This window comes from Pelophylax lessonae (assembly GCF_965119305.1).
Source record: "Pelophylax lessonae genome assembly, chromosome: 7".
NCBI lineage: Eukaryota > Metazoa > Chordata > Amphibia > Anura > Ranidae > Pelophylax > Pelophylax lessonae.
In genome coordinates this window covers 229,708,651-229,852,829 of record NC_138774.1, presented here as the reverse complement: position 1 = coordinate 229,852,829, position 144,179 = coordinate 229,708,651, and the positions used below count along the sequence as shown (strand labels likewise).

General features: G+C 44.5%; 1 protein-coding gene across 1 annotated transcript; it reads right to left on the bottom strand.

The window, feature by feature from the left end:
- Nucleotides 1-40,030: 40,030 nt before the first annotated feature.
- Nucleotides 40,031-138,444, bottom strand: BGN (biglycan). Its single transcript, XM_082263027.1, has 7 exons — nucleotides 138,176-138,444; nucleotides 76,388-76,500; nucleotides 70,683-70,896; nucleotides 66,749-66,859; nucleotides 49,775-49,868; nucleotides 42,630-42,768; nucleotides 40,031-40,895 (listed from the first exon to the last, which is right to left on the bottom strand). Exons 1-7 carry the CDS (start codon nucleotides 138,432-138,434, stop codon nucleotides 40,698-40,700), a joined length of 1,128 nt encoding a protein of 375 aa, XP_082119153.1. The 5' UTR covers nucleotides 138,435-138,444; the 3' UTR covers nucleotides 40,031-40,697.
- Between the last annotated feature and the right edge of the window lie 5,735 nt (nucleotides 138,445-144,179).

The following is a 144,179-nucleotide window of genomic DNA, read 5'->3' as shown; positions in this document are numbered from 1 at the left end:
CTGTTTTGATGTCCTCTTATGGGACGCAAAGGAAACGCAAAACATCGCAGGTTTTTCCTTGCTCTGCGGAATTTCAGCGCGCGGTTGATGAGCAATGGCGCAATTTAAAGAAGCCTTTTGCTGTGCCGAGTAGGTTCAAGCTGCGTTATCCATTTACACCTGATGAGCGTTGGTGTGTGCCGCCTCAGGTGGATCATGCAGTGGCGATTTTAAATAAATCTACTGCGATTCCTGCTGAGGATACCCCGGTGTTCCGGGACCCTACGGACAGGAGATTGGAGTCTCTGGCCCGTCATGCTTATACGGTTGCTGGTTCAATGCTGAAGCCTATTTTTGCTTCCATTATGGCAGCCCAGGCTATTGCGGATTGGACGCAGGTGCTCAGGCGCACCCTGGTGGCTGACTCTGCCCCGCCGACTACCTTGGCTATGGTGGATCAAATTCATCAGGGTGTCATGTATCTATGTGATGCGGACTTAGATTTAGTCCCTTTGGCTGCGCGTCTTTCAAGTGTGGCGGTATTAAACCGTCGCCTGATATGGCTGAAATGTTGGTCTGTTGACCAATCCTCTCGCAAGACTTTGGCTAATTTGCCCTACGCGGGATCCCGCCTTTTTGGCGAATCTTTGGATACTCTGATAAAGGGAATTTCTGGGGGTAAGAGCACTCTCTTGCCCCAAACTCACAAGAATAAGTTTGTTCGTGATAAGAAGAATACCTCGTTTAGGCCCTCTCAGGGGTCCTTTCGTGCCTTTCAGTCGCACTACAAGGGCAAGCCCTTCAAGGGCCAAGGCTCCCAGAAGAAGCCGTGGACAGGTAAGCAGAAGTCCGGCCATTCCGGGTCCGTTGCCCATAACAATACGGCCTGAAGGGACGCCCTCACCCAGTTCTGGGGTGGGGGGACGTTTGCTCGGTTTTCTTCAACCCTGGCTGGACCGCATTCGGGACAGGTGGGTTCAGGAAATCATTCGATCTGGATACAAGATCAAGTTTCTCTCTCGGCCGGCGGGCTGGGGTGGTGTTCTGGGCGTTCTGTCGGCCCAGGGAACTTGGTCGGAGGAGGAATCCTCCCTTCCGATCAACATTCTGGAATTGCGAGCGATATCTCTCTGCCTTCTGCGGTGGACGGACAGGCTACAGGGCCGTTCGGTTCGGGTGCAGACGGACAATGCCACAGCGGTGGCCTACATCAACCACCAAGGGGGCACCAGGAGTGCCCGCGCGGCTCGGGAAGTGGCCAACATTCTGTCTTGGGCCGAGGCACACGTCCCGGCGATAACGGCAGTTCACATTCCGGGGGTGGAGAACTGGCAGGCGGACTATCTGAGTCGCCAGACCCTGGACCAGGGAGAATGGTCCCTTCCCCCGGATGTCTTTCAGATGCTGTGCGCGAAGTGGGGTTCCCCAGATGTGGACCTGTTCGCGTCTCGTCTAAACAACAAGGTGGAAAGGTTTGTGGCAAGGACGCGCGATCCTCGAGCAGACGCCTCAGACGCGTTAGTGGCGCCCTGGCATCAGTATCGTCTGATGTATGCCTTTCCACCGATTCAGCTGCTGTCCAGGCTCCTTCGCAGGTTGGCCTCGGAACCACACATGGCGATTCTGGTGGCACCGGACTGGCCTCGCCGGTCTTGGTACGCAGACCTCGTGAATCTGGCGGTCGACGCTCCGTGGCGTCTGCCTCTTCGAGAAGATCTCCTGTCTCAAGGACTGATATTCCATCCTGCTTTACAGTCGCTGGCTTTAACGGCCTGGCTGTTGAAAGCCAGGTCCTGAAGGATAAGGGTCTTTCCCCTGAGGTCATTCCCACTTTGATCAAGGCTAGGAAGGCCTCTTCGGGGAAGATTTACTACCGTACTTGGAAGGTGTATTTTGCCTGGTGTGAGTCCAGGGGGTACTCCCCTCGCTCGTACTCGGTTTCGAGAGTGTTGGCTTTCCTTCAAACGGGCGTGGACTAGCGTTTGGCGTTGGCCACGATTAAGGGTCAGATTTCTGCGCTGGCCGTTCTCTTTCAACGCCCTGTGGCGTCTAACTCTTTGGTTAGCACCTTTGTTCAAGGGGTGCGACACCTGGTCCCTCCTAGGAGGGAGACTTTGCCTCCATGGGACTTGAACCTTGTTCTGTCCGTGTTACAACATGCTCCTTTTGAAAAGATCAGGGAGATCTCGTTACCTCTGTTGTCCAAGAAGGTTGCTTTTTTGGTGGCGATCACTTCGGCTCGCAGAGTGTCGGAGCTGGCGGCCTTGTCCTGCAACTCTCCGTATTTGGTGATTCACTTGGATAAGGTGGTCTTGCGACCTAACCCGTCTTTTCTTCCGAAGAGGATTTCGGAATTTCACCTCAATGAGGACATTGTCTTGCCTTCGCTTTTCGGGAGATCAGGGTTTACCTGTCGTCGACTAAGTCTTTTCGCAAGTCGGATTCTCTATTTGTCCTTCCTGAGGGACCTCGGAAGGGCATGGCGGCGTCGGCTTCTACCATCGCCAAATGGATCAGGCAGACCATTGGGCAGGCCTATGCTTTGAGGGGGAAGGTTCCTCCCGTGCCTGTGAAGGCGCACTCTACCAGATCTCTGAGTACGTCTTGGGCCTGTCATCATCGGGCTTCTGTGGCCCAGGTGTGTAAGGCGGCGACTTGGTCGTCAGTTCACACCTTCTCCAAATTCTACAAGGTGGATGTTCAGGCATCGGCGGATGCTTCCTTTGGCCGCAAAGTTCTTAGTGCGGCAGTGCCTTAGGGTCCCTTGCTTTGGGTCCTTGGCTGTTGGGATGTCTTTATCCCTGGGTTACTTGTTTTCCTGGGTTGTTGCTCCTGCTGAGCATGTTTTCATGTTGCCCAGTTGGTTCTCTTACTTTGGTAAGGTTCCTTTTTCTCTGTTGTGGGTACTGCGTTGCTTTATGCGCGGCTGCGTTTTTTCCCACCCCTCATGTCTACACTGCTATGGGACGTCCCCATTAGTGATGAATATGAAGCGGCGGCAACTGTCGGAGGACGTAAGAGAAAGCTACTCCTGCGGAGCAAAGGTCAATAACCCCATTAGTGATGAATATGAAACGGCGGCAACTGTCGGAGGAGAAAGGAATTTTACAGGTAAGATTTTACAAAAATTCAGTTTTTGCGATTTTTTTTTTACCAAAAATGTGTAGCAGAAAACAAATTGGCCTAAAATGTTAAAACATTTTGATTTTTACATTTTTTGGGGGGGGGGAATTTCATATAAAAAAATGTGAAAAATATTGTTATTTTTGCAAAATTGTCGCTCTTTTTTTGTTTATAGCGCATGATCAAAAAATCGCACAGGTGATCAAATACCACCAAAAGAAAGCTCTGTTTGTGGGGAAATAAGGAAGTCAAATTCGTTTGGGTACAGCGTCTGTTAAAGTCACGCAGTGCCGAATCGCAAAATAGGCCCTGGTCAGGAAGGGGGTAACATCTTCCGGGGCTTAAGTGGTTAATCACTTTATAAAAAGTGGAAGATTCGGGGGGATCTCTTGATACCAAGCCAAGGTCAAGTAGACCAAGGAAGATTGCAACCACAACTGCCAGAGGGACTGTTTGGAGTACAAAGAAAAACCCACAGGTAACCTCAGGAGAAACACAGGCTTCTCTGGAAAAAGATGGCGTGGTTGTTTTTAAGGAGCACAATATGGCGATACTTGAACAAAAATGATCTGCATGGTCTAGTTGCCTGAAAGAAGCCTTAACTGAGCCAATGACACAAGAAAGCCCGGTTACAAAATGGCCGACAACACCATATCAGGCATGGGCAATTGCCGGGTGGTAATGCGGGAACCCAGTAATTTTAAAATGTGCCACATTCTAATTATGGAACAAAGTAGCATTAACAAACATCATGGGCACTGAAAGAAAAGTATAAATAAAGTTACAAACAAACTTTATGGATACATGATTAAAATCCTGAACTCAGTGACAAAAAAATGTCAAATAAAAAAATCACCCTTAGTAGGACATAGTATATACTAATTCAATTTATCAGGTACACCTTGGTAGTACCAGGTTGGACCCCCTTTTGCCTTCAGAACTGCCTTAATTCTTCATGGCATAGATTCAAGAAGGTGTTGGAAACATTCCTCAGAGATTTTGGTCCATAGTGACATGATAGCATCACGCTGTTGCTGCAGATTTGTCCGCTGCACGTCCATGATGGGAATCTTCCATTCCACCACATACCAAAGGTGCTCTATTGGACTGAGATCTGATTACTGTGGAGGCCCTTGGAGTAAAGTGTGAGCTTTGTGACAAGGAGCCATCAGAAGATGGGTATACTGTAGTCATAAAGGGATGGACATGGTCAGCAACAATACTTAGTTAAATCATCAGATGCATCTGTGGCTAGAAACGCACACTGACATGGCGAGAGAAGTAGGGGAGAAATTCTGAAACCCTAATACACTTCCTGACCTAGGGTGACAAAGCTTCTAGGTTGTCACTGGGGTTGTAGTGTTGCTGGGGGGATTGTTCCTGAGGGGGGCTTTTGTTCCTGGGGGGTTTATTGTTTGAGGAGAAAATATGGTTGCTGGGGGATCTATTGTAGAAGGGGGGTTATTGTTACACCTGCAGGTCCTCCATTTTACTGCCTTCATTGTTATCATCAAATAAAAACTATACAAGTTACTTAGCACCATAAAATGATTCTTGACTCTATATTCTCTAAAACGGGGGGTGGGGTTGCTAGACAATGGACAGTGCTCGGGGGTTGGTAGGGGGTGGAGACAAGATGTAAATCAAGGGAGGTGGGAGTACATGCAGTTATTCTCTAAGGAAAAAAAAAGAGCTGGTTAAAAACGACAAAAACAAATGCAGCCATCACATTTAAGGACCGATAAGCTGTAATATTTTACATTTTAGTTCTTTGGTTTAGATACTCTTTAGAACTGAGGAGGAAAGTTAGCTAGGAGCCAACAGCACAGTGTTAATCAAAGACTAAAGGAGGAGTTCACCAATGGCAAGATGAAAGCCAATTTCCGGAGATGTGGAGGATGATTTCGGGAGTTTCTGACTGAAGTACAGCAGCGTGGAAAGAATAAAAGAGTGAGCAGAGGAGACCGCTTAGATGTTAGAGGATCATATAAAGTCCTATAGAATTGTGGGCAGTAGCGGAAGGCAGCTGATGATTATAAAGGTAATGTGGAGCTGAAGAGTAAAATGAAGTGACAAGGTCACAGAATACTGAAGAGGAGTTGAGGACTTGTGTGTTCTAATATTTGCAGACAGAAGGCATGGATATGAGGTTTTGGGCTGATGGAGAAGAGAAGCAGTTGCTGCAGTAGAATTCACATTTATAGGACATGGAAAGGATAAAGGGTATGCAGAGGTGTGGAGGTGACATTGGTTAGTGCAGTGAAACTGGGAGGACAACATAGAGCCAAGTGTATGGTGGACACAAAAGAGCAACCATTCTCAACTAGAGTTCTTCTGGAGTTTGTTAGGGGTTCCATGAGCTGCATATGATTGACCTCCCATTTGATGGTGCCTACATAGTTGTGGCGCTAATACTACTTTAGGGACTCGTTAAGGACTGGAATAGTACGACTGGGTTGACATAGGGCCAATGTGGTGCCTATATTTAAAAAGAGATCAAAGTCTTTGCCAAGTAACTATAGACCTGTTAGTTTAACTTCAATAGTCAGGAAGATACTGGAGACGAGAGTTTAATAAAAGACCACATAGATGAGTTATTGCTGGAAAAAAATATTTTAAGCAACAGACAGCATGGATTCATGAAAGACAAGTTTTCAAACAAACCTGATTTCTTTTTATAGAGAGGTAAGTAAAACCTTGGACAGAGGGGTGGCTGTGAACGTAGTATACTTGGATTTTGCAAAAGCGTTTGACGCAGTTCCCCACACACAGCTAATGTGTAAGGTCAAGTCTACTGGCTTGGAAAGATCAGTTTGTAAATGGATAGAAAATTGGCTAAAAGATAGAATTCAGAGAGTAGTGGTTAATGATTCTTACTCTGAGTGGTCTAAAGTTATCAGTGATGTACCCCAAGGTTCAGTGTTGGGACCCTTACTTTTTAATATCTTTAAAAATGATATAGGGTCTGGGATTAAAAGTACCATTTCAGTCTTTGCAGATGACACCAAGCTTTGCAGTGGAATAACTTCCTTTCAGGATGTCTCCAACTTACAAGCTGACCACAGCGCACTGTTTCATTGGGCAACTATGTGGCAAATGAGGTTTAATGTTGATAAATGTAAAGTTATGCACTTGGGGGCTAAGAATTTGCATGCATCATACATACTAGGTGGAGTAGAACTGGGGGAATCCATAGCGGAGAAGGATCTGGGTGTTCTGGTAGATCATAAGCTTAATAATAGCATGCAATGCCAAGCTGCTGTTTCCAAAGCAAGCAAAGTCCTTTCTTGTATTAACAGAGGCATGGACTCCAGAGAGAGAGAGATATCATTTTGCCCCTGTACAAATCATTAGAAAGACCTCATCTGGAATATGCAGTTCAGTTTTGGGCACCAGTTCTTAAAAAGGATATCGGGGAACTGGAGAAAGTGCAGAGAAAGGCAACCAAACTGATAAGAGGCATGGAGGAGCTCAGCTATGAGAAAAGATAAGAGGAACTGAATTTATTCTCTCTTGAGAAAAGGAGATTAAGGGGGGATATGATCAACATGTATAAATACATAAGGGGTCCATTTAGTGAACTTGGTGTTGAGTTATTCACTTAAAGGTCAACACAGAGGACAAGGGGGCACTCTTTACGTCTAGAGGAAAACAGATTTTGTCTCTAAATACGGTTTCTTCACCGTAAGAGCTGTGAAAATGTGGAATAGACTCCCACCAAAAGTGGTTCTGGCTAGCTCACTAGATTGCTTTAAAGAGGGCCTGGATTTTTTTCCTGGGTGTACTTAATATAAGTGGGCAGTAATATTTATAGGTAAAGTTGATAGGTAAAGTTTTCCCCTGCTGTAGCAAATTGGATCATGCTTTGCTGGGGTTTTTTCACCTTCCTCTGGATCAACTGCGAGTATAGGATTGTGTATATGGGATTGTATGGTTGGGTTTTCATTACTGTGTTTTTTAAAAAAAAATTTATTGGTTTAGCCGGATGGACTTGTGTCTTTTTTCAACCTGACTAACTATGTAATTATACTTGGCAATACCACACCAATGATCCATTTAGCTGTCTGTAAAGAAGTATTCTTTTCACTGATCAGCAATGTAAGGAGTATTCTTCACACTGACGTCCAATGTAAGGAGCATTGTTCTCGCCGATCACCAATATAAGGGACATTCTTCCCACTGACCACCAATGTAAGGAGAATTCTTCCCACTGACAACCAGTGAAAAAAAGCATTCTTCCTAATGACCACCAGTGAAAGAACCATTCTTCCCACTGTCCACCAATGTAAGGAACATTATTCTCACTGATCACCAATGTAAGAAGCATTCTTCTCACTGATTACCAATGTAGGGAAATTCTTCCCACCAACCTCCAATGTAAGAAGCCTTCTTCTCAATGACCACCAATGTAAGGCACATTCTTCCTAATTTTTCTTTATTAAAAGTCTTGCAATCAATAAGCATAAAATCAATATACATAAATAAATAGATACATATTTACATGAAAAGAGAAAAAAATATATAGCAAATTCTGCTCTCAAACAAAGAATGGCTTTACAGCAAAAACAAAACTCACATCATGAACATGTCATACCGGGGAAAATAATCTTAGTAAGACTCACACCACTGCACCAGACATCAAAACCTGCGAGGTCAAGAAATAAACCACCCCAGTTAAGCATGCAGCCCTTCTTCAAAAAGAAGATATTAACCAACAAAAGCTAAGGGAGTAAAAGAAATAGCATAAGAAATAAACTCCTCACCCAGAGATGGACAGTTCACCAATTGCAGGTCTAATATTCCTCCATGCCCTTATTCAGACCACTCGAGGCTCCCTACCCTTCTCAAGATCCCAAATCTTCCCAACCTCACCCAGAATATCGTACACCACCACCTCGACATGGAGGACTTTTTTCCGCAGGGTAGTCTGGCACCGTGCATTCCACGTGAAGTAACGGACAACTATACTAACTAGAAAAAGTGTATCCAAATCAAAATCCCAGCGAGTCGGAAATGCACCGTACACCCACTCCGCATAACTTAGATAGAGAAAGGGGATGCCTAGAGCCCTCCCCACCCTTCTTTACACCTCTATGTGAAAGGGACACTGGAGCAAAAAGTGGTCCATATACTGCGCTTTACCAACACACTCTACTCAAGGACAATCCCGATCATCCACAGGGCGATGCTTCAGGTTCCCTCTCACATAGAGCCTTCCATGGAAAGCGAGCCAGGCTTGATCCCTAAACTTCAAAGGGATTCTTCCCAAATTGATTAAACACAACTGCTCCCTCATTACGGAACCTGGGCAATACCTTAAGGTCAGTGACACACTGAAAGCAGAACCCAAAATCCTCTTCTCCAGAAGCTTCCTGGGGAGGGACTTGATATCCTCCACTGTCACTTGCCACTGCCAAAGTATTTTCAGACACGGGGCAACCTAAGCCAGAAGATTGCCATGTCGGACTATGAGACTTTTCACAGGCCCGCTATCTTCTCAACATTGTAGAAAAGGCCTAAACCAAGATTGAAAAATATCCACCCATCCCGACATATTACCAAGATTGTACTTTAAAAAGAGCAGAGAAAAGAAAACTATAGGGTTGACCATTCCTAGACCACCCTCCCACCTGGACAGGTATGTTACATTGCGTTTGATCAGGTTCAGCCTATTTCCCCATAACAGTTGGAAAAAATAGCTGTACACCCTTGCATAGAGAGATTTCGGCAAGATACAGACAAAGCTGACACATAAAAAGATCGGGATCAGGTAAGTTTTGATCAAGTCAACCCTCTCCCTCAAGGAAAGTTTCCATTTCTTCCAGCTTGCTACTTTGGCATTGGCATCCACCAAACTGCTTTCCCAATTTTGATGATCATAGTCACCAGGACCAAATTTGATGCCCAACGCTTTAATTTCCTGCTGGGGCTCTGGGAAGGTATCCGGCAGTTCAAAGCTTTCATCGTCCTCGCCCATCTAGAAAACTTCACTCTTTTCATGGTTGACTTTAGAGCCAGAAGCCACCGTGTACTGCTCTATCACAGAGACCACCTCCTGCGCCTCCTCAGTTCCGGAGATAATAATAGACACATCATCGGCATAGGCCACGACCTTTAAAGGCGGCACACCAGCAATGCCCAAAGGCACCCCACACAATGATCCACCCTCTAACCTTCTTATGAAGGGGTCAATTGCGAGTGTATATAGCAGGAGGCTCAAAGGACACACCTGGCACACACCAGAGCCAACCTCAAAAGGCCATCCAAACCAACCATTAACAAGTGAGAAGCTCTCAACCCCTTTTATGTAATGTTTTCAGCCAATCTATAAACCTCCCCTGCAGGCAGTTTCTACCAAGTAGCAAATACAGGTACTCATGATTGACTCTATCAAGAGCCTTTGCCTGATCCAATGCCAGCAAGTGCTTTCTCCATCCCGCAGCCCTGCATCGTTCCAAAGCCTCCCGGACAGCTAAAACTGCTGAAAAGGTACTTCTACCTTGGACCGAGTAGTGCTTATGATTGGACATCAAATCGCCTGCTACTGACGACAAGCGCAAAAAAAGAATCTTCACCAAGATCTTTCTATCAGCATTGAGAAGACTGATGGGGTGCCAGTTCTCAATCATTGAGGGGTCTTTTCCTTTTGACAGAAGAATCACATTGGATTGCCTCATGGAGGGAGGGAGTAAATCCCCTTCTAGACAGCTGTTATAAACTTCCACTAAAAAGAGAGCCAGAATGGACTTAAAACACTTATAGAATTCAGCTGTCAACCCATCTGGCCCATGCAATTTTTTGGTAGCCAGCTTTCCTATAGCATGAACTAAACTAAACTAAACCGTAGCGTCAAAAAACTTATTAGGGGAAAAAAATAGGCCTTCAAGAAATATAAATCAGAGGGCACAGTATCGGCTTTCGAGCAATACAAGGAGGCAAATAAGAAAAGTAAACAAGAAATCAAGATGGATAAAATCAACTTTGAGAGACAAATAGCGGGGGATAGTAAAAAAAAACCCAAAGAAATTCTTTAAATATATCAACAGCAAAAAAACTAAGGCAGAGCATACTGCACACATAATTAACAATGATGGGAGGATGGTTACAGAGGACACTGAAAAAGCAACCGTGCTGAATGCTTTTTTCTCGTCAGTCTTTACACAGGAAACGGAGGGGTACACTGACCATGACTGTATGGTTAGTAGTAATACACAGGACTTGCCACTATGGCTAACAGAGGGTGATATCAGGGAAAGGCTGGATAAACTTAACACAAACAAATCACCAGGCCCGGATGGCGTACATCCGAGAGTACTCAAGGAACTCAATAAAGTTATATCGAGACCACTGTTCCTGATCTTTGCTGACAGTATTTGGACAGGAGATGTACCAGGGGATTGGAAGAAAGCTAACGTGATTCCGATATTCAAAAAGGGCCAGAGTCCTATCCCGGGAAATTATAGGCCTGTCAGTTTGACATCAATAGTATGTAAACTTCTGGAGGGGATGATAAGGGACTATATCGTAGAGTTTGCTAAAGACAACAACATCATCAGCAGTAATCAGCACGGGTTTACAAATGGGCGTTCTTGTCAAACCAATCTCTTAACATTCTACGAGGAGGTGAGCTGTGAGCTAGATAGGGGGAGACCAGTGGATGTGGTGTACTTGGATTTCGCTAAGGCGTTTGATACAGTTCCCCACAAGCGCTTAATTTATAAAATAAGGTCTGCAGGTATCGACAGCAGGGTTTGCTCTTGGATACGGAATTGGCTTAAAGGGCGTGTCCAAAGGGTGGTAATAAACAGCGCATACTCAGACTGGTCTGAGGTAGTAAGCGGGGTGCCCCAGGGCTCAGTCCTGGGACCAACCTTGTTCAATTTATTCATAAATAGCATTGAGGACGGGATCAGTAGTTCGTTATCAGTTTTTGCAGATGACACAAAATTGGTCAGGGCAATAACTGCACAGCATGAAGCAGATATCCTACAGAATGACCTGGACAAAATAACAGAGTGAGCAACGACATGGCAAATGAGGTTTAACGTGGAGAAGTGTAAGGTTTTGCACTTGGGGACTAAAAACATAAAAACACAATACACGTTAGGAGGGGAACCCTTGGGGAATCAAAAATGGAGAAGGATCTGGGAGTCTTGGTTGATGATAGATTAGGCAACAGCATGCGATGTCAAGCGGCAGCTGCCAAGGCCAGCAGAATATTAGCATGCATAAAGCAAGGGATGTATTCCAGAGATAAGACTATAATCCTTCCACTTTATAAAACTCTGGTCCGACCGCATCTGGAGTATTCTGTCCAGTTCTGGTCGCCAGTCCTCAGGAGGGATGTGTTGGAGCTGGAGAGAGTCCAGAGAAGGGCAACTAAACTAATTAGGGGATTGGAGGACCTTGACTATGAAGAGCGTCTGCAATCGCTCGAGTTATTCTCCCTGGAGAAGAGACGTCTGAGGGGGGACATGATAGCAATTTATAAATATATTAATGGGGATCCCAGCTTAGAAAAAAAGCTGTTCATTCGAAGGGATTGCATGAGGACTCGAGGGCATACAATGCGATTAGAGGAGAAGCGTTTTAACCTCAGGCAACGTGGGGGGTTCTTTACTGTTAGGGCTACAAGATTGTGGAATTCTCTACCACAAGAGGTGGTTTCTGCGGGTAGTATGGTGGCTTTCAAAAGACTCTTAGACTTACATCTCAAGGATCAGAACATTCAGGGGTATGTGAGATGATTACAGCCACACACACCTACACAGGTTGAACTGGATGGACTATTGTCTTTATTCAACCTCACCTACTATGTAACTATGTAACTACCCCATCCGCTGAAATTGGTTCTGTCAAATCCATTAAAGGCAATGTACCATTTCCCAATCCTGGAGTAGAATCCAGAAAGCTTTCCATCCTGTCCCGACTAAGGTCCTTTCTTCCCAGAAGGTCTGCGTAATATGACCTGAAGATCTCCAGGATCCCTGATCTGGACTTCACCAGGGAACCCGAACTATCCCTCAGGCTTATGGCCATCTTAACTGCTATGCTTTGCTTACAGTTCTGGAAAGGATCAGGCGAGTGATATTTCCCATAATCTCTCTCCAGAACAAAGGAGGAATGCCAGCCATACTGACACCTCCTAAGAAGAAGCTTCACCTCAGAAATCTCCCCTGAAACTCCTCCATACGAGACAAAATGATCAAGCTTCCTCCACAAATGCTGGTAGGCAAGGTACATACCAAGCTGCTTCTTCTTACTTACGCCCTTTGTTTCACCACTCTAACTTACTGCTGCAAAAGTCCAGAATAGAAACCTGTGCCTGAAGAAATCCTCACAGAATTGTCTTATCTTTACATCTTCCAGGAGAGCCAAATTCAGTTTCCAGGTACCCGTTCCCCTGGGTGGAGTGTCAGAGGCATTCAGAGTCAAAGACAGCATACAGTGGTCAGAAAACAAGGTTCTCCTTTTAAAAAAACCTATCTACCCTACTCTGACTATTCCCTCCCTGAAATGTGAATCCTGTGCTGCCAGGGCAGTGCTTAATGTGCACATCTACCAGGCCTGCTTGTCTAACCATATCTCTATTGTAACCCAACCTTTCTATGGAGCCTCTCCTCTCTTCAGGCCTAATTATGGCGTTAAAGTCACCTCCAAAGACAACCTGCTGGGATGTAAAAAGGAAGGGCTTGATCTTTGTGAGGAGGCATTTCCTGTCCCATTTTGACTGCGGTCCATAGATATTGATCAGGCGCAGGTCCTGCCCCCTAACAGAGACATCTAAGACCATGCATCTCCCCATTTCTACCTAAATTACCCGCCGGCACGTTACCATATCAATTTTAAAAAGCACTGCAACTCCGCTGCAAGGCTCAGCCACAAGAGACCAAAAGGAGGAACCACATCTCCACTCCCTTTTTGCTAGATGGACATCGGCCAAAGTATTGAGCCAGGTCTCTTGCAAAAATAAAGCAATATCATGAGCTTTTGTAGATTTAATGCTGGCAACATTAATAGTCGCCACCTTTATTGGAGCGACAACTGCCATCAGGATGATTGGGGTAGTCGTTTCTTAACCTCTACCACACTCTCATCACCCGAAACAGCTCTCTTCATACTATCTGAGTCCCCCTCATCCATAGATGATAAAGAAATAGACAAATCTTATACCAATGCATCCCCTGATAAAACAAAAAAATGTGTTGCCAAGAGGAACCCCTCCTGGATCTGACTGGAAGGAAAAAATGACTGCTTTCCTCTTCTTCCTTTTCTTCCTCCTAATCCTCACCCACCCCTCATCATCTGAATCCTCCACAACAGAGGGTGAGACATAGGATATGGAGTGTGGACACCCCTCCTTCAACCCCATCGACCCCACCACCATCCAGCATCCCTGCACGCTCTTGGCCACATTTGCAGTGTTGAGGGACAGGGACTAGAGGTTAAGTAGGCCGATAGGGAAGATCAGCTAAACCCGCCATCAAATTCATAACTTCCTCCCGGGCAAATTAAAGCAAAAGTATCACAGGCTTTAAACCCCATTTCCAAAACCAACTCACCCACTATCCCTTACTAGTGGGGTTCCCTCCCCCTCCAACCTCAACTAAACCACATTCCTCCTCCTGTAACCACTAACCAACCCCTCACCAAACCTCCCTGAAATGTGATTATTATAATTAACAAAATTCCCACCACCCACCATGGTGCTACTCCCCAAAACCGAAGCATAGCTCCCTACCAGCAGAAGATCCATCCGTTTGTTTTGAACCAGATAACGATTGTACAGATTCAGGACTGGTCTGTACAACCCTTCCTCTGCTAAGCAGGGGGAGAAATTAAATTTTTACCCATGCCAGCATCATTAACTCTTTCACCACCCACTAGCAACACATCCATTGTTTTATCAACACTATTACTGTCATTTTCTGGCATATTCATAGTTCCTGCTGTCTTCACGACAGTGTCCATACTCACTGCTGTACTCATAGTCGCTTCACCTTCAACAGGTATCTTCTCCTCCACCAGGACAGGGCTTTCAGCTGAAGATAGTGAAGGCTGCTCTAAAACAGAAAAAGGAGAAACATTACTGACAGAGGAGACTTCCATGGCTGCCTCCACTGCACATGGTGCACTGTGCTGAGCCCCCCCCCCCCCCCCCCGCCAGCCCTGGAAAACAGGGAGGCTCAGGTGAAAGTGATGCAGACTCTATGGAGCTGGCAGCTATCTTGCCACATGCAAGTGTAGAGGCACTACTGGTCTCAGCTGACACATAAGCAGATAAAACCTTGTCCGGGTTGCTTGCTGCAGTTCCATCCGCCTTCCCCTGGTGGTCCAAAGGCATCTCTGTCAGGGGTTTTCCTTCTGTAGCACTGCCCCCTTGAGGACTGCTGGATTGTTCACCTCGAGATCCCCTTGGGTTACTGATAGCAACTTCAGCATGCACAATTTAACTCTTTGCTCTCTGGCTCAGTTAATGGACAGTGTAGGGGATGTAGTTGTTTTTGTGGTTTTATTTAAATTAGGGATGGGAGAAGGGAAGAGTGGGATACTCCAACTTGAACTATTCACAGTAGATGAGGACTCCTGTCTGAGGATGCAACCAGGCTGCTGATTCACCTTGCCACTTAGATGAATTTAGGTTTAAGCCTCTATGTAGATGACTTGTTAGGAATTATCTGAGGGATACACACCCAGTACCCTCTTTCACTCGACCTGCTGACAGCCGTCTTCTGACTATCCTACACTGGGGTGGCCCTCAGGTCAGGCCCCTAGATGCGATCCCCTGTACTCACGATACTGTTTTTCGAGGGTCTTCAGTGTCTCTACCCCTTCAGTCAGCTCTCATGGACCTCTAGGCGCAGCTCCTTCCTTCTGGTCCCCAGGCCGACTGCCTGTGACCGCATGGCACTGCTACAGAGGAGGAGGCAGCCGCCCTCCGGGACTCTGCTCACCAGCCAAAGACCCCCCAGCACACATGCTCCTGGCTTTTTACCATACCTCACAATGCACTGAGACAATTAGTCTGTGCCAATCACTGGGGCTGTATCAAAGCCTGTGTACCCATTGGTCAGACTTCCTCCACTGTCCAATATGCCTCCCTATTGGACCAGTGTGAAACACTCCCTAGACCAGAGGAATCACACACTGAGCACTATGAGCAGACCTAACTCACAGATCCTGCTCTCTGGTATGCAGAAAGCAATATAGATTTGCCTGCTGCTCCTCTGATAGGCAGACAGAGCCAAAAACAATGCTCTCTCACTAGCACCTACCTAGGAGGGTGCTACACTTCCATGTCTGTAGAGGGATCTTTCACAGCAGAAATTTCAACAGGCAGCTGTTTGCAGAGCTTCTTCTCTTTCTGCTTCCCACCTGGGACACCATCCACCACAGCAGGTGGGGCAGACATGTTGGAAGGCAGCGGGGTGTACTGCGATCTTTTCCTCCACTACTTGCATAGCTGGTCTGTACCTCCTCTGCCCATCCTCAGGGACTTCTGAAGGGTCATCAGTAAAGGTAAACTTGTCTGCTCTAAGGGTTGACTCCATCTGCTGGATGAAAGTCAGGGTGCCATGTTCACTCTCAACCCCATGGCTGGTTGCCGCTGGCAATTCCTAGCCCTGACATGGGGGTAGAGATGCAGAGGCAGATAGAGCCGGGTCATCCATTACCTGAGGCTGCTGATCCATGGAACTTGCTGATGTTTGGCTGGCAAATCTCCTCTCATCAAACTTTTCTGCAAAAGCTCCACGTCTGTCTTTTAGCTTTTCCAATAATAAAGATTGTTTCTTTACTTTCTCCTCTATTTTCCTGTAACTCCGGCTTCTTGGCCAGACAATTCATACTCCAGGCCTGGCAGTACTCAGCTCTTCCAATCACCTGAAAACGACCAATGATCTTCTGTCTGTAGTCATCCACATCCTCACCAGGGCTTGGACCCACAGTCAGGTCCTCCACCTCCTCCTCCTCACTAGCCCTCTGTCATCAAGGGGATCCCTCCCAGGGCCTCCCCCAGGATCAGGCATTCAGTTGCTCTTCTCTGCACTTTCTCCAGTTCCCTGATATCCTTCTTGAGAACTGTTGCCCAAAACTGAACTGCAAATTCCAGATGAGGTCTAATGATTTGTACAGCTGCAAAATGATATTGTTCTCTGCAGTCTAAAGCTCTCTTAATATAAGAAAGGATTTTGCTCGCTTTGGAAACCGCAGCTTGGCATTGCATGCTATTAAGCTCTACCAAACCCCCCAGATCCTTCTCCTCTATGGCAGCGGTCCCCAACTTTTTAGGCACCGGGGACCGGCTGCCTGATAGAGAATTGTGCCAAGGCCCAAGGGGGGTGCGTTGTGGTTTGTCCCAAGCAATTTGTCAGGGTAATGGCTGGTTTTGGCGCTTCAGTCATCACGGCACCATGGTTGATATTGTTTCAGGATGATTGAAGTGCATTATTTATATTATTATATTGTAATATAAAATGAAAAAGCTCATCTCACCACGTCGCCTGCCACCAGATGCAGCTTGTCACTTGCCACGTCACCTGCCATCAGATGCAGCTTGTCACTTGCCACGTTGCCTGCCACCAGATGCAGCTTGTCACGTCACCTACCTTCAGATGCAGCTTGTCACTTATCATGTCACCTGCCTTCAAATGTAGCTTGTCACTTGCCACGTTCCCTGCCACCAGATGTAGCTTGTCACTTGCCACGTTGCCTGCCACCCGATGTAGCTTGTCACTTGCCACGTTGCCTGCCACCAGATGCAGGTTGTCACTTGTACATTGCCTGCCACCAGATGCAGCTTGTCACTTGCCACGTTGCCTGCCACCAGATGCAGCTTGCCACGTCACCTACCTTCAGATGCAGCTTGTCACTTGCAACGTCGCCTGCCACCAGATGTAGCTTGTCACTTGTCACATCACCTGCCACCAGATGCAGCTTGTCACTTGCCACATCGCCTGCCACCGGATGCCGATTGTCATTTGCTACGTCATTTGCCACTAATGGAGCTGGTCACTTGCCACGTCACCTGCCACCAGATGCGGATTGTCACTTGCCACATCACATGTGACCAATGCGGATTGTCACTTGCCACATCACCTGCCACCAGATGTGGATTGTCACTTTCCATGTCGCCTGCCATCAGATGCAGATTTTCACTTGCCACGTCACCTGCCACCAGATGTGGATTGTCAATATCCTGCAACAACAGTGACTGCAGAGAAAGAGGCTTCTCTCCCCAGCTTTTCAGCACATGTGAGGGCGGGCAGTGGGAGATGATGTAATCTCTCTGCTGCCCACTGCTGCACAGTGAGGGTGGAACTGCGGTGATTCAGGACGGGCCATGAGAGATGATGTCATCTCTCTGCTCTCTCGTCCACCCACCCGCTTACCGTTCCATTTGCATGCTCACTCACCAGCCGAACCTCTGTTCCATGGATTCCCCCAGTTGTACTCCCCCTAGTATACTATATATTCAAATATAAATGCATCAGTTTACATTTATCAACATCAACCACATTTTTCACATAGTCGCCCAATTCAACATTACATTGAGGTCGGCTTGTAAGTTGGAGACATCCTGTAAGGATGTTATTCCACTGCAAAGCTTTGTGACATCTGCAAAGACTGAAATGGTACTTTTAATCCCAGACGCTATATAATTTATAAAGATATTAATTAATTAAAAACTGCATACAAATTGTAAATCTAAAGGAAACAAACTAAAGATAATTGTATAGTGTGTATCCAGCTTTAGTCTTGGAAAGCAGCCCACATCCTTGTAAAATTTGCTCTCTTAAAGTTAAGTATTTTTATATATGTGTTTGTTGCTTACAGCTAACTTTAAGTTAAATCATGTTATGGTCACTGTTACCCAGATGTTCTTTTATATCAACAATAATAATAAGCTCTGTATGGTTTGAGTTTACCAGGTCCAACAGAGCATCATTCCTAGTCGAGGCCTTTATAAACTGGACAATAAAATTGTCTTGTAATAGGTTTATACATTTTCATCCTTTAACTGTTCCAGCAGTGCCATTACTCCAGTCAATTTCCCGGTAGTTAAAATCCCCCATTATTATCACTGTCCCAGCCCTTGCAGCGTTTTCTATCTGTGCGAGGAGTCTCCGCCTCCTCATTAACACTGGGAGGTCTATAACAAACTCTAATGATAACCTTTGTAGAACATACACCCATTTACAGTTCCCCCCCATAATGCTTCAGACTCATCACACTCTCCATCAACTAGGTCCTCTTTCACACTCGCTTTGAGGTCAGTTCTCACATAGACACCACCACCCCTCTGTTTTACCCTGTCTGTCCAAAAGAGAGCATAGCAAGGAATATTAATAGCCCAGTCATGTGAAGAATGAAGCCAAGATTCAGTAATACCAATTAAATCATTGTTCTCCTCATGCACCAGAGCTTCCCACTTACCAATTTTGCTTGCCAGATTTCTGGCATTGGTAAACAAACCTTTTTAGTACAAATAGTACCATTTCCAATAGTTGTTTGTAACATGGGAACCTTCCTATCACCTGCCATAGCCCTCCCCCAATCTTTCCCCATTCCACCCACCAATAGGGGCTGACCTGTCTGCCCCATTATAATCAAATTCACCCTCTCCTCTCAATCCTTGTTTAAATACTCCTCCAGCCTTCCTATAAACCTCTCTCCCAGCACTGCAGACCTCCTTTCATTTAGGGGCAAACCATCTTTAGCATATAGGTTGTACCCCATTGAAAAGTCAGCCCAGTGCTCTAAAAACCCAAATTCCTTCTTCTTACACCAGGTCTTTAGCCATACATTCAGTTCTCTAATCTCCCTGTCTTTCCTGTGATACGTGTGGTGCAGGCAATATTTCAGAGAATATTACCTTGGAGGTCCTTCTCTTCAACTAGCAGCCTAGTTCTTTAAATTGGTTCTTAAGGAGCCTCCACCTTCCATATATTCTGTCATTGGTTCCAATGTGGACTTTGTCATGCCCACCCCCTCCCAGTAATTTATCAACCCGGTCCACCACATTTTGAATAGGGATGATCGAACGGTTCGGGTCGACCATCGGTTCGACCTGAACATTGGGTGTTTGAAATTCGGCCGAATTCCGAACTTTTTGCTGAAAAAATTCGGAATTTTGGCAACCAGAAACGACCAAAATGCAATGGGACAGGAAATGGGCTTTAAAAGCCCGTGATTGGACCAGAACCATCAGTAAAAGCCAATTGAGGGGGCAGGAGAATGCTAGGAATGTGATTGGAGTTACTAGGGGGTCCAGAGGCCAATCATTAGTGAATATGCCCCCCAGTATATAAGATAGCCCCACCAAATTCCTAACATTGTAATACAGGGACGCGGAAGAGAGTGGAAGCAGTTCTGTTACTTCTGCTTCAAAGTGTCATTTAGCAATTATTAGTGTGAAGAAAGGGATATCTAGTGTAGTTAGGGTGCTATTTTCCACTTTAGTTAGATTCAAAAATCTAGTTCCTGTAGGGAAAGTGTTAAGTGCCAGGGTGACCGTAGTGTTGTGTAGGGTGAACTGATTCTGACTGCTATGGCAGGGTGACCAAACCCTTCCATTTCAGGGTGACCGCTATAGAGAAAAGATCGTTTCTCTTAGGTCACTTATAGAACAGCGATATGGCTTCTCGCCTGTCAGCCTTCTTTTTGCTGCAGGCGTTTATAGGGCTTTTTTGAGGACATGTTTGGAGTCAGGCATGACATCTGAACTTCTGTGTAGGGGTATATTCACACACACACATGTCTGTATATATACACATACACATATGTAGGTGTGAAAGTAGCAGAACACTATGCTTGCGCTAATGAAATAATTAACAGGCATATGGCTCCGCTCCTATCACACCTATATATGTGTATGTGTATAAATACATATAAGTGTGTGTGTATATATACCCCTATACAGAAGTTCAGATGTTTTGCCTGCCTCCAAAGACCCCAAAAAATGCCCAAAAAACGCCTGCGCCAAAAAAAAAAAACGCCCAGGTGTGTTATTGCAGGCGGTTTTTTTTTGGGCATTTTTTTGGGGTCTTTGGAGGCAGGCAAAACATCTGAACTTCTGTATAGGGGTATATATACACTCACACTTATATGTATTTATACACATACACATATATAGGTGTTATAGGAGCAGAGACATATGCCTGTTAATTATTTCATTAGCACAAGCATAGGGTTCTGCTATTTTCACACCTATATATGTGTATGTGTATAAATACATATAAGTGTGTGTGTATATATACCCCTATACAGAAGTTCAGATGTTTTGCCTGCCTCCAAAGACCCACAAAAAATGCCCAAAAAATTGCCTGCGCCAAAAAAAAAAAACGCCCAGATGTGTTATTGCAGGTGTTTTTTTGGGCTTTTTTGTGGGTCTTTGGAGGCAGGCAAAACATCTGAACTTCTGTATAGGGGTATATACACATACACACATATAGGTGTGAAAGGAGAGAAGCCATATGGGTGTTAATTATTTCATTAGCGCAAGTATAGTGTTCTGCTACTTTCACACCTATATATGTGTATGTGTATATATACATATAAGTGTGTGTGTGTATATATACCCCTACACAGAAGTTCTGATGTTATGCCTGCCTCCAATAACCCCCAAAAAATGCCCAAAAAAACGCTTGCTACAAAACGCCAAGGTGTGAAAATATCGGAGCTATATCCCTGTTCTATATTAATTCTAATACAAACAATCTTTCTTTTTTCTGGTTCTGGACATGCTACAGAGCCGAAACTTCACAGGTACACTTTTTAGACCCCCCAGACACTAAATCCAAAGAAATCTCTTTTTTTTTTTTTCAAGAAGTTTTTGAATAATTGGCTCTCTATCAAAAATGACAATTTTTAAGAACTTTTTTTTGTGTGATTAATAGTCTCTGGGGCATGACCCAGAACCCTAGGCACTTTTAGGGGCATTTATTGGGTTTTAGGGCTTCAAAATGGGGTTTTTTGATTACCGAAGTTCTGGTCCCATTGATTTCAATGGGGTTCTGAAATCCGGGCCGAACTTTCTGGAAGTTCTGGTGTTCTGGTCGAACCGAACTTTTGAAAAGTTCGATCATCCCTAATGTTGAACCCTGGAACCAGGAAGACAACAAACCAAGGCTACCAATGCTGCAAATTTAAACCTGTTCATCAGGAACAAGTTGAAATTTGCAGTGTGTGTATGGCCAGCTTAAGAGGTGCCCGAGGTTTCAGGTTTGGGGGGAGGGGTGAGTCATGCTTTGTTCTGAGTAGACCACTGGTTTTCTCATGACTATAATCCTAATGTAATCTTGTTATTACAAGCAATACAGACTAAAGCTGAAAACACAAGCAAAATACACTGCTATACAAATTTAATGAACACTTTTTAATCAGACTATAGCATCAAGTCAATTAAACTCCTGGGATATTAATATATAATATTAGCAGAGGGGGTTATTCATTTCAGCTGCTTTTGTGTTAATGAAATAACAACAGGTGCACTATATGGGCAACAATGAGATGACCTCCAAAACAGGAATGGTTTCACAGATGGAGGCCACTGACATTGTTTTTCCCTACTCATCTTTTCTGACTGTTTTTTACTAGTTTTGCATTTGGCTAGGGTCAGTGTCACTACTGGTAGCATTAGGCGATACCTGGACCCTATAGAGGTTGCCCAGGCGGTCCAACTCCTCATCAATATGTGCCATTGCCAGGTTTGCTGTGCCTCCCAGCACAGTCTCTAGAGCATTGAGGAGATTCCAGGAGACAGGCAGTTACACTAGGAGAGCTGGACAGGGCCTTAGAAGGTCCTTAACCCATCAGCACGACCGGTGTAACGTTAAAAAACCATACCCCGTGAAGAAACCATACCCCTCGTCACTTCCGGTCTGAAACAGCAGAACAGCGCAGCAGAGCGCATGCTCAGAGCCCCGGAGACGTAATTGAAGAAGAAAGAAGATCACAAGTGCGCATGCTCGGAGGGTATGATATGTTAACGGCACTAATACTTGCGGCGGTAAAATTAAAACAGTTCTGCTGCAACATCAATCATCTCCTCTCCTCTCCCTGTCACTTCCCTGATCTCCCCTAATAAATATAAAAGCGGCGGCGGGTGTATAAAATGTAAGTGACGGCGATCTGTGCTCCGTGATCCGCTTTTATATTTATTAACCGAGATCAGGGAAGTGACAGGGGAAGGAGCGGACATGAGGCATGATGCAGAGGAGCTGTTATAATGTAACCGCCGCAAGTTAAACTACCGTGAGAAATCCATACCCTCCGGAAGTGAAGAGGGTATGGTTTTCTCACGGGTATGGTTTTTTCACGGAACATCGGTATCTGCTTCTTTGTGCAAGGAGGAAGAGGATGAGCACTGCCAGAGCCCTACAAAATTACCTCCAGCAGGCCACTGGTGTGAATGTCTCTGACCAAACAATTAGACACAGACTTCATGAGGGTGGCCTGATGGCCCGACATTCACTAGTGGGCCCTGTGCTCACTGCTCAGAACTGTGGAGCTCAATTGGCATTTGCCATTGAACACCAGAATTGGCAGGTCAGCCACTGGCGCCCTGTGCTTTTCACATATGAGAGCAGGTTCACCCTGAGCATGTGACAGATGTGAAAGGGTCTGGAGAAGCTGTGGAGAATGTTATGCTGCCTGTAACATCTTTAAGCATGATTGGTTTGGTGGTGGGTCAGTGATGGTCTGGGTAGGCATATCCATGGAGGGGCGTACAGACCTCTGAAGGCTAGACAATTGCACCCTGACTGCCATTAGGTATCAGGATGGAATCCTTGGACCCACTGTCAGACCCTATGCTGGTGCAGTGGGTCCTGGGTTCCTACTGGTGCACGACAATGCCTGGCCTCGTGTGGCGAGAGTATGCAGCCAGTTCTTGGAGGATGAAGGATTTGATACCATTGAATAGGACCCACGCTCGTCTGACCAAAATCCAATGTACCACCTCTGGGACATTATATTTTTCGATCCATCCGACGCCACAAGGTTGCACCTCTTGCAGTCTGTTCAAGAGCTCAGTGATGTCCTGGTCCAGATCTGGGAGGAAATACCCCAGGAAACCATCCGTTGTCTCATTAGGAGCACACCAAAGTGTTTCTTAAATTTTAAGTGTATATTTTTGCTGAAAATGTTGAATAGCAAGATCATCTTTATACTGTATATCTACAGTGGGTACGGAAAGTATTCAGACCCCCTTAAATTTTTCACTCTTTGTTATATTGCAGCCATTTGCTAAAATAATTTAGGTTCATTCTTCTTCCTCATGAATGTACACATAGCACCCCATACTGACAGAAAAACAGAATTGTTGACATTGTTGCAGATTTATTAAAAAATAAAAACTGAAATATCACATGGTCCTAAGTATTCAGACCCTGTCCAGAGCACTCTGGAGAAAGTTTTTGTCCAGGATATCCCTGTACTTGGCCGCATTCATCTTTCCCTCGATTGCAACCAGTCGTCCTGTCCCTGCAGCTGAAAAACACCCCCACAGCATGATGCTGCCACCACCATGCTTCACTGTTGGGACTGTATTGGACAGGTGATGAGCAGTGCCTGTTTTTTTCCACACATACCGCTTAGAATTAAGGCCAAAAAGTTCTATTTTGGTCTCATCAGACCAGAGAATCTTATTTCTCACCATCTTGGAGTCCTTCAGGTGTTTTTAGCAAACTCCATGCGGGCTTTCATGTGTCTTACACTGAGGAGAGGCTTCCGTCGGGCCACTCTGCCATAAAGCCCCGACTGGTGGAGGACTGCAGTGATGGTTGACTTTCTACAACTTTCTCCCATCTCCTGACTGCATCTCTGGAGCTCAGCCACAGTGATCTTTGGGTTCTTCTTTACCTCTCTCACCAAGGCTCTTCTTCCCCGATAGCTCAGTTTGGCTGGACGGCCAGCTCTAGGAAGGGTTCTGGTCGTCCCAAACATTCTTCCATTTGAGGATTATGGAGGACACTGTGCTCTTAGGAACCTTAAGTGCAGCAGAAATCTTTTTGTAACCTTGGCCAGATCTGTGCCTTGCCACAATTCTGTCTCTGAGCTCTTCAGGCAGTTCCTTTTGGCCTCATGATTCTCATTTGCTCTGACATGCATCGTGATCTGGAAGGTCTTATATAGACAGGTGTGTGGCTTTCCTAATCAAGTCCAATCAGTATAATCAAACACAGCTGGACTCAAATGAAGGTGTAGAACCATCTCAAGGATGATCAGAAGAAATGGAAAGCACCTGAGTTAAATATATGAGTGTCACAGCAAAGGGTCTGAATACTTAGGACCATGTGATATTTCAGTTTTTCTTTTTTAATAAATCTGCAACAATGTCAACAATTCTGTGTTTTTCTGTCAGTATGGGGTGCTATGTGTACATTCATGAGGAAGAAGAATGAAGCTAAATGATTTTAGCAAATGGCTGCAATATAACAAAGAGTGAAAAATTTAAGGGGGTCTGAATACTTTCCGTACCCACTGTATATGATCATATAGTATATAAAGGATAGGGAGCATAGGTTTCACAAAGGTGTTCACACTAGGGAGCCACTGGATATATGGGGGTGCCTCTGCAGCTATCAGTGGTGACTCAACTTCACTTTACCTAGATCTATGAACACACCAGTGGTGGTTTTACATTAAAGCACAACAAAAAGCTCTGCAGAAGGGAAGGGTGGATTCGACAAAAAAAGCAACAATGGCACACTATCAACAGTAAATTAGGACCAAATACACTGGAAGTCCCTCAGCGGTCTGGCAGGATGTGCATCACACGTGGGCTCCCCTCTCAAGCCGGCATTAGTTATCAGTCTTGAGCTAGTCTTAGATGGTTTGTGTTTTTGTTTTTTTTTCCTTCAGCTAGTGGACAGACAGATTCCTCCATCCAGACAAACAAAGTGGATGGGGGAATGACTGTAACATATATATATATATATATATATATATATATATATATATGTTATATATATATATATATATAATGTAACAATAACTGTAAGTCCCCCTCACACTAGCGCGACTTGTCAGGCAAGTCGCGGTGGGTTGCCTGCCATTGATTAGCACAGGACCCGTTCTAATAGGAGCGACACAAGTCGCTCCGACTTAGAAAAAGGGTCCTGTACTACTTTGGGGCAACCTGGAGGCGACCTGCATTGACTTCAATGATATGAAGTCCATGCATGTCGCACCGAGGTCGCGGTGCACGCTGTGCACCGCAACTTCACAGGTTGCCCCAGCAAGTAGCGTCGCCCCTGTGTGAACGGGGTTTGACTACAGGGTAATTTAGTCTGCCAGTGGCTCCCAGTAGGCTGCAGCTGCTGGTCTAAAAAAGTTTTCCAACATTCTCCTTCAACAGAAGCCGATTGCCTTGTTTAGCATGGACAGTCACACACTGATCAAATTTTGGCAGACCTCTGCTAAATTGGTCAAATTTTATTCTGCCCATGGGCAACTGCACTCTTGAGAGCTCTGTTCACCACTCTTAGTGGTTCTGCTGTATATTGCTCTGCCACCATAGATCCTTGCAGAAAGTCTTCTATCATCTCTGGAGTCAGCTCTCTCACCCTCTGTAGTTCCTGGTACAGCTCCGCTCAGCCCATCCATCATATGTCTCCCTCTAGCCACAGAGTTCCCTTAAATATGAGCTCTCCACCTCTAGGAGGATTTAGCTTTAAAGCTGAAGTTTAGGTATGGCAATTTTGACATAGTCATATTGGTCCAACTGTGCAGAGTGGCTTTCCTACTGAAAAGTAACCACAGAAAGTTGCCCACTTGGCATAGGGCACCATTCACAGAACATTTTGCAGTTTCTCAATCAACGCAAAGTGTTCTCTGATTGGATGAGGTTGCAATTGTGACATCATCACATTTCTGCAGATGATAGTCTATCTCTTTTAATAGTTTTGTAATACGGGAAAAGACTTGGCATTGGGGACATGCTTGGCCTCAATAAAACATGCCTTTAATTTTTTAATGTATTTATTTTTACAAAATTAACATTGAAAGCAAACTTTGTGTTGCTTCAGAATATGGGATGCTACTGAGAAAAATAAGGCATGGACTGGAGTAGTGGTAGTTTAGCATGATTGGGAAAGGTCACCTTCCTAGTTTTCATTGATGGAAGGTATATTACAGCTTCTAGGATTGGAGAACGGGGGGCATAGTCGGCACTATTGAGGAGCCTGCCTAGCTTCTTCCATTCTATTCCCTCTCCTCCAGTCTTTCAACAAGGAAGCTCCTGGCCAGCATGTGATTTCTAAAATTATTTCCCCCACTGACCTGATATATTTTCCCAGCATCCAAAGTAGTTCAGCTTGCATGTTATGCATGATACTAATGTAACTGCTTTTTTGGAACCCTAGAAGAGCAGTTCAGTTTGGCAATATATTTTGCCTTGATGCTCTGATTTACAGTAAGGACTCGTTCACTTGGACTGCCAGGGACTTACTATGTTTGCACTTTGCTTTCTGTCTGCAGCCTTTCATTTGATTGCATTCTGCCATGGAGGTTTTTATCTTCTCCAGTACCCTCTTAAGGTGACTCCGATGCCTTGCAGGGTCCTGTGGTGCCTCCCTAGTTTTATACTGTGATGGGGTGCACAAGTGCCGTATTGTTATAGTGCTGTGGATGAGGAGGTCATGTGATTATTGTAAGAAGGGACTGGGGTACGTATGCCTCAATCTGGACCAGGGTGTGTATGCCCCATTTTTTTCAAAGGGTAGGAAGGATGCTATGTACAGACAAGGAAGCCCATGCATGATGTTGTCAGTAGGATGAGGAAGTAAGTACTGCTGATGTGAGTGGTCACATGACCCCTACAGTGCATGCTCCCCTACCAGAAATTCAGGCTAGCAGCACTGATGCATAAGGAGCCTGGACATGTGTTCTCAAAAACTAGCTGATGCTGTAGGTTGCCTAAATGAGAAGGGTGTAATGCTAATTTCTCTGTCGCTCATTGACAGACGTAGTCCTCCTTGATTAATATCAACTCGGGTTATACTGCCCTCTACAGGAGTAGGACTAGACAGGAAAGAAAACGTTCTGGCCACACCCTAGGGGCAGTCCCAGAGGGTATATCCTCTCACTTCCTGCTACAGCAAATCAGTTTTTTTCTGTCTAGTTAGGAGTAAGGACCTAGATTCCTTGCTAGGATCTTCGGTCCTGGCAAGATTTTTTTTTAGAAATACTTTTTTTAGGCAGCTTTTTTTCTCCAGTGTTCCTGTGAGATCTTCAAGCAAGTACGCTGAAACTGGGCAACGGGCTGGATGTTGAGATCCAGTGGTCACCCCAGTTCAGCCTACGAGCGCGTGCAGGCCATAGCTCCGCGCTGGGTCGGCCGCGACATAGTCCCACTGGACGGGGACTGACCCTGCGAGTTAAACGTCTCGCCTGGACGCCAATGACCAACAGAGTCACGGCGTCCGTATTGGTCGACAGCCCCCCCACCCCGGTGGAGAGGGGTTCTGTCAAGAGTTGGCGCCCGCCTGGTTCCGGTATGGTGAGTAGAATGTTCCCCCTCTCCCCCTGTCGGGTTTGTTGGGGACGCGGGCCCCTCTCTGGGATGGTCGGACACTCAGTTTCTGGGTCCCCCACTATCCTATAACAGGTCACAGATCCCCCAATTTGAGTGTGATTTTTGTGAATAGAAACCAGGAGGCTTGGTTTGGGAGCTGACTATCTAAAGTCACTATATGACTGTAAGGGTGACTGAAGTCAGTGGCAGACTACTAAAAGGCATTACTATTGAGGTATAGAGGTATCCTACCTGTCTAGTGTGTACACAGGCCGATGCCTATGCCTGAGTTACTGCAGCCACAGATCGCCATCCCTCCAGAAAGCCGGTCACTTCCACAGGCCACACAGCCTCCCGCAGGCCGAGGCACTTCCGCAGGCCGCACAGGCCGAATGCACACATCCCGCAGGCCGCTGCTAACTTGCAAGCCGCCGCTATCCTACACAGCCCGCCGCCATTTTCCTGCAGATCGCACGAGGCCGCCATATTGGCGTAGCCTCGTGTCTCCAGCATGGGGGCGGCCATGTTTGAGCTGACCAAACACCTCGTGGAGTAATTGGGAGGCGCCGGAAGGCGTGTAAAGGGGCGGGGCCACCTCCTTGGCCCAGGGAAAGCAAGCCAAAGACTTCCTGTCTGTAACAGACAGTGCTGGAAGCAGGTTGATAAGAAACTTCTGTGCATCAGGTGAGCCTTGGGGTCTCTCTCTCTCTCTCTTTCTGAGGGGTCCAAGCAGGTAGACTGAGGGGCGCTACTGCGCTGGGGGACTAAGTTAAAAAAAAAAAAAGATGTTTTTTTCTTGCAATTAATTTTTTTGTGTTTGCTGGCAAGTGTCTTGTTACATGAACCCTGCCACACATATATCCCCACCTGATCCCCTCAGGGTGGCCGCAGGACCCTCCAGTACCCCACTTGTGATGATGCATTATCAGCAGTTTTGGAGTCTTTGGTATCCCGGGTGGAGGTAGCCTGTCAGGGACGGGGGTCAAGAAGAGCGACCCCCGCCTACCCCTATGTCATCTGATACCTCAGATACGGATTCTGAGCTGGTCATTGCAGTCCCTTTTCTGGGGTTGTTGTCTCAGGTACGGTCTCCTAAGACAGTAAGGAGGACGCTTCTGCCTCCGCCATAGCACAAGAAGCGTTGGTGGAAGCACTAGTTGTGTCTGTCCGGGAAACCTTAAATCTTGAGGTTACACCGGCAGAGGTAGCTGAGACTCATATTCCTTTTTTGGTACTAGCAAGCCTACCAAAATGGTGAAGGGTTTCCCTTGCCCAAATGGGGTCGTCCGTAAACGAGCCCCTGCTATTTCCAAACGCATTGCTAGGCGCTATCATTTTGAGGAATCCCTCATTACAAAGATGGACGGTACCACCAATAGTGGACTCACCGATTTCCAGACTAAATAAAGCCACTGTTCTCCCGTTGGATTGACAGAATGGGCCCCACCCATCTCTAGGGTGGGGGGACGTCTTCACCGGTTTCCGGATCCAGGGCTTTCCAAAATCCCGGATAAAGGGGTTTGCAAGGTCATATGGTCGGGATACAAGATCGAGTTTCGATCACTTCCACCGGTGCGATTCTTCCCTTCCAATAGTCGACATCCCCGGGTCGCTTAAAAACTTTGCGGGGGACAGCTTGATACAACAAGCAGTGGTAGTTCCCATTCCTTGGAGGAGTTCTAGTCGAACTTGTTCACAATGCCCAGAAAAAGGGCTAGGTGCGTCCAATTCTGGTCTTGGAAGAGATGGAGTCCATCCATACAGTGGTGGCCTCCCTGCATCAGGGGGATTTCCTGGCGTCCATAGACATTTAGGATGCCTATCCATATATCCCCATCTTCGCAGGACATCAGCGTTTTCGTTGCTTTTCCTAAAGATCATCCCTGGTTCCCACCAGGAGACTGAACTATCTGGGCCTAATTTTGGATACATCCTTGGCAAGAGTGTTTCTCTATGCGGAGAAACTCCAGAAGATTCAGTCAATGATTCGGATGTTGCTGTCCGTCAACTGGCTGGGATTGATGGTCGCTTCCTTAGAGGCAGTACCGTTTGCCCAGTCTCATACGCGAATTCTCCAAAGAGGAGATTCTTCTCATATGGAATCGGAATCCCGATTCCCTGGACAATCGGACCAGGGAGGCTCTGGTCTGGTGGCTTCGGTCTCCGATGCTCAGCCAGGGGAAGTCATTTCTTCTGATAAATTCCAGGTTACCGATAAATGTGTTGGAACTGAGAGCGATCAGACTTTGTCTGATTTACTGGACCGAGCAGCTCCAGGGCAGCCCGGTTCGGATCCAATCGGACTATGCCACGGTCATGACTTAGGTCGATCACCAAGGGGCACCAAGAGTGCCCTGGCGGCCATAGAAGTGGCCAACATTCTTATTGGGGTAACAGTTGTTCCAGTTCTCTCCGCGATATTTATCACGGGGGTGGACAGGCAGATTATTTCAGCCGTCAGATTCTGGATCAAGAGGAATAGTCTCTTCATCCAGAGGTATTTCACCAGCTGTCCCTTCATTGGGGCACCCCGGATATGGATCTGTTGGTAGGTTGGCTCAACAGGGCTCGCACCCGCGATCCTCTAGCGAACGCAGCAGACGCGCTGAACGGCCTGTAAAGGCAGTATCAGCTACTATATGTCTTCCCCCCTCTCAAATTGCTGCTGAGATTTCTCCGCAGGATAGAGGTGGAGGGAACTCCAGTTATCCTGGAAATTCCGAGCTGGCCTCGTCAAGCCGGGTACGCCGACTTGGACAGGCTAGTCGCGGACGCTCCTTGGAGACTTCCTCTCAGGGAGGATCTGCGGTCTCAAGGACCGATCTTCCATCGTGCTTTACAGTCGCTGGTTTTAATGGCCTGGCTATTGAGACCCAGGTACTGAAGGACAGAGGGTTGTCAGCTTCAGTTATTCCTACTCTAATTAAAGCAAGGAAAGCGACTTCCAGCAAAGTCTATTATCGCACATGGAAGACTTATATCGCGTGGTGTGAATCTTTGGAATTTCCCCCACGTACCTATTCGGTGACCCGAATCTTGGCTTTTCTGCAAAAGTGGGTTGAGCAGAAACTATCCTTGAGCACTATCAAGGGTCAGGTTTCAGCATTAGCAATCTTCTTTCAGAAGCCTTGGGCTACTCATTCCTTGGTGTCCAGGGGGTGCGGCACTTGGCTCCGCCAGTGCGCGCGCCCTTACCGCCCTGGGATCTTAATTTGGTGTTTGTCGGTTCTTCAGAAACCTCCCTTTGAAAATATCAGGGAGATTCCCTTGCTTACATTATCCCAGAAGGTGGCCTTCTTGGTGGCTATCACTTCTGCACGCAGGGTGTCAGAACTGGCTGCATTATCATGCCATTCCCCATATCTAGTGGTTCATAGGGATAAGGTAGTTCTTCATCCGAAGCCATCCTTTCTTCCTAAGGTGGTTTCAGATTTTCATCTGAATGAAGATATTGTGCTACCTTCCTTGTGTCCGAAGCCCAATCATCCTCAGGAATATGCGTTGCATTCCTTGGATGTGGTTCGGGCAATCAGGGTATACCTGAAGACTACGGAATCGTTCCGTAAAACGGATTCACTTTTTGTGATCACGGATGGCCCCAGAAAGGGGTTGCCTGCATCTGCCGCGACTATCTCCAAATGGATTAGACAGACGGTGGTACAGGCTTATTCTATTAAGGGTCGGAATCCTCCGTTCCCTGTTAAGGCGCACTCCACTCGAGCGCTCAGTACTTCCTGGGCCTACCGCCATCAGGCGTCAGTGGTCCAGGTGTGCAAGGCGGCTACCTGGTCGTCGGTTCATACCTTTACAAAAGTTGATGTGATGGCATCGGCAGATGCCTCATTTGGCCGCAAGGTTTTGCAGGCCGCAATTTGAGGAGACCGGTGGTCTACCTCGAGGGTTTTTTTCCGTTGGATTTTCAGTTGAGTCTCATCGTGTGATTGATGAGCCTTTAAAACTTCTAGTTGGCACCGATTGGGCCTTCTAGATTGGATTTTGATTTCCATTTTCCCACCCCTCATTTGTGGCACTGCTTTGGGACGTCCCGAGTTGATATTAATCAAGGAGGACTACGTCTGTCAATGAGCGACAGAGAAAAATGGATTTTTGTAAAATCTTACCGTAAAATCCTTTTCTCTTAAGCTCATTGACAGACGTAGTACCCGCCCCTCTGTTTTTTAGTTGGGTTGGGTTAAATTCTCTAAACACTGCTTTGTGACATAACTGATTTGCTGTAGCAGGAAGTGAGAGGATATACCCTCTGGGACTGCCCCTAGGGTGTGGCCAGAACGTTTTCTTTCCTTTCTAGTCCTACTCCTGTAGAGGGCAGTATAACCCGAGTTGATATTAATCAAGGAGGACTACGTCTGTCAATGAGCTTAAGAGAAAAGGATTTTACGGCAAGATTTTACAAAAATCAATTTTTAATCTTTGAAAAGCCCAGTGATACCTGTCCTGCAGAAAATACTGCCCCAGCTTCCCATGTCAACCTAGGCATTGGTCACATGATCTTGGCTAAAGGGAAGCATCACAGTTCTGGCAGAGGCACTGAATGGCTGAGCATCTATTCCATCTGTTAACATCACCATGTATGAGAGCCCGCAGCAACATTTTGTCTGAGACAGTCTGGCTTTGTGTTCAGATCTTTATTTATTATGACAGCAGTAGTGAATTTCACTACAGCACTATTAAAGAAGAAATTCAGTCCTTACTCTTGGTCCCACCCCCCTCTACTGGTGCCACCCATGTGGAGAAGATGTGCCGAAGGGCTCTGCCCCTCCTTCAGGACCTTGTAGAACCCTGCAGCAGATCTGTGCAGGTGCACGAGCATGGAGCATTAGGACACAAAGTCCTGTACCTCCCTAACCACCTTGTGTTTGTGTTCAGGCGCACACACACACAGATGTGACAAAGGTTTCTTCCAGGAACTGTAGGCCGGACAGAGCCCTTTAATACATATGCACACTCTTGGATTAGGCGTAATGTAATTCTCACAAAGTAAAAAATAAGCAAAAACAAATCCAATTGCAGGAGAGGGAACAGACTGGAGCCATGATGATGGTCCATTTTTAGAGGCAGTCCTGCTGTATTCTATTTAAAGCTTTCAGGAGAATGACACATAGGGGCTGATTTACTGAAACTGGAGATAGTGTAAGTACCTGATTATGACCTGGTATAGGACTCTTGTAATTCCTGTATAGGAGGGCTGAGCGGAAGAAGCAGTGCAGGAAGCCAGTCAGCTGACAGAAATCTTGCTGTTTGAAGGAGGAAGTATAGTGACATAGCTGAGCTCATCGCTGTGCTGCTTCTCCTTTCACTGTCTAGTCGCAAGTGGGGGGCTGGTCTGGGATGACCTCAGTTTTTAGGAATTAGGTTCAATGATGCTGGCCATTAGACTAAGGGCTATTTCCTTTTTATCTTGTTTCTTTTGGCTGCAGTTTTGCTTTAAATTATATCCTTACTTATATTTTGACAATATGGAGTTGAATTACTAAAACTGCAAATCCTGGTGCAACTCTGCATAGAAACCAATCAGCTTCCAGTTTTTTTTGTCAAAGCTTCATTGAACAAGCTAAAGTTAGAAACTATTTGGCTACGATGCACAGATGCTCCAAATTTTACAGTTTTAGTAAATCAACCCCATATTGTCAAAATGTAAGTAAGGATATCATTTAAAGCATAGCTGCAGCCAAAATGAATAAGATAATGAGAAATAACCCTTAGTATAATGGCCAGCACCATTCAATCCAATTTTTCTAAGCTGAGGTATCCCGGACCAGCCCCCAACTTGTGACTGGACAGTGAAAGGAGAAGCTATACAGCGATGAGCTCAACTTTGTCACTATACTTTCTCCTCTTATGAGCAAGATTATTGTCAGCTCATGAACTGACTGGCTTCCTGCACTGTTTCTTCCTCTCCGCCCTCCTATACAGGAATTACAAGAGGCTTATACCAGGTCACATTCAGGTGCTTACACTACTTGCATTTAAAAAATAAATGTAATGATGTATTTCTGATTACAGAGCTGCATTAATTTGCATCTTATATCCACCTGGAGTTCTGCTTTAGGCTAGGTTAACACCTGACTGAGTTTTGCGTGCATGTTTGCATGGGCACATCGTTGTTGTACCTGCGAGAAACATAGGGAAAAAGTCCCTGACCCTTTTTTAAAAATGCAGCTGCGGTTTGCTAATGCATAGGGATGCCATTAGAAATTATTTGAACCCCGTGCATCTGCTAGAGCAGTGTTTTTCAACCACTGTGCTGCGGCACACTAGTGTTACGTGAGATATTGCCTGGTGTGCCGTGGGAAAAATTCCAATTTCATCCGAAGCGCATGTTTGTCACTATAAATAGCTTCGGTGTCACTGTTACACTGACAGGAGGAGGACAGAAGGAGACATCGCAGTAGATCGCCGATGAGCAGAAGAGCGCCGATGGATCTGGATCTGGAGGAGACATGAGCAGAAGAGCGCTGACTGATGGATCTGGATGGAGACATGCGCAGAAGAGTGCTGAGTGTGACGGACAGTGGCTATCTGGAGGAGACAAGTGCAGTAAGTACTGAGTGACAGTGAGATACTGCAGTGATGGACAAAATCGTGGTTTCAAGCTAAGATTCATAGGCGTGCGCTGCCTATTGCATTAGGGTGTGCACCCTAAAGCACAAACTCACGCCGCTCACGTGTATATATATATATATATATATATATATATATATTTAAAACAATAAATCAGAACAATCTGCATGTGATTCTAAACTATCAGTAGGTAGCCATTTGCCAGATGGGTCTGACTAGGGCCTCTTTCACACGGTCCGCATTCCGTTGCGGACCGTGCTCTGCTCAGCGGGGATCGATCCACCGATCCCCGCTGAGCCGGCGGATGACAGCTCTGTTTCCGCACACAGTGCAGAGAGGGAGGTGTCAGAGCCCCGCTGCTCTCTATGGGGAATCGGATGAGAGCGGACCGCTTGTCCGCTCTCATCCGATCCCAATCCGATCCGATCCCCTGGACGGATGGAAAATAGGGTTTCCATCCGTCTGAATTTCACAGACAGAATCGGATGCGGATAGCAGCGGGTGTCAGCGGACATGTCACCGCTGACATCTGCTGCTCCATAGAGCTGCATGGAGGATCCGATCAGATCTGCCTAAAAAACTGACAGGCGGATCTGATCGGACCGCCCGTGTGAAAGAGCCCTTAGGCTGAACAAATTAGTAAATTAAATAAAAATGCAGCAGCATGAAGGAGGAAGAAATAAACTTACTGTACATGGCTGAGAAAAAGATTAAAATCTGAAAAATATATATAACATAAATAAACAATAGCTATCATTAAGGCTCCGTTCACATCTAGGCGTTTTGGGGCGTTTTTGGGGCGTTTTTCTGCTCTAGGATCAGCTCTCAAAACGCCCAACAAGACAAATCCTATTCATTTCAATGGCCCCTGTTCACATCTGAGCGTTTTGACGCTGTATACAAAACGCCCAATGCTCAAAAAAGTACACGAGCTTCTTTTTGGGCAGATTACAGGCGTTTTCCATTGATCTCTATTCAATCTAAAAACGCCTGCACGAAAATCGCGGTAAAATCGCGGTAAAAAACGCCGCAAAAATCGCGGTAAAATCGCGGTAAAAAACGCGCGAAAAACGCTACGCTCAGGTGTGAATGTAGCCTAAAGCTGCTAAACTAAAAGATTAGGGTGACTAACTAACTAGAGAATTCATAGAAAGAAAGATGGTAGTGCTAGCATACACTATAATAATAATAATTATACTGTATAATCAGGGCCGTTTGAAGGAATTTGGGGGCCCCAAGCAAAATGGAGATGGAGGCCCCCCTGACCCTCCGCACACATGCAAAGCCTACAGGAACCACAGCATAGCCATACAGTTTAAGTATCTATCTATATATTTACATATATGAGATAGATAGATAGATAGATAGATAGATAGATAGATAGATAGATAGATAGATAGATAGATAGATAGATAGATAGATAGATAGATAGATAGATAGATAGATAGATAGATAGATAGATAGATAGATAGATAGATAGATAGATAGATAGATAGATAGATAGATAGATAGATAGATAGATAGATAGATAGATAGATAGATAGATAGATAGATAGATAGATAGATAGATAGATAGATAGATAGATAGATAGATAGATAGATAGATAGATAGATAGATAGATAGATAGATAGATAGATAGATAGATAGATAGATAGATAGATAGATAGATAGATAGATAGATAGATAGATAGATAGATAGATAGATAGATAGATAGATAGATAGATAGATAGATAGATAGATAGATAGATAGATAGATGAGAGAGAGAGAGGAGGGGGACAGATAAACAAAAAGAGACATAGGAAGACTAAGATTAGAAGGGAGATAGAAAAAAAAAGAAAGACATTTTCAGACCTGTCGGCACTCGGGCAGATGTAGAAGCAGAGGGTCCTAGCAGCTACTCACCCTGATGCTATCTGCTCCTCACTCATCCACACCGGCTGCAGGAATTTTAATTGCATTTAGAGCCCTGCTATCTGTATACAGTAGGAGCTGTCAGTCTGCACTGTCCATGGGCTGGATAAAGTCTACCTGGTAGGCGAGGGATCCCTCTTGTGTCTGCAGATCTTATCAGACTTTTTACGAACCTGTTGAGGCAGAGAGGGGCCCCCTTGAGGGAAATCCCGATAACAGGGTCATTGCACTTTACTGCATTGACAATCAAAGGGGCGCTCACAGCCTTACACAGTGTCGTTGCATTTATTCTTAACCAGTCGTTGTCTTGGGGCCCCAGGCCAGCTCGGGGCCCCAAGCAATTGCTTGGTTTGCCTGCCTTGTAGCAACGGGCCTGTGTATAATTATTATTATAGTGTATGCTAGCACTACCATCTTTCTTTCTATGGATTCTCTAGTTAGTTAGTCACCCTAATCTTTTAGTTTAGAAGCTTTAATGATAGCTATTGTTTATTTATGTTATATATATTTTTCAGATTTTAATCTTTTTCTCAGCCATGTACAGTAAGTTTATTTCTTCCTCCTTCATGCTGCCACCTGCTGCATTTTTATTTAATTTACTACAACCAAAGAACCAATAAATTACACAATTTATTAAAAATTGTATTAATCATGATTTCAAAAATAAAAAAATCACCTCTAGTAGATAGCTGAAGATATTGGCTGCCGTGCCGTAAGCCATTCCCGTTCAACTTCTGGGAGAGCGGGATACCGAGACGAGTAATGCGCCGCCAGCCCGCCACTGCCCGTCCTGATAACCCAAGTTACCCGGTCGGCGCCCTTGCGTTGCCGTGACTCCGCCTCCGCGTGACGTCACGGAACGCGCCATGCATGATACAGGGGACTGTATCTGGAGGAGGAGCATGTCCGACCGTCTTGAGTCCTCCTACACTGTGCGGCGATATCGCTCCGCTCGGCGCTCGCATAGTGTAACTGTCTGTGTAGGAGGATTGGAACGTTGGATCGGCACTCGGCAGGGAAACAAATGCACGGTCGGTAAGGCAGTGCAGCACGGAGGTGATAGAGCCTCAAGTTTGAGGCTTGATTAGGGTGTGCCCAGGCACACCCGGCACACCCCGTGCACACGCCTATGCTAAGATTTACTGATCTACCTTTGGACAGTTTTTGGTTGGATACTGCCAAGGAGTTCCCCCTTCTGGCAAACAAAGCTTTTTTGACATTGCTCCCATTTTCCACTACATATCTGTGTGAGATGAGCTTTTCAAGCCTGATTGCTATAAAAACTAAAGACAGAGAGAGACTGAGAGCTGTTGACGAAGAGCTACGTGTGTGTCTTTCTTCGATTCCAGCCAGAATATCAACTTTGTGTTCAGCCAAACAGGCCCAGGTTTCGCGTAAGTAAACAGAAATATGAAAAATTATAAAATACTTTATTATTTCATAATAAAGTAATTATAAAATAATTTATTTGTGTTTATTTGATTCCTATTCAAGAGAATTGCTTTATATATAGTCAATATAGGCACAGAGTTAATTTTTTTTTTAACATTTTCTAATGGTGGTGTGCCTCGTGATTTTTTTCATGAAAAAAGTGTGCCTTTGCACAAAAAAGGTTGAAAAACACTGTGCTAGAGAGTGGCGTGTTTTGCTTGCAAGTGTGAACCTAACCTTAGAGATTCCAATTCTGATAGAGAAACATATCTGTGCATTCTTTTAGATGATAAAACTCTAAAATAAAATGCAAACTTTGTACAAATATGTCCACCGCTGATTTATTGCTTTGGTATATCTACAAAAAACATTTATTTAATGCATCAACATTGTGTTATTTTATGCAAAAACAAACTTTGGAAAGCTGGTGGTTACAAAAACAGGTATATAATTTTTTTTTAAGCGGTTTACATTTATTCTCTTGATTCCTGATTTGCGAGCACCCTGCTTCGGAGCAATGCCATCATTTGTCCACTAGGTGGCAGTGTTAACCCAACGATTTACCATGGAAGCAATGTACATAGGCACACTAAAAAGATGCTCACTCACTTTTTTTTATTTTTTATTTTTTACAAGCTGGTGATAAAAACATATGCATGGTCCTGCATGATAGGTAAAGTGCTGTGCCTACTTTTGCAGCCCTCTTTATCCCTTTTTATGGTCCCAACTGAAAGACTGGCTATTCAGGGGTGAACTCATGAGCAAATATATAATGAAATGGGCTTTCTTTTTTTTTTTATATAACCCTTTCACAGGCAAGAGGGTCTGCAGCGCCTTGCACTGCAAAGCAATTTGGAGTGTTCTTGACATTGATGAAAAATAGAATGATTGTAAAAAAGGTGTCTTTAGGTTGCAAACTGTGTAAGTGCCGGTTCACACTGAAGCGGCACGACTTCGGGGGCGACCTGTGAAGTCGCGTGCAGCGCGACTTCGGCACGACTAGCACGGACTTCACAGAATGAATGTCTATGCAAGTCGCTCCAGGTCGCCCCGAAGTAGTACAGGAACCTTTTTCTAAGTCGGAGCGACTTTTGTCACTCCTATTACAACGGTTCCCGTACCACACAATGGACTGCCACGGACCGCGACTTGTCAGGCTGACAAGTCGCCTGACAAGTCGTATTAGTGTGAATGGACTATAAGGGGTTTATTTATAAAAAAAATAAAAATCATAGCCATTCACTCATTAAAACTGCATTTAAATTATTTTATGCAAAATGGGTGAAATCAAATGTGAAATCAAATGTTCTCAGGCTATATTCTCTGCAGATCGAATTTTATGTATTGAGAAAAACAATGTAAATGGGGAATGTACTGCATTATGGCCACTAGATGGCGCTGAGGAGTATACTTGGGTCTTACTCAGCACCATCTACTGGCCGTAATACAGTATTTTCCCTATTCACATTTTTTAACAATGAACACATTCAATCTACAGAGAATATTGCTTTAGAACATTCAATTGTGCCTCACTCGCACCGAACAAATTTGCATGCAGTTTTTCTGGATAGACAGCTATGCACATTTATTATAATTTTATGTAATAAAACCAGCACTTTTATTCCAAATCCATACAAGCCTTCCCCCTATTGTATTGTTTTATTTAACTTTTTTTTTTTTTTTTTCATTTTTTGCACTGCACAGCCACTGCCCCCCCCCCCCCAAACCCTGATTTCCATTCTTGCTTAAGTGGAAATTATATTTTCTCTCCTCCTAGGACATGCACATCACATTCCAAAGGGCATTAGCTTCAAACACAGTGGCCAGAGGAGGGCTGCATTGACGGACATCATCAGGGAGCCAGCTACCACTGAGACAGCTTTCCCCCAATGAGCACAGGTGAGAATGATATCTCCTGTACTCCTGATGCCTACTGGGATATGCACACCACATGTCCCGGGGCATCAGCTTCACTACAGCGGTATTAAGAGGATGGACCTTGTGGCATGTCATTAGGGTGATGGTTATCTGATTCAGGAAGAGACAACCAGCTCCTGATGAACATAGGTGAGAATTAAATCTGTACTCCTGAAGCCCCCTGGGATATGCACTCCACATACCTGAGGAGGCTTCAGCAAAGCAGTCGAAGGAAGGCATCATCAGGGGGGAGGCTGCCTGAACCAGGAGGAGACAGCTGGCTCCCTATAAACATAGGCGAGAGTGAAGTCTCCTCTGTACCTGAAGTCTCCTGACAAATGCACACCACACAGCCTAGGAAGCATCAGCTTCAACATAGCGGTTGGAGGAGGATGGGCCTGGTGGGCGTCATCAGGGAGCTGGATTTCTGATCCAGAAAGACACAGACAGTTCCCGATGAACAAAGGCAAGAATGGTGTCTCTTCTATGCTCCCCATGTCTCCTGGGATATGCATGCCACATATCCTAGGGGGCGTCCGCTTCAACACAGCGGCCAGAGGACGATCATCATCAGGAGGCGGTTACTTGAACCAAGAAAAGACAGTTGGTTTCTGATGATGTCATAAACGAAAATGGCATGCACAGGACCTGGCATGCAGCAGTGGTTTGGTGGATCAGAGCAGGGTGTGTGAATATTTTTATTTTTATTTTAAGGACAACCCAGTGGACAAGGTAAGAGAGGAAAGAAAAAAAATGTAAGAATGTCATAAAGCAACCAATACAGCTTCAGCTTTCATATTCCAACTTGTCTAAAAATGATAGCTGGAAGGTGACTGGTTACTAGAGGGTAACACCTCCTTCCAGCCCCACTCTGGCTCAGCCAGTCATCAAGCTTGCTGGGAGCTCTGCTTCAACAGCTGGAGACCTACTGTACATGTTGACTAATAAGCTTATCAATAACTGGGATATAGAACTGTGACTATAAAAGTTTAGTGCAGCTACTGGCTACCTTCCTGGCTCTTTAGACAGCTATGCCATAGGATAGGCAGAACAGGAAAAATACCTAAAGCATGGAGTTTAGTGACTGTTTTACACACCCTCTCATGGAGCATCATTGGACTAATTTAATCAATATAATTTTTTTTTAATGCTTTTTAGTCTGATTTGAACAGTTCTCTTCATTTCATTCTCTTTATCTTCTGTCTTTGGTTACATTTGTTGTCTTCGCACAGTTCTACTTTCTGTAATTGCCAAACTGGATGGCCAAGCGGTCGGTGACACAGCGAAAAGTGGCAGGTTGCACCTCCCAGTAGGGCACTGGGTTATTGAAGAGGCTGATTCCATTGTAGTAAGCGCGTTTCACCCCAAAACCTGTTGGACAAAAGTCATTGACGCCCACCTGGGTGATGTTGTTGGAGTGGAGGTATACAACCTAGCAAAGAGAAATGAAAAAAACATTTACTTGGAGGATTTGCAGAAAAATTAGCCAATTTCTTATTGGCTAAGTATGTAGAGCCATACAAGAAATTTGTCTTTGACTTAAAGTTTAACTGGACATTGGTCCAGCTTGGCACATTACTCATACCCATACCTGATGGACCACTGGGGAAGCTGGAAATCACTGTAGTAGTCGGCGCCACTGGAATAGCTATGATCTTCCAGGTCCTGTGCCAAATGGCTTACCCCCTGCACACTAACCACAGGGGGTTGACCGCTCCACAGTGCCATCATTCATAAATACTTTGTACTTTTTTCATAAAGGGGCAATTGCTGATTGGACAAGATGAAGATTGTGACACCACCACCTTCCTCTCCACATCATTTTAGAAAATATATATATATATATATATATATATATATATATATATATATATATATATATATATATATATATATATATATATAGATAGATATATAGATATATATCTATATATATATATCTATCTATATATATATAGATAGATATATATAAGGGATCCTTTGAATGGCAGTGGTAGTAACTTTTTTTAGTGAACAATGAATCACCCCAAATTCACAGTCCCATAGCCCAGGAGGAATAGTGGGTAACAAGTGACTATGGTTGGGTGCTCTTCTTTTGTGCTGCTCAATGCCTGTATGATTTAAAGTGTATGCAGGTAAGGGTCACCTGTAGATAGAAGCAAATAGTGCAGCTTTGAATAAAGTTGTATAATGCACTTTCTCTAGCTATAGGCAATCTACGTATTTCCTGAAGCCTGGCTGAAAACTCAAAGATGGCACCCCCTCCTTCTGCCTTGTTGCTAGGATGTTGCTAAGACACTCCCAGCTGTTACTGCTCACCCACACCATCACAGCAGCAAGCTCTCAAACTCCCACACATGCGCTATTCATTATGATGCACAGCATTCTTGGTTGCTAGGACTTTAGCAGGGAGCAAGCATCATTGGTTGCTGTGCAAGGGTCCTAGTAAAAAAAGAGGATTTGTGGGGGCAAAAATAGGGTGGTGTGGGGGGATGACATTGGGGATGAGGAGGGTGCTCACCTCCTTTGGTAGTTGACCTAGTCACTCTTGTGTCTGTAGACAATGTACTTGGATTTTTTTAAGGTCCATCTCTGGGCTTGGTGACACCTACACCACCCCCAACCCTGCCTGTCTTTAACAGAACATACATGACCTTTTTTTTTCTTTCTTTTTGTGTGTTCATACTTTATTTTAAAGGTTGCGGTTGGGTCCTCTATATTCTCTTCTATCTCTGGCAGTAGATGGTTCCTGAATGCTGCAGAGAGTGGAGCCATGTGACATGGTGATGCTCTCTACAGTCTGCTCCTGCTAGTCAAGGGCAACCTAATAGCATACCCTGATTGGATGGCTCCTTGATGCTCTGGGCTCACAGGAATTGGGCTAAATGATGTTGAGTGTCATTCAAGATAGAAAAGGACTGCTACTGAGTTGTGAGTCTGCAGGGGACACCACTGAAGTGGAGGTGAATGTTGGAAGCCAGAGCTCCTGTTTTTGGTAGCTGGGAGAATTATTTTTTTCCTAGGCCAGACTTGGATTTTCATTTAAAATAGATCTGTTAGTTTCAAAGGGATTTAATAGGGTTGCATAGTGTTTATAATACAGTATATTTGAATTTTCAATTACTGTAAGTAAAGTAGATATTTCATGTATTGGTACCATTCTCACCTGTAGAAACTTCAGGTCTGGCAGTCCTGGGGGCACTTTAGCGAGCTTGTTATTGTCGAGGTGAAGTTCCCTTAGAATGGGCAGAGAGGACAAACTTCCATTTTCCACCTGTCTGATGTTATTGTATCCCAGTCCTAACCTAGGAAAATTCAAAGAACAAGACTGTTACTTACATAGCCAACATCCTTTAAAATGCCTTAAAAGAACTTACATTTTAACTGTAAGGGAAGATGAATTCCAAGAAAATAAACAGAAAATTCATAATTATGTTCTAATATGTACCACATTATGACAGACTTACAGTACATGTACCTGTCAAACGGAGCCCTCCAGCACTGGGCTGTCATGGCTCCTGCTAATTCTGGGTGCTTCCATCTTCGCCTGGTCCTTCTTCCAAAATTCTTGAATGATCAGGTCGCATTGCTGCCACTCTGGCACATGCGCACAGGAGTTGCATCACCATGGCACACAGCAGGTGCCATAAATATAGTCTAAGCTACGCATGCAAACTAGTGTCTGCATTCAAGTGGCTAAAAAGACCCAGAAGGAAGACCGGGAGAAGATGGAAGCTCCGGTGACCAGTTGAATTGTCGACAGCATTGTTTGACAGCTAAGTCGGCCATAATGAGCTAATATGCGGTGCATACTAACACATTATGGCATAAGGTGCAAAAATGCCTCCAAAGCAAAAATCCTGAGAAAAATTCCAACCCCTCCCCACTCTATCCAGAGCAGGAGAATTTTTTTCCAGGAGAAATATCACAGACAATGCCTTGTTTTCCTCTTTACAGGGCACATGCTCAATGTTACGCCTATAGACAAGACCAGGGGTCTCCAAACTTTTTAAACAAAGTGACAGTTTACTGTTCTTCAGACTTTAGGGGGACTGGACTGTGGCTATTGGAGTACAAAATGTTCCAAAATCAGTGGGAGTATACAATCCCCCATCATTAGTGTCAGTGGGAGGACTTGTGGCCCATCATCGGTTTCTGTTTCATTGGGAGGAATTGTGCCCCTTTATTGATGTCATTGGTAGGAATTGTGCCCCATCATTGGTGTCATTGGAAAATAGTGCCCCAAGGGCCAGATAAAAGCAAGCAAAGGGCTGCATCTGGCCCCAGGCCACAGTTTGGAGACCACTGGACAAGACCAACAAGTATTTTCTGTACTTGATAAAATTGTTCTACACCAGAAAAAGAGAAAACGAATAAAGCCACCATATCTAGGGAATGCTTTAGCTACAGTATGTTTTTTTTCTTGGGTTTAATTATCATTTAACCACTTACCGCCCGCCCGCCGTCATATGACGGCGGGACGGTGCGGCTATTATCCTGGGCGGACGTCATATGACGTGACCCAGTAAATGCACGGCAGGCGCGCGATCGCGGGCGCGCCGCCGTGCACTGCCGGTGTCGGCGTGTCCCCGGGACACAGCCGGTCACCGGCAGGGGGGAAACAGCCAATAGGCATGGCTGTTTCCCACGTGATCGGCTGTGTTCCAATGACACAGCCGATCACAATGGAGGCGGCCGGGAGATGACCGCGCATGCGCGATCGGGAGCGCGCAGCGCGGTCATGTCGGTGGCACTGTGTTCCGTAGGAACACAGCTGTCACCGGCGGTAGTAAACAGTCACTGACAGTGACTGTTTACTAAGTGATCGGCTGTGAATCCATTCACAGCCGATCACAAAATGTAAACACAGAGCAGTAACTGACTGTTACTAGCTCTTCTCTCCTCATACAGTTTCCAGTGTGAGGGGAGCAGAGCTAGAAATAGTGAGTTACTGCTCTGTACACATGTAAAAAGTAAAATCACACTAAAATCACAGTAATAAAGGTCCCCACACAGTCCCCAGCCCCCCCCCAATGTCACCTGTCACCCAACAGTCACCTCATCAGTGCCCAGAAATTGACACCCATAACGTTCACATGTGAGCGCAGCGATCGCGGGCAAAATCACCGCGATTCCGCCCGCGATCCGGAAATCATTGAAAATTGCGGGACGCCTGTGCGTTGCCCGTGATTTGCAATAGCACCCCAAACGCTGTGCGATGTTGCCGCCATTTCCGCCTGCCAAATCGCAGTAACATCGCGCAAACATCGCATGACGCCCAAAAAAGTACAAGAGTTTCTTTGGGGCGTCATGCGTTGTTTGCGTGATGTTACCGCGATTCGGCAGGCGGAAATCGCAGCAACATCGCACAGCGGGCAACGCACAGGCGTCCCGCCATTTGCAATGATTTCTGGATCGCGGGCAGAATCGCAGTGATTCTGCCCGTGATCGCTACGCTCACATGTGAATGTAGCCTAAAGTTCACCGGTCACCAGAGACTGCCATCAGTACCGCCGTGCACCATCGCCCGTCACCTGTCACCCATCAGTGACCATCGCCCCGTCACCTGTCACCCCATCAATCACCGTCACCTGTCACCCCATCAGTCATCGTAACCTGTCACCCCATCAGTCACCGTCACCTGTCACCCCATCAGTCATCGTCACCTGTCACCCCATCAGTCACCGTCATCTGTCACCCTATCAATCATCGTCACTTGACACCCCATCAGTGATCGTCACTTGTCACCCCATCAATCATCGTCACATGTCACCCGGTCAGTGATTGTCATCTGTCACCTCATCAATCATCGTCACCTGTCACCTCATCAATCATCATCACCTGTCACCCCATCAGTCATCATCACCTGTCACCCCATCCGTCATCGTCACCTGTCACCCCATCAGTCATCGTCACCTGTCACCCCATCAGTCATCGTCACCTGTTTGCCATATACATGCAATCACTTACTGACCGCCTAACGACTATATGCGTCGGCCATTAAAAGCTAAATACTGGGGTTATGGCAGAAGATAGCCCCCATAACCCCGGTATTTTTTGAAACGGCGGGCGGTCGGCTTTCAGATAAGGGTGGTCCCAGTGGCGGATTCACCGCGGAATTACCCTTACGGTGCAGGGGAAGAGGTGCCCCCCCCCCTCCTGCCGCGTCCCAGACGTTTTCCCAGCTTACCGGACCCGCCGGCAGCGGGGAAAACTATCCGGTCCCGGATCCTCAGAGACAGGAAGTCGAGTGAGGGCAAGATGGCCCTCACTCAACTCTATGGTCTTGGAGGACCGGAGCTACGTCAAAAGATGTTGCCTAGCAACCGGTTTAAAGGGCCGCTTTTTTTTTTTGCTTTTTTTTTTTTCCTCTTTCAACAATTTTTTTTTTTTTTTTTCTTTTTTAGTGTAGTTGTGAGGTGTGAGGTCTTTTTGACCCCAGATCTCACAATAAAGAGGACCTGTCATGCCTATTTCTATTACAAGGGATGTTTACATTCCTTGTAATAGGAATAAAAATTATCAAAACATTTTTTTTTTTTAAACTGTGTAAAAATAAAAAAATAATAAATAAAATAAATAGGAAAAAAAAAAAAAAAAAAAAATTAAAGCGTCCTGTCCCCGTTAGCTCGCGCGCAGAAGCAAACGCATACGCAAGTCCCGCCCACATATGTAAACGGTGTTCAAACCATACATGTGAGGTATCGCCGCGATCGTTAGAGCGAGAGCAATAATTTAAGCCCTAGACCTCTTCTGTAACTCTAAGCTAGTAACCTGCAGAAATTTTTAAAATGTTGCCTATGGGGATTTTTAAGTACCAATGTTTGGCGCCATTCTGTGAGCATGCGCAATTTTGAAGCATGACATGTTGGGTATCTAATTACTCGGCGTAACATTATCGTTCACATTATGGAAAAAAAATTTGCTAAATTTACTGTTTTCTTATTTTTTAGATCAAAAAAGTGATTTTTTTTCAAAAAAAATCGCATTTGGAAGACTGCTGCGCAAATATGGTGTGATAAAAAATATTGCAACGATCTCCATTTTATTCTCTAGGGTCTCTGCTAAAAAAAAATATATAATGTTTGGGGGTTCCAAGTAGTTTTCTAGCAAAAAAATGATTTTAGCTTGTAAACACCAAGTGTCAAAAATAGGCCCAGTCTTAAAGTGGATAAATGGACAACTTTGTGTAAAGCGCTACTTGGATGTTAAGCCTATGTATGTGGCCAGGCTGTGAAAAAGTGTTACACATGTGGTATCGCCATACTCAGGAGGAATAGCAGAATGTATTTTGGGGTGCAATTTTTGCTATGTACATGCTATGTGTTAGAAATATTGCATAAATGGACAGCTTTGTGTAAAAAAAAATGTGTTTTCATTTTCTTTCCACATTTTCCAAAAACTTGTGGAAAAAAATGACATATTCAAAAGACTCATTATGCCTCAAAAATTATACGTTGGGGTGTTTGCTTTCCAAAATGGGGTCATTTTATAGGGGTTTCCATTGTCCTGGTGCTCCAGGGCCTTCAAAAGTACGATAGGTTGTCAGGAAATTATATGTGAAATTTGTGCTCCTAGAATGCCGGACGGTGCTGGTTGGATGTTAGGCCTCTGTATGTGGCCAGGCTGTGAAAAAGTCTCACACATGTGGTATCGCCATACTCAGAAGGAGTAGTAGAATGTGTTTTGGGGTGTAGTTGCAAGTATACATGTGCTGTGTGAGAGAAATAACCTGTTAATACGGCAATTTGTAAAAAAAAAATAAAATAAAAAAAAAAATCTTCATTTTGCAAAGCATTGTGGGAAAAAATTACAACTTCAAAAAACTCACCATGCCCCTTATTAAATACCTTGGAATGTCTACTTTCCAAAAAGGGGTCATTTGGGGGGTATTTGTACTTTCCTGACTTTTTAGTGTCTCAAGAAATGAGATAGGCCTTCAGTACATCAGGTGTGATCAAGTGTGATCAATTTTCAATGATTCACACCATAGCTTGTGGACTCTATAACTTTCACAAAGACCAAATAATATACACTTACTTGGGTTATTTTTACCAAAGATAAGTATCAGTATAAATTTTGGCCAAAATTTGTGAAGAAAAATTACTAATTTGCAAAATTTTATGACAGAAACAAAGAAAAATGCGTTTTTTCACAATATTTTCAGTCTTTTTTTATTTATAGCACAAAAAATAAAAAACCCAGTAGTGATTAAATACCATCAAAAGAAAGCTCTATTTGTGTGAAAAAAAGGACACAATTTTTGAATGGGTACAGTGTTGCATGACTGAGTAATTCTCAGTCAAAGTGTGAGAGCGCTGAAAGCTGAAAATCGGTCTGGGCAGGAAGGGGGTGAAAGTGCACTGTAGGTAAGTGGTTAAACAAAGGTCAGAGATGGAGAGTCATCTAGAGGGGGAGCTATGATATCTGGATTTGGAGATATCATAGGAGACTACACTGTGATCCAGAAATTGAATTCATACTTGTAGCACAGTCATTAATTGAGAACAGAGACTGTGGGAAGGAAACAAGGATGTGATTATTTAGTTATTGCTCATTTGTATATTGCTTTAGGAGTAGTTTATCTAAAACTCTGTACTTTAAGAGGCATTGTTTTCCTGATTAAGGCAATCTGGATTCGTTAATGTAAAAATGAGCATTTTTCTGCCAAAAGAAGTGGTAAAAATAATTTGTTCATGACCTTTGTTTGTTGATCTCTAGGTGGACATAGCCAATATGTCCCCAAGAGAAATTAATCAGAATTCTACTTGTATACTGCTTGTATGAGAGCAGAAAGTAAAAATCCTCTACAAAGAAGTTGTGTTGTGTTAAAGGGAAACTATAATAGGTTATATTTTATATATTTTTTAAACTGTTTTATGTATTTACTATTGGTTTTACCAAACAAGCACACAAATATACAGTATACAGTATACAGTCTTGGTCTAAGAATTAAACATTCAAGATAGGGTTCAGCCTTGACACAAGATTCCCAAAGCACTATGGGTTTTAAAAAAATCACAATACAAGTTGTTTCTTTTCAGGAACTTTTGTCTCTGATTAAAAATAGTAAGGGAGTAAGGGGGAGGAGACATGATGTGACTCTTTGTTTGTAACTGTAAATTGGAGCTTGAGCTAGTGAGCTCCGTAATATAGATTCACAGGTGAGGAAGCAACATCTAGAGATGGTAAAGTGTGCCTAAGCAGAACTTTCTTTGCCTGGGCACTAATGCGGCTACAATAGACTAGAGTACTTTCTGAAAAAACATCTGGTATTACAATCCTTATTTTTTTAATAATAAATGGGCAACAAGTCCCATTATTACCAGCCAGGTGGCAACCCTAGCCTGCAGCCCATAGGCGTGCGCACAGGGTGTGCCGGGTGTGCCTGGGCACACCCTAATCACCTAGGGCACATTAGCATTATCGCTCTGTTTGCCAGTGAGGAGATGGGAAAGATCTCCCTCGGACCTGCTCTGCCATAAGAGAAGTGCCACACACTTCTATTTCACTTTGCCAGCAGGGAGAGTAATGTACCGGGGCCATATACATGTAGGCAAACACATGCATGTGTATTTAAACTTTGGGGTGCACACCCTAATGCAATAGGCTGCGCACACCTATGCTGCAGCCTCACAGCTGTGTATTTGCATTATGAACACATGTAAGGCTGCAACTGATGACTGGTCTTTACCGATTTGTAGTGGAAATTGATGATGTCACTACTGTTCTCCTTGCTGGACAGGAATCTGCACCTGAGAACCTGCAGTACAAACAACTCCCTGCTTATGCTTTGTTAATTTTGTGGATATGTGCTATTTCCACATTTTCTACTCCTTTATTACTACCCCACCAGACATCAGAAGGGCAACTCAAAAACATTGAAACAAAGCCCTGCAATGACTATTGTTGGTGGGGGGACGACTATTGTTGCTGGGGGGAAATTATTACTGCTGGGGGGGGTTCTTGCAGAGGACCTATTTTACTGCCTGTCTTGTTATCATTAACAAATTCCATACAAATTACTTTGCACCACAAAATGAACTTGGTTTTCTAAAAGGGGTGGTACTGGGAGGTGGGTAGAGGGTGACACCAAGGGACAGTCCCGGGAGATAGATAGGGGGCAGAGACAAGGGGGGACTAGGAATGTGGGAGTACCTGCACTTATTCCCTGAGAAAAAAAAAAGACCTGCCTAGAACTAATTTTACCTTTTGGAGAAATAATAATGCATTATGAACACAGGTATGAGAAATAGTCAGCCTTCCATCCTTGCTTTTATTCTAAACTTGTCACCCTGTTTATTTTCTTACCTGTATAAATTAGGTAATGTACTAAGATCTCCCATTTCAACAGCTTGAATTTTGTTGTGGTCCAGGTGGAGCTCATTTAGAGAAGCTGGAAGACCTGTGAAGAGAACACAAAACATCGCTTTGGGTAATGAAATTGCTTTCATTCACAATATAGGTGAAAAAGAAGGTTCACTGTAAGACTATGTTCACACAAGTGCCGCTTGTCATTTGTGGCATTGTCACTTGTCTGGTCACTTGGACACAAAGTTGCAGCTCATTAGTTTCAACGGCACCTGTTCCAATGTATGTGACTTAAAGTCACAGTAACTTTGAAAAGGTTCCTGTACTACTTTGATGCAACTTTTTCTTGCGACTTGTGTGCCAGAGAGTGAAAAGTCGCATCAAAATCATGTAGTTTTGGAGTTGCACTAGTGTGAATCAAGCCTAAATGTTTTCAGCATTGAAGTGGTAGACAGGTGACTCCATTGATATGCTTTTCATTGCTCTCTCTTCTTAATGTGCTGAAAGTTCTGCATGTCGTAAGTTTGTATCCTGCATCTTATCACAGTGCTGAGGTGTGAATGATGCCACTAATCTGCGGCAGGAGGAGTTTATTGCAGCTGCACTGTAGTAATTTTATATATTGTGACAGGAAGTCAGGTAAATCTGTGGATGTAGTCACAGACAGGAGATACATTTCCACCTGGTTTAGAAAATTCACCAATTACTATAGGGTGTCGGCTGCAAAGGTAGCCAGAACTGTCTAAGGACGGTGAACAGACTTCAGCTGTTCGGAATGAGGAAGTTGGGGCCTCTGTGATTTGTCCAGAGGAAGTCTAGGGATTGCTGCCTCCTGACGCTGTGTGAGCTGGGGAGAGGAGGACAGTCAGATGTGTGCCTCCCAACGCTGTGTGAGCATGGGAGAAGGATTGCTGCCTCCTGACGCTGTGTGAAGCTGGGGAGAGGAGGACAGTCAGATGTGTGCCTCCCGATGCTGTGTGAGCATGGGAGAAGACCTCCTGGAGCGATGTGCGCTGAGGAGGGTAAAAAGTGTGAAGACTACTCAAGGTGAGGTCTGGACTATTTCTATGTGGAAGAAATAAATGAACTGTTTGCTATGTGAAGAGACAAACAAAGGGACATGTTCAATGTGAAGAGGAAAAGGGACATGTTAAATGAACATATGTTGTGTGAAGAGACAAACAAAGGGACATGTTCAATGTGAAGAGCAAAAGGGACATGTTCAATGGACATTTGTTATGTGAAGAGAAAATAAATGGACTATTGAGTGTCTGCTGTAGGATCAGCAAAGTTTGCCCAACAGTAGGTTGGAGACAGACTCCGTAGGTAGGTTCCTGTATGTGAAAAGGTGAGAAGGTAGCCGCCCACAGTGGCAAGGATTTATTTTGTGTTTTATTTTTATTTTGATGTTTTGAGGCTTGCACTTGTGTGAAGAAAATTGCATGAATAAACCAAACTGTTGTTTGCAACCACTTCTCGGCTATCTCCCTGTGTAACGAATCCCCCCAAGGGGTCATCCATACCCACCACCAAGCTAATCAATCCCACATATGGTGGAGGTATGCATTGGGCAGAAGCAGAGATCCCTGCAAAGAAGTGCATATGTTCTATGAACTTTGTCTGGTGCATGAGATTGCACAATCTATGTGTGCAGGAGAGGAGATCCTGAAAGAGAGGAAAAACTACTTGTTTTAAAGAGACAGTGGTCTCAAAATTTTTGATGAACTTTGTCTGGTGCATGAGACTGCACAAACTGTGTGTGCAGGAAAGGAGATCCTGCAAGAGAGAGAAAAACTACTAGTTTTAAAGAGACAGTGGTCTCAAAATTTTTTGCTGGACTGTGAAAAATGTATTGTGGAGCTATTGAAGATGGGGCGATCAAAACGCCTGAAAGATGCAAAGATAGCTGAAATGAGAGAACGAATTCTATGGATGGAGGGGATGTTACCGCCTGAACGAGCCCCATCCATGCCGGAACAAAGTCTGCTAAAGAGAAAGGTTGTTGTCCCTAGCAACACTCAGGCAAATGTGGATTTTCAGCGGAGCTTTGCAGCTCAACAAAAGGCTCACCAAGAGAGCATGGCAAGCTGGAAACAGACGCCAGCAGCCAATGGAGGCAATCGGTTTGGAGGAAACCGAGTATGTGTGCAGGGCTGAGCTGGATGCCTTGCAACGGAAAATGGAAGAAAAGGAACACGCCCTGGAGTTGCTTAGGATGGAGCATAGAAACTTGCAGGCTCAGGTGTTACAGTGGGAAGAATCGACTGCTCTTCTTTTTTCTGAGTTGCAAAAATGTAGAGAGACTATAATGGAGAAAGATACCATTCTCATGGAAAAGGAAATTGAAGTTCAGACTTTGCAGAAGCAAAGTATGGGTGAAATGTTGGAGTTGCGTAATCAGCTGGAAAAAAGTCTTCAGTCTTTGGAAGCTACAAAAATAGACCTGCAGGGGGTGCAGGAACAGAATGTCTGTCTGAAAACGACATTGTCTCTCAGCGACAAGGAGAAAAGTGAGAGAGAGGCTAAATTACTGAGTACTGTGTATGAGCCCACCACCTTGAATAATGTGGTAGATGAATTACGTACGGACTGTGAAAGTTGGAAAGATGAATCCCAACATGTCCAGCAGCAGTTAAAGGAGAAAGAAGCCTGTGTGGCAGAATTACAGTCTCATTCCCAGAAACTAGCCAATGAGGTGAAGGCTCTTATGCAGGGAAAAGGAGATTCTGAACACAAGAGAAAAAAAGTAGAGGCACAGCTGCAGGAATTGCAAGTCAAAATGTCAGAAGGTGACCGATTGTGTGCTAAGCTGTCAGAGAAGGCAAACCGACTGCAGGTTGAGTTGGACAATGTCACAAATCAGCTTTCTCAAGCAGACAGCAAATCTAGAGAAATTGCCAAAGATTTTTCTATCTTGGAATCGCAGCTGCAAGACACGCAGGAACTCTTACAGGAAGAGAGGTGTCAAAGGCTGAGTTTTAGCACAAAGCTCAAACAAATGGAGATGAGAAAAATGGCTTCCTGGAACAATTAAAAGAGGAGGAGGAAGCAAAGAAAAACCTATCAGAGCAAGTCTCAACACTGCAAGCTCAGATAGCGGATATGAAAAAACGCATGGAAGAAAGCGTTGGTTCATTAGAGAATGTTGAAGATGTGAAAAAGAAGTTTGATCGGATGCTTGGTGAGGAGAAGACTGTGTCTGCAAAATATGCAGAAGAACGCAACCGTGCAGAAGCGGAGGCACGTGATAAAGAGAGCAAAGCCCTGTTCTTGGCTCGCTCCTTGGAGGAAGCTCTAGAGCAGGCATGTCCAACCTGCGGCCCGGAGCCCCAGGCAATGCGGCCCACTGCCCCCCGACAATTTTTTTTTATTGATGGGGAAGAAGGAAGTCGGGTCAGGTAAACGGCCACAGCGGCTTCCAACTAACTGTAGGCAGAGACTGCCTCGGAAGTGATCATCCTCTAGTGTTAAATTAGTGCTGGGGGGGGGGGGCAGCAGCGCGGGAAGGGCACGGCGGCGTTTTATTACTTATATACCTTAACTATAGTTTATATTTTATATGCGGCCCGAGAAAATTTCTCTACACTCAATGTGGCCCAGAGAAGCCAAAATGTTGGACACCCATGCTCTAGAGTGTAAGGTTGAACTAGAAAGAGTTAACAAACAGCTGTGTACAGAGATGGAAGATTTGGTCAGCTCCAAGGATGATGTTGGGAAAAGCGTTCAGGAGCTAGAAAAGTCTAAGCGAGCCTTAGAACAGCAAGTAGAAGAGATGAAGATTCAGTTGGAAGAACTTGAAGAGGAATTACAGGCAATAGAGGATCTGTCCCAAAGAGGGGATAGTGTGCCTGATGCAGTTTTTAAAAGGAGCAGTGTTTTGGGGTCTGTCCTGAGTGAGCATCAGAAATTTGATGACATGTGGCTTGAATCACCCCTCTGGAATAAACAGTCCCTTCAAAAACTTCAAGCACTGGAAAATGTATCATTAGAACTTCAGCAAACAAAGGAGCTGTGTAAGAAATGTGATGATTTCTCAGTTCAGGCTGAAAACCTAGTGGAGAAAACTAAGGCTGTTGATGAAAACGTGAAGCAAATGAATTTCAAGTGCCTTTCAGAGAATATTTCCAAAATGGAACTGGTGAAAGACAGGTGGCAGATGTTTGAGCGTGATCTTGAGATACATTCCATGTGGAGTTCAGATAAAGAAAAGGAGCTACAAGGGAAAAGTAATGCAATAGCAGAAAGTGCATTGAAGAAACCTGTAATAGACTGTGTTGCAGTTCCATGCTTCTTCACTGATGCAGAGAGGAGGTCTGTAATGGATACCACCCAGATCGCTGGGTTCAACTGTCTACGGCTAATTAATGAAGCTACTGCCTTTGACCCATATGATGGTGGAAGGAAAGTTGATAAAGTACAGACATTTCTTGGAACAAAGCCAAGTGAAGCAGAGGTTCTCAAAGTATTGTGGAAATCATTTATTGATTGCAGAGAGAGGCGGCTCAAGAATGTTGAAGACTTTAGGACTAGCACAATTGAGTTGCCTATGGATCAGGGTCCTCCATGGCGGATAGGGCAGACGGTTATGCAGGACAAACTTGAGATGGAGCGAAATGGCAAAAATGCAGTTGAAGAAGATGTATATGAGATAAGAGACAAACTGTGTGACATTTATGAGAAATCTGTCAATGAAGATGACAGAAACAGTTTCATCCTGAAGCTTGAAGATACAGAGAATTGGCTATATGAAGATGGAGAGGATCAGCCAAAACAAGTGTGTATAGACAAGCTAACGGACTTAAAGAAAGAGCCACCCCTACAAGCATTTCAACAAAGGTTAGCAGTTGTTAATGAACTGGGGAGGGAAGATACTAGGAGGCTTATCAGTGAGAGTCAAGAGCAGTGCCTGACACATGCATGCCTGTAAATCTGTGTCCCAACCCTAGGGTTGAAACAAGAGGGGGGGGGGGTATGTGACAGGAAGTCAGGTAAATCTGTGGATGTAGTCACAGACAGGAGATACATTTCCACCTGGTTTAGAAAATTCACCAATTACTATAGGGTGACGGCTGCAAAGGTAGCCAGAACTGTCTAAGGACGGTGAACAGACTTCAGCTGTTCGGAATGAGTAAGTTGGGGCCTCTGTGATTTGTCTAGAGGAAGTCTAGGGATTGCTGCCTCCTGACGCTGTGTGAGCTGGGGAGAGGAGGACAGTCAGATGTGTGCCTCACAACGCTGTGTGAGCATGGGAGAAGGATTGCTGCCTCCTGACGCTGTGTGAAGCTGGGGAGAGGAGGACAGTCAGATGTGTGCCTCCCGATGCTGTGTGAGCATGGGAGAAGACCTCCTGGAGCGATGTGCGCTGAGGAGGGTAAAAAGTGTGAAGACTACTCAAGGTGAGGTCTGGACTATTTCTATGTGGAAGAAATAAATGAACTGTTTGCTATGTGAAGAGACAAACAAAGGGACATGTTCAATGTGAAGAGGAAAAGGGACATGTTAAATGAACATATGTTGTGTGAAGAGACAAACAAAGGGACATGTTCAATGTGAAGAGGAAAAGGGACATGTTCAATGGACATTTGTTATGTGAAGAGAAAATAAATGGACTATTGAGTGTCTGCTGTAGGATCAGCAAAGTTTGCCCAACAGTAGGTTGGAGACAGACTCCGTAGGTAGGTTCCTGTATGTGAGAAGGTAGCCGCCCACAGTGGCAAGGATTTATTTTGTGTTTTATTTTGATGTTTTGAGGCTTGCACTTGTGTGAAGAAAATTGCATAAATAAACCAAACTGTTGTTTGGGACAGGGGGGACCCGGGCAGAGCCCCGGAAGGTGGCGGGAGGGGGCGTCCCATCCCGCTCGCCGGGGTAACGAGCGAGCGGCTCCCGAGCCGCATCAGTCATTACCGCCGGAAAGAAGACCGCTGGCTCTAAACAACGGTACCGGGATGATGCCTCTAGCTAGAGGCATAATCTCGGTACAACCACTTAAAGTCAGCCGACGTAGGCCTACGTCAGTTTGCGTTAAGTGGTTAAGGAGAGCGGCGTGTGGAGCACACCTATCACCTGTAAGTGGATTGAGCACCAGCACTTTAATATCCTATTGGGAAGGCACGAAGGAAGTCATGTCTAGGATTTTGTGATACCAGTTTATAAGGACTCTATATTTATGTGTGTTTTTTGCACTTGATTTTTGACACTATTTATGGACTTTCACTTGTATATATAGATTTTTATTACTTTTTACCCTTGGATTCACTGGAATATTTATGTTGTATTTATTGAATATCTATGATTGATTATTTATCACTGATTACTATTCACCCAATTGTCATTACATTGACCCATTGGCGCTGCATTTTACATCTATTGGGCTTTTGTTTGTGTTAAGTGAAGGCACTATATGTAAGCTTCCATGGGTTCAGCTCATTTTAATTTTTTAATAATTATTTGTGATTGCGCTGATTTTATTATTTATTTATTTTCCCAGTTTTTGCCTTTTCTGTGAGTTTGAGGAGAGCACTGCATTTATGACATAAATGAAACATTGTTCATTTATTGTTCTTTTTTTTAGTAAATTCATTACTGGTTTTATACCATTGCCAGTGTCACTAGAATTGGCTACAGTGCATACAGCTGCCATTTACACCATACACCAGTGGTTCAGTTCAACGTTTTGTTGTGGTTCTTTTTTTTTTTTAACTGACTAACTGACATTACCAGTGACACAGAAAAAATTGATGAGTGTTAATACTATACTCTGTCACTGTACTAATGACACTGGCTGGGAAGTTAACATTTCAGGGTAATCAAAGGGTTAAGTGTATGCCTTACAAGTGGTAATGTGTGCAATCTGTGCTGCTTTTTACTAAATATCCATTTGTTCCTTCTCCCTGCTTTGCAGAGAAAAGAAACACACAGATCATTCCCTCTGTACAGAGCCCTGTTTTTTTTGTCACCCAGGAGTCTGGGCTGTGACTGGACACAGCTGACCAGCAGGTCTCAGCCATGAATCATTGGCTAAAACCTTTTGACAAAATCCTGTTGAGTCCAAGCACATCGGGAGCCTAGAGAATGCTGCTGACTAAACAAGCAAAACTACTACCTGATTGTGCCTGTACAAGCTGCCCACCCACAGTAAAATGTGGCAAGTGGTTAAATACCATGCACAATAAATCAATTGTTTTTCTTATTTAAATCACTGTGGTACTTAACACAGTATTAACAACCAAGGGAAGGTTGTGCCCTAGCTGCAGATCTGTACTTAAAGTAAACCGGTGACCAGACTATGCATACCAAAGTTCTTACATATTCTGAAGGATCAGTAAAAACAATACAAAACAAGGTCTCTCTATTCTCTCTAGCTATATGCATTGTGGAGAAATTCCTCTTCAAAATTAACAACAGGGCATTGAAATCTTTTTTTTTTTTTTCTTACTGCTTTCCATTGCACAAGGATATTCCAGCCTCTGATGTAAATGCACAGAAGGTGTGACTAGGTTATCAAAAACCACTGAAGCTCAACCTTAGTGGGTTTGTTGTAATCTTTATTGATAATTACTTCACTGTACAATCAGCTAGAGAGGTCAGGAATGGCTTGTTTTAAAATTCCTTTACTGCTTTTAAGTATGCTTAAATATTTTAATAACCTGGGCACAGGTGCACTTTAAAGGGAAAGAACAGTATGTTTTTAGTAAGTTGCTGTAATGTTCGCCCTAAAACGGAATTCCAGGCAGATATTAGATTAAATTAATTAAATTAATGCAGCTCTATAATCATTAATTGATCATTACATTTATTTTTTTAAATGCAAGCAGTGGAAGTACCAAATATGACCTGGTATCAGCCTCTTGCAGTTCCTGTACAGCAGGACTGGAGTGTGAAAAAAAGAAGCAGCACAAGCAGCCAATTAGTTCATGTGCTGATAAGAGCAATTTGATAGGAGAATAAAGCAGGGGACAGCGACAACCTCACCACTGTGCTGCTTCTCCTTTCACTATCCAGTCACAGGTTGGGGGTGGGTCCAGAACAACCTGGGTTCAGAGGAATTAGTTTGAACAATACTGGCCCTCAGATTAAGAAAAACTGGATTGAAGGTGAATAATGCAGCAAAAGCTGGTGTTATTATTTTATGTTTTAATGGGCTGTTCATTTGTATCTTGTTCATTTCTTACTGCAGTTCTGCTCGAATGTATTTTTTATTATATACTATATACATTTTCCTTATGACATTCATTGGGAGATTGTTAGATTACCACTAGAAGCAGTGCAAACTTGATTTGCTTATACCAGCAGATAAAGGAGGTGGTTGGTATTGAACACAAATGTTCGACTAAATCCCAGCTGAACTATTTTTGGATCTTTAAACATGTGATGACATGGTAACATGTGGACAGCTGATGTTTCATTCTACTGGTAAAGAACAGAGCCTCTTACTGTCATGAGTTTCACAAATAATCTTCCAGCTTGTATCAATAACGGGGACCTTTCTAAAAACATGCATACGTTGAAGGTAAAGTGATACGTTTAGTACAAGCTGTTAAAATTTCTCTACTCCAAACATTCCCTACTGTTGTAACACCACTATATGAATCTCATTGGCTTTGGCTCTAAATATATATATATATATATATATATACAATATCTCACAGAAGTGAGTACACCCCTCATATTTTTGTAAATATTTTATATCTTTTCATGTGACAACACTGAAGAAATTACACTTTGCTACAATGTAAAGTAGTGAGTGTACAGCTTGTATAACAGTGTAAATTTGCTGCCCCCTCAAAATAACTCAATACACAGCCATTAATGCCTAAACCGCTGGCAACAAAAGTGAGTACACCCCTAAGTGGAAATGTCCAAATTTGGCCCAATTAGCCATTTTCCCTCCCCGCTGTCATGTGACTCGTTAGTCTTACAAGGTCTCAGGTGTGAATGTCGAGCAGGTGTGTTAAATTTGGTGTTATCGCTCTCACTCTCTCATACTGGTCACTGGAAGTTCAGCATGGCACCCCATGGCAAGGAACTCTCTGAGGATCTGAAAAAAAAGAATTGTTGTTCTACATAAAGGCCTAGGCTATAAGAAGATTGCAAAGACCCTGAAACTGAGCCTCAGCACAGCGGCCAAGACCATACAGCATTTTAACAGGACATGTTCCACTCAGAACAGACCTCACCATGGTTGACCAAAGTAGTTGAGTGCACGTGCTCAGCGTTATATCCAGAGGTTGTTCTTTGGGAAATAGACATATTAGTGCTGCCAGCATTGCTGCAGAGGTTGAAGGGGTGGGGGGTCAGCCTGTCAGTGCTCAGACCATACACCGCACACTGCATTAAATTGGTCTGCATGGCTGTTGTCTCAGAAGGAAGCCTCTTCTAAAGATGATGCACAAGAAAGCCTGAAAATAGTTTTCTGAAGACAAGCAGACTAAGGACATGGATTACTGGAACCATGTCCTGTGGTCTGATGAGACCAAGATAAACTTATTCGGTTCAGATAGTGTCAAGCGTGTGTGGCGGCAACCGGGTGAGGAGTGCAAAGACAAGTGTGTCTTGCCTACAGTCAAGCATGGTGGTGGGAACATCATGGTCTGGGGCTGCATGAGTGCTGCCAGCACTGGGGAGCTACAGTTCATTGAGGGAACCATGAATGTCAACGTGTACTGTGACATACTGAAGCAGAGCATGATCCCATCCCTTCAGAGACTGGGCCACAGGGCAGTATTCCAACACGATAACTACCCCAAACACACCTCCAAAATGACCACTGCCTTGCTAAAGAAGCTGAGGGAAAAGGTGATGGACTGGCCAAACATGTCTCCAGACCTAAATCCTATTGATCATCTGTGGGGCATCCTCAAACGGAAGGTGGAGGAGCGCAAGGTCTCTAACATCAACCAGCTCTCTGATGTCGTGGAAGAGGACTTCAGTGGCAACCTGTGAAACTCTGGTGAAATCCATGCACAAGAGGGTTAAGGCAGTGCTGGAAAATAATCATAGCCACACAAAATATTGACACTTTGGGCCCAATTTGGACATTTTGACTTAGGGGTGTACTCACTTTTGTTGCCAGCGGTTTAGACATTAATGACTGTGTGTTGAGTTATTTTGAGGGGACAGCAAATGTACACTGTTATACAAGCTGTACACTCACTACTTTACATTGTAGCAAAGTGTCATTTCTTCAGTGTTGTCACATGAAAAGATATACATAGTTACATAGTTACATAGTTACATAGTTAGTGAGGCTGAAAAAAGACACAAGTCCATCCAGTTCAACCTATGATGTGTGTGTGTGTTTGCTAACCGTACATTGTATACCCCTGTATGTTGTGGTCTTTAAGGTGTCCATCCAATAGTTTTTTGAAACTATCAAGGCTCCCCGCTGATACGACTGCTTGCGGAAGAGAATTCCACATCCTTACTACTCTTACAGTGAAGAACCCCTTACGCACTTTAAGGTTAAACCGCCTTTCCTCAAGTTTTAGTGAGTGGCCACGTGTCTTATTGTATTCCCTTACTCTGAATAGTTTGTTCCTTATGCTAGGGTCGCCAGTACAGTATTTGTACATTGATATCATATCCCCCCTCAATCGTCTCTTCTCCAGAGAGAATAAGTTCAGTGCTTGTAGTCTTTCCTCATAGCTGATGTCCTCCATTCCCCTAATTATTTTTGTTGCCCTTCTCTGGACTTTCTCCAGTTCCAGCACATCCTTCCTGAGGACCGGTGCCCAGAACTGGACAGCATACTCCAGATGTGGCCGGACCAGAGTTTTGTAGAGTGGAAGAATAATCTCTTTATTTCTGGAGTGAATCCCCTGAAATAAAGAGATTATTCTTTATAAATAAAATATTTTCAAAAATGTGAGGGATGTACTCACTTCTGTGAGATACTGTATGTATGTATATATATATATATATATATATATATATATATATATATATATAAAAACACACACACTGGAATGAAGCTGTTTTTGGAGAACGTGGAGCCCCAGACACAATTTATAAAAGGTGGGTTTTTTTGTACTTTGGAACCCAGGCTGCTTTCAACATGTCTTTCTGCCTACATACACTTGCCTTTGTGTGCACTTCCAAAAAAAAGGGCATTGTATAGTGAATTATTTTTCAACCAGGGTTCTGTGGAACCCTAGGGTTTCTCCAGAAGTTGCTAGGGGATCCTTGAGCAGCAAGTAATCTCATTTTCCCAGATAAGTGACCCTTGGCACCAATAAAGTTTTGACTATCTGTAAAGAAGACATTCTTTCCACTGACCACACATGTTGAGAGATTTCTTTTCATTAACCACCAGTGTAATGAGGCCCCATTACACTTACATAATGGCACCATATTTCCACTGAATGCTAACAAATGAAACATTCTTTGCACTGACCACCAGTGTAATGGGGCCCTTTAGCCAATAACCACCAATATAGGAGGGCCCTTCTCCCGCTGACTACCAATCTAAGGAGGTTTCTCACTGGCCATCAATGTAATGGCACATTCTTTCCACTGACCACAAATATAATGAACATTCTTCCCACTAACCACCAGTGTAATGAGGTCCTTTACCTAATGAGCATCAATTCAAGAGGGTCCTTCTCTCACTGACCATCAATCTAATCAGCCTCTTCACTTAACATCAATTTAATGGGACAGGCTTCCCACTGATCAAAAATGTAAGCAATTTTTCCAGAGACTACCAGTGTAATGGGGCCATTCTCCCAATTACCACTAAATTAAGAGGATCTTTCTCCCACTGATCATCAATCTAAGCAGGCTCTTCACTAATCTTCAATGTAACAACACCATATTTCTACTAACTGCCAACATAAGGAACATTATTTGCTCTGTCCACTAGTTTAATGGGGCCCTTTACCGATTGGCCACCAATTTAGGAGGGTCCTTCTCCCACTGGCGATTAATCAAATGGGCCTCCTCACTAACCATCAATTTAACAGGACATTTTTCCCACTGACCACAAATGTAAGCATTTTTCCCTGAGACCTCCAGTGTAATGGCCCTTCACCCAAAGACCATCATTATGGGAGGGGTCCTTCTTCCACTGAGCACAAATCTAAGGAGGCTCTTCACTAATCATCATTCTAATGGCACCATCTTTGCACTGACTACCAGTGTAATTGGGCCATTCACCTAATGACCACCAATTTAGGAGGGTCCTCCCACTGACTACCAATCTAAGGAATCTTCTCACTGCCCATCAATGTAATGGCACATTCTTTCCACTGACCACAAATAAAATGAGCATTCTTCCCTCTGACCACTAGTGTAACGAGGCCCTTCACCCAAAGACCACCAATTTAGGAGGATCCTTCACCCACTGACCACCAATCTAGGAGGATTCTTCTTTTCGGACCACCAATGTACAGTAGGAGAACAGTTCAATGACCACCAATGTAAGTGGGGCACTACAATGACCACTAATGGATGGGGGAACTTTTCCACTGACCATCAAATTAATCGTCCCTAATCATCCACGTTATGGAACACTGCAATTTTATTGGCTTCTGACAATTGTTAATCTTTTATTTACTTTCTTTCTCTACCAGATATGTTCTCCAAACTTCTAGGTTTAACCAAGGTAGCTAATTTACTAAAGTGTTAGTGCAGTAAAGTGCTTGACCATGCAAAACCAGAGCTGCTCCCCTCTAGAAAAGGGGGCTGCATCTGTTGCATTCCTATACCATTAAAGGCAACTGCATCAGTGATACTTTAAAATGTGCAATAAGCAGGAACATGAGGTCAGTAAAGGAGTATGGGCTTCAACCTCTCTCACAATGTAAATCTAAAATATTGTTTTTGGCTGCAGAGCAGTAAAGTCAACAGAGCGGTCTCTGCTTCCTTTCTGCTGCTGTTTACACTGCCAATTATGGCTGCAGCTATAGGTTCACGTGACCTTACAACCGCAGCTTAACCATGTAGATGGAGGATGAGGTAGTGCCATTGATGCCTACATGATGTAGGCTACATCAAATGCCAGCTCTGCAGTGAAAACATAATGTTCATCAATTTTTGATGAAAAAAAAAATCTGCCTCTGTGAATTACTTTTGTCAATTTCTTCCCCTTAAAGCTTCCACTGCTGTACCTTTCAGTATATGGAACTAAGAGAGGTCAACAGGGCTGGCACAATGCATTCTGATGGGTACAGCTGCCCAGTGAGAAGACCTGAGATAGGTGTTTCATGGTAGCAGGCCCTCACAGTTAGACTTTTTAGCCACCACTCATATAGGGCACCTTTTTATATTTTTCACACACCTTTTTCTGCATTTTTGCTGGAAAATTACTTAGTGTTACTAAACCCACAACAGTAAAATGAGTCTGTATATGCAGTAAAGCATGCTTGTTATACTCACTGTGGAACCTAAGTGCTTAATCCCCTCTGAATTGTGTTTTATCCTCTCTTCTCTGATCCTATCCTTCTTCCACTGTCCCCAATATATCTTCTGATATTTACAGAGCTAGAGGACAGGCTGCACATGCTCAGTTTGGTGTGTATTGCTAGAGTTTTTTCTTTTCTTGGGAGAGTGCATGTGATCAGCACAGGGCCAATCAGCACTGTCCAGACAGAGGGCCAGGGGTCCTGCAGCCTCATAGGACAGTCAGGGGAGAATGAAAACTCCTACAAGATGAAGAGATAAGTTTTTTGGATCTTACATTGGAAGATTGTAATCGTTTCTGCCACCATCCCGACAAAATTGTTTGTGGTTTTTTGGTGCCTCAAGTCAAATATGGGATTTTATGGGCAGGAGTACAGGAGAATGAGCAAAAGTAGTATAATATACAAAATTTATTGCGATTTGGCAATATATATACAACAATTAAATGGTGACTTTAATGGGTAAAGTCCCATTGTGCAGTGAAGAAGAAGAAATAAAGTTTGTTTTGCATGTGGCAATAAGTGACTTAAAAGTGGGTTGTATGTGGTCTTGCTCTGCTGTTCCTCATGTCAGAAGACTGGGATGAGTGCAGAGGAGGTGCCAGATCGGTGATCCGACATGTTTCGGCCTAATTTGGCCTTTATCAAGGATATTTCACCGATTCTACAGATAATCAAAAAAAGGGGGTATCAAGTTGGGCAATATTGTACTGAAAACATACATAATATAGTTTACACATGTGTGGGTTAACATACAATTGTTTTGTCCACTTCCTAAGACCATGCCTTCCCAGGTTTTGTCCAGGTGCTGCAGGAACAAATATGCTGCATGAGTACATTGAAAGAGTATAAAAGGTATTTGGAAGGCTTAATATCTAGTAGTATTTACTTTCTGAACCGAATGACCCGATCCAGGATCCAATGTGGTTTGACTGGCAGAATCCACATTGATTGAGATCGTCTATCAATTTAGGGAATATGTAAAAAATTATTATAGCAAATAATAATTGTTGTTGTCTTCAATATAACAGAGGTGAAGAAATTCCCAAATTTTTGAGGGGATGTAAGGAGATCCCCTCACATGTTGGACTTACGTTTGAGAAGAAGTTGTCACGAGTAAAGGCAGCATATACGCTCCGGGTCCATCTCCTCCCTCGGTGTGGGAGAGACTGAGGCACCCGGAGTGTTCCCCGGCCTTTTAAAGGCAGCCGCGCATGCGCAATGATGCGCTGCGTGATGCCAAGCAGGTGGAGTCCGTGGCACGGCAAGAGGTGCGCCTGCGTACTGTCAGGGCGCATCCCTTGTAGCCGTGCGGACGTGCCTGCGAGGCCGCCGACACAGATTTAGAAGCTGAAGTCCCTGTGCGGGATACAGGAGGTGACAGTACGCAGGCGCACCTCTTGCCGTGCCACGGACTCCACCTGCTTGGCATCACGCAGCGCATCATTGCGCATGCGCGGCTGCCTTTAAAAGGCCGGGGAACACTCCGGGTGCCTCAGTCTCTCCCACACCGAGGGAGGAGATGGACCCGGAGCGTATATGCTGCCTTTACTCGTGACAACTTCTTCTCAAACGTAAGTCCAACATGTGAGGGGATCTCCTTACATCCCCTCAAAAATTTGGGAATTTCTTCACCTCTGTTATATTGAAGACAACAACAATTATTATTTGCTATAATAATTTTTTACATATTCCCTAAATTGATAGACGATCTCAATCAATGTGGATTCTGCCAGTCAAACCACATTGGATCCTGGATCGGGTCATTCGGTTCAGAAAGTAAATACTACTAGATATTAAGCCTTCCAAATACCTTTTATACTCTTTCAATGTACTCATGCAGCATATTTGTTCCTGCAGCACCTGGACAAAACCTGGGAAGGCATGGTCTTAGGAAGTGGACAAAACAATTGTATGTTAACCCACACATGTGTAAACTATATTATGTATGTTTTCAGTACAATATTGCCCAACTTGATACCCCCTTTTTTTGATTATCTGTAGAATCGGTGAAATATCCTTGATAAAGGCCAAATTAGGCCGAAACATGTCGGATCACCGATCTGGCACCTCCTCTGCACTCATCCCAGTCTTCTGACATGAGGAACAGCAGAGCAAGACCACATACAACCCACTTTTAAGTCACTTATTGCCACATGCAAAACACACTTTATTTCTTCTTCTTCACTGCACAATGGGACTTTACCCATTAAAGTCACCATTTAATTGTTGTATATATATTGCCAAATCGCAATAAATTTTGTATATTATACTACTTTTGCTCATTCTCCTGTACTCCTGCCCATAAAATCCCATATTTGACTTGAGGCACCAAAAAAACCACAAACTCCTACAAGATTTAACCAGACACTGAATAAAGTCACAAGGCTGCTATATACTGCTGATAAGAAAAGGTATTTAGCAGTTTAAATTTACTAAAATAATTGCATTTCCATGTTCTGTGTACTGTGGGAGACCAGATATAGTGAATGCAGAAGCCTGGGTTTAGTAACACTTTAAAACCTCCAAACAATTATATATTTTCTAGGACCAGAGGCTAGAGGCCCTATAAAACAAAATGATGGCAGCTGCAATTTTTTATGCCACACAACATTTGCTCAAATGTTCATTACATCTATAATTTCAGGAAAATACATTTTACCCAGTTATTGTGAAATATAAAAGATTGGGTTGCATCAAATAAATAGATCTTAAACATGTCAAGCCATTAAAATTGTGAATTTTTACAGTTCAGTAAACGTGATCCGGGCAGCTGTAGAGCCACCTGATCACTTTTAGATCTCATGCTAGGCATTTTTACAGTTGCTCCTAGGGGCGTCAGGCGTTTTTCTTTTTACAGCCTAAAACGCCTTTCCATGGTATTCTATTAGCCCATGCACACATAGGCTTTTAGGAGCTGTAAGTGGCATAGGCGTTTTCAAGCTGCAAAATAAACCCAGGGCCACCTGTAAAAACGCCTGACGCGGCTCAACGCTTGTTAACGCTGTATACAGCGTTAAGCCACGTCAAACGTTTTTAAGCTGTAGTAATTGGATTTGACAGTGGAAAATAGAAGAGGGCAGAAAAATGCTGCTAAAGTGCGTTTTTACAGCTGCTTTTTCCTGGCGTCAGCACTGGCTTTGAAGCTAGTTTTTTTTAAATCCCCTGTTTGCATGAGGCTTTACTGTAATGCCGGTCTCCATGAGCAGCCATGAGCACTTGAATTCCAGGCCTTTAACAAACAGCCTATGGATGGCAACTGGTTAAAGTGTATATTTATATAGCCAAAACATTTTGTAGCGTTGGATAAAGCTGCAAAGCGAACCCCTGCCAGGTTTTTTTTTTTTTTTTTGCCATCTGTGTACCATTGGTACACCTCAATGGGCACACAGACAGCCAGAAATCGTGACAAAAAGTCTTCATCTTCCCAATTCTATCCAAAATAAGTAATGGTTTTGCTTAGAGATACTCTGTATGTAGAACATTTTCACCAGTCATCCTCCACCTATAACCGACATAAATATTTTAAGTTATTTTCCTGTTCTAGAAAATCATAATGTATATTATAGGTTACCTTTAGGAATGCCACTCAGTTTGGCTTCGGAAATGCGTAGGTAGTTGAGTTTTAGACCGTTGAATGCTCCAGCTTCAATGCCTCCATTTTCAAGAGGGTTCCCTCCCATTTCTAAAAGGAAATGAACAAACCAAAGTCATTTGATCATTTTGGCCGATCATCATTTTCCAAAGTTTAGTTTCCCATTCCCTTCAGTAAATACGTCTCGCATATTTGAGGGTATTAGAATTACTATAGTACCTGGTTTACCACTAACTTCTGATATCATTTGCCAGGGCAGAGGGATAATATATGTCTTCTATAATAGGGTCAACAAGCTCAAAACACTGAAAATAGTACTGCTTAGACATGTGCAATTCATTTAGATACAAATTGAAATTCGGACGAATTATAATGAAATTAAATATTCAAATTCCATTAGTTTGGTTTTTTTCAGATTCTTTGAAATTCGTTACTCTTGTGATTTGGAAATTCAGATATATCTCAAACTCCGAATAACAAAAACATTTTCTTTTTAGAGCCAGAGAAAAAAGCTCAAAAGCCTGTAATAGCAGAATTTCTGAGCCCTAATAATCAACTTCTCCTATTTGCTCCCTTTTGGTCTGTTTCATATACCATTGACAGTGTTTTGTTATATCTGTCCAATAAGTGCAAAAAAATACTTGTTGATCCCGCCAGAAATCCAGTAAACTCCCCTCTGTTTTAGAAATGATGGAATAGTGTAGTCCAAATAGGAATTAAAGAGCCTAGGGTGACAGCACTGCTCCTGCATGTCGGCAAATGCCGCTTGCTAGTCTACCATTAGCGGGCTCTGTGCTAGAGTAGTATCTGGGTACAGCAAACTGTGTCATCAGATGCAAGGTCCCTTTTAGTTAGAGCCCTCCTACAGTGATGTCATGGGAGAATCAGATGCCAGATATAAGCCAGGATGGGAGGACCCCTAGTGCACTTGGGGCATAGGAGCTAAACAACCCACACCAGCTCTGATGTAACTAGCACACAGGGGAAAAGTAGAACTGCACCAGGAGTGCCAGCTGTAGACTTCCTGACTCCTATAGAGGTGGGGGCTAGGGCGGGTTACAAAAGACCTTTTAGGCCAGGAGTTCCTTGAGTGAGGCTGCTTTCCTGGAGGGTCCTGGGAGAGGTGTACCTATGGAGAGGGTGCATAGAGAGAACCAGTCCTGTGAGTACTAGTGCCCCTGGGTAGAAAGAGACTGTTAGAGGAAGGTGGCTGCGTAAAGTGCTAGAATAACACCTGGTATTAAAAGACACCTTTAACCACTTCAATACATTTCACCCCCTTCCTGCCCAGGCCAATTTTCATCTTTCAGCGCTGTCACACTTTGACAACTGCGCGATCATGCTACACTGTACCCATATAACATTTTTAGCATTTTTTTCACACGAAAATAACTTTCTTTTGGTGATATTTAATCACCGCTGAGTTTTTTATTTCTTACTAAAAAAAATAAATAAATAAAGACATGCCCAGAGCTTGAAGGAAGTAAATAAGCATAGAGCATACATGACAGGGTGGAAGGAAAACCAGGCAGTAGTGAGTTAAATTAGTTGTTAGGATATGAAAGGGCACCGATGGGCAATAATAGGCTGCACTGATGGGCACTGATGAGGAGGTACTAATATGCCGCACTGATGGGCACTGATAGGTGGCACTGATATGCAGGACTGATGGGTGGCACTGATGGGCACTAACGGATGGCACCGATGGGCACTGATTGGCAGCACTGATGAGCACTGACAGGCGACACTGATGGGCAGCACAGATGGGCAGGTACAGATGGGCACTGACTGGCAGCACTATCGGCACTGATTGTGGGCACTGATGGTGGGAACTGTGGGCACTGATGATAGGCACTGTTTTTTAACTTTTCTGTAAGCAGGGCACTGATGATCAGTGGCCTGATTACCTGTCCTAGACTCCCCTTTGAGGAGGAGCCACTGATCAGCTCTCTTCGCCTCAAACTGACAGTGTGAGGCGAGTAGAGCCGGTAAACGGCACTTCCTCATTTACATGTGACTGGCTGTGATTGGACACAGCCGATCACATGGGTAAAGAGCCACGTCATTGGCTCTTTACCAAGATCGGGGTCATGTCGTGTCCTAGCAACTCGAAGTGGCCACGATTGCTGCACTGCGCGCCCCCGTGTGAGAGAGGCCGTTCTGGGACGCCGTCATATGTCGCTGTCCCAGAACGAGAGCCGCACCGCTCCGCCGACATTTGGCGGTGGGCGGGCGGTAAGTGGTTAATAAAGCAGCCAATTAAACATTCACATAAATCTATCATAGAAAGCTTATAAATGTAGTGACAACGATGAAAGATCACTGGTTTGACAAAGGAGCTGATTGAAGCTCCAAAACGCATTACCAAGGCAACAGGATTACACCCCGAAGTGATGTAACTTCTGGTTCCGCGTTCCACAGTGGTTCCGGATGTCATTCTATTCCAGCTTACAAGCTTCTCCCCTGATGATGCCAGCTGCTGCTGATGCGTCACTTTGGAGTTTGGACGATCCTCCATTGATGTCACTACATTTATAAACTTTCTCTCATGGATTTATGTGAGTGTTTAATTGGCTGCTTCTTTAAAGCTGTCTTTTAATACTGCATTTAGTGGCGCCCCCCTGTGTTCTACTGTCTTTCAGAGATCCCTTTCTGTCTCTGGGTGGAGCTGCCCACTTAGTGCTATACCTTTCATGACATGCCCAGAGCTTGAAGGAAGTAAATAAGCATAGAGCATACATGACAGGGTGGAAGGAAAACCAGGCAGTAGTGAGTTAAATTAGTTGTTAGGATGTGAAAGGGCAGGACTCTTACCTTATTGGCCTAGCAGACGGGGTGATGGGGAGGACCAGGAGAGATAGTAGTTGGAGGGGAGGAGTGAAGGGGCCTCACTTCAGTCCAGACCCCCTGGGTAGTATAAGGTGGTAGGGGTCTGTGGTTAGTTAGGATAGTCCTCGAGGCAGTGTTTGGCGGCTGGGGACAGAACCTAGCTTAATGGTAATATCAAGTGACTCCAAAATGTATGTTGATCTGATGTGACTGTTATGCCATTTCCTGAATACCATAAGTAAAGTGCAGCAACCCTATTCATGTGTGGACTTTCCTTCTTTGGGATAGGTCAACGTGTAAAGGCTTAAAGCGAAGTTCCACCAGTTTTTGTGTTTGTTAAATGTCAGCAGCTACAAAAAGTGTAGCTGCTGACTTTTAATAAACACACACTCACTTGTCCCATGATCCAGCGATCTGGCCGGTGGGAACCTCGTTCTCTCCCTCTTCTCCCCACAGTGCTGGCATCTCTAGTGTGGGCATCCAGCTGTGACAGCTTGCGGCTTCACAGCCGGGATGCGCACTGCAAATGCGCGTGTCGTGTTGCGCATCCTGAGTGGACGGGCAATCTTCTGGGACCTGTGACGCGTCCCAGAAAATTGCAGGGAGGGGGAGAGGAGTACTCCTGCTCGAACCGCCTAGGCGACCCGAGTGGGAGCAGGTACCTGTCAAATCTAGGTACCTGCCCCTCCCCCCCAAAAAAAAAGACATGCCAAATGTGGCATGTCAGGGGGTCAGGAGGCCTTAAAGCAGAAGTTCAATTTTTGGGGGGAACTCTGCTTTAATGCATGGAGTGGGCACAATATGGCAGAAGGTTCAGCCTCAGCAGAAGGGATAGTGTTCCAGCAAAGGACGGGAGCGGGGCAGGGACTTGTGCTTTTGGCGCCATCACTAACCAACTGCAAAGCCCCTGCTTACATACAGAAATGCAGCATTGTCATCCTAGTACTGGAAGTGGCTACTGGTGGGATCACTAGGTGAAAAAAAAAAACTGAAAAAAAAGAAAACGAATGCAGCCACCACACCTAACCACACCTAAGGTCTGGAAAACTGCAATATATTTAAATAGCAAATGACGAACACATACCAATACAGTTCATGTTTTTCAGCCCGTTGAAGACATCCTTAGGGATTTTCTTGATCTTGTTTTCATGAATGCGCAGCTCCACCAGGGCCTTGGGCAGACTCTTGGGGATCTCTTCCAGGCTGTTTTTGGAGATGTACAGCTTCTGGAGATTAACACATGGCTCAAATGCTTTCTCATTAACTTTGGAGATTTTATTGTTTACCAGCACCAGGGCCTAAAAGAATAAAAGCATAAGAAATAATGTTCATTTTTTTTGTTCATTTAGGATTGTTCATTGGGCTTAATATATAGTATCTCACAAAAGTGAGTACACCCCTCACATTTTTGTAAATATTTTATTCTATCTTTTCATGTGACAACACTGAAGAAATGATACTGCTACAATGTAAAGTTGCAAGTGTACAGCTTGTATAACAGTGTAAATTTGCTGTCCCCTCAAAATAACTCAACACACAGCCATTAATGTCTAAACCGCTGGCAACAAAAGTGAGTACACCCCTAAGTAAAAATGTCCAAATTGGGCCCAAAGTGTCAATATTTTGTGTGGCCACCATTATTTTCCAACACTGCCTTAACCTTCTTGGGCATGGAGTTCACCAGAGCTTCACAGGTTGCAACTGGAGTCCTCTTCCACTCCTCCATGTCGACATCACGGAGCTGGTGGATGTTAGAGACCTTACGCTCCTCCACCTTCTGTTTGAAAATGTCCCACAGATGCTCATTAGGGTTGAGGTCTGGAAACATGCTTGGCCAGTCCATCACCTTTACCCTCAGCTTCTTTAGCAAGGCTGTGGTCATCTTGGAGGTGTGTTTGGTCGTTATCATGTTGGAATACTGCCCTGCGGCCCAGTCTCCGAAGGGAGGGGAACATGCTCTGCTTCAGTATGTCACAGTACATGTTGGCATTCATGGTTCCCTAAATGAACTGTAGCTCCCCAGTGCCGGCAGCACTCATGCAGCCCCAGACAATGACACTCCCACCACCATGCTTGAATGTAGGCAGAACACACTTGCATTTGCACTCCTCGCCTGGTTGCTGCCACACACACTTGACACCATCTGAACTAAGTAAGTTTATCCTGGTCTCATCAGACCACAGGACATGGTTCCAGTAATCCATGTCCTTGGTCTGCTTATCTTTAGCAAACTGTTTGTGGGCTTTCTTGTGCATCATCTTTAAAAGAGGCTTCCTTCTGGGACGACAGCCATGCAGACCAAATATCAAAGGATAAGGATCCTGTGAGCTACTACGACCAACACTATTTCAATCAAGCCAGCTGCAAGCACTGATCACCATCTCATACTAAAGTGTATAGTGCCATAATAAAACAAACCTAAGTGCTGCGCTAAATAAAATCATATAAAACAATAAAAAATCAATGAATATTAACAACTGCTAAAACCTCAGTTGTGACAAGTGTGTACTATACTATACATAACATGTGAATTATTAATACTTGTGATATACAGATGCTTATTTAAAAACATAAATTCCACAACTATGCAAATTTTATGTTACATAGTTACATAGTTACATAGTAGGTGAGGTTGAATAAAGACAATAGTCCATCTAGTTCAACCTGTGTAGGTATGTGTGGCTGTAATCATCTCCCATACCCCTGAATGTTCTGATCCTTGAGATGTAAGTCTAAGAGTCTTTTGAAAGCCACCATACTACCCGCAGAAACCACCTCTTGTGGTAGAGAATTCCACAATCTTGTTGCCCTAACAGTAAAGAACCCCCCGCGTTGCCTGAGGTTAAAACGCTTCTCCTCTAATCGCATTGTATGCCCTCGAGTCCTCATGCAATCCCTTCGAATGAACAGCTTTTTTTCTAAGCTGGGATCCCCATTAAGATATTTATAAATTGCTATCATGTCCCCCCTCAGATGTCTCTTCTCCAGGGAGAATAAATCAAGCGATTGTAGACGCTCTTCATAGTCAAGGTCCTCCAATCCCCTAATTAGTTTAGTTGCCCTTCTCTGGACTCTCTCCAGCTCCAACACATCCCTCCTGAGGACTGGCGACCAGAACTGGACGGAATACTCCAGATGCGGTCGGACCAGAGTTTTATAAAGTGGAAGGATTATAGTCTTATCTCTGGAATGCATCCCTTTCTTTATGCATGCTAATATTCTGTTGGCTTTGGAAGCTGCCGCTTGACACTGCATGCTGTTTCCTAATCTATCATCAACCAAGACTCCCAGATCCTTCTCCATTTTTGATTCCCCCAAGGGCTCCCCTCCTAACGTGTATTGTGTTTTTATGTTTTTAGTCTAAGTGCAAAACCTTACACTTCTCCACGTTAAACCTCATTTGCCATGTCGTTGCCCACTCTGTTATTTTGTCCAGGTCATTCTGTAGGATATCTGCTTCATGTTGTGAAGTTATTGCCCTGCCCAATTTTGTGTCATCTGCAAAAACTGATATCGAACTACTGATCCCGGCCTCAATGTTGTTTATGAATAAATTGAACAAGGTTGGTCCCAAGACTGAGCCTTGGGGGACCCCGCTTACCACCTCAGACCAGTCTGAGTATGCGCTGTTTATTACTACCCTTTGGACACGCCTTTTTAGCCAGTTCCGTATCCAAGAGCAAACCCTGCTATCGATACCTGCAGACCTTATTTTATAAATTAAGCGCTTGTGGGGAACTGTATCAAACGCCTTAGCGAAATCCAAGTACACCACATCCACTGGTCTCCCCCTATCTAGCTCACAGCTCACCTCCTCGTAGAATGTTAGGAGATTGGTTTGACAAGAACGCCCATTTGTAAACCCATGCTGATTACTGCTGATGATGTTGTTGTCCTTAGCAAACTCTACGATATAGTCCCTTATCATCCCCTCCAGAAGTTTACATACTACTGATGTCAAACTGACAGGCCTATAATTTCCCGGGATATGCCTCTGGCCCTTTTTGAATATTGGAATCACGCTAGCTTTCTTCCAATCCCCTGGTACATCTCCTGTCCTAATACTGTCAGCAAAGATCAGGAACAGTGGTCTCGATATAACTTTACTGAGTTCCTTGAGTACTCTCGGATGTATGCCATCCGGTCCTGGTGATTTGTTTGTGTTAAGTTTATCCAGCCTTTCCCTGATTTCCCCCTCTGTTAGCCATGGTGGCAAGTCCTGTTTATTACTACTAACCATACAGTCATGGTCAGTGTACCCCTCCTTTTCCTGTGTAAAGACTGACGAGAAAAAAGCATTTAGCACGGTTGCTTTTTCAGTGTCCTCTGTAACCATCCTCCCATCATTGTTAATTATGTGTGCAATATGCTCTCTATATGTAAATATATTGTGATGATCCTTTCTGCCACCGACATCCGTGTTGTATAGGGTGGTCACTCTTCCTTCTCCTTTCGTGTAGTTAAATGAACACATCAATGTGCCACCATGATGAGTGCTTCCCCCCCTTAGAATTGGGTTCTCACCTCAAATGATGTGACCTCACAACTAAGCTTGGTCTAATAATGCCACCCAGTTAGTCCCAATACATACTGCTTGTCTTCTCATTCCACAGCACCATTGCAATGCCACATAAGAAGAAAGTGCTTATACCCTTAAAAACATATCTTTATTAAAAACAATAGTATGGGTACAGAGAGACCCCTGGGATGATAGCAGAGAGGGGCCCCTGGGAGTAGAGCAGGGAAAGACTCCTGGGATGAAAGCAGAGAGAGACCCGTGGGATGAGAGCAGAGAGTGAACACTGGGATGAGGACAGAGAGTGACCCCGAAGGATGAGGACAGAGAGGGACCCCTGGGATGAGAGCAGGGAGGGACCCCTGGGATGAGAGCAAAGAGTGACCCCTGGACTGAGAGCAGAGAGAGACCACTGGGATGAGGACAGAGAGTGACCCCTAGGATGAGGACAGAGATAAGGACAGAGAGGGACCCTGTGATGAGAACAGAAAGTGACCCCTGGGATGTAAGCAGAGAGGAGACCTGGGATGGGGACAGAGGGGGGCCCTGGGATGAGGGCAGAGGGGGGCCGCTGGGATGAGAGCAGAAAGGTCCCCTGGATAAAAGGAGAGAGGGACCCCTGGGATGAGAGCAGAGAGGGACCCCTGGGAGGAGAGCAGAGAGGAACCCCTGGGATAAGGACAGAGAGGGACCCCTGGGATAAGGACAGAGAGGGACTCCTGGGATGAGAACAGAGAGGGACCCCTGGGATGAGGATAGAGAGAGACCCCCGGGATGAGGACAGAAGGCGTCCCCTAGGATCAGCGCGGGGAGGGAACCCTGGGATGAGGACAGAGAGGGACCCCTGGAATGAGAGCAGAGAGGGGGCCCTGGGATTAGAGCAGAGAGGGACCCCTGGGATGGGAGGAGAGAAGAGCCCTGGGATGAGGACAGAGAGGGACCCCTGGGATGTGAGCAGAAAGGGACCTCTGGGATAAGGGCAGAGAGGGACCCACCACTGGAATGAGAGCAGAGAGGGACCCCTGAAATGAGAGCAGAGAGGGACCCCTGGGATGAGGACAAAGAGGGACCCCTGGGATGAGGACAGAGATGGACCCCTGAGATGAGGGCAGAGAGGGACCCCTGGGATAAGAGCAGAGAGGGCCCCCTGGGATGAGGACAAAGAGGACCCCCTGGAATGAGGGCAGAGAGGGCCCCTTGGGATGAAAGCAGAGAGTGACCCATGGGGTGGAAGCAGAGAGGGAGCCCTGGGGTGGAAGCAGAGAGGGACCCCTGGGATGAAGACCTAGAGGGACCCCTGGGATGAGAGCAGAGTGGGTCCCCTGGATAAAAGTAGAGAGAGACCCCTGGGATGTGAGCAGAGAGGGACCCCTGGGATGTGAGCAGAGAGGGACCCCTGGGATGAGGACAGAGAAGGACCCCTGGGATGTGAGCAGAGAGGGACCCCTGGGATGTGAGCAGAGAGGGACCCCTGGGATGTGAGCAGAGAGGGACCCCTGGGATGAGGACAGAGAAGGACCCCTGAGATGTGAGCAGAGAGGGAACCCTGGAATGAGAGCAGGAGGGTTTTTTTTTTTTTGTGTCAGTGGGAGGAATAGTGTCTTTTATCAGTGGAAGATAAAGCGTCACAAGGGCTGGATAAAGGCAAGCAAAGGACGGCATCTGGTCCCCGGGCCGCAGTTTGGAGACCACTGCTCTAGACCAATGAGCTTTGAGGCCAACATCTTTTACTATAGGTGTTCATTCAGCAAGACAGTGCAAAGGCAGCCAACACATTTCAGAGGTTCAGGGCTCAGATATAGCATAAACCTAGGAGGGTTTAAAAACGACAGAATTACCACAATTAATTGTTTGAAAAGTTTAAATTTGACCGAGTGCCCAAGTTAGCAAATTAGCAGCAGAAAATGAATTGATCTACAGTATTGCAATGCATATTAACACACGTACTAACTCACCGCAGTGGTGTAAATGGGACTTTGAACACAGCACAAATCCTTCTGTAAATGAACCTGCTTCCATACACAGTATGCTTTTCATCTGTGTTAAAACACAGGCTGTTTGCTTAGAGTTCAGCTTTCATTTTTTAATTGATAACTTGGCACACAAACGTATCACTAACGGCATATTCAGTATCTAGAACAAAATGCAATATTGCTTCACCCTATAAGCCCATAAACTTGTATTGATAGTACAGTAGATTCTGTGAAGACGTGAAAATCTTATGTGAAAATAATTTTACTGTACAAGTAATATTTATATAAATATTCCCTTACATAGAGTTTGCTAAGTCCTTTCAAGTCATCTTTCTTTATTTCCATAATTTTGTTGTTTTGGAGGTCCAAGAGCATGGTATCCTTTGGAATGTTCTTAGGCACACTAGTCAGACCTAAAACAGAAAGCAAAGACTGCTTAGTCATGATATTGTTACAATTGTGTTTCAGTTTTTGATACATTGGTACATGCTTGACTAAGGCACCCCAGATGTAATTTGGACACTTACCCTAACCCTTATCCCAAATCCCGAACCCTTTCAATAAACTTCCTGCAATAAATACACGGACACCTTTATTGGAGTAAAATTGGCCAGCGTGGCCATTTAATAACCAATACAAAATATATATAACACGTTCCTTAGAACAGGAACCAAAATATTATAATAAAAGATAACATAAGGTTGCCAATCTTTGGAGGCCCCAAATACCAAGTACCATTTGTGTATCTGTGTAACTCTTAACTGTCCCCAGCCGCAGCACAGACTCGGGGACGACCTCAACACACAGCAGATACCTCCCAATTTAAAATACCAGTTAACCCATCTATTAACTGGCATTCCCCAGGTGACTCCATACCTTAGATGGGTCCCTCAGCTGCTAAGTACAGCAGGTTTTACCAGAAACACCTCCAAAGACCCCCAACCAAAAATCAGCAAACAAGCCCATGAAACAGACATTCCAATGTAGGGGCGGGCGGGCGGGAATGCTTCTTCACCCACGCTGAACTGCTGCCCAGGAAAGAATGCAGTGAGCTCACTTCCCCCCTCTACAGCCCCTCCCTTAACTGCACCTTGACCAATAGAAGGGAAACCCCCATGACTGCCTAACTTGTTAACCCTTGCTAGGACAATTCCACTGATGGCCAAGTCATGCTAGCCCTGCGCTTATTTCTTTGCTCTTTTGCTCCGGGCTGTACTTTACAACTATGCTCTACCAGTGTTCTGTGAAACCTTAGAGTTCCTCTGGAGGTTGCTGGGGCTTCTTGAACAATTTCTGAGTTTTAGATATGAAACTTCTTTTTGCTATCCATAAAGTGGAAGGAGCCACTTTACTGACCACCATTGTAAGGACCATTCTGCGCACTGACCACCAATGTAAGGAGCAATTATCCTACTGACCACCAATGTAAGGAACATTTTTCTAATTTATCCCCAATATAAGAAACATTGTTCTCACTGACCACCAATGTAAGAAGTATTCTTCCCACTGACCACCAATGTAATGAGTATTCTTCCCACTGACCTCCAATGTAAAGAACATTCTTCCCACTGACCACCAATGTAAGGAACATTCTTCTCATTGACCACCAATGTAAGGAGCATTCTTCCCACTGACCTCCAATGTAAAGAACATTCTTCCCACTGACCACCAATGTAAGGAACATTCTTCTCATTGACCAATGACCACCAATGTAAGGAACATTCTTTTCATTGACCACCAACGTAAGTAACATTCTTCTCACTGACTACTAATATATGGACATTTTCTCACATTCTGCCAAAGGCCACCAAAGGAGTCCTTCTTCCTCTGACCACCAATCTAAAGGAATATTTCAATGACCACCAATTTAAGGGGCACATCTCAACTTACCATTAACGTAAGTAGGCATTTCTCCACTGTCCACTAATGTGAGAAAACATTACAATTTTCACTGCTTGTGCCTATTTTTGGCCATGATTGTTATTACTTTTGTTTTATTTTGAATATTGAAAATAAGTTTGTCATATATGCCCTGGGTGTCAAATGCACAAAGTATGTCATATTCCTGACTTTTATTTATGTCTATATCTTAACTTACCACTTACACTCATGTGCCATGAGCTGCAGATCCAGTAATTATTAGCAGGGGTTCCCCAAGACCTGAAAATTATTTAATAGGTTCCTCTATGTTAAAAAGGTTGAGAGAGGCTGTGATAGACAATGCAACCACCTATCGGTTTAACATATCTCCCAGAGATTTCAGAGGTGAGATATCAGAACTGGTGTGTGTACAACTCCAATAGATCTTAAATGGGGGCCCCATTATTCCTGTCAGAATTTTTATGTCTTATAATAAGATTAGTAAAATGGTGAATATGCCCCCCCCCCCCCCCCACACACACACACACACACTTCCCGCATCATTGTAGCTGGTAATGCTGTTGAAGTCCCAAGAAAATTTAGGAAGCATGGAGATAAATTTAACCGGACCCCATATACAGTATCTCACAAAAGTGAGTACACCCCTCACATTTTTGTAAATATTTTATTCTATCTTTTCATGTGACAACACTGAAGAAATGACACTTTGCTACAATGTAAAGTAGGGAGTGTAGAGCTTGTACAACAGTGCAAATTTGCTGTCCCCTCAAAATAACTCAACACACAGCCATTAATGTCTAAACCGCTGGCAACAAAAGTGAGTACACCCCTAAGTGACAATGTCCAAATTTGGCTCAAAGTGTCAATATTTTGTGTGGCCACCATTATTTTCCAGCGCTGCCTTAACCTTCTTGGGCATGGAGTTCACCAGATCTTCACAGGTTGCCATTGGAGTCCTCTTCTACACCTCCATTACGACATCACTGAGCTGGTGGATGTTATAGACCTTGCGCCCCTCCAGCCTCCATTTGAGGATGCCCAACAGATGCTCAATAGGGTTTAGGTCTGGAGGCATGCTTGGCCAGTCCACCACCTTTACCCTCAGCTTCTTTAGCAAGGCTGTGGTCATCTTGGAGGTGTGTTTGGGGTCATTATTATGTTGGAATACTACCCTGCGGCCCAGTTTCCGAAGGGAGGGGATCATGCTCTGCTTCAGTATGACACAGCACATGTTGGTATTCATGGTTCCCTCAATGAACTGTAGCTCCCCAAGTGCCGCCAGCACTTATGCAGCCCCAGATCATGACACTCCCACCACCATGCTTGACTGTAGGCAAGACACACTTGTCTTTGTACTACTCATCTGGTTGCTGCCACACACGCTTGACACCATCTGAACCAAATACATTAATCTTGGTCTCTTCAGACCACAGGACATGGTTCCAGTAATACATTTCCTTAGTCTGCTTGTCTTCAGCAAACTGTTTGCGGGCTTTCTTGTGCATCATCTTTAGAAGAGGTTTCCTTTTGGGATGGCAGCCATGCAGACCAATTTGATGCAGTGTGAGGCGTATGGTCTGAGCACTGACAGGCTGACCCCCACCCCTTCAACCTCTGCAGCAATGCTGGCAGCACGCTTCCGACTATTTCCCAAAGACAACCTCTGGATATGACGCTGAGCACGTGCACTCAACTTCTTTGGTCAACCATGGTGAGGCCTGTTGTGAGTGGAACTTATCCTGTTAAACCGCTGTATGGTCTTAGCCACCGTGCTGCAGCTCAGTTTCAGGGTCTTGGCAATCTTTTTATAGCCTGGGCCATCTTTATGTAGAGCAACATTTTTCAGATCCTCAGAGAGTTCTTTGCAATGAGGTGCAATGTTGAACTTCCAGTGACCAGTATGAGAGAGTGAGAGCGATCACACCAAATTTAACACACCCGCTCCCCATTCACACCTAAGACCTTGTAACACTAATGGGTCACATGACAGTGGGGAGGGAAAATGGCTAATTGGGCCCAATTTGTACATTTTGACTTAGGGGTGTATTCACTTTTGTTGCCAGCAGTTTACACATTAATGGCTGCGTGATGAGTTATTTTGAGGGGACAGCAAATTTACACTGTTATACAAGCTGTACACTAACTACTTTACATTGTAACAAAGTGTCATTTCTTCAGTGTTGTCACATGAAAAGATATAATAAAATATTTACATAAATGTGAGGGGTGTACTCACTTTTGTGAGATACTGTACATAGTCTAACCCCTAGAATGGCTGGTAAAAACATGGCTCACATCTTGTTAGCCTTTGCCATTGCAGGTATTTGCAGGCATTCAGAGTAGATACACAACAAGTGCAGTGGGACTGCATTGGCAGGCTATTCCAGTGAAATTCCACCGCAAGGCTAAATGTTTTTTCTCCAGTGTGGCCGGTTCACCCAACTGTGTTGCTGTGGTGTGCGGGCAGTGTGCAATGAAAAAATGTAATGCGTGCAGTACTTTTTTCCAGCACAGCATAGTCACCGCACACCGGTCGATAGAATGATATGAAAGTGAACAGTGCGACATTTGGGATCGGCGCATCAGCACTACCTGCCCTGCAAAGCACACCAGCCACTTTATTGTAATGCAGCAGCTGGTGTGAATGGACCTTCAGGTAGGTAGGTAGGATAGGAGGTTTTAAGTAACCTAACCAATTGGAGTCTCCTGCATATCTGAAAGGCTGGCCAATAGTCCAAGGCATTGGCAATGTCTCTGCACCACCTGTAACACCCTCTCCATTAGAAATTAACTATTTATTTTATGTTTGTACAACGTATTTAGCTGTTTGACTTGAGTTCAGCTTTATTGTTCCCACAATGACTTCCTCTTCTGTGCTCTTCTAAAATAAAGGGATCCACCAGAATGAAATGCTGTCTCACCATCAAAGCCTACCTGCTGAGACAGAACACTCAGTGGGGAGAATGCTTTGCCAACCAATTGTGTTTATTGAGAGCTTTCAACCTCCCTTCTGTAAAGTACAAGAGCTGCATCGTATATTTTACAATTTAATAGTTTAATGAACGAGTCCCCCCTCACCTGAAGGTCTTCATTAGAGTTCCCATCAGACTCTCTTCTACATCAGGGTCCTTTTCGGAGTCCCCTCTTTCTTCAGGGTTCCCATCAGAGTCCTCCCTTACATCAGGGTCCCCATCAGAGCCCCACATACATCAGGGTCTACATCAGAGCCCCCCATACATTAGAGACCCCATCAGATTCCCTTCTTACATCACGGTCCCCGCCTACATCAGAGGCCACCTTAGGAGTCCCCCCCTTACATCAAGATCCCCATCATAGCCCTCTTTACATCAGGATCCCCATCAGAGCCCTCCTTACATTATGCCCCCCCCCATAAGTGCCCCCCTGAATCCCCATAAGAGTATCTCCTTACATCAGAATCTCCATCAGATTTTCTCCTTACATCAGGATCCCCATCAGATTTCCTCCTCACAACAGGATTTCTATCAGATTTCCTCCTTTTATCAGGGTCCTTATCAGATTTCCTCCTTACATCATGGTCCCCATCAGAGCCTCCCTACACCAGAAGCCACCTTAGGAGCCCCCTTCTAGAACAGAATCCCCATAAGAGTACCTCCATATATAAGGATCCCCATCAAAGCCTCCCTTACATCAGGGCCCCCATCAGAGCCCCCCTTACCATTGTAAGGCTTTCTGCATTGCTGTAGCAGTAGAGCAGAATCTGGGAGGTGGAGCAAGCCCGAACACTGGAAGTTCTGCCCTCCTGTGAATACTGGGGCAGTCGTGGACAGGGATGCTGACAGCACAACGGCATAGATAGGGGGAACTGACTGTGGGGTGATGGGGGGGGGGGGGGGTAGTACTGGTTTGGAGGGGGAGAAGTGTAGACTATAGGTAGCCTGCACATTGAAGGTACACCACTGAACCTAGCTGTGGAGCAGATAAAAGCATGAGGTGGGCTGTGGTTTGGAGACCCCTGCTATAGAGCGTTGAGAGTTGGGAATGAGAAATGCACACGAGGCACCTCCTTTCAAGATCCAAACATTGGTGGGCAAAACACAAATCAAATGAGTTTCTTTTTATAAAATGTTCTATTTTATGTGTCTTGTAAAAAAACAGCTGATCTATTTCATATGTAGGACTATAAAGATCTCTTTCACATGTAGACCCAAAACGATTATAAACATTATCATCAAAGATATGTTTTTACTTTGCATAGATTGTGTTGGTACATTTGCCATAAAATGAATATTTATATTTTCTCCTGTTGTTTTTATAAGCTGGAAGAATTCTCAAAGTCTGTATTCCATTTAGCAATAGTTTTTTTTATAATGTAGTTGTGTTGTAGCACCATATGTTGACTGATGTGCAAAATGATACTGCTTTATACAATGGCAATTCCCCAGCTGTCCAGATTGACAGGAAATTGTACTTACAATTGTGCAAAACATGCACATGGCCTTACAGTCAAAGAGAAAATGTCTGGATGGCAGATTTTTTATTTCTACCATGAATGGGCGATGGAATGGAGTGTAATGTCCAGTGTCATGGTCGAGGTGTGGATTCGAATTCCACTTCTGAGATTAAAAGACTCTAGGTATTCGATAGAGCGTGATGAGTAACCCAACACATGACCTGTGTAGGAGGAACCCCCTTTTATGGTGAATGCAGGTTGTCATACAAAGGCAGCAATAGCGATGAGCCAAAACATATCTGGGTTCAGTTTGAGGTGGGTTTGGCTAACTTTACTAAGTTTGGGTGCCAATTCCAAACCCCTATTGAAGTCAATGTGCAGATTGCAACTTTGACCTGTGCTAGTAAAACTGTACATATCATCGCAACTACTTAGTATATCCAGGTTTTTTTTTTTTTTTCAGGACAGATTGGACTTTCATTTGGTGGTAAATGGTAATGGATATCTTCTGATTTAGTTTTATTATGAAAAAAAAAACCTGTTCCAAAATAGCAAAAAAAAAAAAATAAATAAATAATGTTAGCTGTATATTTAGGTGCCATTATCATGTACTAAGTAAAAAGGCAGCACTAAAAAAACGATATACATCAAGTGACATAAATAAAAAAATATGTGAATCTTCATATAAGTGCAACTAATAATATAAATGTTAGTCCCAAAAATTAGAGTAACAGAAATAGTCCCAAATAGTGAATAAATAGTTGGTCGAAAATCTTGTTCTACACAACTGATTGGTGATAAAACACCACGACACCTCAAGTGCTTCACCACCTTGTGTATAGTAAAACTCTTACCAGAGCAAGTGAACTCTTCAAGATATAGAGATTCAAATGCACATGTATCCTCTGGGTTCTAGTACAGTCTCATAGGTGTCACATCAACCAACAGAAAGTGCTCAATCATGGAATAGAAATGACCCAAGGAAGCCATATAACGTAAAATCGTTGTCAGAGACTCAATACCCTGCGCAGGCGCTGTTAGGAATGCTTCCTGAGCACACTGATGTGCTGTCATGACTCTCCTAAAGGGTTAACCTAGAGCAGACTAATTGCAGTAATTGGCAAACAGGCTGCCTTATTTAAACAGCCCAGCAGCACTGCACTTTGCTGTGCTGTCTTCAGCTCTCCTGTATCCTGTGCCTGTTATATCTGCTGTTCCTGTTTACCTGACCCGGCTTGTCCTTGGATTCTGATTACCTGCTGCCCGCCCTGACCTTGGCTTGTCCTGACTATCCTCCTGTCTCGTCCTGATTTGTTTACCTGCTACCGGCTATTGGTCCTCGATCTGTTCCTGGCTCTCCCAGGGAATCCGAGGGGCCGCGACCTGGTGTTAGCAAGCAGCCAAATCCATCCCCACCTTCTGGGGCCCTGGTGAAGACCGGCTTACACTTAGACTCCGCGCCTCTGGTGAACCTGTGCCACGCCAGTTACCCGGTAAGCCACTCCTCTTACGTCAGGCTCTGCCACGTTACCCCGTGACAGTACAACACAGCCATGACTGAGCCTGCTAGAGGAGCCTCTCCTATGGAGGACATCTGCCAGCACCTTGCGGCCCTTACCCAGGCTGTTAAGTCCCTGCAAGAGGGCTATACCCAGCTGGAGGGGCGTGTTCAGTCCCTGACCCCCTCCACGGACCCTACAGTTTCTGCTGCTTCCATGGCTCCCTCCGGTCCGACGGTGGTGATGCTGCCTCCTGAGCCAAGGGTCCCTACGCCGGAAAGGTTTTCTGGGGATCGGAGCAAGTTTAGAGCCTTCCGCAATGCCTGCGAGCTGTACTTCTCCCTGCAACCCCGAACCTTCTCCTTGGAAGCAACCAAAGCGGGGTTCATCATATCCCTGCTTCAAGGTGAACCTCAGTCCTGGGCTCACCGCCTGCTTGAAGAGCGCAATGACCAGCTGGACTCCATGACGGCTTTCTTTAACGCAATGGCGCAGTTATACGAAGACCCGCAGCGCACTGCTACCGCAGAAACCGCGCTCACTTCACTTCAACAGGGCCGTAGAGCCGTAGAGGATTACGTCACTGACTTCAGGCGTTGGAGTACGGACACTCACTGGAACGACGCAGCCTTGCGACATCAGTTCCGCCTGGGTCTTTCAGAAAACTTGAAAGATGAACTGGCCCGACTGGGTATACCCGAGACCTTGGAGGCATTAATCACCCTGGCCAAACAGATAGACCGCCGGCTCCGTGAGCGTAGAGCAGAGAGGTCCACGCAGCAGACCCGCCCAGTCTGGATGTTGCCACGGGTTCCTAATCCCGTCCACACCTTCTCCTCTGGTGCCCGTTCCAGCAACACTGCTCCGCTTATTTCTGAATCGGATACGTCGGAGCCGATGCAACTTGGGCTTATGCGTCCTTCCTTATCAACAGAAGAATGCTCACAACGATGTCAGAACAACCTGTGCCTGTACTGCGGAGAGGCCGGACACTTTGTACGCTCATGCCCAGCAAAGATGCGTAAGCATCTTTCTATATCCCCCCTCAAGTTATCCAGTCTCTGTCAACATTACTACTCACCTGGCTCTCTCTATCTCATTTCAGCTCCCAGAAGGCCCGATCCCGGTCACCGCTATTATTGATTCCGGGGCATGCAGCTGCTTCATTGACCTTACCTTTGCTGCCCATCAACGCATCCCACTTCGACCCAAGTCGCAGGGACTCTCCATCTTCCTAGCAGATGGGTCCCACATCAAGTCTGGGCCAGTTACCCAAGAAACCCCTCCATTGCCTGTGGCCACTCTCGAAGGGCACAAGGAGTTGTTATGCCTGGATGCCATCTCTTCTCCCTTGTTTCCCGTTATTCTGGGGTTACCCTGGTTGCAGGCACACAACCCGCAGATTAATTGGAATTCTGGAGACGTCAAGTTCCAGTCCCCTTACTGCCAGAATCATTGCCTGCCAGTACGCCATAGTGCTCCTAGCACCCTACTCTGTATGGACGCTGATAAGGAGATACGTTCCTCTGTCCCAGTATCTTATCATGAATACTTGGATGTCTTCAGTAAACAGGGGGCTGAGACCTTACCCCCCCACCGCCCCTATGATTGTCCAATTGAATTGCTTCCAGGGGCCAAGATCCCTTTCAGACGTATCTTTCCTTTATCGGAACGAGAATTGGGTACCCTTAAAGACTATGTGACGGAGAATCTAGAGAAGGGATTCATCCGACCCTCTACTTCTCCGGCAGGAGCTGGGATCTTTTTTGTGGAGAAAAAAGACCATTCACTTCGGCCATGTGTGGACTACCGTGAGTTAAATAAAATTACGGTCAAAAACCGGTACCCTCTACCCTTGATTCCTGAACTCTTCCAGAGACTAAGAACCGCCTCTGTATTCACCAAACTGGACCTACGGGGAGCCTACAATTTGGTCCGTATTAGGGAGGGGGATGAATGGAAGACAGCATTCCGCACCCGATTCGGGCATTATGAATATTTGGTGATGCCTTTCGGGCTCTGCAATGCCCCGGCCACCTTCCAGCTTTTCGTCAACGACATCTTCAGAGACTATCTGGACATCTTTGTTATTGTCTACCTGGACGATATCTTGGTCTTCTCTTCCTCCCTGGCCCAGCACCGAGAACACGTTAAAAAGGTACTCCACCGACTCCGGCTACACAGGCTCTATGCAAAACCCGAGAAATGCGAATTTGACCAGCAGAGTATCCAATTCCTCGGGTTAATAATCTCCTCTGAAGGGGTCAAAATGGATCCTCAGAAGGTCTCCGCCATCCTGGATTGGCCCGCACCGGTGGATAAAAAGGGGATTCAGCGTTTCATAGGATTCGCAAATTTCTACAGGAAATTTATCAAGGGGTTCTCTTCCATCATCGCCCCTATTACCCTGCTCACCAAACAAGGTACCCGCTTCCACTGGTCTCCCGAGGCGCAAGGCGCATTTACAGCCCTGAAGGAGCTGTTTACTTTTGCTCCTATCCTCAGCCACCCGGATCCCGCCCTGCCTTACATCCTTGAAGTTGACGCCTCGGAAATCGCAGTAGGAGCAGTCATCTCCCAGCGTCAAGGTCTCAAGGACCTGATTCATCCGGTAGCTTTCTTCTCCCGTAAGCTTTCTCCTGCGGAGAGGAACTATGATGTAGGGGATCGGGAGCTCCTTGCCATCAAGACCGCCCTGGAGGAGTGGAGGTATCTATCGGAAGGGGCGGCACATCCCATACTCATCTACACGGAACCTGGAGTATTTGAGGACGGCCAAACGCCTGAGACCTCGCCAAGCAAGGTGGGCACTTTTTTTTTCCAGATTTACGTTCCATATAACGTACCGACCGGGTTCCAAGAATACGAAACCCGATGCTCTCTCTCGAATGTACGACAGTTCTAAAGAAATCATTGTACCTGACACCATCTTAACCCAATGTAACTTTCTGCTATTACAGTCTGACCTTCTTACCGCTCTGAGACAAGCCACAGTAAATGCTCCCCATCCTGCTGGAACTATACTGGTACCCAGAAATGGACTGCTATGGAAAGGGGATCAAATTTTCATTCCAGAAAGTGCTCGTGTGTCCATCCTAGGACTGTGTCATGACCACCCGATGGCTGGTCATTTCGGGATCCATAAGACCTTGGATCTTGTGCAGCGCACGTTCTGGTGGCCCGACTTGGAGAAGTGTTGTAAACAATATGTTTCCTCCTGTACTGTTTTCACACGAAGCAAGTCAACCCGAAATAAGGCATGGGGCCTGCTCAGACCACTACCAGTCCCTGACAGACCATGGAAGATGATTGCCATGGATTTCATTGTGGAACTTCCTCCATCAGACGGTTATTCTGCAATCTTCGTGGTAGTAGACCGTCTGTCGAAAATGGCTCACTTCATACCACTAAGAGGTACACCCTCCGCGCTTGAGACGGCGCAGGTCTTCATCAGAGAAATTGTAAGGCTTCACGGGGTCCCAATGAACATTGTGTCGGATAGAGGTGTCCAATTTACTTCTCGCTTCTGGAGAGCTTTATGTGATTCACTGAAAATCAAGCTGTCAATGTCCTCCGCATACCATCCCCAGACTAACGGGCAGACTGAGAGGACCAACCAGACCCTCAAGCAATATATCCGATGCTTCACCACCTTTGTTCAAGATAACTGGGTCTCCCTACTTCCATCAGCAGAGTTCGCATACAATAACGCCAAACACTCGGCTACAGGTCAGTCCCCATTCTATGCCAACTACGGGTTTCACCCATCTTTCTTGCCCTGCTTTATTCCTGAATCTACAGTGCCAGCAGTCCAGGATATCTTGGAGTTCCTTAAGGAGAACAACAAAATCTTACAGGATGCCATGACCAAGGCTCAGACCTCCAATAAAGAGTTCTTTGACAAAAGAAGGAGAGGTGAGTTGGTTCTCCAGCCCGGCAACCTGGTATGGTTAGCCACCACCAATCTCCGATTGGCATGCCCTTCCAAAAAACTGGCACCCAAGTTTATTGGCCCGTTCCCCTCGAGGAGAAAATTAAATAAGGTATCTTACGAATTGACGCTTCCCGATTCCCTCAAGATCCATCCAGTCTTCCACGTTTCACTCTTGAAACCTGCAGTACCTGACTCCTTTCCTGGTAGAAGTTCGGAACCACCTGCTCCTGTCACCATCAACGGGGACGAAGAATTTGAGGTGGAGGCCATCCTAGACTGCAGAAGGCGGAGGAACCAGCTACAATACCTGGTTAAGTGGAGGGGCTACGACCCCGAAGAAAATTCCTGGGAACCGGTACAGAATTTCCATGCCCAGGACTTAATCCGGAATTTCTTCTGCAACCATCCCCACAAAAGGAACCTTTTGGGCACCCGGAGGTTGCCCTTAAGGGGGGGGCAATGTCAGAGACTCAATACCCTGCGCAGGCGCTGTTAGGAATGCTTCCTGAGCACACTGATGTGCTGTCATGAGTCTCCTAAAGGGTTAACCTAGAGCAGACTAATTGCAGTAATTGGCAAACAGGCTGCCTTATTTAAACAGCCCAGCAGCACTGCACTTTGCTGTGTTGTCTTCAGCTCTCCTGTATCCTGTGCCTGTTATATCTGCTGTTCCTGTTTACCTGACCCGGCTTGTCCTTGGATTCTGATTACCTGCTGCCCGCCCTGACCTTGGCTTGTCCTGACTATCCTCCTGTCTCGTCCTGATCTGTTTACCTGCTATTGGTCCTGGATCTGTTCCTGGCTCTCCCAGGGAATCCGGGGGGGCCGCGACCTAGTGTTAGCAAGCAGCCAAATCCATCCCCACCTTCTGGGGCCCTGGTGAAGACCGGCTTACACTTAGACTCCGCGCCTCTGGTGAACCTGTGCCACGCCAGTTACCCGGTAAGCCACTCCTCTTACGTCAGGCTCTGCCACGTTACCCCGTGACAATCGTACAATGAAATTTATTTAAATAACTTACAAGATAAAAAAAAAAAAGATACGCGCTTATCTATAAAGAGCTGGTCTCGAGAGTTGGTCGGGCCACCTAATGGTTACGATATGCATGGTGACATCACAAGCGATAGCTCTTCCCTACGCATTTCATCACATCTGTACCACAGACACCTGCTATTCTCCTACTGTTGATGACTTCTGACACTAAATTTAAAACCTTTTTTCCATCCTAAAGCACACTGACACTAACACTGCCACTAACTGACACTGCCAACGACGGACACACTGACATTAACTGACAGTAGCTGACACTAAGGCTTCATGCACACTAAAAACTGCTGTAAAAATGCCAGACAAAAAAGCTAACGTTTTAGTATTTTTTGCAGGTGTTTAGCCTAGTGAGTAAGCTATGTTTAGTAGGTGCAGCATTAAAGAGTAGGGCGGTGCGACCATTGTACTGGGAAGACGTCATATGACGTGATCCCAGAAAAGCAGGGCAGGCGCGCGATCGTATGCGCGCCGCCCTGCACTGCCGGTGTCGGTTGTGTCCCCGGGACACCCCCCGTCACCGGCAGGGGGGAAACAGACAATGGGCATGGCTGTTTCCCACGTGATCGGCTGTGTTCCAATGACACAGCCGATCACAATACAGGAGCCCGGAAGATGACCGCGCATGCGCGATCGGGAGCATGCAGCGCGGTCATGTCGGTGGCGCTGTGTTCCGTAGGAACACAGCTGTCACCGGCAGTAGTAAACAGTCACTGACAGTGACTGTTTACTAAGTGATCGGCTGTGAATCCATTCACAGCCGACCACAAAATGTAAACAAAGAGCAGTAACTCGTCTATTACTAGCTCTTCTCCCCTCACACAGTTTCCAGTGTGAGGAGAGCAGAGCTAGAAATAGTGAGTTACTGCTCTGTGTACCTGTCAAATGTAAAATCACACCAATAAAGGTCCCCACACAGTCCTCAGCCCCCCCCAATTGCACCTGTCACCCAACAGTCACCTCATCAGTGCCCAGAAATTGACACCCATAAGGCTACGTTCACATGTGAGCTTAGCGATCGCAGGCAGAATCACAGCGATTCTGCCTGCGATCCGGAAATCATTGCAAATTGCGGGACGCCTGTGCGTTGCCCGTGATTTGCAATAGCACCCCAAACGCTGTGCGATGCAGCGATTTCCACCTGCCGAATCGCGGTAAAATCGCGCAAACAACGCATGATGCCCAAAAAAGGTACAAGAGCTTCTTTGGGGCATCATGCGTTGTTTGTGTGATGTTACCTCGATTCGGCAGGCGGAAATCGCAGCAACATCGCACAGCGTTTGGGGTGCTATTGCAAATCACGGGCAACGCACAGGCGTCCCGCGATTTGCAATGATTTCTGGATCGCGGGCAGAATCGCTGTGATTCTGCCCATGATCGCTACGCTCACATGTGGACATAGCCTAAAGTTCACCTGTCACCAGAGACTGCCATCAGTACCGCCGTGCACCATCGCCCGTCACCTGTCACCCCATCAATCACCGTCACCTGTCACCCCATCAGTCATCGGTCACCCTATCAATCATCGTCACTTGTCACCCCATCAGTGATCGTCACTTGTCACTTCATCAATCATCGTCACTTGTCACCTCATCAATCATCATCACCTGTCACCTCATCAATCATCGTCACCTGTCACCCCATCAGTCATCGTCACCTGTCACCCCATCAGTCATCGTCACCTGTCACCCCATCAGTCATTGTCACCTGTCACCCCATCAGTCATCGTCATCTGTCACCCCATCAGTCATTGTCACCTGTTTGCCATATACATGCAATCACTTACTGACCGCCTAACGACTATATGCGTCGGCCATTAAAAGCTAAATACTGGGGTTATGGCAGCAGATAGCTGCCATAACCCTGGTATTTTTTGAAACGGCGGGTGGTCGGCTTTCAGATAAGGGTGGTCCCAGTGGCGGATTCGCCGCGGAATTACCCTTACGGTGCAGGGGAAGAGGTGCCCCCCCCCTCCTGCCGCGCCCCAGACGTTTTCCCAGCTTACCGGACCCGCTGGCAGCGGGGAAAACTATGCGGTCCCGGATCCTCAGAGACAGGAAGTCGAGTGAGGGCAAGATGGCCCTCACTCGACTCTATGGTCTTGGAGGACCGGAGGTACGTCAAAAGACGTTGCCTAGCAACCGGTTTAAAGGGCCGCTTTTTTTTTTTTTCCTTTTTCAACAATTTTTTTTTCTTTTTTTGTGTAGTTGTGAGGTCTGGGGTCAAAAAGACCTCAGATCTCACAATAAAGAGGACCTGTCATGCCTATTTATATTACAAGGGATGTTTACATTCCTTGTAATAGGAATAAAAATGATCAAAACATTTTTTTTTTTTAAACTGTGTAAAAATAAAAAAATAATAAATAAAATAAATAGGAAAAAAAAATTAAAGCGCCCTGTCCCCGTTAGCTCGCGCGCAGAAGCAAACGCATACGCAAGTCCCGCCCACATTTGTAAACGGTGTTCAAACCATACATGTGAGGTATCTCCGCGATCGTTAGAGCGAGAGCAATAATTTGAGCCTCCTCTGTAACTCTAAGCTGGTAACCTGCAGAAATTTTTAAAATGTTGCCTTTGGGGATTTTTAAGTACAAATGTTTGGCGCCATTCCGTGAGCGTGCGCAATTTTGAAGCATGACATGTTGGGTATCTAATTACTCAGCGTAACATTATCTTTCACATTATGGAAAAAAATTGGGCTAAATTTACTGTTTTCTTATTTTTTAGTTCAAAAACGTGAATTTTTTTCAAAAAAATTGCATTTGGAAGACTGCTGCGCAAATATGGTGTGATAAAAAATATTGCAACGATCTCCATTTTATTCTCTAGGGTCTCTGCTAAAAAAAAAAAAAATATATAATGTTTGGGGGTTCTAAGTAGTTTTCTAGCAAAAAAAATGATTTTAGCTTGTAAACACCAAGTGTCAAAAATAGGCCCAGTCTTAAAGTGGATAAATGGACAACTTTGTGAAAAGTGCTACTTGGATGTTAGGCCTATGTATGTGGCCAGGCTGTGAAAAAGTGTTACACATGTGGTATCGCCATACTCAGGAGGAATAGCAGAATGTATTTTGGGGTGCAATTTTTGCTATGTACATGCTATGTGTTAGAAATATTGCATAAATGGACAGCTTTGTGTAAAAAAAATGTGTTTTCATTTTCTTTCCACATTTTCCAAAAACTTGTGGATAAAAATTACATATTCAAAAGACTCATTATGCCTCAAAAATTATACGTTGGGCTGTTTGCTTTCCAAAATGGGGTCATTTTATGGGGGTTTCCATTGTCCTGGTGCTCCAGGGCCTTCAAAAGTGCGATAGGTTGTCAGGAAATTATATGTGTAATTTGTGCTCCTAGAATGCCGGATGGTGCTACTTGGATGTTAGGCCTCTGTATGTGGCCAGGCTGTGAAAAAGTCTCACACGTGTGGTATCGCCATACTCAGGAGGAGTAGTAGAATGTGTTTTGGGGTGTAGTTGCAAGTATACATGTGCTGTGTGAGAGAAATAACCTGTTAATACGTCAATTTGTAAAAAAAAAAAAATCTTCATTTGCAAAGAGTTGTGGGAAAAAATTACAACTTCAAAAAACTCACCATGCCCCTTATTAAATACCTTGGAATGTCTACTTTCCAAAAAGGGGTAATTTGGGGGGTATTTGTACTTTCCTGACTTTTTAGTGTCTTAAGCAATGAGATAGGCCTTCAGTACATCAGGAGTGATCAAGTGTGATCAATTTTCAATGATTCGCACCATAACTTGTGGACTCTATAACTTTCACAAAGACCAAATAATATACACTTATTTGGGTTATTTTTACCAAAGATAAGTACCAGTATAAATTTTGGACAAAATTTGTGAAGAAAAATTACTAATTTGCTAAATTTTATGACAGAAACAAAGAAAAATGCGTTTTTTCACAATATTTTCAGTCTTTTTTTATTTATAGCACAAAAAATAAAAAACCCAGTAGTGATTAAATACCATCAAAAGAAAGCTCTATTTGTGTGAAAAAAAGGACACACATTTTTTATGGGTACAGTGTTGCATGACTGAGTAATTGTCATTCAAAGTGTGAGAGCGCTGAAAGCTGAAAATCGGTCTGGGCAGGAAGGGGGTGAAAGTGCACTGTAGGCAAGTGGTTAACAACCAGTGACATTTTATGTGTCCCTGCACAAATAGGCTTTTATTAAGTTTTAGTGGCATAGGCGTTTTAGAAGCTGTAAAAAAAACCCAGGGCCAAAAAGTGTGACTGTCTTCGCATATAAATTAGATATAAGCTCAATCCCACTCAGCAGCGATGAAGCACTATTCAACGCGTATTAAAATATTATTCACCTCCAGTGATCATATGCAAGATGGTGTGAACCAATTAGGCCCCGTTCACATAGGGGCGACGCTACTTCGCACCGCGACCTCCGAGGTCGCAGTGCGAGCAGCGCGCCGCGACTTCGGAGCGGCCGCCACGGACTTCATAACATTGAAGTTTATGGTGGTCGCCTCCTGGTCGCCCCAAAGAAGCTCCGGACCCTTTTTCTAAGTCGGAGCGACTTGTGTCTCTCCTATTAGAACGGGTCCGCAGCTTCCCTATGGGAGGCGACCTACAGCGCCCTGTGAGGCGACCAGGTCGCCTCACAGGTCGCCTTAGTGTGAACCGGAACTTAATCACCTAAAATGTACACACATGCCAGGTTTATAAATACACTGTCCACTCAATGCAGTCTCTGGCAAGTGTCCTTATTAATACAAGTGGTAAATAACTATTAATCCACGATATTCCAGTGATAATTGGTCATGGGATATCCGCCACCAATCGTGCTCCCCCTTTGGTAATGGGCAATCGCCATAAATCGTATAAGACTGCACCTTAGGATAACCTCTGCTTCTCTCCTCTCCAACGGTGGTATTAACCGCTCCTCCTCCTCTGCACCATGTGAAGCTTCTACTACTCACTGGGACATATACACCTTACGATTTACCAGAGGAAGCCCATACGTCTCCGACAGTGAAAAGCAAAATAAAGGCAGGGGGCCAATAGTGTGATAACGTTTTGACACTTTATTAAACAATCTCACACTTAACCCACTCCCCCTTCAGGTATTTATTTATTTATTTATTTCAGGTACTTATATGGCGCTGTCAATTTACGCAGTGCTTTACATATACATTGTACATTCACATCAGTCCCTGCCCTCAAGGAGCTTACAATCTAAAGGTCCCTAACTTACATACACAGTAGAGCCAATTTATTTATTTTTTTATACAGGATCCAATTAACCTACCAGCATGTCTTTGGAGTGTGGGAGGAAACCGGAGTACCCGGAGGAAACCCACGCAGGCACAGGGAGAACATGCAAACTCCAGGCAGGTAGTGTCGTGGTTGGGATGTGAACCAGCGACCCTGTTGCTGCTAGGTGAAAGTGCTAACCACTACACCACTGTGCCTCCCGTATTCAGCTTACATGAAATCAAACATAAACGGGCATAACTTTATCAGATGGATCCCAGCACCCAGTCCCTCTCACCAATGCGCACGCTGCTCAGAACGGCTGTAGACTGTGAGATCCAGATCGGTATTTACAACCTTGCGGGGATTGACCAAATATTAGATCTTGTGGCTGCATCAGTTTTCTTTTTTGGCTCTTTTTGTTTTCCCCTCTGTTTTCACTTGGTGATCTGTCTAGTAACACACCTCCTGTATTAGTGAGACACAACTCTGGATCTTTTTTCGGGTCAGCAGTGACAGCAGGCATCGTGATTGGCTATGTATCTGCAGAACTTTTATTTATTTATGATTTTTTAATAAAGGACTTGTTTTTATTTACTTTTTTACACTTTTTTGGTGAATGAGTAGAGGTACTATGTAACCCATACTTATTCACATGGGGAGGGGGGGCAGGATCTGGGGGCCCCTTTGTTAAAGGGAGTATCCAGATTATGATAAGCCCCTTGTCCGGAGACCCCCACAACCAAATGCCAGGCCCCAGAGCCTGGCATTTTTGAGGGCATGTGACTTGGTATTGTTCAGGAGAGGATGCTAGCCCCCCCCCCCCCCCCACTTTCCTGGCCTGCCAGGCTGCATGCTCAGGTAAGGGTCTGGTCTGAATTTTGGGTGGGAACCAACGTGTTCTTTTTTTTTTTTTTTTCATTTTGGTGTGGGGTTCCCCTTAAAATCTATACCAGACCTAAACTGCTTGGTATGGATTGGGGGGACCCCCATGCCATTATTTTTTTATTTTTTTTACATTTAGCTGTCAAGCGGGAGTCCACAACAAACAAACAAATACATATACACTCACCAAACACTTTATTAGGTACACCTGTTCAGTTGCTTGGTAACACAAATAACTAATCAGCCAATCACATGGCAATAACTCAATCCATTTAGACATCTAGACCTGGTAAAGATAACTTTCTGAAGTTCAAACTGAGTATCAAAATGTGGAAGAAAAGGGATTTAAGTGACTTTGAATGTGGCATGGTGGTTGGTGCCAGACGGCGTGGTCTGAGTATTTTTCAGAACTGCCGATCTACTGGGATTTTTACGCACAAACATCTCTCAGGTTTACAGTGATTGGTCTGAAAAAAGAAAATATCCAGTGAGCAGAAGTTGTGTGGGCGAAAAAGCCCTGTTGATGTCAGAGGAGAATGAGCAGACTAGTTTGAGATGATAGAAAGGCAACAGTAACTCAAATAACTACTCGTTAAAACCAAGGTATGCAGAATACCATCTCTGAAAGCACAACACATTGAACCTTGAAGCAGATGGGCTACAGCAGCAAAAGATCACACCGGATGCCTCTCCTGTCAGCTAAGAACAGGAAACTGAGGCTACAATTCGCACAGGCTCACCAAAATTGGACAACAGAAGACTGGAAAAATGTTGCCTGGTCTGATGAGTCTCAATTTCAGCTGCGACATTCGGATGGGTCAGATTTTGGCGTAAATAAAATGAAAGCATGGATCCATCCTGCCTTATATCAACAGTTCCGGCTGGTGGTGGTGTAATAGTGTGGGGGATATTCTCTTGGCACACTTTGGACCCCTTAGTACCAATTGAGCATTGTTTAAATGCTACGGCCTACCTGAGTATTGTTGCTGACCATGTCCATCCCTTTATGACTACAGTGTACCCATCTTCTGATGGCTCCTTCCAGCAGGATAATGCGCCATGTCACAAAGCTCAAATCATCTCACCACTGGATTCTTGAACATGACAATGAGGTCACTGTACTCCAATGGCCTCCACAGTCACCAGATCTAAATCCAATAGAGCGCCTTTGGGATGTGGTGGAATGAGAGATTCGCATCATGTGCAGCCGACAAATCTGCAGCAACTGCGTGATGATATCAAGTCACTGTAGACCAAAATCTCTGAGGAATGTTTCCAACACCTTGTTGAATCTATGCCACATAGAATGAAGGCAGTTCTGAAGGCAAAACGAGGTCCAACCCGGTACCAGCAAGGTGTACTCAATAAAGTGGCCGGTGATTTTATGTGGCGCCCAAGATTAAAGCCCTATTCCTGGATGCCGCATATACAGTATCTCACAGAAGTAAGTACACCCCTCACATTTTTGTAAATATTTTATTATATCTTTTCATGTGACAACACTGAAGAAATGACACTCTGCTACAATGTAAAGTAGTGAGTGTACAGCTTGTATAACAGTGTACATTTTCTGTGTTATTCAGTGTTGTCACATGAAAAGATATATAATAAAATATTTACAAAAATGTGAGGGTTGTACTCACTTTTGTGAGATACTGAATGTGTCGTAAAGAGGTTCCGTTACATACAATGTTGGGGGGGGTATAAATTGTGGCATTAATAAGATCACCTAAGGGTGTACAATTTACAAACATGATTATTTTGTGAGTGTTCGTACTGTCCTGGCATTTTTATTTGATAGGTTTTATAACAGAAAGTAAGTAACTTTTTTTTTCAAAATGTTTAGTCTTTTTTTTTTTTATATAGTAAAAAATAAAAAGCCCAGTGACTAACAGAAAAAACACCAAAAAATGATTCAAAATGCATTTGGGTACAGTGTTGCATGACAGATTAATTGTTAATCAAACTATAGGAGCATTGACATTGGAAAAATGGTCTGGAAATAAAGGAAGTGTAACATGTCAGTATTGAAATGGTTAGGCCCCTTTGACACAGGTGGACTCCGCTTTGCTTAGCAGGGATTGATCCGCCGATCCCCGCTGAGCAGGGGGATGACAGTTCCGTCTCCGCTTACTTTGTAAAGATGGAGCTGTCAGATCCTCGCTCTCTTCTATGGGAGATCAGATGAAAATTTACTGCCTGTCTGTTTTCATCTGATCCCATCCGATCTGATCCTCCAGACGGATGGAAAATAGGGTTTCCATCCATCCAGATTTCACGGACAGGATTGGATAGCAGCGGGTGTCAGCGGTGATGTCTCCGCTGACATCCGCTGCTCCATAGAGGTACATGGAGCATCCAATCAGGTCCGCCTGGAAAACGGAGTGGACCGGATCGGAAAGCCCATGTGAAAGGGACCTTAAAGTGTTACTAAACCCACAACAGTAAAATCAGTCCATATATGGAGTAAAACATGCCTGTTATACATACTATGGATCCTAAGGGGTTATTTTTCTGCATTGTTTAAAAAGGCTGTTTGATCCTGTCTTCTCTGATCCTATCCTTCTTCCACTGTCTCCCAATATATATTCTGATATTACAAGCTGCACATGCTCAGTTTGGTGTGTATTGCTAAATTTTTATTTTTTTTTCCTTGGTAGAGTGCATGTGATCACCACAGGGCCAATCAGCACTGTCCAAACAGAGGGCCAGGGGTCTTCCAGCCTCATAAGACAATCAGGGGAGAATGAAAACTCCTACAAGCTTTAACCAGACACTGATCCAAGTCACAAGATTGCTATATACTGCTGATAAGAAAAGGTATTTAGCAGTTTATATTTACTAAAATAATTGCATTTCCGTGTTCTGTTTACTGTGGGAGACCAGATATAGTGAATGCGGGTTCTGGGTTCAGTAATATTTTAAATAATGTGCTGCAATTGCAGATTCCTATTCACTCATTACGATATTATAGGCAAACCAAAACAAAGTATTTAGTAGCAAGAATCACAGGATAAAAAGGCCTAATTATTATATTTCATGGTCATTCCTCTTTAGTGCGGACATGTTGAGCCATAGATTTTCCATTCTTAGATCATCTTTGTTTTTGTAGGATACTTTGCCAAGAGCTTTGACAATATCTAATTTCATAGATAAGTTCCTAAGGTCATAGAGAGTCATCCAATTTATAAGCACTGGAGCAAAAGTAAAAGGCAGGCAGTAATTGCAATTTTGTGTGCTTTTCTGTTTTTTACGGTGTTTGTATTTTTTTGATGAGGGACTGTAACTGATAAAAAAAAGGACAGGAAAATGAGGTGCTTTGGAGAGCTATAAAGTAATAAAAAAAAAACTGGCAGTAAAATGAGCTCATAACCTGGAATCTTTCTTTCTAGTATGGCTCGCACTGCTTCCAGTACCTCTACAATGAAGGTATCCCACTGTGCCATGTCAGTTTTTATTCTGTTAAGGAACTAAGGAAACATTACAGCTGGAAATTGCTTGGCTGGAGTTTACAACATAACCACTACAATGCCCTAGTTTCACAGATGTTAGGTCTCATTCAGGAGCTGTAGGAAAAGAGGAGAATCACGACAATCGTTTTGGAGCTAAAAAATACTTATTCCATTACAGAAATAAAATATAAGCCAACACGTTTCGGTGGCTATAAAGTACCTTCATCAAGGCTCAGAGTGCTGTTCAGGATGGAATTGTAGACTTGAGTGGATGAATAAATTCTGTTGTGGAATCACTCCTTATTACTCACTTGTGGACGGCTCCATGCACATATACGCTGACGTTGCGGTCGCTCTGCGCCGGATCATTTACATCTACATGATCCAGCATTTCCGAGTAGAGGGAGTGCGCCCACCGCCCCATCTGTGTTGTGTTTCGGTACAGCACAAGTTGGCCACCAGGTCCTGGCCAATTGATTTATTGCTGGGACCTGATGATCGGCTTGTTAGGCACGCAGTTAACCCCTTGATTGCACCTAGATGTTAACCCCTCCTCAGCCAGTGTTATTAGTACAGTGAAGGGGTGGGTGCGAGGGTGATTTTGGGAGTTGTCCTAGAACGGGGGATTTGAAGAGGGGAATTAGTACTAGGAGAGTGGATTTCTGTTAGAAAAGGGGATTGGGGGGGGGGGAGGATTTGTACCAGTAGAGATGATTGGGGGATTTGTGTTAGGAAGGGGGATTTAGGGGAAAGGATTTGATCTGGAAGAGGGGGATTTGGAGTGGGGGGTGGGGGGATTTATGCTCAGAAGGGAAATTTGAGTGGTAGAGGATTTTTGCTAGGAGGGGGTGATTTGGGGAGGGAGAGGATTTGAGCCAGGAGTAGGGATTTGTACTGAAAGAGGGGGATTTTTTGTTTGGGGGGAATTTTGGTTTGCAAAGGGAATTTATGCTTATGGGGTAAGTGTGAAGATTAGTGCTCACATTTTTTTTGAGGGGGGATTTTTGCTGACACATAATGCTCATACTTTTTTTGGGGGGGGGGGCGCCATTTGACCTTTTTACCCTCGGCGCCCCATGACCTTGCCCTGGCACTGGTAAAGTGTATAGCATTAGCACTGGTGATGTCAGTGTCAGTCCTTTCCCACCCAGTATCAGATTGCCTGCCACACTATAAGTCGCTGATCACCAACATTACTAGTATAAAAAAAAAATTCCAGTATATATACCATCATTTGTAGACTCTATAACTTTCATGCAAACCAATCAATATACACTTATTGATTTTTGTTTTTTTTGACCAAAGACATGTAGCAGAATACATTTTGCCTAAATTTATGAAGACATTTGAGTTTGTTTTATAATTTTATTACGGATATATTTTATAGCAGAAAGCAAAAATGTTTTTTGTTTTCTTTTCAAAATGTTCGGTCTTGTTTCGTTTATATAGTAAAAATAATAAAAACCCCAGTGGTGATCAGATACAACCAAAAGAAAGCTCCATTTGTGTGAAAAAAAATGATATACATTTAATTTGCGTACAGTGTTGCATGACTGCGCAATTGCCAGTAGAGCAGTGCTGAATAGCAAAAAATTACCAGGTCATAAACGGGGAAAATATTCCAGGGCTCAAGTGGTAATGGCCAGGATTTAGCAGCTCATTGCTATAAAAATTAAAATTTGGAATTTTTGTTGTTAATGTTTTCCTACATCTCTGGGATTTTTATCCAGTGCACTTGTAAGGTTCTTTCTTGTTTGGGAACAACCCAACCACAGCCATTGTACTCTACAATATAACACTTCACTCTACAGGGCGTAACTAAAAGTAACCTTGGACCCAGCGCCTCCCTAAAATACTCTTCCAAAAGAGGCATGGTAACATGTATCTTCAAATACTGTTCCCCCAACCTCCAGGAAACAAAGGAAGAGCAAAGTTATTCAACTTACAGGGGAGGGCTAGAAACCTTTAGCTTGGGGGTAAAACTTGTCTTTCCATGGTAGGGACAGATATCTGTGGCCTAAAATAAGCACCACTCTGAGTGTGCTACGGTGCACATTGATATGTTTGTTGAAAGGTGGGTGTTCCTAAAAGACATTGGCAAGAACATCTTTCAACACCATCTTCTTTTGCAGCTATCAACATTTGACATTTCAGAGCTGCAAGGAAAGTTGGTGCCAGAAGACTTCCCTCTGCCAGATTCTGCAATTAAAGGTCTGAACAGGGAGCAGGTAGCCTCATATAATGCCCAGCATGTGTCACTGACTTCAGGTCCTGCTTTAATCAATAGCTAAATGCTGATGTATTTCCACTCAGGGCCACCAACACAACATATCTTATTAATACCGTTCCAAGGTTCAGTTAGTTAGGCGGCTTTGTTCCAGAATACTGTCTGGTTACAGATAATATTTTTTTGTTAGGTGGTATATCCCTTTTAGATATAACCCTCCTGTAGGGATGTAATGGGTGAGTCAGTGCTCACATATAAGCCATGTTGAGAGGAGTTCTAATGCAGTTGGGGAAGGGGAGCCAGAGATCCTACCTTCAGGCAGATGTAGTCAGCAAGTGAAGGCCCTAGACTGGACTGGGAGACAGGGAGAGGTAGACTTGCACCCAGAAGAGCCGACTTTAGACGTCCTGATTTTTTTGATGACTTAGGCTAGAGCAGGTTACAAAAGGCCTCTTAGGTCAGGCCAAGTGTTCCCTGGAGTAAGGCTATCCCTCTGGAGGACCTGGAAGAGGTGTACCCAAGCCAGAGTGATCCTGGTCAGAAAGGCTACCTGTAAAGAGCAGTGAGCTGGACACAGACAGCCTAAGGCAAACTAGGACCCTGTGAGTAGGGAAGATGGCTTACCAAAATATACTGTGTGCTGCTTCCACACGTGACTGCTGCAGATTGTCCACTATATGCGATTGACAAAATGCTGTCAAGTGACCTTGGATAGTATCCAAATAGATATGAGAGCACAGAGACCGCTCTGGTGTTGAAATGTCCTCACAATCAGAAGGGTGCAGGTAAGGTCCGTAGTCCCGACAGCTGTACAATTAGAAGAAGGCAACCGCACACCAACTTGAGAGTGATAGTGGATGATAAAAACCTTTTATTGAAAATCCATAAAATCCAAAACGACAAACCAGGGACAGGAGGGTAAAAAACAGTTGACGCGTTTCACGAAACTATGTTCGCTTAGTCATAACCATTATAACTAAGCGAACATAGTTTCGTGAAACGCGTCAACTGTTTTTTACCCTCCTGTCCCTGGTTTGTCGTCTTGGATTTTATGGATTTTCAATAAAAGGTTTTTATCATCCACTATCACTCTCAAGTTGGTGTGCGGTTGCCTTCTTCTAATTGTACACCTTGGATAGTATGTCTATCTGATGTGACTGTAATACCATCGTTAGGTAACATTAGTTAACTGCTGCAATTCTATCTCTTGGGGCTCCATCCCTGCCTAGTTCTTTGTTGCTTTGTACACACTTCTGTATCTGTTAGGCATAGCTTCATTTGTCTCTGATCAGAGAGATTCTTGCAACCTTCTTAAAGAACCTTTCTTTGTGGTAATTGTAGGCCCAAGCAGAATAATTCTTTGCTAATTTCATTTACAAATGAAACCCAATATTACTCTCTATGAAATCTCCCCATTTTTATCAAAAATAGAGATTTTTAAACAGCATGCATACAATGTATTAAAACAAATATTTTTTTTTAAATAATTCTACTAGGGCAACTATTCTCAATCTAGGTTTCCTCCCTCAGAGGTTGCTAGGGGCTAGTTGTTGCTAACTAACCGCACAGTTCCTGGGCCAACACCAATTGGCAGAGCTAGAGCTAGCTGTATTAAAGCAGTGATATTTTTAGCTGTCTGTAAAGATAGTATTTTTATTACCTCGGTGAGGGGGCAGTCTTCTCACTGGCTACCAAAGTAAGGAGCATTTTTCAAATGATTCCCAAAAACTTCATTTTAGCAGAGGTTCCTCAACACTAGAACATTTTTAAAGGTTCCCCTGAGGTAAAAAGGTTGAGAAAGGCTGTACCAACTAATTGAAATCTGACTTTATATTATTTTCTCATAAAATCTTGCATTTTGCAAATTAGAATAAGCCACTCTGATTGACAGTGGCTCTTATGTGGTCACATATATAAAGCAAAGCCATATGTATTCAGCAGGTACAAATGAGGACTGTTTATTGAATAGGGCAGTAGAGTACATTCTTCAATATACCGTGTTACCTATACTTAAAGATGAGCGTGGATTTTAAACTGTTCTCCATACTTCCATTTGTAGAAATTCAGGACATGCTTCTGCAGTTAGGTAATGTATATTTTAACGCTGTGCTGCATATTTTAACATGGTTACCAAGATACTGACAGTGTCAGTCACTGAATTCCCAGGTCTCTATGCGCAATCAGAATGTGTAGACTGTCTGGGACGTGTCATTGGTCTGTACACCAGCTGCATAAATTCCATGGTTTGTAGTACTCCTGCGGCACCAATAGGTACTTTGTGCTCAACTGGCTTTGTCTCTCATGGCATAAATGAAAAGACCAATTTCAGATAAAGTTTCTTTTCTTTTAATTTTGCATAGAACAGGGCAGGGCGGTGGCTAACAATCAGATTGCCTCATTAAAAAATATTTGCGATCGGGGCCCACCTGTCATAAGGCTAGGCGAGAACCTTAACTTAGGGCTGTCCCATCTGTGCAGTCAGAGGAGGCAGGTAACACTGTGGATGCTTTGCAAAGTTGCAGCAGATTTTGAGTTTATTTTGTACTCAGTGACACAGATTTAAATGAATTTTGCTTCCATTATCATCAATGATTTGGGTCTTATTTTATCCAACTGTCATCATCGATATGGGGCTCATTTTATCCTACTGACACCAACAATATAAGGCTTATTTTATCCCACAGATACCATCAATATGGGACTTGCTTTATCCTACGGACACTAATAATATGAGGCTTGTTTTATCCCACTGACACTATTGATATGGGAATTCTTTTATCATACTGATACTAATTATTTGGGGCTTATTTTTCTTTCAACATTACCATAATGAGACTTATTTTATGTCCATTGGAATTAATGAAGGTGCTTATTTTACTCTATCTGACACCGATTTCAGGGCCGTGCATTGAATACTCTCATGCTTTATACTCCTGACCACTGTACTCTTTGTTGTGTTGTATTTCAGGTATGTTATGTTGTACTTTACATACCTCTGACAGCTGAACTCTATTCAAAAAAAAATTTGAAATGCATCACTGAGGCGGCCCCCTTCTCCACCGCTCCTCTCTTGACCAACAGAAGCCTCAAAACTACGTTTTCCACCAGACTGTAACCTACCAGAGTTGAGAAAAGCATTCCATAAACTCCTCTTTAAAGTGTCCTCAAGAGATTTCATCTTCTGCTCTTTCTGTGGGAGACGGGAATGACTTCCAAGACTTTCCCCTTGTAATGGTGGTCAAAGAGGGTTGCTAACCAATAGTGATCCTTCTCCTGGATGCCACATATTCTCTGGTCCTTTCACAGGCTTTAAAGAATGAAGGAGCCCATGTTCCACAAGTTTGCAGCCTTAGATAAATAAGTTTTCCTCTTCCTCCCACTGCTCTGCCTCAAGTGCCCTGTACATAATGAGACCCATGTATGTGCCACTTACTATCCACAAAATAAACAATGATAGTATACATAGATAAAAATGAAAATAAAAAAATCTATAAAAATTATTTTAAAAAGTTATAAAGAGAGCAAGAGGGAGGAGAGACACTGGAGAGAGACAGTTTAATGTATGTACAGATCTAGATCTCATCTCAGGTTTATCCCCTGGGGTGATCTGGAATTAAGGAAAGATCACCCTGATGGCATGCCTTAAAGTGACGTGTTGCATTGGAAATATTTCTAACATTTAAATTATTTGTGTCACAATAGTGTTCCCCCTATTTTGGTTCTCAGGGGACGTGTGGTGAAGCCTACATATTGTAGGTAGCATAATGTACAAATAATCAGATAGACTAAGACTACAAAATTTGTGCCACAGTTAACATATTGTTGTATGGTAAACTCCTCACCTGTAGGCGTGGCAACAAAAGTTTAGCCCAGCACACTCAAATGACCGTACCTACAAGTCTTAATGTTACAAGGATAGTTCCCAGGATATGCCAGCCAGGTGGGTTGGCATTGAGGAAGAAATGCTGGGTGATAAAGCATTTCCTAATGTGGGTGCTCTCCGACTGGAAAAACGACAGCCTGCTTTTAAAATTACATTTAAACCTTTGTCTGTATACAAAATAGGCAAATTCCTTTTTTATTATTTTAATGACTTTATGATATTCTTGAGAAAATGTGGTTACAAAGGTAACGGGTTGATCTGTTGTTTCTGAAAGTATGAGGTTTACTTCTGTTACCTTTTCTATTCCTAGGCATGTCTGCTAGCAATTCCTCTTCATCAGAGATCTTTCTAATACCTGAATCCCTGATGTTGGGAACACTATACCCTCTCTCCAATAGGTGATGATGAATGACCCTACATTCCTGTTCAAAGCCTGAATCGGTTGAACAATTGCGTCTAGCTTGAATAAAATCCCCATAAGGGATGGCAGTGATGGTGTGGGATAGATGACAACTATCTGCAAACAGAGTAGTATTGCAGGAACATGACTTTCTGTAAGTACATGTAGATACACTGCCTGTAGTGGAATCACCCTGCAGTGTAATGTGCGCAACTGTGGCACAAATTTTGTAGGCTGATTATTTTTATATTATGCGGCCTACAACATGTAGGCTGCACCACACGTCCCCTGAGAACAAGAATAGGGGAACACTATTGTGACACAAATTATTTAAATGTTAGAAATATTTCCAATGCAACACGTCACTTTAGGGTTTGCCATCAGGGTGATCTTTCCTCATTTCGTTTTAGAGGAATAGAACGACTGTCTCACTCACCTAGAGGAGGCGCTAGGGAGAGAAGGTTACTAGGAAGAGAGGCATGGTGGTTTTTTAAACTTAAATCCAGATCACCCCAGGGGTTAAACCTAAGATGGGATCTAGATCTGCACATACATTAAACTGTCTCTCTCCAGTGTCTCTCCTCCCTCTTTGTCTCTTAATAACTTTTTAAAGTAATTTTCATTGTTTTTTTTTATTTTCATTTTTATCTATGTATACTATGATTGTGTAGTTTGTGGATATTAAGTGGCACATACATGGGTCGCCTTAGTATATACTACAGTTGATTTTATTTTTGCTAATTGTCTGCAATCAATTAGGACAATGAATAGGTGGAGCTTGTGATATGTAGAGTCACTGTATATTTCAAGGTTTTGTGTCTAAATGTAGTTATGAATAAGGCCTTATAGGCTTAAATGCGTCAACTGATCTTATCAGCAGTTGGGTTCTGTGGTTCCAAAATAAAGATGAAGATTTTTTAAGAGCAACTACCGGTGTGCGGATCATCTTTCCGCTTATGTACCCTTTTAAACGGCTGTGGATCAGGCACCTGGGAGCTCGTTTATTGGTGAGCTGTATGGGTAGTAGCACTGCTTCTTCTGTTTGTATTGTCACTGCTCACCATCCTTGTGGCCTCCTCAATTGGTGACAGTACAGTGCATGCATCCTTTATCAGGCCTGAGCCTGTCGCTGTGCCATACTGACACAGCTACTCGTTGATGGCCCTCTGCTGCATGTGCAGCTGCTGTACCATTGCCAAAGTTGAGTTCCACCTGGTGGGCATGTCACAAATCAGGCGGTTTATGGGCAGTGAATTTCAGCCAACCAAGCAAGCACTGGCTGTGTATGACCACCTAAAATGACTACAGACTCTTCTGGCCTGCTTTAGCTAATCTTCCAAACCTGGGTACCTATTTAGGAAATGCTGCGCCACCAAATTGAGGACATGTGCCAGGGTTGGCACGTGTCAACTTTCCCCATCTAAGGGCGGACAGGAGGTTTGTGCCATTATCACACACCACTATTCCTGGCTCCAGCTGGCTTGGTTTGAACCACCAAGCATAAAACTAAATCTGGGGATAATATACACCGTCCAAACTTGTGCGTTAGAGGGCGGTACTTCCTTGTCATCTACATACCATGCGGTCAGATATCAACCGGGGAGCCTAGGCAACTCAATGAACCAGATACAAAAACTAGAAACAGTGGTGCCAATGAGGTCACCCCTGGAAATGGTTGCAAAGAAGGCTCTACTCTGGTTAAGAAAGGCAACAAAAATTTATTGAAAAAACATTAACTGGTAGACAGACAGTGAACCATTGCTAAAAATCTACAGCTAAATGGTTAACAACTCCATAGACTTGCTGCTGCAGATATTCCCACACTCACTCACATACACACATGTACAGGCCCCAACACTTCCACCCTGGCCTGTACATGTGTGTATGTGAGTGAATGTGGGAATATCTGCAGCAGCAAGTCTATGGAGTTGTTAACCATTTAGCTGTAGATTTCTAAAGTTAATATTTTTTCAATAAAGTTATTTGCCTTTCTTAACCAGAGTAGAGCCTTGGTTTTAACCACCTATGGGCCTGCCCCTGCAGAGCTGCAAGAATCTCTGCTCTGGTGTGGCTCCTTTCTCATAGGCAGACCAGCTAAAGCACTGCATGGCACCTTTTAGCCTGACTCATTGAATTGCCCCTTGACCGCTCATGGGGTACTTGTGGTTCATAGGACAATTCAGTAGAGGAGGGCATGGAGGAGAAAGGGGTGGAGCTGACAAATCTTGCATCATTACCACCAGCTGTTTGGAGACATGGTGGCACAACAAGCTGCAGCACTGAGCCATGTCTGGCGTCCTTCCATTTTGCAAGCAGAGTTACCCAGTGTGCTGCGAACGAAGTATATCATTCCTGACCATGCTTGCTGGACCACATGTAAGCAGTAACGTGGACCTTGCGGCTGACTGCCTTACCTAACGATGCTACAACATTACTTTTTACAGGATGGTAGAGAGCTGGAATTGCCTTACCTGATTAAACTAGCAACTGGGAACCTGCCATTCTGGTACAGCACATTCTGCAAATTCATGAAAGGGGGTAGAATCCACCAGACGGAAAGGCAGGAGTTAAGAGAAATGTGCCTGCTATAGTCTACAGCTAGTGGTGTGCTACTGGCAGACGTGCTGCAAGGACCTGGGACACCATGGGCTACACCATCATCCCTGTCAGTGGAGGATAGACAGAAAAGGTGAGAAATGAGGAGAAGCAGAATTGCATCCCTTCTGTGTGGCTTTCAGGTGCTCTTGGCAACTTGCTAAGTGGTGGGAGGCTAGATGCCTTGTCAAGCATGTGGTACCCAAATGTTTTTTTTTGCTACACTTGATGTGCTTGAGGCAAACTTTACAAATTGCAACAGTGCGGTCGGCTGCACATGTGCTAAAAAAGGCCCAACAGCTGAGCTGTAAGAAGTGGGCCGGGAGATAACCTCTCCACAATCTGGTGAAGAACAGCTCCACAATCTGGTGAAATAGGGTGGCTGCTCTCTACTCTTCCATAATGGCTGCCACTTTGGGGTTGTGCCTCAACCTCACTTTCCTCCTCTGCTCTATCCGGCCCCCAAGTCATGTCAGTGACATTATCATCATCCCCTTCATCTTCATTAGCACTGGAGACAACTTGGCAATATGCTGTGGCTGGGGAAACATGACTGCCAATTTGTTGTTTACCAGTGTTCTCCCCTGTCTGTAGGCTCATGTTCCTACCTTCCTCAACCTCAGAACCAACATCTGAATCAAGTAATGGCTGACTCCTCCATGCCTAATGCTGGGGCTATGGCAACAGTAGCTGTGGACAAGGAGGCAGAATAAGCCACTCTGGTAGCGTCAGTGGACTGCTCTATAGTCTCTGCTTGGGTGACGGAGGATGAGGATGGTTTAGTAAGCCAGTCTAACACCTCTTCTGCATGCTGTGGGTGGATAGCACAAGCAACATCACCAAACAGAGGAAATGATACCGTGCCTAAAGACGGACCACGCCCACCTTTGCCTGTGGACACATACACTGCTGGCCCCCTCACAGTGCCATGGAAACATCTGCCTCTCCTTGTTGGCCTCCCAGACATGAGCGGGGGGAGCTTATTCACAAAATGTAATAAAGATGTGAAAATGTGTACGTGGGTGCACTTTAATCAATGGAAAGTGGTGTTTGGTGCACTTTAACCTGAGTACTCCCTACACAGACACACTTCACAGACGCACTAAAATATACTGCAGTAAAACTGCACCGATGTACTCCAATATATTGTGGTACACGTGCACTGAAATATATTGCACTAAAATATACTGTGTTAAACGTGCACTTATGCACTGAAATATACTGTGTTAAACCTGCACTAATGCAATGCAGTATACTGCGATAAACTTGCACCAATTCACTGAAATATACTGTGTTAAACTTGCGCTAATGCAATACAATATACTGCGTTAAGCGTGCACCCTGTGTAGCGGTGCAGTGCATTGTGGTCATTCGGCAGGCCGAAAAAATGCTTGAACGCTCTGACAATATGGATGTTCGTTGAACAGGCCGAATTGTTCCAAAAACTCTAGTAGTAAAGCATGATTCTCTTTGCAGTCAACAGGTGCGATTCAGAGACTCTGCTTACTCCCGATAAGTCACATCCTTGCTTAGCCTGTACTAAATGAGAGGAGCTTCTCCTTTGTAGCCAGACAGAACATGTCTGGCACAGATAGTTGGATCAATGTGCAAAAACGTAGACTAGGCCTCTTCCTGCAATTGGGCCCAACAGCGGCCACTTGGCCTGCTATGGCTCTAGTTACGCCTTTAGCAGGGTAATTATTGCTTCTGTTTTATTGTTATCTCTCATTCCCTTTGAGGAGGCTTTCCATCACTTCCTGCCATAATGATGGGTATCAAACAGAACAGGAAGTGAGGGAATATCTCCTCAACAGGGATGTAGATAGCAATAAAAACTCTGCTAAAAAGGTCATATTATCCAAAAAAGGTGTTTTCCTACAGCTGTGAACAAGATTGTTGAATTAGTGGTTAGCAAACTATAGCCAACATCAACAGTTTCTAATGGCAGACCTGTTTGAATCTATAAATGAAATGTATTACAAATTTGTCTCAATTTCTGCAGCTTAGAAGGCGGACATTGTAATTCAAACACTGCATTCAGCAGAGATCTGGAGAACTATTTATCTCCTAATGGTGTGCCAAAACCGGTATTTCAACATTGAGCAGATGCCAGCATGATATAGCACACGCAGGTCTTCTAGCTGGAGTTCCCCCAATGTAGTTTTGGCTGGCCCTCTCTGCCTTTTCTCCCTGTTGGCTCATTAGTGTGGTGTGTGGACTCATTGACCAATACTAAAGTTCGGGAAAGGATGGGGAAAATTACCAACTGCTTAGCTCAAGTCTGTATTTGCATAATAGATTTCAGAGCTCCCAGCTAAAGCCCATTTGAACGCTTTTAATATATGAATGTACTTCAGTCTGGCTGCATATACTTTAATGAATATGCCTCTTTTTTTTTTTTAATTGGATAAGTATAAGGGTTAAAACTTCCCATGCTGGCAGCATGTAGAACCACCTGGCCGTGGGTTGTGGCTATTTCCCATGCCAGGGGCCTACTGTAAAACTTGTAGCACAAGGGTAAGGCCATCTCCCCCTCGTGGCTGTTATATACCTCAACATCTTGACAGCCTTTATTGTCTGCTTGGTTGTGGATTGCCAAAGGCCTAGTAGCACAACCACTTCTCTACTTGACTCACTTTCACAGGCACAACAGCCACAGATTCGGGTACCAGTTCCACGGGATAGCTTTACCTCTCCTCAAAATTCCCTGGCACAGTCCATAAGATATATATTACATGGTACACCTATCCACAACAGAAACTTAGTAGTTCACATGAAATCCAAAATACAGCCTCTCAGTTCTCCTATATACCAGGCCAGAAGTGAAATCCTCAGCATCCTAACTTGCTCATTTGGAGTCATGAGACATACACTGGCTCCTCCAGTCCTCTCTAGCAGCAGACTCCAAAAGGGTACACATACTTAATTAGAGCAGTGTTATGTGGTGCACGTCAGACCATGGTGTGAGAGCACCAGTCCAACTCTCACCCTCTCCAAGCCAACTGCTCACCCCTGGTCAGAAGCCTTAGTCCCATTTTAAAGCCCTTCGTTCAAGTGTCCTAGAGTCAGCTGGAATACCAGGGCTGTCCACTCAAAGGAATACAAGGGGTGCCAGTTTGAATATCAGAAGTGGCCACTTAAGGGAAAATTGTGGCTTCTTTCATTCACCACCCTTAACAAGTTCCAAGTAACAAGTAACAAGTTCCAGCCCATCCCGATGGGAAGGGACAGCCTTATGGAAAAAGTGGGAAGGGACAGTCGGCCTAGACCAACTGATAACGAGGTGGAGAAATCCTTAAATAGGAACTAACCCCTATTATAAACACATAGAGTCAGACTTCCCTTCTCATACACAGCACTGCTCAAGGAGTGAGACCAATGTTGATTAGAGCAGTGTTCAGTGGTGCATGCTGGAGCATGATGTGTGAGAGCACCAGTCCAACTCTCCTTTATAATGGCACTGTAACGGATCAACTGCCCCCCCCCCCCCGACTGGGCACCTCCGTTGACGGTTGCTCCTAGTGCTTCTTGAGGGCTCCAAGCACTCCACCAGACACCGTAACCGCCTCAGGCCCCACAAACTGCCACAGCTTGGTTAGGGTCTAGCCGTCTCCTACCAACCCTGGACCTACGACAAGGCTCCAGGTTCCTGTGGGTGAACCTCTCTTTCCCCAGAGAGGGCAGCAGGAACAAGCTCTACACAAGCCCTTACAAAAGCTTAGTGATTATCCAAGGGAGTATGGAAGACCATAATAATCCCTTGTAGCATATTCCCCTAATAAGAGACAGGACTCTAGATTGAGGAGGAACTAACTCAACTTTATTGAACAAGAAACAGACTTATATACAGTTTTCCACCACAAGGCTACCGCCCAGGTGGGCCTTGTTGAGGACTGGACGTGACACTCACAATCCAATAGAAACAGGGTTTTACACTTCCATATAGTGTACACAAAAATATACAATGTGGGACAATCCCCCCTCCCCCTTAGCATAAAATATGACTGTCCCATCTGAAGCAATTCAAACCATTAATTATCTGTTTTTCACTTCCAGTGATGGTGAATACCGTCACAGGCACTACAGGGCTTTTTAACGCTGAACTGATGAGAAAAAGTGAAAAAGCCATATACTGTATATTGTTTATGCAGCCTAACTGCATTACAGTAATTTATTAACCACTTAAGCCCCGGAGGATTTGGCTGCTAAACGACCAGGGGGTATTTTGCGATTCGGCACTGCGTGACTTTAACGGACAATTGCACAGTCGTACAACGCTGTACCTAAACGAATTTGGCGTCCTTTTTTTCCCACAAACATAGCTTTCTTTTGGCGGTATTTGATCACCTGTGCGATTTTTTGATCACGCGCTATAAACAAAAAAAGAGCGTAAATTTTGCAAAAATAGCAATATTTTTCCCTTTTTTTTATATGAAATTCCCCCCCAAAAAAATTTAAAAATCAAAATTTGTTTTATGCTACCTATGTTTGGTAAAAAAAATCGCAAAAAGCGTATTTTAATTGGTTTGCGCAAAAGTTATTGCGTTTACTAACAAAGGGAAAGATTTTTGTAATTTTTGTTGTTTTTTTTTTTAACGCGTAATGGCGGCGATCTGCGATTTTTTTGCGGTACTGCGACATTGCGGCGGACAGATCGGACCCTTGACTGACATTTTTGACACTTTTGGGGTTACCAGTGACATTTCTACAGTAATCAGTGCTATATATATATGCACTGTTACTGTAAAAATACACTGGTAGTGAAGGGGTTAACTTTATTTGAGAGGGAGGGGCTGTGTGTGTCCCTAGGGGCGTGATTCTAACTGTGATTGGCTGTGGCTTCAACTGTATGCAGAGTGATCAACGGATCTACATAGTAGATCCATATGATCATCTCTCATACAGAGGGGAGAATGACAGGCAGCTTGTTTACACAAGCTGCCTGACTTTCTCCCTCTCCCCCGCCGATCGCCGAGTGGCCGGCGGACATCGGGTCCGCCGGTCACACGCGCGGGGGGGTCCGTGACCACGCGGGAGCGGGAGCGCGCCTCCGGCGGCGCGCGCTCGCTCCCTAGACCCTCACAAGCTAGTGACGTAGCCCTACGTCACTTTGCCTGTGAGGGGCTGACCGCCGACGTAGATAGTCGTGCGGGGGTCGGCAAGTGGTTAAGAGGGTAATTTACACTTGTGTGAAAACATGTTTGTACCTGGTATTGCATTCAAGTGATTTACTAATATTAGAATCATTATAGGGTTATTTGACTTTGTACTCTCAAAAGACAAATCAAAGGAATGCTGCAGTTGAGGAGAGGTATTATAATGGACTTATGAAATGAAAAGCTTCATAGTCGTGTATAGGGGAAGTGCAGACAAGGTGGGGCCTGACACCCCTGACACCTGGTGATCACTACCAAGTTTCAGTGTTGCTTTAATTTATTCTTTCAAAGAGGGGACCAGTGAGCCAGTGCTTTGCCCATGTACAGCACTCTATTGCTGCCTTCCCCTTTATTTTGCTCCCCTGCCACTCTATTAATTTCTGGGAGAAAAGAGTAACATCTGTTACTCTCTGGAATGGGGAGCGTGTAGCTCTCGCCACTTCTCCCACGGTAGTGCGTGTGTTTGCAACGTCCCCAGGCATCCCAGGTAAAATCCCTTAACCCTGTGTGCAATTTAAGTTGCTCAAATGCTACAAAACCTAATATCAGTGAGGAGGTCAAGGAATCTTAGCAAATACTACTGAGGAATCTGACGAGGCTTCAAGTTACCTATGCTATGAAGACACCACATGCACAAATCAAAGTGAACACACATGCTCAATAACGAAATTAAAGCTATTGTGATAATATTAGCCGAATAGTAGTGTTTTTAGAAATATGTTTCTGGGGGAGCATATTTGTGTGGGGTTTGCAAGCCAACTATAGCAATCAACAAGTCAACTGGACCTTGTAAGCACACAAGGAAGATTTTATTACCATTGACAAGAACAGAAAATACTACAAAATCTAGATGCCAGCTATAATTGTGCTTGCATGGCTAGATAAGCAAAATAAATGAAAGCATGCTATAGACTGGTGTGCCAGACAATTTTCATCCTTTTTCCATAAGCAGGTCCCCCTGTTTGTAATAAAACCGTACTAGGTCTGAGGTTTGCAGCATTGGTCTGTCTGCTAAAGCAGAGAAAAAATATTTGAATTTCGGAAATGAGGAAAAGTAAATGTAATTACTATTTTAGACTATAGAATATACAAAATATAGAGGAAATGGATGTTAGCATTTCCCTTTGAAAAACATAGTCTGAGTGAAGGTATTTGATTACTTTAAAAGAGAGTTATTAAACATCTTACGCCAGTGTCTGCTTTGGCAATTTTATAAAGAGGTCCACACATGGAACAGCTTCCTTCCTATGATGGGTTTGACCATTTACAAAACATCCCTTTATTCAGCTCATAAAACTCTCCTCTCTGAAGTCTCAAAATGCCCAACAAGCAAAATCCCATTAATTTCAATGGTCCCTGTTCTCATATGAGTGTTTTGTTGCCTGAAGCAAAACGCCTAAAGCTCAAAAAAAGTACTTCTTTTTGGCAGATTACAAGCGTTTGTATTAGATGTCAATGCCTGTCTCCAAACAGCGGCAAAAAACGCCTGAAAAAAGCCCAAAAAATGCCTGAAAAAAGCCAGAAAAAACGCTTGAAAACTATACGCTCGGTGTGAATGGAGGCTTAATGACATTCCAGTCTTAGTTTGTAGGGTTCCATATTTAGTTGGCCCACCCTGTGCAGCTATAACAGCTTCAACTCTTCTGGGAAAGCTGTCCACAAGGTTTAGGAGTGTGTCTATGGAAATGTTTGACCATTCTTCCAGAAGCACATTTGTGAGGTCAGGTGCTGATGTGGATGAGAAGACCTGGCTCGCAATCTCTGCTCTAATTCATCCCAAAGGTGTTCTATCGGGTTGAGGTCAGGCAAGCCAGTCAAGTTCCTCCACCCCAAACTCGCTCATCCATGTCTTTTATGGACCTTGTTTTGTGCACTGGTGCACAGTTATGTTGGAACAGGAGGGGACCAGCCCCAAACTGTTCCTACAAAGTTGGGAGCATGAAATTCTCCAAAATGTCTTGGTATGCTGATGCCTTAAGAGTTCCCTTCACTGGAACTAAGAGGCCGAGCCCAACCCCTGGAAAAACACCAAACCATAATCCCCTCTCCACCAAATTATTTGGACCAGTGCACAAAGCAAGACCCTTAAAGACATGGATGAGAAAGTTTGGGGTTAAGGAACTTGACTGGTCTGCACCTCAACCCGATAGAACACCTTTGGGATGAATTAGAGCAGAAAATGGGAGCCAGGCCTTCTAGTCCAACATCCGTGCCTGATCTCACAAATGTGCTTTTGGAAGAATGGTCAAACATTCCCATAGACACACTCCTAAATCTTGTGGACAGCCTTCCCAGAAGAGTTGAAGCTGTTATAGCTGCAAAGGGTGGGCCAACTCAATATTGAACCAAAATTGAAATAAAATGTGTGTATGTATGTGTCTATATATATATATATATATATATATATATATATATATATATATATATATAAACATTTCCCCAGAGAATGCATACGACTACATCTCCCTGCCAAACAACTGACCCCAACCCCCTGAGAAGAGTTGAAAAATGGCAATTGTGGCCAGGGCTTGGAACTGCATAATGCGCAGGGTTCAGAAATAAATGTGGGGCTCAGAAGTGCATACCGCACAAGGTGCAGGACTCAGGAGTGCATATCATGCAGGGCACACAGACCAGTGTAAAAATGACCTTCCCCCCAAACCCCCTTTCCAGTACAAAGCTCTCCCCCCTCCCCAAATACAGAGCTCTCCCCCCAACTTCCCAACTCTCCCCAATATAGTGTGCCACAGAAAAGGGCTGCTGTGGAAAAGCGGCTAACATCTACTCACCCTGTCCTCAACAGTCCTCAGTGCAGAGGGAGCTGCTTCCATGAGGCTTTCATAGGGATATGAAGGGCAGGGAGCACTCTGTGCAAGCCCAGGCAGGCTGTCATGCATTGTAAACACAGAAGTAGACAGAGGAATCGAGTAGTGCAGAAAACTCCTTCTACTGGCTTCTGTGTTTACAAGTAATCGTGATGAGCACAGGGCCAGTGCCAGAGGTGGCAATACAGAGTACCACCATGTTCTAGATTTATATGTATATATTTTGTTGAACTTTGAAGGAAGACAATGATTGGCCTGTAGGTGGGGTGCAGCACAGTGTGGTGCATTAACACACTCTGTCCCAGTTCAATGAGAGCCGGTTCACACTGGGGCGACTTGTGTCGCCTGACAAGTTGCCGTGGGTCGCCTGCCATAGATTAGCACAGGACCCGTTCTAATAGGAGCGACACAAGTCGCTCCGACTTAGAAAAAGGGTCCTGTATTACTTTGGGGCGAGCTGCATTGACTTCAATGATATGAAGTCTTTGCATGTCTCTCCGAGGTCGCGGTGCGCGCTGTGCACCGCGACCTCACAGGCCCCCCCGGCAAGTCGGGTCGCCTGTATGTGAACCGGCTCTTAAAGAACTTGTATTGAATTAATGCAGAAACAGTTTACAAATAACCCGGCGGGAAGGCGGACCAACCAGGAATAATCACAGTTCGAACAGTGTGTAGAAAGCAGAGTGTAGCCGAACTGTCATCAAATGTAGAGAGGGGGAAAATGTGCCATGGCCCTCTTGTGCCCAACAGGCAGCTGTTTAGAGAAGTTGAAAGCCCGTATGCTTTCCCTCCTCGACATGAACCATTTCCTGCTAGTACTAAGCTACCAGGCGGGGTACCTATCCCTACTTTACCAACTTGCAAATGCTTGCCAAACCTTGGAACCAAGGCCTTAAGTAGGCTCTGTCTGACCCAAGATGGCTGCCAGAGTCACGTGGGGTGGCATCAGCCAATGGGATGCTTCCCAAATGACCCATAAAACCATTGAGGAACTGTGTACCTCCTGACATCTTCTCCAACTACAGTACCGCTGGGGACAAGCGCCAAGTGCAGTGGAGAAAGTAGACTGCACCTGCCTACAGGCCTATGCTTGGACTTTTAAAATGTCAGCACTTGCATAGGCATTTTGGAGTAAAATTTGTTGTACCTACTAGCACCAGCTACTTCCTGCTGTTTTACTCTAAGGTTCATTTTTCAAGGTCACAGTCATAACAGCTTTGCTTTATTCTTATTTTCTAATGTTGTCAGCACAGGCATTGGTTCTGCATTTAATACAGCCACAAAAAGCAAGGGTTTATTATAGAAGACAATGAAAGTAGTTGTTTTTACACAATGATGTTACCAGATGTTCCTTCAAAATGGCTTTCATGCATCTACGGCTGGGATCTTTTCAATGCCTCCTCTGAGATGGAGATGGGAATGTGGGTGGAATGGATGCAACAAGATAAACATTATAAAAAATCAGCATTAAGTACTATGACATTTTCTCAGGAAAAAAAGAGACTCTGCCAATTTTGAAAAAGAAAAAAAAATCCACAACTTGTATGTGTTTTGGCCATAGTAGCATTTAGTGGAAAACTCTGCAAATGTTTGAGGAGCTGTCTGTTGGCAAATTCCCTGTGATGCATTGTGTCAGGAGGAAGACCCAAACTCATCCAGATTTTACAAACAACTTAAGGGAGAGGCAGACATTCCGTAGTCACTGCCAGCATGGCATCCCAGGGGAGCCTGTGTAGCCAAGGACTTCCTAATGATCTAAATTGCATTAGATAAGCGTATCTTGGCAATATACCATTGATCATTGTAGCTGACTTGGCACCTACTTTTAAAAGAGGAATGCTGGTGATGTTAATGTTTTGTAGGTATGCATGTGCAGTTGATCATCATTTAATGTATATAAGCACATCAATTGAAAATGTTGTTTTATGGAGTCTATTTGTAGAGGTGAAGTTGACTTTTTTCCAGTTTTTGATGAAATTCTGATTTTGATGATCGACAAAATATATATCTTGGTATAGGCTTCTTCTTCTGACAATGAGAGTTTAGCTACTTGGCTATGTTGTGAAATGTTCCTGAAACTCATTAGGGCCTGTGTTCGTGGCCTTTAGCCTTGTGCCAATGGACAAATGCAGCTTGTATTTGAGATCAGTTTGAGATGCCTTGGAGATCATTCAGAATTTGTTGACAGCTGCAGGTTAGGGTGCACTTACATTGGCAATTTTAACCCAGTCTGGGTACAGTTTACCCCCTTGGATAGGTTCATATGCATAATGTGAGCCTATGCGCTGGGTAAACTGTCGACGCTATATAAATCCTGTATATTAATAATATTTATAGTAATCATATTATTAAAAATGAATGGTTGTGTACCATACCAGGGACGACTTGGAAGAAGTGGCCCTGGGCACAGTTCACTAGTGGTCTCTTCTGCCTCACTTCAGTACATGTGCAATCTGTACCTGAGCACAGAACTCTCTATAGATGATTAAGCACAGAAGCAAGAATCACTATGATCTGGTTGGCAGAGATGATAATATTTTTATCTGTGTACCCAGCGATATCTACCCATATAGTGCTTAATAGGTACAGTATCTCACAAAAGTGAGTACACCCCTCACGTTTTTGTAAATGATTTATTATATCTTTTCATGTGACAACACTAAATAAATTACACTTTGCTACAATGTAAAGTAGTGAGTGTACAGCTTGTATAACAGTGTAAATTTGCTGTCCCCTCAAAATAACTCAACACACAGCCATTAATGTCTAAACCGCTGGCAAAAAAAGTGAGTACACCCCTAAGTGAACATGTCCAAATTGGGCCCAAAATGTCAATATTTTTTGTGGCCACCATTGTTTTCCAGCACTGCCTTAACCCTCTTAGGTATGGAGTTCACCAGAGCCTTTTCCACTCCTCCATGATGATATCACTGAGCTGGTGGATGTTAGAGACCTTGCGCTCCTCTGCCTTCCATTTCAGGATGCCCCACAGATGCTCAATAGGGTTTAGGTCTGGAAACATGCTTGGCCAGTCCATCACCTTTACCCTCAGCTTCTTTAGCAAGGCAGTGGTTATATTGGAGGTTTGTTTGGGGTCATTATCATGTTAGAATACTGCCCTGCATTGCAGTCTCGGAAGGGAGGGGATCATGCCCTGCCTCAGTATGTCACAGTACATGTAGGCATTCATGGTTCCCTCAATGAACTGTAGCTCCCTAATGCCGGCAGCACTCATGCAGCCCCAGACCATGACACTCCCACCCCCATGCTTGACTGTAGGCAAGACACACTTGTCTTTGTGCTCCTTATCTGGTTGCTGCTATACATGCTTGACACCATCTGAACCAAATACGTTTATCTTGGTCTCATCAGACCACAGGACATGGTTCCAGTAATCCATGTCCTTAGTCTGCTTGTCTTCAGCAAACTGCTGGCGGGCTTTCTTGTGCATCTTTAGAAGAGGCTTCCTTCTCGGATGACAGCCATGCAGACCAATTTGATGCAGTGTACGGCGTATGGTCTGAGAACTGACAGGCTAACCCCCACCCCTTCAACCTCTACAGCAAAGCTGGCAGCACTCATACATCTATTTCCCAAAGACAACCTCTGCATATGGCGCTAAGCACGTGCACTCAACTTCTTTGGTCGACTATGGCGAAGGCCTGTTCTGAGTGGAACCTGTCCTGTTAAACTGCTGTATGGTCTTGGCCACTGTGCTGCAGATCAGTTTCAGGGTCTTGGCAATCTTCTTATAGCTTAGGCCATCTTTATGTAGAGCAACAATTCTTTTTATCAGATCCCCAGAGAGTTCTTTACCATGAGGTGCCATGTTGAAATTCCAGTGACCAGTATGAGAGAGTGACAGCATCAAATTTTACACACCTGCTCCCCATTCACACCTGAAACCTTGTAACACTAACAAGTCACATGACACCGGGGAGGTAAAATGGCTAATTGGGCCCAATTTCAACATTTTGTCTTAGGGGTGTACTCACTTTTGTTGCCAGCGGTTTAGATATTCATGGCTGTGTGTTGAGTTATTTTGAGGGGACAGCAAATTTACACTGTTATACAAGCTGTACACTCACTACTTTACATTGTAGTAAAGTGTAATTTGTTCATTGTTGTCATATGAAAAGATATAATAAAATATTCACAAAAATATGAGGGGTGTACTCACTTTTGTGAGATACTTTATCTCTGTTCATTATTTGTGCAGAAACATAATATTTCAATCACAATACATTATACTTTTAAAAAATTAAAGGGCAATCCGTGCAAAAACTGTACATGAACACTAAGGCCCCAATGCACACAGGGCATCAGAAAAAAAGAGAGGCACTTCTAACGCCAGGAAAAAGCAGCTGTAAAAAAGTGCTTTCAGTAGCTTTTTCCAGTGGTGTTATTGCACGTTTGGCCACGTTGCTTTTAGCAGTGTTTTTTCTGCCTCCATTCAAAATCAATGGTTCCCTATGGGAGCCTATTGATTTGAATGGAAGGCGCATCGCAAGTCGGATCAGGATGATTTGACTTGTGGTGCGACTTGCACTCTGAGAATCTTGGAGGGCCTGGTTTGGAACCTGGGGGGGGGGACCCCCACGCTGTTTTTTTCCCATTTTGGCGTGGGGGTCCCCCCCCAGGTTCCAAACCAGGCCCTTAGGGTTTGGTATGGATTTGGGGGGGGACCCCACGCCGTCAATATGCCCTTGCAAGGATGGTCTCCCATGTCACAGCCAACAGTCTGTTTTTAATCATGAAGAAGGCCATTAAAAAAGTTTTTTTTTTTGTTTTGTTTTTTAAGAAATTAGTGGAACTGCTCAGCATTGATGCTTGCTTAATTGTGTCTGAAGATGTGTAAGATTTTATCATTATACCACATCTTCTACACTAGAAGGAGTTTTGAACCCTCAGTAGGTATCAACCAACAGATGTGGGATTAGAGACTAATTCCACCTCTCTGACCATGTTTCATGTTACACCTAAAAAGAGAAGTTACACTCATCCTCCTACTTCCCTCCTCTGCCATTTTTTTTGCCGATGTAAAACACCAGGAAGCCACAGCTGGCTTCATACAATGAAGGTGACAGGCACCGAGGACCTAAAGACCGGCGAAGAACCGGCCTGGGTGATGACAGCGCCGGATCCCTGAGCTGGTAAGTGCCTGTATATTACAAGTCAGTGGCTACAGTATTTGTATCTGCTTTTTTTTTTTTATAACTGACCAGAGCTCCTATTTAAAATGTAGCATGAAACATGGTCCCATTCTCCCCATAGCATCTTTTTATTATTATTTTGGTGCAATTGTCCAGTTCTATGAATGAAAGACTACAAGTCCCATCTGCCTTCCCCTGATCTCGCTGTCAATATCGATGGCACTATCAGCCCATTCCCGCATGCCAAGGTCCTAGGTGTTGTCCTGGACTCTGAACTCTCCTTCAAGCCCCAAATCCAATCACTGTCCAAATCTTGCCGCCTCTGCAATATCTCCAAAATACACCCCTTTCTGACAAATAAAACACAACAAAGCTCCTAGATCACTCCCTGGTCATCTCGCGCCTCGACTACTGCAATTCCCTTCTCATTGGCTTACCTCTACACAGGCTATCCCCCCCTTCAACTCATCATGAACGCTGCTGTCAGACTCATCGACCTTACCAATCGCTCAGTGTCCGCTACTCCTCTCTGTCAAGCCCTCCACTGGCTTCCGCTCACCCAACAAATTAAATTCAAAATACTAACAACATCTTACAAAGCCATCCACAGCTTAGCCCCCAGCTGCATCACTAGCCTAGTCTCAAAATACCAACCTAATCGCTCTCCGTTCCTCTCAAAACCTCCTGCTCTCTAGCTCCCTCGTCACCTCATCCCATGTTCGCCTGCAGGACTTTTCCAAAGCCTCTCCAATCCTATGGAATTCCTTACCCCAATCTGTCCGATTATCTCCTACCCTATTAGCTTTTAGACGATCCCTGAAAACCCTCCTCTTCAGAGAAGCCTATGCTACCCACACCTAACAACTATACTTCAATTTTCTCCATCAGCCCACGGTTATTGCCTTTTGTTTCACTTGACCCTTCCTACTAGATTGTAAGCTCTAACGAGCAGGGCCCTCTATTTCCTCTTGTATTGAATTGTATTGTAACTGTATTGTCTTCCCTCACATTATAAAAGCAATGCGCAAACTGTTGGCGCTATATAAATCCTGTATAGTAATAATAATAATAAATACCTTTTTTTCCTTTTTTATATCTATATAAAAACGTTTTGCCTTTTAATTTCAATTTTAAACTGAATGGGTTGTTTTAAAAGGAGATTGTTAACAATCGCTTTATTAGGAGCCAAGAAATTGCACAAAAAACGCATGCTACACACATGTGCTCTAGGCACTCTTATTGAAACCTATGGGCAAAAAAAAGGGAGACTCTGCCCAAAAGACACTCATGCTCTTTTTAGAGCTTTAAGTGAAAGGATGCTCAAGTGTGAAGGGGTACAATTGAATATAATGGAGACCTTGATGCTGAGCATTGAAACGCTGTGGGAAAAGCACTTCATATTGCTCAGGTGTGAACGGGGTCTAATGCTGGCCATACACTATATGAATAATCGTTCTAACTCATTTTTGAAAAACGAACATTCAGCCATGAGAGCAGACAGTCGTGTCATCATGTAACCAAAAGAGCGCTGTATTTTTCAATAACTTTTATTATTCTCAAACCAGCATTGGCGTTGTGTTGTAGCCTTTTTGTCCCACTCTGTTATAATTTGTTATTATTTTCCTGTCTTTGGTTGAAGACACTTTCCTCCCCTATGCATAACATCTGACATTACTGACCCTGGTTATTTTCCTCCAATAAACATTGTATAATCTTTTCATTGTTATGTAATGCAAATTGCAGTTTCTAGTTAAGTAAATGTAGGATGGGTTCATTATAATAGAGTACCATTGCTTGCTGATTGCCAAAGGGTCCAATAGGCCGGAAAGGCCTTTTTTTTCGATAGGGCAGTTTAACATTCCCGTCTCTCACCAGCCACTCATAAGTATCATAAACATTCCAGATGCATATATCACAGCCTGTTTCTGCCTTCACAATGAAGTAAACTGCTTTCTAATGGGACCCAGAGCACCATTTGACTGGAACAAGGCAGCGCTCCCCGAGGGGCCCAATGTGAACTCATTTAGTACAATACAGTCCTGGCTATGTATGTATGCCTGAATATTTCTACTTTTTTTTAAAAAAGTCAAGTTTTCCAGCACAGTTCTGTTGTACAAGAACAGATTGGCAAGTGTGTAAGAGGGTGGTGCTTAGGAGCCTCTGTCACCCCAACGAGTAAGCCTACTACTCAAGCGGCTGGCAGAGACGGGAGTTGGCGTTGATATGCAGATCGATCACTCACTTCTGCATTAGTGATCTGAAGTATATATTATCTCATGATCGTTGCTTATCTCTGGTGTTAGAGAAAACCTGCAGAGGATTTTATTGTCCCCTGACCTGGGCTTCAGGTGGCCATCTTAAGGGAGCCGTGATTGGACACAGAGCTTTCCCAAGATTTGAGCAGCCACACTGGATCCAGAACACAAAAAAGGTTCAGGCGCTATTGCTGGGCACAATGTTCCTGTGAAGTCCTAACCCATGGATTACTATACCAGTATATGGACTGCACCGCTGGTCGCCTAATCCTTAACACAGGATGCAGGGGCGTAACTACAGGGGTTGCAATCGCTACCGGGCCCCATGCTCCAGGGGGCCCGGTAGCAAACCAGTGGGTGAACTTCCAGGATCGCAAAGGTCACACTTGCGACCGGACCCTGGCATTGCACCACTGTGGGGAGGCCCCAAGATTGCAGGAAGTGGGCCCACAAGATTGCAGGAAGGGGGCCCACTGCAGAACTTGTGAAAGAATCCTGCTGCGGGACCGTAATAAAAGGCCATGCAACGAGTGTAAAGAGCCCCAGGATTAGTGGGAAGAGCCCTGGGCTTGAAGGTAAGGGCCCCGGCCAGGGGTCTGGGGGGCCCTTCATGGTTACTTGCATCAGGGCCCTGAAGGTTCTAGTTACGCCTCTGACAGGATGGTGTATGGAAAGGTTCAACAGAAGAAAAAGGATGGCGCTCTAGCGTGCATGAATAAAAGTAAATTGCCCCAAAAAGAGTTCACATGTATAGTCTTTTTTCAAGACTATACATATGAACTCTTTTTGGGGCAATTTACTTTTATTCATGCACGCTAGAGCGCCATCCTTTTTCTTCTGTTGAACACTGGATCCAGAGAAGCTATCTATAAACCCTACTGGGGGACTGACCCTGAGATCGCTTAATATCTTTCCACATTAGTGATCAGAAATAAAAAAGGAAGAGAAAGTAGACCCCTATTTTCTCAAAAAAAAGGTGGATTTGTAGGCACAACATGAGGCAGGCAGTATAAAATATAACAATCTTACAAATATAAAATTATTGCAACACCCTCTTCTTTCAGTAAGTCAACAGATACCCAATCCCAAGCATGGAGGCAAAAACTTTAGTCTTGTAGTAGTATACCTAGTATCAACATGGATATCAAGGATCAATTCCTCCATAATTGTTATCAAGTATGGAGGAATTGTGGACTTAATCCTCAATATCTATGTTGATACTAGAATATCCTCTTTTGAAGAACTCGCAGTATCACATGACTGGAGTTTTGCCTCAATGCTTGGTATCTGTTGACTTTCTTAAAGTAGAGAGTGTTGTAATAATTTTATGATGTTTTAACCACTTGCCGCCGCACAACTATTTACTGCGGCAGTCAGCCCCTCACAGGCAAAGTGACGTAGGGCTATGTAAACAAAGCCGCCTGTCATTCTCCCTGATCTAACTGCAGAGATCATACGATCCTACTATTTAGGATCGTATGTCTCTGTGGTTACATCACTAGCCACGCCCCTTTACAGTAAGAAGCACGCCCCTAGGGACACACTTAACCCCTGCATCACCAATAAAATTAACCCCTTCCCTGCCAGTGTCATTTTTACAGTAACAGTGCATATGTATAGCACTGATTACTGTAGTAATGTCACTGGTAACCCCAAAAGTGTCAAAAATGTCAGTCAAAGGGTCCAATCTGTCCGCCGCAATGTTGCAGTCCCGCAAAATAAATCGCAGATCGCCGCCATTACTCGTTAAAAAAAATACCAAAAAATTACAGAAATCTTTCCCTTAGCTAGTAAACGCAATAACTTTTGCGCAAACCAATCAAAATACGCTTATTGCGATTTTTTTTACCAAACATATGTAGCAGAAAACAAATTGGCCTAAAATGTTAAAAAAAATTTGATTTTTACATTTTTTGGGGGGGGAATTTCATATAAAAAAAATGTGAAAAATATTGTTATTTTTTCAAAATTTAGGCTCTTTTTCTGTTTATATCGCAAAAAGTAAAAATCGCACAGGTGATCAAATACCACCAAAAGAAAGCTCTGTTTGTGGGAAAAAAAGGACGTCAATTTCATTTAGGTACAGCGTCGCACGACTGCGCAATTATCCGTTAAACTCACGCAGTGACGAATCGCAAAATAGGGCCTGGTCAGAAAGAGGGTAAAATCTTCCGGGGCTTAAGTGGTTAAGATATTTGTAATAAAAATTGTTATATTTTATACTGACTGCCTCATGTTGTGCCTACAAAGTCTGCCTTTTTTTTTCTTTGAGAAAGTAGGTGTCTACTTTCACTTCCTTTTCTATATATTTTTGATGTTGGCAGGGTGGGGGTCCTCGCTTCTCTCTGAATGGAATTCAGGCAGCCATCTTGGAGGAGCCTGAGTCTGATTCAACACAGAGCTCCCCCAAGGTTTGGCCAGCCATAATGAACCCAGAGAGGTTATAGACCCTGCTGGTTCAATTTGGTGCACCTTGCTGTGTGGGGAGTGTGAGATAGGGATAGAGACCCGCAGAGAGGTTCCTAAAGAGCAGGGACAGCTTAGCAGCAGTGCGGTGTAACCCTGGATAATTCTTGGAGTTTGGGGAAGGGCCCTTTTGCCTAGTGTATCTTAGAATTTGCACATCCTTGCACCCTATATCACCATCACAGCACCCTATTGTAAAGATCACTGTAAGCCAAAGTGGAATTCACATTCTTTGTGTACTATTGTACTGTTTAGTATTCATTACATAAACCAGAAAATTCATAGAAGACGCGGTCTCATCTGGTCCCTTTAAATCACAACCACCTAATTGGCCCCATTCTCAAGTGTGAATGTCCCTTCTTGGAAGATGGCGGTTGGGTTGCCCATGATCGCGGGCTTATGTGAAACACCATTTTGTAGGTTTTTCCAAACAACTGAACCACCATGGCTTTAATATGGCAGTTACGGGTGCTCCTTTTTCTTCTACTGGTGGGACATTCCAAAAGGATAAGGCCACATTGGAAGAAATCACCAAAGGGTTCCTGTGCAAGACCAATGTTTGGGCTACCATTCAACTACTAACCAAGTTAACAACACTTTCATTCATTGCAATGATGGATAGAAGTAAAAAAAATGGATACCGTGAAATGTACGCCATCATCCCCAAGAAACTAGGACAAAAAACAAGGGGTAGTAGGGGCCAAGAGAGGACCCAAGAAAGCGGGACTATACCGGCATAACTGGTGGTTGCAGGAATACAAATACAACACTCATATATGTATAAAAAATATATTCATTTTATTACAAAAGAATAAAAAACATGACAACAAGACATACAGTACATAAAAGATATACCGGTCCGTGTGTGTATGATAACTGTGTACCAAAATACCACACTACTGGATTCTAATATATATTTTGCAGACTATTGGTCCCTGGATAATTCGACGCGTTTCGCATTCATTGCTTCATTGCTTATACATATATGAGTGTTGTATGTGTATTCCTGCAACCACCAGTTATGCCGGTATAGTCCCGCTTTCTTGGGTCCTCTCTTGGCCCCTACTACCCCTTGTTTTTTGTCCGATGGATAGAAGTCCTGTTAAGATCTGTATTACAAAGGGAGGGGTCCAAGCACCCATCTGACACACATTTAGTATAAATGGGTCCCAAGATGCCAGTTATTATTATCCAATTGATTTTCAGAAAATGTAATTATTTTTCTCTTTGGTTCATTGCATGTCTTCTTGACCCTTTGGTTTATGCTGCCCCCTACAGGAGTAGGACACTAGGCGAAAAAAAAGTTTGACTACGCTCATGGGGCAGTCCCAGGGGGTATACTCCCACTTCCTGCTATAGGTCTCTGTTTTTTTTTCTGCCTAGTCAGGAGTAAGGACCTAGTACCTTGCTGGGTTCTCTGGTCCTAGCATTTTGGGTTTTTTTTACATTGAATTTTTTTGCTTCTTTTATTATTTTCTGTTCCTGTGAGAACTACAATCATCTGCTGGACTGGGCGGTGGACTGGATATCCAAGATCCTTACGGTCTCCCCAGTCCAGCCAGCGAGCATGACCCGACCTCAGCTCTGCGTTAGGTCGGCTGCAACATATCCCCACTGGACGGGGGCTGGCCGGCGAGTAAACGCCTCATGAGGACACATAGCCCTGGTCTCGACCCTGGTCATGACCTGAGTCGTTGCGTGCCTCTTTGCCCGCATCACCCCCATTTCAAGATGGTGCTGTGGTCTGCCTGGAGTGGTGCCCGCCTGATCCCAAGGTGTGGTGAGTAGTGTCTCCCTCCCCTCTGGTGGTTTTTCGGGGTAAACGTGGGCCCCTCCCTGGGCTGATCAGACCCCTGAGTGCCCTTCCTTTCCACATAGCACTCCTCCTCACTATCAAGGTCCCTCTGCGGATCACCCCTCATTTACCCACACCTAGCCCCCCCCCTCCTCCCCCACTCGGGGGGGGATAGGCCTGTAATGTATGTGTGGGGGTGTCGAGCTGGGGGCCGGGGGGTGCCGCAGGCTGCTCAAAATGCGGTTTTTGGGAGGAATGGTCCCGGTGGGGGCTTCTGCCAGGGCCCCTCCTTGCTGCCCAAGTGTACCTGGGGATCCTCTGTGCGTCCCAGAAGCCACCATTTTGTCGTGGATGGCTGTTGTATGTCTCGGCGGCCATGTTTTTTTTAGTTCGGTTGGCATCTTCTTGTAGTTTCCCATTGATATCAACAGCAGCCATGTTTTTGAAGCCTATGGAGTGGTGATCAGTGGTGGGGCTCTAGTGTCTAGTGTGTAGTGTAGTCTAGTGTTCCTTTCTCTTTCTCTCTGATCGGCGGACAGCATGCAGCTTGACACTCTGTCTCTGTACCTGAATAGGTGGTGGTGAGTCCCTGTGTTTGTAAAACGGCTCCCTCTTTCGATTATAGCGGTAGCTTGGTGCGCTGGGACCTGTGGTGCTGCTGGTGCAGTGGGGGGGGGGGGATGGAACTTTAAAAGCAATTTTCCTATTTCTTGTTGGCAGTCCCCAGGTTAACCCATGAAGTCCCTGGAGCACGTGTTACCACCTGACCCTCTCTCAGAGGCTGCGGGCCCTCTAGGTCCCAGTCCGCTTTGTCTGCGATGAAGGCAGACCTGCAGTTACTAGTGTCCAAGTTAGATATGGCCCTCCAAAATAGGACGAGCAAACAATGTCCCCCGCCTTCACCTGCATCCTCTGTCTCCTCAGATTCTGAGGTTGATTTGGCTGCTGCAGACGCGGGTCACCCTCCTGGGTCTGCATCTACGCACCCTGAGTCCTCTGACAGTGAGGATGATTCCTCTTCCACTACAGCCACGCATGAAAAGGCGCTAGTGGATGCACTGATTGTATAAGTGCGGGAAACTTTGAAATTGGAGGAAACAGCTACTGCTGCATCGGCTGCACTGGTACATTTTGGTACCCGCAGAGCATAAAAGGCGACAAAGGTATTTCCCTTTCCCACCTATTTCTACAACATTGTCGCAAGTCAGTGGGATTCCCCAAAGCGCACTGTCAGGGTACCTAAGTGTTTCCCTAGAAGGTTTTCTTTTGAAGAGTCCCTGTTAAAGAAACTGGCAGTACCACCTGTGGTGGACTCTCAGGTTTCTAGGTTAAATAAAGCCACCCTTCTCCTGGTGAAGGACTCTGTCCTTTAGGGATCCTTTTGACAAGAGAGCTGAATCTCTGGTCTGATACATTTTTACCATGGCCGGTTCCATTCTGATGCCAGTGTTTGCCATAACCTTGGTTTTCCAGACCTTAATGGAATGGGCAAAGCTTCTGCGCCAGGATTTGGAAGGGGGACAGCCTCCTCCTGACCTGACAGGGCTGGCGGACCAGTGGGTCCAGGGGTTGCAGTATATCTGTGATGCCTCTCTGGATGTGGCCCCTTAGCCTGCAGGGTGTCCGTGACAGATGTGACCCTTCGCCGCATGCTATGGCTGAAATATTGGTCTGCGGACCAGGCTTCCAAGAAGGTACTGACTTAGTCACTCTTTTTTGTAGAAGATCGCCTGTTCAGAGCCTCCATGTAGGAGGCTTCAGCAGACTACCAAGAACAAAGAGTCTAGTCCCAAACGTGGCCCTTTCTTCTCAGCCCATATGGGGCCCTTTCGTCCCTCAGGATCTCAGGACAAGGGATCGAAATCCGCCCGAAGCCATGCAGGGCATTTTAAGAAGCCATGACCTGGTTAGCCGAGAGTAGGTTCCTCCGGACCTGCAGACAAGCCCACTTCTGCCTGAAGGGGCGCCTTCACCCATATCTGGAGTGGGGGGACGTCTTCGCTTCTTTCCCGGATCCGTGGACCTCCTTGATTCAAGACAAATTGGTCCACAAGTTGATTCGGTCCGGTTACAAAATCGAGTTTCGGTCCTTACCTTCAAAGAGGTTCTTCCCTTACAACCTGCGTTTGCCCTCAGATCGACTGTGAGGTCTTCCCGGGGCAGTACAAGATCTGCTCTCACAAGGGGTCACTGTACCGGTTCTAGAATCGGAACGCTCTCAGGGGTTATATTCAAACCTTTTTACTGTTCCCAGGAAGGAAGGCAAGGTCTGTCCAATCCTGGACCTTAAGGCCTTGAACCGCTTTGTGCGGGTTCAGAAATTTCGGATGGAGTCCATTTCCTCGGTAGTGGTGTCCCTTTATCAAGAGGATTTTCTGGCCTCCATCGATATCAGGGGCGCTTACCTTCATATCCAAATATATGTCGGGCATCAGCGTTTCCTTTGCTTTGCCCTGGGCGAGGAGCATTATCAATTCGTGGCATTACACTTTGGTCTCGCCTCAGCTCCTTGGGTGTTTACAAAAGTTTTGGCCCCGGTGTTAGCATTGCTATGGCAGAAGGGGATTGCGGTACTGGGGTAACTGGACGACCTCCTTCTGGGAGCAGATTCTCTGCATGCCTTAAAAGTCAATCTGGAAATTTCTGTGTGAACCTTGCAATCGTTCAGATGGAAACTGAATTTCAAAAAATTAGCTCTGGTCCCGTCCACCAAACTGGACTACCTTGGCCTCACCCTGGACTTAGCCTCAGCCCGGGTGTTTCTTCTGGAGGTGAAACTCCCGAAGTTGCAGGATATGATTCGGCTCCTGTTGTCCAACTGGGGGACATCTCTCAGGACTTGCCTGCAAGTGCTGTGCCTTATGGTCTCCACCTTTGAGCCTGTTCTTTTTGCTCGGTTCTGTACCAGACCTCTGCAAAGAGAGATTCTTGCCAAATGGAACAAGAACCCACAGTCTCTAGACAATGTGATCCTGTTGAGCCGGGGTACGAGGGCTTCCTGATCTGGTGACTCCGTTCCCTGGAGCTTTGACAGGGAAAATCCTTTCTCCCCCTGTATTTGTACGGTGGTCACCACAGATGCCAGCCTGTCTGGTTGGGGAGGTGTCTTGGGCATGAATTTTGCTCAGGGGCTTTGGACTTTGGAGGAGTCCAGTCTGTCGATCAATATCCTGGAAATTCGGGTGATCAGGTTTTGCCCGTCCCAATAGATGGATCGTCTGCAGGGGCGCCCGGTAAGGATTCAATGGCACAATGCGACAGCCATGGCATATGTCAATTATCAAGGGGGCACTAAAAATGTCCTAGCATCCCGGGAAGTAGCCGGCATTCTAAGGTGGGCAGAACGCTTTGTTTCAGCCCTCTCTGCTGGGCATATTCAAGGGGTTGAAAATTGGCAGGCGGATTACCTCAGTTGGCAGGTGTTGGATCAGAGAGAATAGTCTTTTCAACCATGGGTGTTTCATCAACTGTGTCTCTGGTGGGGGACTCCCAATGTGGACCTGTTGGCCTCCCGTCTCAACAGGAAGGTACAAAGGTTCGATTCCAAGATCTCGAGAATCTCTGGCTGACGCCACAGACGCTCTGGGGGCCCCTTGGGGTCAGTATCATCTGATATATGCTTTTTTCCTCCGATAACACTTCTGCCAAGACTCCTCCAAAGAATCGAGGCAGAAGTGATTCCGGTCATCCCATTGGCCCCAGACTCGCCTCGCCAGTCTTGGTACGCAGATCTAGTATGGCTGGTCACCGATGTCCCTTGGAGACTCCCTCTCAGAGAAGATCTTTTAGCTCAAGGGCCAATCTTCCATTCTGCTTTACAGTTGCTGGCTTTAACGGCTTGGCTATTGAAAGCCAGGTGCTGAAGGATAGAGGGGTGTCTCATTCAATGAATCCTACGCTGTTAAAAGCTAGAAAATCTACTTCTAGGAAGATTTATAATCGAGTCTGGAGAGTGTACATTGCATGGTGTGAGTCTCGGGGGGGGGGGGGGGGGTTCCCCTCCTGTTCCTTTTCGGTGTCTCGTTTTTTGGAGTCTCTTCAAAGAGGTGCAGATCAGCGTTTGGCCTTGGGTACCATCCAAGGCTAGATTTTGACCCTGGCAATTTCTTTCAACGCTCGTTGGCCACTAATTCCTTGGTTCACACCTTTGTTCAGGGGGTGAGGTCTCCGTTGGGACTTCAATCTGGTGCTGTCTGTTCTTAAGAAACTGCCTTTTGAAAATATTTGTGAGCTTTCTCTGCTTACTTTGTCACATAAGGTAGCCTTCTTGGTGGCAATTACTTCTGCACGCAGTGTGTCAGAGTTGGCTGCGTTGTCTTGTCGTTCACCTTACCTGGTGGTTCACAGAGACAAAGTGGTGCTTCGTCCCTGCCAGTTGTTCTTTCCTAAGGTCGTCTCTGGTTTCCCTTTAAATGAAGACATTGTGTTGCCTTCCTTGTGCCCTAAACCTAAGCACCCTAAGCAGAGATAGCGTTATATTCTTGGATGTGGTTCGGGCAATCAGGGTGTACCTGGCAGCAATTGAGTGGTTACAAAAATCGGATTCCCTGTTTGTCCTTATGGATGGACCCCGTAAGGGGCTGGCCGCATCTACTGTGACCATTTCCAGATTGATCAGGCAGACGGTGGTGCAGGCCTGTTCTGTTAAGGGTCAGGATCCTCCTTTCCCTGTTAAGACGCATTCTTTTAGGGCGCTTAGTGCTTCTTCGGCCTTCCGTCATCGGGAGTCAATGGTGCAGGTTTGTGAGGTGGCCACCTGGTTGTCCGTGCACACTTTCACGAAACTTTAAAGGTGGAGGTGTTGGCATCTGCGGATTCTGCCTTTGGCCACAAGGTTTTGCAGGCCGCTGTTGAAGAGGATTAGTCCTCTTTGAGGGTGTATTTTTTTGTCAGGTGAGCTCTAGTTGGTTCCTGGTTGAGCTCCTGTTTTCCCAGGTAGGCTATGTTTAGCCTTTGGGAAGTATGTTTATTGCTGTATTCTTCCCACCCTCATGTTTTGGGACGTCCCGAGGGTCAAGAAGATATGGAGCTGTGTCCGTTAATGAATGGAGGAGAAAACTAGATTTTTGTCTTACCGTAAAATCCTTTTCTCTGATGTTCATTGACGGGCACAACACCCATCCTTCTATTGAGTTGGGTTATATATACTTCTGACACTGATTGTTACAAAAATGAAGACCTATATCAGGAAGTGAGACTGCCCTACGGTTGTAGTCAAACTTTTTTCTTCCTAGTGTCCTACGCCTCCTGTAGGGGACATAATAAACCCAAGAGTCAAGAAAATATGGAGCTGTGTCCATCAATGAACATCAGAGAAAAGGATATTACTATAAAGCAAAAATCCAGTTTTTCCCAGCAACCTAATAAGATACAGTACAATCATATCACGTCTTATCATAAGTACACTTAAGCAATGCACTTTGAATATCATCACATAAGACTTGTCTAGGCACCCCACAGGGTATATTTAAAATAGTATTGTTGTCTTTTGGCTTTCCTAGTTGCTTTCTGCTATTCATTTAAAAAACAGTGTCTGGATTTCACACATAAAGAATGCCACCTATGACATTCACAACAACAGTAATTTATACACTTTAAACAAAGGCTCATCTTGAAAGCATAACATCCTTAAAAATGTTGTCTTATATAAAAATGGACTGATTAAAATAAAGAAACTAATTTCTCTCTGTATATGATTTTTACAGTGTGCACCATGTATTGCTGAGCAATCAACAGTGGAGACATTCAGTGATTTAACACCTGCTATTTACTGTACATTGCCAACTCCATAGCAAAAATCTCCATGAATCTACAAATTCCCTTAGAGTGAATCCAGCCACTTATTGTTAAAGTGAATGTAAAACCAAAACCTTTATTTTTAGTTCCAGATAGAGTAAGGAAAGGTTAAAACCGCCATTGGATTATTTCTAGTTGCTGTGTCCTGCTGTTAAAATGTAACTTAACTTTCTGTCCTTGAGAGTGCAGTTAAAGGGAGGAAATCTCTTCAAAGTGAACATAGTTCCCATGGTGGAAGGTTAGAGCAGGATTTTATTGTAGACTTCACCTTCATTGGAAGGTTTCACTGGTATTCCTGTTGCAGAGACAGTAAAAAAAATGACAATGGATCTAACCCTAAGCACCTACCCATGTGTAGGCAGTCTATTTTCTATAGTCCACAGTACAGTCTATTTTCTCCACTGCAGGTGGCGCTCAACCACAAAGGCACATTGCAGAGGGAGAGGGAGTCAAGGGAAATATAGTTCCTCTATAGTTTCCTGAGTCCCAGGGGGCAGCTATCTCATTGGATAATGGCACCCCATGTGACTCTTGGGTCAGGTTCCAGGACTTGGTGCTCATTTGCACGAGTGGCTACAGTGGGGACAGGTCACCTGTCTGTTAGAGACAGTGTTTAGCATCAGGGAGAGGTTCCAAAGGATTAGGGAAGGTGCAGGGACATACCATTCTACCTGGAAGACTCCCCACTTGGGTACGGACAGACCAGGCCACATTCAGTTCCTCGAGACAGACGCTGTCAGCATACCTGTGACCTACTGCTACTGATTCATCACTGTTACATTCTGTGAGTGTTCCTGGCCAGATGGCCTTCCCCTCGGGCATGTTGTGAATTGCTGAACTTTTATTTTGAAAATTTTTATTTTATTGCTTAACTTTCAATTACAATAGATTCCTGTTTCACTGCTCCTGGACTCTTGAGCATTTTTGCTGTCGCACCACACAGCACCTACCCACACATGTCTGTATAGGAAGGATTTCTCCTTATTGCCCTGGTGGCAACAATGACACAGGCAGCAATTACATTTTAAAGAGGTTCTTTCTTACTCTGCCTCCCCCTCCTGAAAAAGTTTTGACTGGAGTTCCGCTTTGACACTGTTTTGGTCCTAGGCCTTGGCCAGGAACTGTTCAAAAGATTCAGTAAATGTAGTGTTAAACTGTATGATAACAGGCTTTGAAATCCATTAAAATTAGCCTTTGCCTAGATAATGCACTAACATTTACATAGTTCAAACAAGCAGTAAAAACACTGTTAACAAGCCCTCATCCATCTCTGTATCTATAAAGATTGTGGAGAAATTATTTTTCAAAGTTTACAATACAGACAAAGAGAACAGACCCTTGGCAGCTTGCCAGCCTTATAATGTAAATGAGCAGCAGGTGTCTGTAAGCTTTTAGGCTTATGTTAGATGAGTGACTCTACCGCCAGGGACAGGATTGCGAAGAGAATGCCTATTTGTCCCTCTCGGTAGCTGAGAGAGCGAGATGTCACTTACATTGCATCTAGATTCAGCAGCCTTTGGGCCAGTGATGGTGCAACACCCCAGTACATCTGACTATACAGGGAGCAATGGCATTTTTAGAGATCCAGCTGCTGGCAATTTGCCTTTAGTGGCAGAATAACCCATCTGATATCAGATCCTTGAGAAATTAAAACGATTGTAAAGTCTGTTTTTTTTTTCCTATAAAAATAACAAGCATGTTATACTTACCTGCTCCGTTGCAGTGGATATACACAGAGCAGCCCAGATCCACCTCTTCTCGAGTCCCTCTTCTGTGATCCTGGCCCCTCCCTCTTGTTCAGTGCCCCCAGAGCAAGCAGCTGGCCATGGGGGCACCTGAGCCAAGTCACAGCTCCCTTTGTCCATTCAGACACGGAGCCCCGCGCCCACCCCCTTTCTCTCCTGATTGGCTAGCTGACTTTCATTGACAGCAGCAGCTGTAGCACATGGCACACCTGCTGTGTCTCAGCCAATCAGTAGGGAAAATGTTGGACGGCTGAGACACTCGTGCCCATCGCTCGACAGAGAGGGCCCTCAGGTAAGTGTTAGGAGGGCTGAGGGGGGCTGCTGCACACAGAAGTTTTTTTTATCTTAATGCATAGAATGCATTAAGATAAAAAAACCTTCTGAATTTACAACTCCTATTATAAATTCACATTAAAGTGGAGTTCCACCCAAAAGTGGAACTTCCACTCATTTGCTTCTCCCCCTCCTCTGGTGCCACATTTCAGGGGGGAGGGGGGGCGGGTACCTGTTTTTGACAGGTACCCTTCCTCACTTCCGGGAGATGGCACGCGGCGCTGTCCCTCTGAAGTTTTTGCCCCCTCCTCCTTCCCCTGCCGCCAAGTCAATCCGAATGAGCAGCGCGCTTCGCGCATGCGCATTAGGGGCACGCCCGTGAAGCCGCAAGGCTTCCCTGCCGGGTTCCCTCACCGGCAATGGCGGCAGCAGCACCCGACAGCCTCCTGGAAACATCGGGTGCTGACATCGCTGGACTCCAGGACAGGTAAGTGTCCTAATATTAAAAGTCAGCAGCTACAGTGTGTGTAGCTGCTGACTTTTAATTTTTGGAGGGGGAGAGGGGAGGCTGGAACACCGCTTTAAGGGTTGACATTGTAGCTAACATTACAGGGCACCTAGGAAGATGGGACAAAGTACTACATGTACGTTGCCCATTAGGAACTGAATACTGTAAAAAAAAAAAAAAAAAAAAAAGATAATTCTTTTCAAAGGACCCAATGAGGCAGTACAAAGGGAACCACAGTACAAAGGAAAGTCCACCTCCAAAGTACTGAAGAATACAGCATTGCCTTCTAATAGCAGATGGCTGCTTGGGCAAATATGTTTTTTGGTTCTTTTTGTACTGCCTCACCACGAAGAATCATTTTGCATTTTTTTTTTTTTTTTTTACAGCAGCTAAGCAAATCATTGCAAAAGCTTGATGGTCCTCTCAACCTAACATAACCCTAGTCAAGAACTTGGTAATTGAGTAACAAAAAATGGCAGCCATACTAGGTGACTAGATGAAAAGTTTTTCCTACAGGATTGTGATCACTCTTTGACTGTTTGACATCTCCTAGTTGAAGCTTTTCCTGGATGCTACAGGGATTCAGAGGGTTTTCACTTGGTCCTCCAGTCACTTTTTTCAGGTGCCCCTTCCCACATCCATCTATCTAGCACTCAGACAAGAGAGGCTCTCATGGTGCAGTACATCAGGGTATATATTTATTAGGTAAAAGATGCAAACTACTTACTACAACAAAGATAATACAGTGCAGTTCAATCTCCAGTACAACCGCCGATGCGGTGAGCTCCGAGGCTTCCGGTCTCGGCCGAAGGCCGGAAGTGACGTCAACACGGCTTGTCCCTGACGCGTTGCGCTACGAACACACATAGCTTTTTCAAAGCTTTTTGAAAAAGCTAAGCGTGTTCGTAGCGCAACGCGTCAGGACAAGCCGTATTGACGTCACTTCCGGTCTTCGGCCGAGACCGGAAGCCTCGGAGCTCACCGTATCGGCGGTTGTACTGGAGATTGAACTGCACTGTATTATCTTCGTTGTAGTAAGTAGTTTGTATCTTTTACCTAATAAATATATACCCTGATGTACTGCACCATGAGAGCCTCTCTTGTCTGAGTGCTAGATAGATGGATTGAGGGAGATCTGCACGGACCCATATTGTGACGAGTTTTGATCCTGAATCACTAAGCCAAAAACAGCTGAAGGGAAACAAGCGTATTTCTGAAGATTAAGAGGAGCTTGGACCACAGTGTTTTAACGCTCTGTTTGAGTGTTGTGGAGGTGAGCAGCCACTGCACTTGGTGTTGGATTGCGAGCTCACCGGGACACGTCCATTTTTCTGTGATTGGAAGTGTGATCTCACCTGTTGATTTCACCTGTATTTACTACTGAATTTCCTGGCACTTTGCACCTTAATCACCTTATTGAACTTTTAAGTTATTTCTTGGACATTTATGCACCTTACGTTTAGCACTGCTGCACTTTTGACATTTAATCCGTTTGGTTGGCACTTATGTATGCCTGAATTGATATTATTATTGATTGCTGCTATTCTTATATAATTTTTTCTAATTTTGTTTTTTTGCTGCCATCATATTTATTAAGATACTATTCACACATAATTTGTTCTTCACTGTCAATCACTTTATCCTTTAAGTATCACAGAGGTTTGGACTGAGCAGACCATCCGTTTTGGGATTATTACTTGATTTATCCTTTTCATCGTTTTGTTATCACCCACGTTTTTACTTTTCTGATTATGCTATCACTGCATCTTATTATTTTTAGAAGCTCACGAACACATTTATAGATTTATTTATTATCGGATCTTTATGTAGTCTACAGCTTTTGAGTTAAGATCAATAGGTGATTTATTTATTTGTGGAGGCAGATAGAGTGGTCCACCTCATTTAGAGTTGAGCGCTGATTTTCTGCTTATACAATTATTGTGATACGTGGGGACACTATCAAATTAGCTGCTTGCTCAGAGGAGTTCCACGTCTGATTTTATTTTTCTTCTTGAGTTTCCAGAGTGTCGCTTACCTCATTCTAGCGCATAAGTTTACTATTTCATATACATATTTTTTTTAGATTTCTATGGATCCATATCACTACAATGACTGTATATGGTTTCAACACCTTTTCAGTTACTGACCCGGAACAGGCATACAAATTTGAAAGTCAGAACTTTGGATCTGCAATTTTTCTATTGATCAGTCCTTCAAAGATAGCTAAAATGACCAGATAGGCATGGCAGCCCCTTTTTAAAAATGGACAACAATGACAACCTTCTATATTCTTCTAGCTATCCATTAATTCCACAATGTATAATTTTGTTGTACAGATTTAAATATTAAATCTGCCAGCAAACCAGTATTGGGATTTAAAGAGGGTTTCCACTTTTAAGAAGAAGTCCAAGAGCATTCCAGTTTAAATGTAGGTGGGTAATGGGTTTTCAGAAAGGACCTTTATAAAATCCAACCAGATCTGCATCCTCTGGTGGCCCCAGAATTATACGGGTGTGGCCCAGAAGCACTGCAATGGCAAGGTGCAAAGAATATGTCTCCACTAAGCAGCATACGCCCCTCCACATTTTGGATCTGAAAGCCCCTTTATGGTTGCCCATCTAACATTTTTCAACATCCATTTATTAACGGGAACTCACCCAGATCAGAGCATTGGACCACACGCAAGTGGCACTGGCACCCAAAGGGACACAGGTCCATTGGAGGGACAAGAGGTGGAAAGAGATCGGGTTTTTCTTTCCCAGGAGTAGGAGTACCAATTCCTGAACCCTCCTCATTTGCCTCATCTCTCATCATTGTTAGCCCATCGTCCATGGAAAAGTCCCAGAATCCTCTTTGCTCAAAAGGCAGGGCATTGCAGAGAAGCACAGAGGTGCATATAAGAAGTAGAACCTTCATTATTTCCCAAGTTAACCTAAAATGAAAAGAAGTAAGCGGTCAGTTATGTTTGTATGTTAGAATATTTAAAAAAGTTTATTGCAAATAACTTAAAAAATGAAATATACAACCAATGCTTTTACCTCTTAAGTACTACTGAAACCTCTTTGAGCTGTTCCACAGCATCGTTTCACTCTCACTTACAAGTCTCCTCACCTCTATCATATGACTGGACAGTGAAAGAAGACGGAGCACACTAACCAGCTCATCTTTGTCACTATTGCTCCTTCTCCTATTTGTTGGCTTCTTGTGCTGCTTTTGCCTCGCCTGGTATAGGAGATTGCAATAGACTGATACTAGGTAAAATTAAAGTGCAATTTGACTCGGTTTTTCTTCTTTAAACAATTTTGCTTCTACCTCCTCCTTTTAGGAAATCAGAGACAATTTTTTGGAGAAGGGAGTAATACCTACATCGGATGAGTGCTGTCTGCTCTTCAGCCTTTCTCATCCAGGTGAGAATAACATTCCCAGCTGCCCAAATCTAGTAATCTAGAACACTGCGCATGAACAACCATGCACTATTAGAAGGCCAATTGACAGATGAGACAGTCAGCCAGCCCCCTGATAACCAAAGTAATAGGATGGTGGCTCTGACCCAGGGTGCCGGGGCCTTTGGCTGATTATGGAAAGATAACTCTTGTTTTGCTGTTAATCTCATCTGGCCTAACCAATACCTTAAACTCAAGGTCATCCTTTTCACATGTACTAAAAACAAAGGAGCAAATAAGGCTATCCTAGCTTCCAGTAGTAACAATGGCCTGTACAGTAGACCATGAGACGCTGATAACAACTCAAATGCAGTTATTACACTGCTTGCATAATATATATATATATATATATATATATATATATATATATATATATATATATATGTATATATTGTACAGGACACCAGGGATGGGTCCTGGATGGATTATTTCCCCACTGCTTGGCTTGTGGTTCCTTTAAAGGAGACAATGAGAACACATTTTAGTACTCAGGGGTTCTCACCCAAGTAGGGTGAGGGACTCAGGGGTAGTCTGTTTGGAGTGGAGAGGACTGATTTACAGTGCTCTCTGGATTGGTAAGTCTTTATTTGGAACTTGGAATTTAAAGATTCAGAGAGACTTTGAGTAGGAAAGGATTAACCTGCCTGCAGGGAAAGCCTGAAAAGGAACAGGAAGGAATCAGCACTTGTCTGTGGTGGAATCATATGGTTTACAGCTGTGAGAAAGTGTGGATTACCTGGAGACTGCAACACTTTTTCTTGGATTCTTGAACCTTTTGCAGCAACCTGAAGCAGACTGGAACCCTAACCCTGGTGTGGGACTGGTTAACTGGTGGTGAGCCAACATGTTCATTATACCAGAATGATGGACTATTTTGCATTTATGTTGCTGCTTTATCTGCTTGTTTTTGAGTGGACACTAAAGTCTGTTTACTTTTACAAATGGTTGGTGATCCTGGGCCCCCCATATTACAATATACTGTATATTAAATGATATGTTCATAGTTCTGAATTATTTTTTTATCTGCCTGGGGTTATTCTATAACTGGGACATCTTGTGGTTTTGCATCACAGGTTCTCCTTTAAAGCGTCATAGTTCTATTCCAAATGTGTGCCTTGAAAACTGGGTACAAACCCCTGCAAACAAGTACAGTATGTTTTCTATTTTAAGAAAAGCAGCAGAAGGAAAGAATGTGCCCAAACATTGCGGTGTGACTCTTGTTTGAAATGACCATTCTATGTCTCAGCATCCGTCTAAAATAGCTACAAAATTACAGCTTGTGACCAGCTGCCGGCTTAACAATTACAGGAACAAAGCAGCCAAAGTACAGTTACATATTGAGCAGAAAAGCTCAGTTCTCCAGGAGCTTGAACCGTCATTTAGAGAGACTTGCTAGATTACAAAGTAATTAGGACTGATTGATTGTCAAAAGTGTAAACTACGTGATATTTAGTGTCGGTTCACACATATGCGATGCAGGAACCCTGCAAATCCACTGCGGGTTCCCGCATTGCATTAAACTTGCAGGCAGTTCACACTGCCATATGCGAATTGCTGGGGGTGTCAATACAAAGTTAACGACACCCCCAGATCAGTTCGCATATCGCAGTGCGAAGTGTCAGTTCAGACATGAATCGGATCGCATAGGTGTGAACACCCATGCAATTCGATTCTGGTGCAGACCCAAGAAAGGGTTCTGTGTGAGTTCTGTCCAAATGTGATGCAAATTCAGCCATACAATGTGTATGGCTGAATTCACATCACACAGACATCTCATGGGATTTGCAGAGCAGTGCGCTGTAAATCACATGCGATGTCTGTCATCGCACATATGCGAACCGCCGCTTAATGCTTGGTTGCCTCTTCATATTCTGTACATTAGGACACATGCGTAAAAGACGGAAGAAATCACTGGTGGGTCTTTTTCATGTTCATCCTCCCTCTATACGCTTGTCATGTTCTGCATTGTTAAAGTTGAATTCTAAGCGCATAGAAGCAAAAATATCCATTAATCCAGTTATGTGTTAATCAAGAATTTTTAAGATGAAAGTGATATTAATATAGCGCTACCCCCCGCAGGACTGCTGGCAGTTTGGTCCTATTTCCAACTTCAGAGTACACACAGCCAGACACACAACATTTTCAGCACTCTTCCTATGGCTCAAAAGATCAGTCTAGGGGTTTCTTTATAGGGTTTTTATTAGAACAGGAACTTGGATAGGGATAGGGACCATGGGATACTCCAGAACTGTAGGACTGTACAAAAAAAAATAGTTGCTTGACTTCTGGCAGCTATATACAAAATGTAGGTTGTATTGCACATCCTCTGGCTGCACTCTCTTAGCTGTATTGCACAACTCCTGGCTGTACTGGGTAAACTTCTGACAGTATAACACAACCCCTGGCTATTTAGCACAACTCCTGGCTGTACTGGACTTGCAAAAGAAATATCCTGCAGGACTCTTTTCACTGATAGTGGCCTGTATTTCTTTAAGAGATCAAAGCATTACACTGTCACCTCTCCTCTATGAGGGGGGTCAATTATTCACTAAGTCACATGGTGGTTGGACTTATTCCCACACACTTCTGACCTTCTGGCTCAGCTCAGTATGTGGACAAAGGTTCTTCGGTAGCCCAACAGCCCCCCCCCCCAACTAAACATAGCTGGGACCTTGATGTCTTCACAAGGACTCCTCTAGTTTTCCCTGCCCCAGGGGTCTCCTCCTGCAGGACTGGACCCAAGAACTCTGCTGCTGCCAGGCTTTAGACTACTTATGGGCTCTCCCTTCTCCTTCTGGGCACACCTCACCAGGGATTGGTTGGAGTGCAATAAATATTCAGGCTGCTTGTCCTGCTCTCAACCCCACTATATTTCCAGAATACTCGTCTAGAAGATGGGGAAGTAGCAGAGTAGCAGCCTGGGAAACTCTGAGCAGCCCTAAGCAGTCAACCCCTGCTCCACAGTTTACAGATGAGTTAAACTAAATTTACCTACTCTAAACCAGGAGGGTGCTACATCAAACTAGGGTGACTAAATGTCCCCAGTTTTAGGTATTTGTCCCCGCAAAAAAGGGTCCTGATTGTGTCCCCTGTTAAAATAGCGTGTCCCATATTGCTTTCCAGCTTTAATAATTTGCATCCTGGCCTGGGCGGCTGTAGTGTAATCTTTTTTAGCAACATTTGTGTAAGTGGCAGCTGGTGCGTTTCTTGGGTGGAGTAGGGGGGTGCTGCCCTTCATTAATCTGGTATGTGTGCCGTAGGGCTGTCTGGCAGGTGCATGCACAGTAAAGGCTGCTGTCTATCTGAAATCTGACACTAGATTTTCACCCACCCAGGCACAGCACTAGATTTCAGAAAACCAGCAGCCTCATCCCCCGCCCCTCAGGGATTCAGTGGCCTCCTCCAGCCCAGCTCAGTGAGCAGTAAGCAAGTCTAACATCTTGCTCCTTTCCTTGTGCATTCCCAGAGTCTCCAGCAGGGGAGAACAGGAGAGGGGATTGTATCCTGGATTCTTCTGTTCATACATCTTTCCCGGTCCCCCTTCCCAGACAAGAGTTGGATGCTCATTCTGACTCACTGGAGAGCAGCATGCAATGAATGGGAAAGTGGAGCTCCCTAAGCTTGCCTTTGAATGCAACTGCTGTCCTCCAGCCCCCTAAACTGTAGGACTCCCTCCCCCTTCCCCAAGACAGGAGACCAAAAAAGGTGGGTTTGCCTTTTGGTTTGGGAATATCTTGGCATTGGAGAAGAGGTGAACCAATTGTTGGCATTCAGATGAAACCGTGTATATCCAGTCCAGGTGCAGATCGAGTTTACGGGCTTTCCATATACTTGTTTTGACCACTCTATAATTTGAGGGTCATTACTTTCTGGTAAGCAGGATCTCCTCTCCCGACACAGTGGTGACGTGTGCTTTCAGGATTCACGGCATTTGGTGTGGGGATTGTCTTTCCTGTTATAACTACATATGGACATTCCTTTATTGGACTGAACATTATTAATACTGGCGCTGCACCCTGTTTGTTACTATCTACTGTACTTGCATTGACCAGACAACACCAGTGGGTTCTACCACACATGCGCTGTCCAGGCACAGCACCAGTGGCCCTAGTTTTGTGTGCAGGGCGCACTCCTGAGTGTCATCAAAATGTAAGGATTGGGGGTGCAAAAGAAAGAAAAAATATTTTACACCATTTGGGGGGGTCCTACTATTGTGCACAGGGCACACTCTTAGGGTCATCAAAATTTAAGGATTGGGGGCACATAAGAAAGAAAAAAAATAGTTTACACCATTTGGGGGTCCTACGTTTGTGCACAGGGCGCACTCCCGAGGGTCATCAAAATGTAGGCACTGGGGGTTAAAAGAAAACATTTCACACCATTTGGGTGGTACTAATGTACAGGGCAGTTTCACTTTTAAGGTCTGATACAACTTTAAAGCTGAACTCCAGGCAAACAACTAAATACGCAGATGAAATACAGCTATTGCAGCTGGTTTACCTGCAAAAGGGTTTGTTGTTCTTTGTTCATTTAGTCCTGATATTTCATAGCCCTGAAAGGCAGCACAATCAGCCTGGTGACCTGATTTTTCTCTGCTCCAGTTAAGGAATAAAGGTGGGTCACCTCTCTACCCAGCCTCCGATCATACCCTATACAGCAACACTCAGACAGGGACTGGAAGGGGCAGCCCAGGAAGCCAGTCAGATGTGTTGCATATTTAACAATGGGCATACTAATTGGAGGAGAGAACAGAGTGACAGAAGAGATGAGCCTATCTGTCTTCTGCTTCTCCTTTTATTGTTCAGACACAAGCTAACAGAGAAACAAGACTTGTAACTGTGATCTTAACTGCAGCAGCGAAAAATCAGGTATCCTGCCCTGCTAGATAAGGTTGTGCTGTGTGACAGAACTAACCAGACTGTATGGACAGAAATACAAATTCTTTGGCACATAAACCAGTATTTTTATATGTATTGAATGTGTGTGTTTAGCCGTTTGCCTTGAGTTTTGCTTTAACCCATTTATCATAAGTTGTGCCCCCCAACACCATCACCACCATTATCCTATTCCTTTAGCAGGTAAACCTCTACCATATACTGTATGTCTTTTATCAGCGCATTTAGCAGTATGTCTGGAGTCCAGTTCAGGTTTAGCCCACAATCTCTGGCACACCAAAACTTAGACTGAAAAGGAGAGCCAGTAGTGTCAGGGTTTTATT

Bases quoted from the DNA above. Each gene is read 5' to 3' on its own strand.
- BGN (XM_082263027.1), bottom strand. From the start codon at position 138,434: ATGAAGGTTCTACTTCTTATATGCACCTCTGTGCTTCTCTGCAATGCC. The intron at 76,501-138,175 runs GTGAGTTCCCGT...TTTCTGTTTTAG, and splicing joins GGTCCAATGCTCTGATCTGG to GTCTGACTAGTGTGCCTAAG. The intron at 42,769-49,774 runs GTAAGAAAATAA...GAATTTTCCTAG, and splicing joins ACATTACCTAATTTATACAG to GTTAGGACTGGGATACAATA.